Source organism: Malus domestica, chromosome 03 (genome assembly GCF_042453785.1).
Source record: "Malus domestica chromosome 03, GDT2T_hap1".
NCBI classification, from domain to species: Eukaryota; Viridiplantae; Streptophyta; class Magnoliopsida; order Rosales; family Rosaceae; genus Malus; species Malus domestica.
In genome coordinates, this window is record NC_091663.1 from 19840251 (window position 1) to 19984429 (window position 144179).

A 144179-nucleotide genomic window follows, 5' to 3' on the forward strand; every position below is an offset into this window, starting at 1 on the left:
ATTTATTTGTGTATGTTGATTGAGAGTGCACGCTTAGTTTTCATGCATGAATATGATGCTAGATTATGAGGGAGTTTCACCTAATAGTTACAATCTTATAATCACAAGTAGTGAAGATCGCTTGAAACGATCGCGTTGAATGAATTCTTAGCATAAGTTTCATGCAATTCATAGTAACAAATGCTTCGTCAATGCTTATGTTTTTCATAGAACGTAATGATTCTTGCTTGTATCTCTATTATGCAATTCATGTAGGGAACTTGTAGGGAATGTTTTGGGTTGTCGTATGCAATCATCCAACTTGATAACTTATGGAAAAACTGAGGGTTAATTAGTGCAATTCACGGTTAATCTGGGGCGTTGAGTATTTATAATTTATTGGAAGAACAACTGAAAATCGTTTTGTTTGCAAGTGTGACATGTGTGGAGAAGAACCTCCTAACTAGCCTTTTATCCATCTATTTCACCAAAATCGTTTTTACAATCTGTTTAGTTTCAAGTTTCTGTTTTGTGTTAAATTTTCGTCCAAAACAAATCCCCCTTTCATTTGAAGTCTTAGATTAGTTAGAAAGTGTTTTGATTTGTGTTTCTAAGTATTTTGATTCAAGTTTTCATCAAATTTCGTCCAAATTAGTGTAGGTGCTCAAAACTGCCCAGAAAGTGGTTTTTAGGCAGTTTTGAGCCTTCTAGTTGCTGTTTTGAGTTTTAGGTTTGTTTAAGTGTTTTAACCTTTAGTTTTGCATTCTTTGAGTCTAGTTTAGTGTTTTAAACTTTGTTTTTGAGTTTTTAAGTCAGTTTCCAAGTGTTTAGCAATCCCTCCTAATCCCCGGTCTAGAACGATCCCTACTTACATCTTTGCTACAATTTGACAAAAAGAGGGTTTAATTTGTGTGCTTATCTATTTCGCATCAAATTTTTGGCGCCGTTGCCGGGGATTAGCAAAGTTGCTAATCCCTTGGATTGTTTTTGTTTCTTTTATTTCACTTTGTTTCTGACTTTGTTTAAGTTTCTGACCTAAATTTTGTTTCTTGTTTCTTAGGTACTAATGTATGACTAGAAGCTCTCAACCGATTCGTACAAACATCTTGGATTTTGACGACGATTTTGAGAGGAAGTTAAGAAGAGCTAGAAACCAGCAAGAACACCATCCACCCAATTCCGAATCTGACCTTGAAGAAAACGTACAAGAAGAGGAGGAGGAAGCCACGGCAGGGATATTTGAAGAAGTCCAAGGCATGGCCATGGACAATCGTACACTCAAGGAGCTCTCCGCCTCGGGTTTGGATAATGCCGCACCCTTGTGCATCCAATACCCTAGGGCTGCCCAAGGTAAGACGGATGAGTTTGAATTAAAGTCAAGTTTGCTTCATCATATTCCTAAATACCATGGCTTGTCCATGGAAGATCCTAACAAACATTTGAAAGAATTTGAAGTAGTTTGCTCTAGTATGACTCCCGTCAATGTTGACGGAAATATATTGAAGATGAAGGCTTTTCCATTCTCTTTGATGGATAAAGCCAAGGATTGGTTATATGAGTTAGCTCCCGGCACTGTCACTTCTTGGGAGAGTATGAAGAGAGCGTTTTTGGAGAAGTTCTTTCCAACTTCTCGCATCATCCTCCTACGCAAAAAGATAAGCGGAATTCAGCAAGAAGAAGGTGAGTCTTTTCCTACATATTATGAACGGTTTAAATCACTTGTTGCTTCTTGTCCACAGCATCAGATGAAGGAGGAATTGCTCTTGCAATATTTCTACGAGGGCCTCCTACCTCTAGAACGTCAAATGCTTGATGCTTCGGCGGGCGGAGCATTGGTGGATAAAACACCCATGGCTGCCAAGGTCTTGATTGCTAATAGAGCGTTGAACGCTCAACAGTACGAGGGTGTAGGCCAAAGAGGACCCTCACGGCACCATGTACATGAGGTAAGTGCGACTTCCGATCTTCATTCACAATTGGCTAATCTTACTTCTATTGTTTCACAGATGGCCGAGGGAATGAAGATGCAAGGACCTGTGATATGTGGCGTATGTTCTATCCAAGGACATGTCTCCGAAAAATGTCCTCAACTCATCGAGAATGGCGGATGGGAGAGTGCGAATGCCATTGGGTTTCAAAGCCAAAATCAGTCAAGACACGATCCATACTCCAACACATATAATCCGGGGTGGCGAGACCATCCAAACTTCAAGTGGAGGGATCCCCAGCAACCTCAGAACCAAGGAGGCTTTAGGCAACAACCCCCGGGGTTCTTTCCCAAAACCTACGGCCCACCCCAAAATCAAGCCCAATCCGGCCCAAGTGCCTCAGGTACGTCTCTTGACAATGATGCACTTCTTAAGATACTAACTAAGTTGTCTAATGGGCAGGAAGATCAAGCTAAGGCTATGCAAAACCAAGATAAAAGGGTGGATCAACTTGAGAAACAAATTGGGCAGATTGCCGAGTTTGTAGGTAAGTTTCGAGATCCCGGACAACTCCCTAGTTCCACCATTCCAAATCCGAAGGGAGGTTTCGAAAGTGCCAAAGCTATCACCCTAAGAAGTGGTAAGGAAGTTGGGGCAGGTTCTACACCAAAAACAGGTCATAATGAGGATGAACTTTTGGAATTGGAAGAGGAGGCATCAAAGCAGCCCACGGCAAAGGTGGTTCCACCTTTGCCGCAAATCCCTAATGTCCCAAATCTGCCCAATTCGTCCCACAAAGGTAAGAACGTGTCCAATCCAGTTCATAATAATGTTTTCCCTTCAAATGTGCCTTTTCCTAGTAGGTTCATGCAAACGAAGAAAGAAGAGGCCGAAAAGGATATCCTTGAAACCTTTAGGAAAGTTCAAGTTAACATACCTTTGTTAGATGCAATCAAGCAAGTTCCGAGGTATGCTAAGTTCTTGAAGGAGTTGTGTACCACAAGGAAGAGGATGGCGACCAAGGAAGTGGTCAAGGTAGGTGAGAATGTGTCCGCCATCTTGCAACGCAAATTACCTCCCAAATGTAAAGATCCAGGTAGCTTTACCATTCCTTGTGTTATTGGGAATACTAGATTTGAGTCTGCCATGCTTGACTTAGGTGCTTCTATAAATGTTATGCCATATTCCATTTATGCATCTATGAACTTAGGAGCATTGAAAAATGATGGGGTAATAATACAATTGGCCGATAGATCTAACGCCTATCCAAAGGGAGTTTTGGAAGATGTTCTTGTGCAGGTTAATCATTTAGTCTTCCCAGCGGATTTCTATGTCCTCGAAATGGATGAATCGGACCATGCTCCTTCGCTGCCCATTTTACTTGGAAGGCCATTCATGAAGACGGCCCGGACGAAGATTGACGTGTATAGTGGAACTTTGTCTATGGAATTCGATGGGGAAGTTGTTAATTTTAATATTTCTGATTCCATTAAATACCCTAGTGAGGACCATTCATGCTTTTCTATTGATATAATTGACTCTTTGGCGCAGGGATATCTCGACGATTTAAATGACGATGCGCTTGAAAAAGTCATTACACGAGGCATGGAACTCAAAACAAAGGGGGCTGATTGCATGCATGCTCACGGCATACATGGTTCATCCCATGCCGTGCCCCCTAGTGAGGAATTACTTGAAGTTGTGGCTGCCCTTGAGTCCTTACCTAAGCTTGATGGTAAGTATACTAACCGTGAGTCCATTCCCATTTCGACTAACAAATTGCTTCCATCTATAATTCAGGCACCTATCCTTGAACTCAAGCCTTTGCCAAGCCATCTGAAGTACATTTTCTTGGGAGAAAAGGAAACATTACCTGCCATCATTTCCTCTTCCCTCACGACACAAGAGGAGGAGAAGTTGCTTCGCGTTTTGAAGGAGTTCAAATCTGCTCTAGGTTGGACATTGGCCGACATCAAAGGTATAAGCCCTACGACTTGTATGCATCACATATTTCTTGAGGAGGGGGCCAAACCAACTAGAGAGGCTCAACGCCGTCTCAACCCTCCGATGATGGAAGTAGTGAAAAAGGAGATCATAAAGCTTCTAGATTGTGGGGTTATCTATCCAATCTCGGATAGTAGGTGGGTTTCGCCGGTTCAATGCGTACCAAAGAAATCAGGAGTGACGGTGGTAGCTAATGCTGAGAATGAGCTTGTCCCTCAACGGATTCAAACCGGTTGGAGGGTGTGCATTGACTATAGGAAGCTAAACACCACAACGAGGAAGGACCACTTCCCATTGCCGTTCATTGACCAAATGCTTGAGAGGTTAGCGGGTTATGCTTTTTATTGTTTTCTTGATGGTTATTCTGGTTATAATCAAATTGTCATTTCACCCGAGGACCAAGAAAAAACCACTTTTACATGCCCGTTTGGTACCTTTGCATATCGTCGCATGCCTTTTGGTTTATGTAATGCACCTGCTACATTTCAAAGATGTATGATGAGCATATTTTCTGATCATGTAGAAAAGATAATTGAAGTGTTTATGGATGATTTTAGCGTATTTGGTGATTCGTTTGATAGTTGCTTGCATAATCTAAGTGTGATCCTAAAACGTTGTGTTGAAACTAACCTTGTACTTAATTGGGAAAAGTGTCATTTTATGGTTAAACAAGGTATCGTTTTAGGTCATATAATCTCTGAAAAGGGTATTGAGGTTGATAAGGCGAAAATAGATCTTGTACGTCACTTACCCTCTCCGACTTCGGTTAGAGAGGTTCGTTCGTTTCTTGGTCATGCAGGATTCTATCGTAGATTTATCAAAGATTTCTCGAAGATAGCACAACCTCTTTGCCGACTCCTACAAAAGAAGTGGCTTTTGAATTCACCAAGGAGTGCACGGCATCATTCAACCAACTCAAGGAGTTGTTGACCACGGCACCCATCATTGTTCCACCGGATTGGAGTCTACCTTTCGAGCTCATGTGTGATGCGTCCGACTATGCTTTAGGAGCTGTTTTAGGACAAAGAAAAGACAAGAGGCCGCATGTCATTTACTACGCCTCACGGACGTTGAACGATGCACAATTGAACTACTCCACTACGGAAAAAGAACTTCTTGCCGTTGTCTTTGCTTTAGATAAATTTCGATCATATTTAATTAGAACTAAAGTAATTGTTTTCACTGATCATGCAGCTCTGAAGTACTTGCTCACCAAAAAGGAGGCCAAGCCACGGCTAATTCGATGGATATTGTTACTTCAAGAGTTCGACATAGAGATTCGGGACAAGAAGGGAAGTGAGAACGTGGTGGCGGACCACTTAAGCCGAATGGTGCATAATGAGGAGTTGGTGCCGATTTTGGAGACATTCCCCGATGAACAATTGCTGTCCATTAAGGTTAGTGCACCTTGGTATGCCGATATTGTTAATTTTTTGGTGTCAAAACGTATTCCAAGTGAGTTCACTAGGCACCAACGTGATAAACTTAGGCATGATGCACGGTTTTATGTGTGGGATGATCCGTACTTATGGAAATTTTGCCCCGATCAGATTATACGTCGTTGTGTGCACGATTCTGAATGTCATTCAATTTTGAGTTTTTGTCACACATATGCATGTGGAGGGCACTTTGGTACACAACGCACAGCCCTTAAGGTGTTACAATGTGGATTTTATTGGCCTAGTATTTTTAAAGATGCTAAAACTTTTTGCTTAACATGTGATAAATGCCAACGAATGGGTGGTATTAGTGCTAGGGACCAAATGCCGCAGGTTTCTATCCTAAATGTTGAAATTTTTGATGTTTGGGGTATTGATTTTATGGGTCCTTTTCCTTCTTCGTATGGTTTTACATATATTTTGCTTGCGGTTGATTATGTGTCGAAGTGGGTGGAAGCAAAGGCCACCCGAACTAATGATTCTAAAGTGGTTGCAGATTTTATTAGAACTAACATTTTTGCAAGGTTCGGAATGCCACGAGTGATCATTAGTGACGGAGGGTCACACTTTTGCAATCGGACCATTGAAGCGTTATTGAGGAAATACAGTGTCACCCATAAGGTTTCTACACCTTACCATCCTCAAACTAATGGGCAAGCCGAGGTTTCCAACCGTGAGATCAAGCAAATCCTAGAGAAGACCGTTGGGCCAACGAGGAAGGATTGGAGTCTACGACTTGATGACGCACTTTGGGCATATCGTACGGCGTACAAAACCCCCATTGGGATGTCCCCCTTCCGACTTGTCTATGGCAAGGCGTGCCATCTTCCTGTTGAATTGGAGCACAAAGCACTTTGGGCCATTAAGAGATTTAACATGAACCTCGAGGAAGCAGGAAGTCAAAGGAGATTGCAATTGAATGAGCTTGATGAGATACGGCTTGAGGCGTACGATAATGCAAGCATTTACAAGCAAAAGACCAAAGCTTTCCATGACAACATGATCCGTGGGAAATCATTCTCAATTGGGCAGAAAGTGCTATTGTTCAATTCCCGGTTACGGTTGTTTCCCGGTAAGTTACGTTCTAAGTGGATTGGACCGTTTGTTATTACTAACATATCTTCTTATGGTGCCATCCAGATTCAAAGTCTCAAAACAGGTCATGAATTCCGAGTGAACGGACACCGTTTGAAGCCATATTATGAGAACTTTGTTGAACAAACCGTGGAGGATATTTCTTTGGGTGCCGTGAGCACAAATGGAGAATAAAAGGGCTTTTCGTCCGGCTGTACGACGTTAAAGAAAGCGCTACTTGGGAGGCAACCCATGCAATTCAACAAAGGAAGCCCAAGGAATCACTCCAATTCCAGATTTGCGTTCCTAAACCCTTCTCTTTGTTGTTTATTTTGAATCTGCCTATTTAGTTGTTTTACTTGCTGTTTTATGTTTCTTTTTGGTTAGTTTGATTTTATGCTTGAAACATTGAGGACAATGTTTGATTTAAGTGTGGGGGGGGTAACTAAGTGTTTTAGATGCAAATTCGTGGGATTTTATCACCCTAAACTTGAAGACTTGTTCCTTGCTGTTTTTAAGTGTTTTTGAGCAGTTTTGATGTGTTTTAGTGTGTTTTGAAGTAAAAATCCGAAAATTACATAAAAAATTTAAAAATTTGTTTTAAAAACCCAAAAAGAGTTGTTTTTGTGTGTTTGTTTGTGTCTTAGGGTACCTTCCAACACAATGATGAGGATTCGGTTTGTAATTACATGGCTGTTAAAGAGAGTGATTAACATGGATGAAAGTTTGATTTACTCTTTGTTATGCTTAGTTGTGGTTATAACTTATGAATTCACATGCAATCATAAAAGAAAAAAATTAGTTTTTGTAACATGCTTGAAGGAAGAAACTCAAACTAACGCTACAACCTTGTAAGACTTGAGCCTAAACGTTTATTTGGAGAGTTAAACTCTGTGCATTCTTTGTTTTCTAAGTCGTTGCATGATCTCATTATTCTTTGCTTGGGTGCTACTTAGAAGGCGTTTCATCATTTAGTTCCAAATGCTAGAACTCATGCCCATTTCATTCAAAGCATGTTATTGATGTGCATAACACATATTCAAGATGAAGTTGTGTAGTGACCACCACCTTAGCCAAAAAGCCGGGTGCCCTATGTCATTGTGATTTGTAGGTTTTAACCCCATTGAGCCTTGTTAGCCTTCGTTATTTGTTAACCCATGTTTTCCTCACCTAGCCTAGTTTAGGACCATCCAAACCCTTGTTCTTAAAGCGTAGTAAAGCATGATTCAAATTGAATTCCTTTTGATTTATGTTGGCAGAAAACTAGTGTGGGGGAAGTATTTCTTTTGTGATTTTGTGTGCCATAGGCACGTGTGGAAAGAAAAGAAAAAAAAAAAAAGAAAAGGAAAAATTCGTGGAAAAAGAAAAAAATGAAGAGAAAAAATATGAAAAGTGTGAAAAAGAGTTGAAAAGTTGAGAAAAAGAGTTCCAAAGTATTGTTTGTTGAAGTAAGGGTCCAAAACAATGAATTCGGCCCTAAGGAGTTGTTTAAATCTTTCCCTTGTGTTTTAAAGTTAATTTCTGCACTCTAAGTGAATTCTAAGTCTCAATTTCATTGCTTTGCTTACTATTGCTTGAAGAACGTTTGTTTTCCTTATCCTTTCCTTGTTAACCAACACCCCAAGCCCCGTTACAACCCTTAACTTCTATCTTGAGTGTTATGTGTTTCAATTTGTGGAGTTTGAATTTGGTATGAGCATATGGTGTCACTGGTTCTCGCATCTAAGTAGTAGCATTCCATTCATGAGATCATATCTAAACATGCTTCTTAACTCTAGAAATTGCGTTCTTTGTGATACATATATGTGAGCATTCGTTTCATTTCTACATCAATCTTCTCACATATGACTAGTGTAGGGTGTGGAGTTAGAAAATCTGAGTGAAAATAGAGTGTATATCTTGTAAGGAATTGAGGGAATTCTCTAAGGCATGTTACTACATTCAAAGCGTTGTTTTGATTGATTACTTGTGAATTAGTAAGTGGTGGCTTTAATTAAGTATGTGCTTGTGTAAAGATGACTCAAATCTGTGGGGATAACAATCTTTAACATGTCATGTGCATTGGAAATCCCTGAGGCAAACGTTGGAAGGTTTAGGTTTTGTTTTGGGTAGTTGGTTTCGTTCTGTTTCCTTTCTTTTGTTTGTTTTGCTCGAGGACTAGCAAAAGCTAAGTGTGGGGGAATTTGATAGGAGCATATTTATGCGCCTTAGTTAGCTAGTTCTTATGCATCTTTGTTATGTTTTCTTCGTTAAAGTAGTCTTTTAAGCTACTTTCATGTGTTTTCAGGTTTAAAGGACATATTACATGAAATGATGCAATTTGGAGCTTTTGGAGCAAAATGTGAGATTGGATTAAAAAGGACATGCTTGGAACACAAGGTTGGGATGGAATTGAAGAATTGAAGATTTGAGGTTTCCTACTTGAAGTAGGAAAGCTAAGCCTAAAAGTTTCCATTTTGGGTCGATCTTTCCTAAATCGGAATTGGCAACCAAAGTTTCTAAAAGTTGGAAGTTTCTATTCTTGGAGGTTTCCATTTTCGAGAGTTTCTATTCTTGGCGTTGGGCTTTTAGATGACCTAAACCCAAATTTCCTTGTGGACCTTCAACCCATGCCGAACCCTAGGGCCTAATCATCTAAAATCTGCCATGTTAAACCCTAGCCCATTCCTCCTAAACCCAAGCCGCACCTTTCCACCTAGAAGCCCTATTTTACAAACCCTAAACCCTAGTCCACTTAAGTAGCCGCACCTAACCTTAGCCCAATCTGATTTATTTAGGGTTTTAGGTGTCTATATATATGTATTTTTACACCTAGCCGCACACTATCACCCTCTCCATAATCCAGAAATTAATCCTTCACGCCAGAAACCATTCCCCATCTTCAACAGCACCTATCCTTCATCATTCACCATATTTTCTGACCCAAAACCACTCTAGCCGTCCCATACACCTATCCTACACACTTTTCCACCATTCTACACCATCCATAACCCCCAAAAACCATCACAAACCCCTGTGCCGCAACCAAGGAAGAGGAGGAAGGTTCTTAGATGTTCCTGCTGTGCAATTTAGATTGCTGGAATTTTTAGGTGTGATCTTTCTTATGTCTTCGATGTTTCAATTCAATAAACTTTATGTTGTGAGTATGAGGAACTAAACCCCCTTGGTTGGGGGGTAATTCGAAACCATGTACATGCTTGCAATTTGATCCGATTACATTCAGTTGTTATTTCATAAGTTGTGGATTCAATTCGTTCATCTATTTTATTGATAATTTATTTGTGTATGTTGATTGAGAGTGCACGCTTAGTTTTCATGCATGAATATGATGCTAGATTATGAGGGAGTTTCACCTAATAGTTACAATCTTATAATCACAAGTAGTGAAGATCGCTTGAAACGATCGCGTTGAATGAATTCTTAGCATAAGTTTCATGCAATTCATAGTAACAAATGCTTCGTCAATGCTTATGTTTTTCATAGAACGTAATGATTCTTGCTTGTATCTCTATTATGCAATTCATGTAGGGAACTTGTAGGGAATGTTTTGGGTTGTCGTATGCAATCATCCAACTTGATAACTTATGGAAAAACTGAGGGTTAATTAGTGCAATTCACGGTTAATCTGGGGCGTTGAGTATTTATAATTTATTGGAAGAACAACTGAAAATCGTTTTGTTTGCAAGTGTGACATGTGTGGAGAAGAACCTCCTAACTAGCCTTTTATCCATCTATTTCACCAAAATCGTTTTTACAATCTGTTTAGTTTCAAGTTTCTGTTTTGTGTTAAATTTTCGTCCAAAACAAATCCCCCTTTCATTTGAAGTCTTAGATTAGTTAGAAAGTGTTTTGATTTGTGTTTCTAAGTATTTTGATTCAAGTTTTCATCAAATTTCGTCCAAATTAGTGTAGGTGCTCAAAACTGCCCAGAAAGTGGTTTTTAGGCAGTTTTGAGCCTTCTAGTTGCTGTTTTGAGTTTTAGGTTTGTTTAAGTGTTTTAACCTTTAGTTTTGCATTCTTTGAGTCTAGTTTAGTGTTTTAAACTTTGTTTTTGAGTTTTTAAGTCAGTTTCCAAGTGTTTAGCAATCCCTCCTAATCCCCGGTCTAGAACGATCCCTACTTACATCTTTGCTACAATTTGACAAAAAGAGGGTTTAATTTGTGTGCTTATCTATTTCGCATCACCTTCCTTGCTCACGAAATTGCCCCATGAACTCGGCAATTTGTCCCACTTGCTTCTCCAAGTTGTCCACCCTCTTGTCTTGGCTTTGCCTCTATTTGTTTTGAGTTTGGACTTCCTGCGTCAAAGTAGTAAGTAATTGAAAAATCTTATCATTATCACTTGAATTACCTGCATTGCTTTGGGCAGGTTGTGCTTGGGCTTGTGGTGGTGCCAACGGCTTTTGATAGAAACCCGGGGGTTGTTGCCTAAATCCATCTTGTTGTTGGCCTTGTTGGGGGTCTCGCCATTTGAAATTCGGATGATCACGCCAACCGGGATTGTAAGTATTGGAAAACGGATCACCACGTGATTGGTATTCGTTGCCATATCCCACGGCATTTAGGGTCTCCCACCCTCCGTTCTCAATCAGTTGTGGGCACTTGTCCGTAGGGTGTCCTTGCATGGAACATACGCCACACGCACTTACATTTTGAACTTTTGGCCCTTCCACAACCTGAGAAAGCAAAGTAGTAAGGTTAGCCATTTGATTTTGAAGTTCGGTTATGGCACTTACCTCATTCACTTGGTGTTGCCGTGTGGTGCCTCTTTGTCCAACACCTTCGTATTGTTGAGCGTTCAACGCTCGATTGGCAATCAAAGTCTTTGCTGCCGTAGGGGTCTTGTCCACCAACGCTCCTCCCGCCGAGGCATCTAGCATTTGTCGTTCGATTGGTAGAAGTCCCTCGTAGAAGTATTGCAGAAGAAGCTCCTCTTTCATTTGATGCTGTGGACAAGAAGCAACAAGAGATTTAAAACGTTCATAGTATGTAGGAAAAGACTCACCTTCTTCTTGTTGAATTCCACTTATCCTTTTTCGTAGGAGAATAACTCGAGAAGTTGGAAAAAAACTTCTCCAAGAAAGCTCGTTTCATGCTCTCCCATGATGTGACAGTTCCGGGAGCCAATTCGTACAACCAATCTTTCGCCTTCTCTAGGAGAGAAAAGGGAAAGGCCTTCATCTTCAAGATGCTCTCATCCACGTTCACCGGAGTCATGCTTGAGCAAACGACTTCAAACTCCTTCAAGTGCTTGTTCGGATCTTCCATGGACAGCCCATGGTACTTCGGAATGTGATGTAACAAGCTTGACTTCAATTCGAACTCGGCAGTTTTGTCCGGAGCCGCCCTAGGGTATTGGATACACAGAGGTGCGGCATTATCCAATCCCGAAGCGGAAAGCTCCTTGATCGTTCGGTTGTCCACTGCCATGTCTTCCACTTCCTCTTCAAATTCAGAAACGGACTCGGAACTTGCACTTGATTCACTAGGTTCCGGGTTCTTCCTCTTTCGTCTCAACTCACGCTCAAAATCGTCGTCAAAGTCTAAAATATGTTCGTGAACCGGATTAGAACTCCGAGTCATAAACAAGTACCTAAAACAAGAAACAAAATAACATAAGAATCTGATCTAATAAGAAAAACGAAAATAACAATCCAAGGGATTAGCAAAGTTGCTAATACCCGGCAACGGCGCCAAAATTTGATATGATATTAACTAGCACTCAAATTAACCTTCTTTTTATCAATTGTAGTAAGTATGTAAGTAGAGATCGTTCTAGGCCGGGGATTAGGAGGGATTGCTAAATCACTTGAAAACTGACTCAAAAACGTAAAAACAAAGTTTAAAACACTAAACTAGACTCAAAGAATGTAAAACTATAACTTAAAACACCAAAACAAACCAAAAGACTCAAAATAACACAAAAACACTCAAAACTACCTTAAAACCACTTTCTGGGCAGTTTTGAACTCTAAACAAGATTTTGACGAAAATAGGTTTTAACTTGACTCAAAACACTTAAAAACACAAACTAACACACTCTCTAACTAATTTGACACTTGAAAACAAAGGGGGATTTGGTTTTTACGAAATTGAAAACAAAACATAAACTTGTAAATCAAAACAGATTTTAAAACGAATTTGATTGAATTGAATGGATAGAAAGCTAGCTAAGGGGTTCATCTCCACACATGTTATACTTGCATTCAAAACGATTTCCAATTGCTTTTCAATAACCCATGAATTCTCAACGCCCCAAGTTAATTAGGTCCGCTTAAATTAACCTTCAGATTTTCCTAACGTTATTGAATTGGATGATTGCATACGACAACCCAAAGCATTCCCCACAAGTCCCCTACATGATTGCATAATAGAGATACAAGCAAGAATCATTAAGTTCTATGAAAACCATAAGCATTGACGAAGCACTTGTTACTATGATTGCATGAAACTTATGCCAAGAATTTGCTTAACGCGATTGAGATCATCAACCTTTACTACTTATGAATATAAGTCCATAACGATTAGGTGAAATTTCCTTATATCCTAGCATCAAATTCATGCATGCAAATTAAGTGTCGACCCTCAACCAGCATACACAAATCAGTTTTAATTCTTGTAGATAAGTAAATTGAATTCACAACTTATGAAACGCAATTAGAAGTAATCAAATCATATAGCAAGCATAAACATGGTTTCGAATCCCCCCCCTAGCCAAGGGGGGGTTTAGTTCCTCATACTCGCAAAGCAAAGATACATAAATTTAGAAATTAAAATCCAAAGAAAGAAAACACGTAGAACGCTCCAACTTGGCAGCAAGCGCATCCAAGAATTCTCCTTCCTCCTTGCTACGGCAGAGAACTTTAGAACAGGTTTTGGGTGGTATTTATGGTGTAGAATGGATGGGGAATGGTATGGAAAGGTGTAGGGTTGATGGGTGGTGCGGCTAGGGATGATTTTGGGCAGAAAATATGGAATATGGTGGTGGAAAGGTGCGGCAAAGAGAACCTCTTTGTTTCTGACGTGAATGATGTATATGGGAGGTGATATATCCGGCCAAAAGGGTTTAATGAGTATATATAGGCACTTCAAAACCCTAGCAATCAGATTAGGGTTTCTAGAAGCCCAAATCCACTAGAAATTAGGTTAAAACAATCAGATTTTTAGTGGGAATAAGGCCTAAGGTGCGGCTAGGGTTAGGGTTTAGAGATGGGCCTTCTAGAATGCCTTGCAAGGCATGGAAATCAGATATTCTAGAGGCCTAGGTGCGGCTAGGGTTAGGGTCCACAAGGAATTGGGGTTTAGGTCATCTAAAGCCCAAAGCCAAGAATAGAAACTCTCGAAAATGGAAACCTCCAAGAATAGAAACTTCCAACTTTAGAAACTTTGGTTTCCAAATCTGAATTCTTTGTTCTTCACTTTCATTTCTTCATTTCTTAAGCTCCTTTGACCTTCAAACTCATCCATTCCTTGTGCTCCATTAGCATACACTCCATTCCAGCTCAATTTTGCTCTAAAATGCTCCATTTTGCACTTCTTTGCATACTTCGTCTCTAAACCTGAAATTGCACGAAAATGACTTTAAACACTAAAATAACTAAAGAAAAACAACATAAATGCTTAAGAACAAGCCAACTAAGTCGCATAAATATGCTCCTATCAACGTCTTCCAAAACTCCCTTTGGATAAGTGTTAGATCTATCGGCCAATTGTATGATTACACCATCATGTTTAAGTGCTCCTAGATTCATAGATGCATAAACAGAATATGGCATGACATTAATAGATGCTCCTAAATCTAGCATGGCAGATGTGAAACGGGTATTACCAATGACACACGGAATTGTAAAACTCCCCGGATCTTTGCATTTGGGGGGTAGTTTGCGTTGCAAGATGGCGGAGACATTCTCGCTTACATGTACCACTTCTTTCTCCTGGACACGTTTCTTTGTTGTACAAAGCTTATTAAACACTTGGCATACTTCGGGATTTGCTTTATGGCATCAAGGAGGGGAATGTTGACATGTGATATGAAAAATAAGTTAACACACAAAATTAAACCCTCTTTTTATCAATTGTAGCAAAGTATGTAAATAGGGATCGTTCTAGACCGGGGATTAGGAGGGATTGCTAAACACTTGAAAACTGACTTAGAAATGTAAAAACAAAGTTTAAAGCACTAGATTAGACTCAAAGAATGCAAAACTCACGTTTAAAATACTAAAACAAACCAAAAACTCAAAACAGCAATCAAAAGATTCAAAACTGCCTTAAAAACACTTTCTGGGCAGTTTTGAACACAAAGCATCAAATTGGACGAATTTGGGTTTTAACTAGTACCAAAACACTTAAAAACATAAACCAACACACTTTCCAATTAATCTAGGAATTCAAAATAATTGGGGATTTGATTTGGACGAAAATAAACTTAAATGGCAGATTGTAAGAGAAACATATTGTAATACAAAGTTATGAAGAATCAATGGATGATGGAATGGCTAAGGGGTTCTTCTCCACACATGAAATATATGCAACCTAAATCGATTTCCAGTTATCAATTGAATAAGTTATGAACCTCGACACTCCAAGTTAATTAGATCCGCTTAAATTAACCTTTAGATTTCCCTAGAATCATTGAATTGGATGAATATGCATCGCAAACAAATTATTCCCAACAAGTTCTTTATATGAACAGCATGATAAAGACACAAGTTAGAATCATTACGTTCTTTGGAAATCATAAGCATCGACAAGGCATTCGTAACTATGAAAAGCATGATACTCTTGCCAGGAATCTACTTAACACGATCGTGACTAGCGACCTTTACTACTTACGAATATAAATTCATAACGATTAGGTGAAACAAACTTATATCCTAGCATCAAATTCAAGTATGCAAATTAAGCGTGCACTCTCAACCAACATACAAGAATAAGTTCTAAATCAAACGGTTAAGCAAATTGTATTCACGACTCATGCAACGATAACCGAGAGTAATCAATTTATTTCACATATATAATCATGGTTTTGAATCCACCCTTAGCCAAAACGAATTTAGCTAATCATACTCAAAGCAAAAAAAAGATTACATGAATTAGACATTGAAATATAAGATAGAAAACACCTAAAATCGTTCAACAACTCAGAATGAATAGCCAAACAATCGTAGTGAATCTGTCCCCTTCTTTGCTTGCGGCAGATTGGGTTGTGAAGATGTTTTGGGTAGTTTTATGGTGTAGAATGGATGGGGAATGGTATGGAGAGGTTTAGGGTGAGTATGGAAGAGTGTTTGATGGTTGAAGGATGGTAGAGAACTCAGCAAAGAGGGTGGAATAAGGTGGAGTGGCTGTTATGTTTTCTGGGCACTATTTTTGGGGTGTTTTGCTGCCTAGGGTGAGTATGGACGAATTTTCTGCATGAATGATGAATATGGGAGGTTGAACCCTTTGCCAAGGGTTGTAAACAAGTATATATAGGCCCCAAAAACCCTAGAGAATCAGATTAGGCTGTGGGGGAAATGCACAGCAAGGAGGGTGAATTTGTGGTGTGCAATGGTCCAAGGATGAAAATGGAGCAATGATGCAAAGTATGGAGGGTAAAATGGAGTGGTATTTCAGCTAGGGAGCATGAATGATTGTGTTCATTGCATGGAAATGAAAAGGGGAGGTGAAATGTTTCAGAAATTAGTCAAAGGTGCAGCAACATGTGTTGCACACGGCATTGGATCCCAAATGTGGATGATGGAGCATCAATTGGTGCATGGAATGGTTGTGAAAGTTGTGTGAAATCTGATGGGTGAAGGGAACAAGAGGTATGCAGCAATTGAGTGTATTAAGGCATGAAATCAGAAATATTTTAGGGGACAAGGATGATTAAGCATGCATGGGAATCCAAAGGGAATGCTATGTGGATTGCACGGCAAGGATGTGTGTCCTTTTGTGGCTGAGTTCTTGATCCTTTGTACACTAATTCTTCACATTCTTAGCCTCTTTAAGTCTTCAATTTCGTCCAAACCTTGGTTCCAAATATGTGACATGCATTCCAAGCTCCATTTTGCTCCAAAATGCTCCAAAATGCATCTTCTTGCCTACTTTGTCCTTAAAATCTGAAACACATGAAAATGACTTTAAACATTAAAATAACTAAGGAAACACGACATAAATGCACAAGAACAAGCCAACTAAGTCGCATAAATATGCTCCTATCAACATGCACCTTTCTAAATGTCTCTAGAACATCTTTTTCCTCCTCTTCGTTCTTTGATTGCAAAAATCTGCTAGGAAATGGGACATTCAAAGGAAAAACATTAGTAGGAATTGAATTTAACACATTCTTACCCTTATTGGACAGATTTGAAGGTTTAGGGGCCATGGACACTTGCGGCAAAGGTACTTCCACCTTTGCCGTGGGGTGACTTGATTCCTCCTCTTCCATTTGCAACATTTCATCCTCTTTGTGACCTGTTTTTGATGAAGAACCTGCCCCAACCTCCTTACCACTTCATAGGGTGATCGCTTTGGCTGATTCAAACCCTCCCTTCGGATTTGGAATGGTAGAACTAGGAAGTTGGCCTTGGTCTCGAAACTTCCCTACAAAATCTGCAATCTGCCCAATTTGCTTTTCCAATTGATCCACCCTAATGTTCGTGTTGTGCATTGCTTGGGTGTGATCGTCTTGCCCCTAAGATAACTTGGTTAGTATCTTAAGAAGTGCATCATTATCTAGAGACGTACCTGAAGCATTTGGGGCAGATTGTGGTTGGACTTGAGGGGTTGCGTATGGTTTGGTGTAGAAACCCGGGGGTTGTTGCTTAAAGCCTCCTTGCGGTTGGGATTGTTGTGGCTCCCTCCACTTGAAATTTGGGTGGTCTCTCCAACCGGGATTGTAGGTATTGGAATATGGATCGTTCCTCGGTTGATTTTGGCTTTGAAATCCAATGGCATTCGCGCTCTCCCATCCACCATTCTCAATGAGTTGAGGACACTTTTTGGAGGCATGTCCTTGGATAAAACATACACCACACACCATTGGTCCTTGAATCTTCATTCCCTCGGACATCTGTGAAACAATGGAAGTAAGATTAGCTAATTGTGAACGAATGTCGGGTGTGGAACTTACCTCATGAACATGTTGCCGTGGGGGTCCTCTTTGGCCTACTCCTTCGTATTGTTGAGCGTTCTGATAGGAGCATATTTATGCACCTTAGTTAGCTAGTTCTTATGCATTTATGTTGTGTTTTCTTAGTTAAGTTAGTCTTTTAAGCTATTTTCATGTGTTTTCAGGTTTTAAGGACAAAGTAAGCAAAAAGATGCAATTTGGAGCATTTTGGAGCAAAATTGAGCTAGAATGGAGCTCATGCATGTGGAGCACAAAGAATGGACGAATTTGAAGGATTGAAGAGCTAGGATTGTGTTTCAAAGTTGAAGACTTGAAGAAGAAAAGTTTCCTAATTGAAGTGGGAAAGTGCTTAATTGAAGATGAAATCCTAGTCAAACATGGATTCCTAGTTGAAGATGGATTCCTAGTTGAAGTTGGATTCCTAGTTGAAGTTAGATTCCTAGAAGATTGAAGTTTCCTACTCAAACAAGGTTTCCTACTTGAAGAAGGGAAGTTGAAGCCAAAGAATCAGCTCAAGTGAAGAAACCTTATCCAAAACATTATCCAAACCCTATCCTATCCAATCCTATCCTATCTTATCCTAATCCTAATCCACCTATATTTCAGCTACTTGGGAGGATTCCTAGCTATATTAGGATGCTTAAAACCTGATTTCTATAAGCCTTATCCCTTCCTACAAAGGTGCCACACCTTATCCCTTGTTTTTCTAGAAATCAGCCACAAAACAACCTTTCTAGAAGGCCTTATCCCTTGTCCTACAAAAGTGACGCCCCAAACCTTTCTAGAACTTCTAGAAACCTGATTATTCCTTTCCCCCTTGGTTTCTAAAAGCCTTAACCTTTTCCTTCAAGGATTGTGTGTTATTATCCTATACAAATTAGGCCTTTAAATCCTTTTCCTTTGCTACATAGGGGCTGCGAATTTCAGCCTATAAATACCATCCTTTGCTGCACCATTTAGTGACCACCCTCTACCATATTTTCACTACACCATTCACCCAAACATCCCTCTTGTGCCGTGAGTTTGCAAAGGAGAAGGAAGGAGACTCTTGATAAGAATAATTTGGTTGTAATGCGTATTCCATTCAATTCAATGAATCTAGGGAAATCTGAGAATTAATTGGTGCAATCTAGTTAATTTGGGGCATTGTCATTCATGTTTTGTTGAAAGAGGAACTGGAAATCGAGTCGTATGCATATGTTTCATGTGTGGAGAAGGAACCCTCTAACTAGTCTTTCACCATTCTATTTCATCAAAATCGTTTTTGTTAAAGTTTGTTTTCAAAGTTTATGTTTTAAATTTCAATTTTCGTCAAAACCAAACCCCTTACTTTTAAGTCTTGTTTTTAGAGTCAAAACTTGTTTCTTTTAAGTCTTTTGAGTCTTTGAAGTCCTATTTTCGTCCAAGTCACTTGTTAGGTCTAGAATTGAGTCTTTTTGGTTGTTATTTGCTGTTTTGAGTCTATAGAGTCTAGTTTAGTGTTTTTGAGTCTTATTTGTGTTGATTAGCATCCCTAGTTAATCCCCGGTCTAGAAAGATCCCTACTTGCATCATTACTACAATTGTCATAAATAGGGTTTAATTTGTGTGTCAACTTAATTTTCACATCACGTTCAACGCTCGATTAGCAATCAAGATCTTGGCAGCCATAGGTGTTTTGTCTACCAATGCTCCACCCGCCGAGGCATCGAGCATTTGACGTTCTAGTGGTAGGAGCCCCTCGTAAAAATATTGGAGAAGTAGTTCCTCCTTCATCTGATGCTGTGGAGAAGAAGCAACAAGTGATTTAAAACGTTCATAATAGGTGGGAAAAGACTCACCTTCCTCTTGCTGAATACCGCTTATCTTTTTACGAAGAAGGATGATTCGAGAAGTTGGGAAGAACTTCTCCAAAAATGCCCTCTTCATACTCTACCAAGACGTAACTGTTCCGGGAGCCAATTCGTATAACCAATCCTTGGTTTTGTCCATCAAAGAGAATGGAAAAGCCTTCATCTTCAAAATAATTTCGTCAACGTTAACCGGAGGCATGCTTGAGCAAACCACCTCAAACTCTTTCAAATGTTTGTTCGGATCCTCCATGGACAGCCCATGGAACTTTGGAATGTGGTGGAGCAAACTTGACTTTAACTCGAACTCTTCGGTTTTACCTTGAGCAGCCATGGGATATTGGATACACAAGGGTGCGACATTATCCAATCCCGAGGTGGAAAGCTCCTTCAGTGTACGATTGTCCATGGCCATACCTTGCTCTTCTTCACCCACTTGTGCCGTGGGATCCTCCTCCTCTTCTAGAACTTGTTCTTCAAGGTCAGGTTCCGGGCTAGGTGGGTTAGACTCTTGTTGGTTCCTCCTCCTCCTCAAAGTTCTCTCGAAATCGTCGTCGAAGTCCAAAATATGCTCACGAACAGGTTGGGAACTTTGAGTCATGCACTAGTACCTAAAAACAAAGAAACAAAACAAGTCAGAAACTTCAACAAACTAAAATAGATGAAAAGAAAACAATCCAAGGGATTAGCAAAGTTGCTAATCCCCGGCAACGGCGCCAAAAATTTGATGCGTAAAATAATTAAACACACAAATTAAACCCTCTTTTTATCAATTGTAGTAAAGTATGTAAGTAGGGATCGTTCTAAACCGGGGATTAGGAGGGATTGCTAAACACTTGAAAACTGACTTAAAAACGTAAAAACAAAGTTTAAAACACTAAACTAGACTCAAAGAATGCAAAACTAAAGTTTAAAACACTAAAACAAACCAAAAACTCAAAACAGCAACCAAAAGACTCAAAACTGCCTTAAAAACACTTTCTGGGCAGTTTTGAACACAAAGCACCAAATTGGACGAATTTGGGTTTTAACTTGTACCAAAACACTTAAAACATAAACCAAAATACTTTCTAACTAATTTAGGACTTCAAAATAAATGGGGGTTTGATTTGGACGAAAATAAACTGACAAAACAGATTGCAAAGTAAAAACAGATTTGAAAACGATTTTGGGGTTTTAAATGGATGATGGATTAGTTAGAGGCTCTTTCTCCACACATGACAAGTATGCAAACGACTCGATTTCCAGTTATTCCTTCATTGAATTATGAATGACAATGCCCCAAATTAACCATGACATCACTAGTTAATTCTCAAGTTTTCCTTGTGTTATTGGATTGGATGACATCATTCGACAACCCAAAGCATTCCTCAAAAGTTCCCTACATGACATCATAATAAAGATACAATCAAAGATCATTACGTTCAATGAAAACTATAAGCATTGACAAAGCATTTGCAACTATGACATCATGTCACTCATGCTAGGAATTGGACTTAACGCGATCGTGACTAACGACCTTCACTGCATATGAATATAAGTGTGTGACGATTATGTGAAACAACCTTATATTCTAGCATCATATTCATGCAAGCCAATTAAGTGTCGACCCCTAATTAACAAACACAAATAAGTTATTACTCGCACAGTTAAGCCAATTGCATTCATGATTCAAGAACTCATAACTGGAATTTATCAAATCAAATTGCACACATAGTCATGGCTTCGAAATCACCCCTAACCAATAGGGGTTTAGCCACTCATGTTCATAGCAAAACGAAAGGAAAAGAAATTAAACATTGAAATCATAAAACGAATTACACCTAGAATGCACCAACGATGAAGCTTGAGCATCCAAGAGTCCTTCCTTCTTTCTCCTTGCTACGACACACGAATGGGTGAGTTTTGGGGGTTATGGATGGTGTAGAACGATGGGTTTATGGCTGGGATAGGTGTATGGGACGGCTAGGGTGGTTTTGGGTCAGAAAATATGGTGAATGGTGAAGGAAAGGTGCGGCAGAGAGTGGGATGGTGTTTCTGGCGTGAATGGGAGTGAATGGGGATCTTTGTGGTTGCACAAGGATGTTTATTTAAAGGAATTAGGAAATTAAAAACCCTAGGCTATGTAGGTAATCAGAAATTAAGTCAAAAGCTTCTAGAAATAGGAAATCAAATCAAAAAATTAAAGGAAAGGCAAGGGGATATGCGGCAAGGTCCTAAAACACATTAGGAATGTGTTTTAATGCTTAAAATAAGGAAAGGACCCTTTCCCTTGCACGTCAAGGAAGAGGAAAGGTTAAGGGGGTGCGGCAAGGTATGTTTTTATGCAAGGAATGTGTATTTGATGTCCTAGAATGCTTAGGATGCCTTCAAAGTTGATAAAACTTAGGAACATTTAGGAAAGGTCAAACCAAAGTAGGAAATCTTGGCTTAACTTTCCTATTTCAAGTAGGAATCCTTCTTGGAGTAGGAATCCTTGTTCTTCTAGGATTTCTCAAGTGATTAGGAATCCATCTTCAATTAGGAATCCTTCGTTGATTAGGAATCATTCTTCAATTAGGAATCCTTCGTTGATTAGGAATCCTACTTTCTTCAAGTTTCCAATTCATCCATTCATTTTGCTCCAAGCATGTGATAATCATTCCAAGCTCCATTTTGCTCCAAAATGCATACTTTGCCTTTAGAATCTGAAAACACACAAAAGTAACTTTAAACACTAAAATAGCTAACAAAACATAACATAAATGCACGAGAACAAGCCAATTAAGTCGCATAAATATGCTCATATCAGGCACAAGGGATGGTTGAAGGTTTTTGTGGTGATTTGTTGTGGTGGATGGATATAGGTTGGTTATAGTGAAGGGTGGAGTGTGGAATGGCTGATTAGAAGAGAAGAGAGTTGCGGCATAAAGGGGTTTTATATAGGGCTAGGGCACGGTTTTTATAAGTTTTGGGGAAAGAAATAACTTAGCTATTTTGTCCTATAATTAAAAGTCAGAAATCAATGGAAAATAGGCAAGTAAGGTGCAAGAATTAAAGAGAAAAGGAAGGGGAAATTCGGCAGAAATTGTAGGACAGATTTAGGAATGTGTTTTGAGGCACAAAATAGGTAAGAATCCTATCCCCTTGTATGGCAAGGCTTTAGAACAAAGGGGAATGTAATTTTGGGTCAGAAAATAGGTAAGAAAGAGGGGAAAGGTGCAGCTGGTTGCTTGAATAAAAGGGAATGTGGTTTTAAGATCAGAAAATAGGAAAGAAAGGATGCTTTTGTGCGGCAAGGACTTTAGGGAAGGTTTAGGGTTTCTAGAACAACCAATTAAGTGCCCTAATATGTTTTGGAATCCCTTTGTTGCTGGAACATAGGTGAGGAAAGATTAGGAAACTTCCAAGCCACGAATAGAAACTATCAAGAATGGAAACCTCTAAGAATAGAAACTCCCAACTTTAGAAACTTTGGCTTCCAATTTTGAACACTTTGTTCTTTATTTGTCTTGAATCCAATTCTTCACATCATCATTCAATCCTATGCTCATTTGATCTTCAATTTCGTCCATCTTCTTACCTCCAAGCATATGCAATCCATTTGATGCCCAAAACTGCTCCAAAAGGCTCCAAAATGCACATGTTTGCATACTTTGTCCTTCAAACCTAAAATTGCACGAAAATAGCTTAAAATACTAAAATTACTAAGTACTAGCAACGTAAATGCAAGGAAACAAGCTAATTAAGTCACATAAATATGCTCCTATCAAATTCCCCCACACTTAGCTTTTGCTAGTCCTCGAGCAAAACAAAACAAAACAAAACACAACCTAGACCTTCCAACAATTGTCTTAGGGATTTCCAATGCACATGACATGCTAAAAATCATTACTTACACAGATTTTAGTCATCTCTACTACAATTTGACAAAAGAGGGTTTAATTTGTGTGCTTATATATTTCGCATCAAATTTTTGGCGCCGTTGCCGGGGATTAGCAAATTTGCTAATCCCTTGGATTGTTTTTGTTTCTTTTATTTCACTTTGTTTCTGATTTTGTTTAAGTTTCTGATCTAATTTTGTTTCTTGTTTCTTAGGTACTAGTGTATGACTAGAAGCTCTCAAACGATTCGTGCGAACATCTTGGATTTTGACAACGACTTTGAGAGGAAATTGAGAAGAGCTAGAAACCAGCAAGAACACCATCCACCCAATTCCGAATCTGACCTTGAAGAAAACGTACAAGAAGAGGAGGAGGCCACGGCAGGGATATTTGAAGAGGTCCAAGGCATGGCGGTGGACAACCGTACACTCAAAGAGCTTTCCGCCTCAGGTTTGGATAATGCCGCACCCTTGTGCATCCAATACCCCACGGCTGCCCAAGGCAAGACGGACGAGTTTGAATTAAAGTCAAGTTTGCTTCATCATATTCCTAAATACCATGGCTTGTCCATGGAAGATCCTAACAAACATTTGAAAGAATTTGAAGTGGTTTGCTCTAGTATGACGGATGTATCTTGAAGATGAAGGCTTTTCCATTCTCTTTGATGGATAAAGCCAAGAATTGGTTATACGAGTTAGCTCCCGGCACTGTCACTTCTTGGGAGAGTATGAAGAGAGCGTTCTTGGAGAAGTTCTTTCCAACTTCTCGCATCATCCTCCTACGCAAAAAGATAAGCGGAATTCAGCAAGAAGAAGGTGAGTCTTTTCCTACATATTATGAATGATTTAAATCACTTGTTGCTTCTTGTCCACAACATCAGATGAAGGAGGAGTTGCTTTTGCAATATTTCTACGAGGGTCTCCTACCTCTAGAACGTCAAATGCTTGATGCTTCGGCGGGGGGAGCATTGGTGGACAAAACACCCATGGCTGCCAAGATCTTGATCTCTAATCGAGCGTTGAACGCTCAACAATATGAGGGAGTAGGCCAAAGGGGACCCCCACGGCACCAAGTACATGAGGTAAGTACAACTTCCGATCTTCATTCACAATTGGCTAATCTTACTTCTCTTGTGTCTCAGATGGCCGAGGGCATGAAGATGCAAGGACCAATTGTATGTGGCGTATGTTCCATCCAAGGACATGTCTCTGAAAAGTGTCCACAGTTGATTGAAAATGGTGGATGGGAAAGCGCCCATGCAATTGGGTTTCAAGGTCACAACCAACCAAGGAACGATCCATATTCAAACACATATAATCCCGGTTGGAGAGACCACCCAAATTTCAAGTGGAGGGAGCCCCAACAACCTCAAAACCAAGGAGGCTTTAGGCAACAACCCCCGGGGTTCTTCACCAAGCCGTACACACCCAATCAAAACCAACCACAATCTGGCCCAAGTGCCTCAGGTACGTCTCTTGACAATGATGCACTTCTTAAGATACTAACCAAGTTGACTCATGGGCAGGAAAAGCAAACCCAAGTAATGCAAAGCACGAACATTAGGGTAGATCAATTGGAGAAGCAAATTGGGCAGATTGCGGAGTTTGTTGGGCAGTTTAGAGAACAAGGAAAGCTTCCTAGTTCAACCATTGCGAATCGAAAAGGAGGTTTTGAAACCGCCAATGCAATCATGCTAAGGAGTGGAAAAGAAGTTGGGGCAGGTCCTACACCACCAAAATCAGGTCCCAAAGAGGATGAAACGTTGAAATATGAAGAGGAGACACCAAGTCCACTCACGGCAAAGGTAGCACCACCTTTGCCGCAAGCACCCATGGCCCCTAAGCCATCCAATCTGTCCACCCTAGGTAAGATGAGTCCAAGTTTGGTTAATTCTAACATTATTCCACCCAATGTGCCCTTTCCTAGCAGATTTTTGCAATTCAAGAATGAAGAGGAGGAAAAAGATGTTCTAGAGACATTTAGGAAGGTTCAAGTTAACATACCTCTCTTGGATGCAATCAAGCAAATCCCGAAGTACGCCAAGTGTTTGAAGAAGCTTTGTACAACAAAGAAACGTTTTCGGGAGAAAGAAGTGGTACAGGTAAGTGAGAATGTGTCTGCCATGATACAACGTAAACTACCTCCTAAATTCAAAGATCCGGGTAGTTTCACCATTCCTTGTGTCATTGGTAATACTAGGTTCAAATCTGCCATGTTAGACTTAGGTGCATCCATAAATGTTATGCCATATTCAATTTATGCATCTATGAACCTAGGCAAGTTAAAAAATGATGGTGTAATCATGCAATTGGCCGATAGATCTAATGCATATCCAAAGGGAGTTGTGGAAGATGTTTTGGTGCAGGTTAATCATTTGATCTTTCCGGCGGATTTCTATGTTCTTGAGATGGATGAATCAGATCATGCTCCTTCATTGCCCATTCTCCTTGGACGGCCTTTCATGAAAACGGCTCAAACCAAGATTGATGTAGCCAAAGGAGAAGTAACTATGGCATTTGGTGGTGATATGATTTGTTTTAAAATTTCTGAATCCATTGAGACTCCTAACGTTGTTCGTTCTTGTTGTATTATGGATACAATAGAAAAGATAGGGACAGACCATTCAGCCCCTAACACAAAGGTTGCATCAAGAGCCATGCAAGACGAGGGAATTGGAGTAGAGCATAAGGACCCCACGGCCACTGCCCTTAAGATACCCAATGTGGCCGAGAACACCATGAGAAAAAAAGTTCATGTTGCTGCCACTTCATCACAACACCAAGGTAAGGCACCTAGTCCAAATCCAATTCCCATTAAAGTTGAGAGGTGGTTTCCTTCTTTGGTGCAGGCACCCAAGCAAATCTCCGATGGTGGGCGCATGAACATGAACCTTAGGCAACACAACGCACCCATCAACAAACATCACTATCCATTTCCGTTCAAGGATGCAATGTACAAGAACTTTGTGGGGCAGGTTGTGGAGGAGATCCCACTCCATGCCGTGGGCTCCAATGGGGCATGATTGTGTTTTTCGTCCGGCTGTACCACGTTAAGGAAAGCGCTACTTGGGAGGCAACCCATGCAATTCAACAAAGGAAGACCAAGGAATTACTTCAATTCCAGATTTGCGTTCCTAAACTCTTCACTTTGTTATTTATTTCGAATCTGCCTATTTAGTTGTTTTAGTTGCTGTTTGTGTGTTTCTTTTTGTTTAGTGTGATTTTATGCTTGAAACATTGAGGACAATGTTTGATTTAAGTATGGGGGGGTAACTAAGTGTTTTAAATGCAAATTCGTGGGATTTTATCACCCTTAACTTGGAGACTTGTTCCTTGCTGTTTTTAAGTGTTTTTGAGCAGTTTTGGTGTGTTTTAGTGTGTTTTGAAGTAAAAATCCGAAAATCACATAAAAATTTGAAAAATTTGTTTTAAAAACCCAAAAAGAGTTGTTTTTGTGTGTTTGTTTGTGTCTTAGGGTACCTTCCAACACAATGATGAGGATTTGGTTTTTAAGTGCATGACTGTTAAAGAGAGTGATTAACATGGATGAAAGTTTGATTTACTCTTTGTTTATGCTTGGTTGTGGTTATAACTTATGAATTCACATGCAATCATAAAAGAAAAAAAATCAGTTTTTGTAACATGCTTGAAGGAAGGAACTCAAACTAACGCTACAACCTTGTGAGACTTGAGCCTAAACGTTTATTTGGAGAGTTAAAATCTGTGCATTCTTTGTTTTCTAAGTCGTTGCATGATCTCATTATTCCTTGCTTGGTTACTATTTAGAAGGCGTTTCATCATTTAGTTCCAAATGCTAGAACTCATGCCCATTTCATTCAAAGCATGTTATTGATTTGCATAACACATATTCAAGATAAAGTTGTGTAGTTACCACCACCTTAGCCAAACTGCCGTGTATCCCATATCATTTTATGTTTAAGTTTAACCCCGTTGAGCCTTGTTTAGCCTATGTTGTTGTTAACCCACATTATCCTCACCTAGCCTAGATTAGGACCATCCATAACTTGTTCTTAAAGCATAGTAAAGCATGATTCAAATTGAATTCCTTTTGATTTATGTTGGCAGAAAACAAGTGTGGGGGAAGTATTTCTTTTGTGATTTTGTGTGCCATAGGCACGTGTGGAAAGAAAAGAAAAAAAAAAGAAAAAAAAAATTCGTGGAAAAAGAAAAAAAATGAAGAAAGAGTATGAGAAGTATGAAAAAAAGAGTTGAAAAGTTGAGACAAAGACTTCCAAAGTATTGTTGGTTGAAGTAAGGGTCCAAAACAATGAATTTGACCCTAAGGAGTTGTTTAAGTATCCCCCTTGTGTGTTAAAGTTAATTTCTGCAATCTAAGTGAATTCTAAGTCTCAATTTCATTGCTTTGCTTACTATCGCTTGAAGAACGTTTGTTTTCCTTATCCTTTCCTTGTTAACCAATACCCCGAGCCCCATTACAACCCTTAACTTCTATCTTGAGTGTTATGTGTTTCAATCTGTGGAGTTTGAATTTGGTATGAGCATATGGTGTCACTGGTTCTCGCATCTAAGTAGTAGCATTCCATTCATGAGATCATATCTAAACATGCTTCTTAACTCTAGAAATTGCGTTCTTTGTGATACATATATGTGAGCATTCGTTGTCATATCTACATCAATCTTCTCACATATGACTAGTGTAGGGTGTGGAGTTAGAAAATCTGAGTGAAAATAGAGTGTATATCTTGTAAGGAATTGAGGGAATTCTCTAAGGCATGTTACTACATTCAAAGCATTGTTTTAATTGATTACTTGTGAACTAGTGAGTAGTGGCTTTAATTAAGTATGTGCTTGTGTAAAGATGACTCAAATCTGTGGGGATAACAATCTTTAACATGTCATGTGCATTGGAAATCCCTGAGGCAAACGTTGGAAGGTTTAGGCTTTGTTTTGGTTAGTTTGTTTCGTTTTGTTTTCTTTCTTTTGTTTGTTTTGCTCGAGGACTAGCAAAAGCTAAGTGTGGGGGAATTTGATAGGAGCATATTTATGCGCCTTAGTTAGCTAGTTCTTATGCATTTTCGTTATGTTTTCTTCGTTAAAGTAGTCTTTTAAGCTACTTTCATGTGTTTTCAGGTTTAAAGGACATATTACATGAAATGATGCAATTTGGAGCTTTTGGAGCAAAAAGTGAGCTTGGATTGAAAAGGACATGCTTGGAACACAAGGTTGGGATGAAATGGACGAGTTGAAGGTCAAAGGGAGCTTAAGAAATGAAGAAAAGAAAGTGAAGAACAAAGAATTCAGAATTAGAACCCGAAGTTTCTAAAGTTGGAAGTTTCTATTCTTGGAGGTTTCCATTTGTGAGAGTTTCTATTCTTGGCTTTGGGCTTCTAGATGACCCATCCTTACATTCTTGGACATTGCCGCACCATAGGCCCATCTCTAAACCCTAACCCTAGCCGCACCTTAGGCCTTATTCCCACTAAAAATCTGATTGTTTTAACCTAATTTCTGGTGGATTTGGGCTTCTAGAAACCCTAATCTGATTACCCTAGGGTTTTGGATGCCTATATATACTCATTATAACCCCTAGATCAGATCACCACCTCTCATACACAATCATTCACGCCAGAAATCTGCCCTTGCATTCTGCCGCACTTTCCCATCACCAAAGTCCCAAAATTCTGCCCAAAAATCATCCCTAGCCGTACCCCCATCAACCCTAAACCTTTCCCTACCATTCCCCATCCATTCTACACCCTAAATACCACCCAAAACCTGTTCTAAACTTCTCTGCCGCAGCAAGGAGGAAAGGGAAATCATTGATGATCTTGCTGCCAAGTTGGAGCCTTCTAGGTGTTTTCTTTCTTTGGGTTTTAATTTCTAAATTTATGTATATTTGCTTTGCGAGTATGAGGAACTAAACCCCTCTTAGTTAGGGGGTGATTCGAAACCATGTACATGCTTACAATATGATTTGATTACATTCAGTTGTTATTTCATAAGTTGTGGATTCAATTCGTTCATCTATTTGATTGATAACTTATTTGTGTATGTTGATTGAGAGTGCACGCTTAGTTTTCATGCATGAATATGATGCTAGATTATGAGGGAGTTTCACCTAATAGTTACAATCTTATAATCACAAGTAGTGAAGGTCACTTGAAAACGATCGCGTTGAATGAATTCTTGGCATAAGTTTCATGCAATTCATAGTAACGAATGCTTTGTCAATGCTTATGTTTTTCATAGAACTTAATGATTCTTGCTTGTATCTCTATTATGCAATTCATGTAGGGAACTTGTAGGGAATGTTTTGGGTTGTCGTATGCAATCATCCAACTTAATAACTTGTGGAGAAACTGAGGGTTAATTAGTGCAATTCACGGTTAATTTGGGGCGTTGAGTATTTATAATTTATTGGAAGAACAACTGAAAATCGTTTCGTTTGCAAGTGTGACATGTGTGGAGAAGAACCTCCTAACTAGCCTTTTATCCATCCTTTTCATCCAAAAACGTTTTACAATCTGTTTAGTTTTAAGTTTCTGTTTTGTTTTCAATTTTCGTCCAAAACAAATCCCCCTTTATTTTGAAGTCTTAGATTAGTTAGAAAGTGTTTTGATTTGTGTTTCTAAGTGTTTTGATTCAAGTTTTCACTCAAATTCGTCCAAGTTCTTGTTAGGTTCTCAAAACTGCCCAGAAAGTGGTTTTTAGGCAGTTTTGAGTCATTAGGTTGCTGTTTTGAGTTTTAGGTTTGTTTAAGTGTTTTAACCTTTAGTTTTGCATTCTTTGAGTCTAGTTTAGTGGTTTAAACTTTGTTTTTGAGTTTTTAAGTCAGTTTCCAAGTGTTTAGCAATCCCTCCTAATCCCCGGTCTAGAACGATCCCTACTTACATCTCTACTACAATTTGACAAAAGAGGGTTTAATTTGTGTGCTTATATATTTCGCATCAACCTCCAAGAATAGAAACTTCCAACTTTAGAAACTTTGGCTTCCAATTTTGAACACTTCGTTCTTTATTTGTCTTGAATCCAATTCTTCACATCATCATTCAATCCTATGCTCATTTGATCTTCAATTTCGTCCATCTTCTTACCTCCAAGCATATGCAATCCATTTGATGCCCAAAACTGCTCCAAAAGGCTCCAAAATGCACATGTTTGCATACTTTGTCCTTAAAACCTGAAATTGCACGAAAATAGCTTAAAATACTAAAATTACTAAGTACTAGCAACGTAAATGCAAGGAAACAAGCTAATTAAGTCGCATAAATATGCTCCTATCATGATCAACAACCTTTACTACTTGTGAATATAAGTTCATAACGATTAGGTGAAACTCCCTTATATCCTAGCATCAAACTTATGCATGAAAATTAAGCGTGCACTCTCAACCAACATACACAAATCAGTTTTAATTCATGTAGATAAGCAAATTGAATTCACAACTTATGAAACGCAATTAGAAGTAATCAAATCATATAGCAAGCATAAACATGGTTTCAAATCCCCCCCTAGCCAAGGGGGTAATAGGAGCATATTTATGCGACTTAATTAGCTTGTTTCCTTGCATTTACGTTGCTAGTACTTAGTAATTTTAGTATTTTAAGCTATTTTCGTGCAATTTCAGGTTTTAAGGACAAAGTATGCATACATGTGCATTTTAGAGCCTTTTGGAGCAGTTTTGGGCATCAAATGGATTGCATATGCTTGGAGGTAAGAAGATGGACGAAATTGAAGATCAAATGAGCATAGGATTTGATGTGAAAATTATGTTGACACACAAATTAAACCCTATTTGTGACAATTGTAGTAATGATGTATGTAGGGATCATTCTAACCGGGGATTAACTAGGGGTGCTAATCTAATATAAATTGATTTAAAAACACAAAAACTAAACTTAAAGACTCTAACAAGACTACTATGACTCAAAACAGATTTGAAACACTCAAAACTGCCTAAAACAATCAAACTGACTCAAAAAGAAACTTGAATTTGATTTGGACGAATTTGAAAGTGTTTATGACTCCAAATGCTTAAAAACACAAAATAACCAGATTTGAATGACTACGACTCAACAAAATATGGGGGGATTGTGTTTGGACAAAATTAAATTAAATGGGTAGATTGTAAAGAAAATAGATTGTAAGACAAAATTGTGATGAATCAATGGATGATGGAATAGCTAAGGGGTTCTTCTCCACACATGAAATATATGCAACGTAAATCAATTTCCAGTTATCAATTTAATAAGTTATGAACCTCGACACTCCAAGTTAATTAGGTCCGCTTAAATTAACCTTCAGATTTCCCTAGAATCATTGAATTGGATGAATATGCATCGCAAACAAATTATTCCTAACAAGTTCTCTATATGAACAGCATGATAAAGACACAAGTTAGAATCATTACGTTCTTTGGAAATCATAAGCATCGACAAGGCATTTGTAACTATGAAAAGCATGATACTCTTGCCAGGAATCTACTTAACCTGATCGTGACTAGCGACCTTCACTACTTGCGAATATAAATTCATAACGATTAGGTGAAACAAACTTATATCCTAGCACCAAATTCAAGCATGCAAATTAAGCGTGCACTCTCAATCAACATACAAGAATAAGTTCTAAATCAAACGGTTAAGCAAATTGTATTCACGACTTATGCAACGATAACTGGAAGTAATCAACTTATTTCACATATATAATCATGGTTTTGAATACACCCTTAGCCAAAACAAATTTAGCCAATCATACTTAAAGCAAAACAAAGATTACATGAATTAGACATTGAAATATAAGATAGAATACACCTAAAATTGTTCAACAACTCAAAATGAAGAGCCAAACAATTGAGTGAATCTGTCCCTTTTCCTTACTTGCGGCAGATTGGGTGTTGATGGTTTCTGGGCTGTTTTGATGATGTAGACTTGATTTTTTTGGGGGGGGGGGGGGGGGGGGGGGGGGTTGTAGAGGCACGGCAAGGGGTGTAGGGTGAGTGTGGAAGAGTGTTTGATGGTTGGAAGGTGGTGGAGAACTTGGCAAAGAGGGTGGAAGAAGGTGGAGCGCTGCTTGTATTTTCTGGGCGCTAGAATGGTGTTTTTGGGGTGTTTTGCTCCCTAGGGTGTGTATGGACGAATTTATGTGATGAATGATGAATGGCTGCTTAGGTTCTGTGTCGGGGGGTGCGGCAACTTAAGGTCCATATATATATAGCATGGTAAAAACCCTAGGAATTAGAATTACGGTTAAACCTAGCAGATACAAGTGATTAGGGCCCTTAGGGCTTGCGGCAAAGGTTGGGAACTTAAGTCCTAGCCCAATTGGTTTCAGATATGGACTTAAACAATCCAAATCCAAGAGAAAAAGGGCCAAATAAAATCAGAATCCAATTAGAAATAGGTTTAAGAATTTTCGTCCAAAATTGGGCCTTCTAGAAACTAAGTGTCTTATGGCTGATTTTGGGTATTCTAGAAGGCATAAAAGGGGGGGAAGGTGTGGCACCCTTTTAGGGTCAGATAGGGCCTCTAGAAATTAGGTTTTTAGGTCCACTTGTAGCTAGGATTAAGGTGGAACAAGATTAGGTTAGGATAAGATAGGATAAGGTTTGGATAAGATAAGGTTGGATAAGGTTTTGGATAATGTTTCCTCTTTTCTTGCACTTTCCTTATCTTCTTTGTCATGAACTTTCCTTTTCTGATTGGTAGCATGTTTCTAACCTCTTGTATAACTTATTAAGAGTGCACACTTAGTTTTCATGCAAGGATTTGAAGCTAAAATATAAGGGAGTTTCACCTAATAGTTACAAGCTTATATTTGCAAGTAGTGGAGGTCGCTTATAAACGATCGTGTTAAGTGAATTCTTGGCAAAAGTTTCATGCTTTTCATAGTTACAATTGCCTTGTCAATGCTTATAGTTTTCATGAAACTTAATGATCTTTGATTGTGCCTTTATTGTGCTTTTCACGTAGGGGACTTTTAGAGAATGTTTTGAATTGTTGTATGTGCTTTCCCATCCAATTCATTAACTTAAGGAGAACTTGAAGGTTAAAATGAAGGAAAAATTTTGTCCTAACTAAGAACAAGTATGAACATTTGAATACATATGCAAGCTATTAACACTTTAAAGTAGACATGCATTCAAAAACAATTCATAAAACCCATGACTTTCAAAGCCTAGTATATGGTGAACCAATAAACTCTTTAACAACATTAAAGAGAAGTAAAGATTTAGAGTTTCTTTACCCTTGAAGCTCATCCTTGTTTACACAAGGGATTCACCCAAGTGGAGGGCCTTCAAGTCACCTCCAAGCTCCTTGAATATTCCTTGTGATTTTCCTCCTTTTAGTGCTCCTTTGATTCTTTGAGGATTTGAGGATTTGTTCTCCAAAACACCAAAAGTTTGATGTCTCTAAGTCTCCACACCAAGGATGTATTTTGTGAAGATAATATGGATGACTTAGGGAAGAAGAGATTGCTAGATATCCCTCCCCTAAGTGGCCGGCCTCTTTAGAGAAAAATGAGAGAAAGTGTTTCACCCAATTTCTTTAAGAAAACCCTAAGTAGAAATAAAGCTATAAAGTTGATTTTATACTTCATTTCAAGTGAATGGCAAACTTGTAATTAATCCAAGTTTGCTACCCTCACCCTTATGGCCGGCCTTACCTTTGTTATTGGGCTAATTGCCCATTTTGTTTTAGTTGTCATACAACTTAAACATAATGGGCCTTGTGGACCAAAACGCTTTTGAGCCCCGAAGCCCAAAACCAACTTAAAAGCCCAATACGAACCTTTCGTAAAATTAATTAACTAATTAATTAATCTTGACCATTCTTCAATTAAACCATTTAATTGCTTATCCATTTCATTTAATTTCCTCACATACATCCTTACTCGGTGTACGATCCATTAGGTTCCAATTAGCGAGGTAGTGGGCGATTGTTACTCTTAATGATCGATTGTGAAATTGAAACCACATTTCAATTCTCCCTTAATGATTAGTGTTTGCTAATCATTTAGGGCTTCCACAAACCATGAGTGACACCTAGCAGTATGTCATGGTTACCCAAGCTAAGTAGAATTGGTTGGAGAACCTATCCAGTTGCAACTACAATGCAATACGGTCCTTCTCTAATACAATACTCTTAATCACATTGTTTGAGTGATAGTTTGTTTCATGTCTACTATCCAATGTGATACATCTCTATATGATTCCCTTGAATATGATTTGGAACAAACTTCCTAAGTCATATTCATATGCTTTGGCCAAAGACTTTAGAATCATATCTTAGAGTATTCTCCTTCCACCATGGAAGGTTAGAGATCCCTTGTTGTGCATTCATATGCCTACATGACTAGATAGCTTGACCCCAACAATGCCGTGGACACTCCGATGGAATGCCGTTTGACATGATCAAAGATCAAGGACCTAACCATTAGACATCTATGATGCCTCAGGTCAAAGGACTACTTTGCATATTGCAACTTTAGAGTTCATACATGACATGTATGTTCGAACTCTCTTTTGATCGTAGTTCAGTGTATTCGATTACTCTTTCGAGCACCTATGTGTTTGTCTTAGTGTCCAATGATAGGAGCATATTTATGCGCCTTAGTTAGCTATTTCTTATGCATCTTTGTTATGTTTTCTTCGTTAAAGTAGTCTTTTAAGCTACTTTCATGTGTTTTCAGGTTTAAATGACATATTACATGAAATGATGCAATTTGGAGCTTTTGGAGCAAAAAGTGAGCTTGGAATGAAAAGGACATGCTTGGAACACAAGGTTGGGTTGAAATTGAAGAGATCGAGATTTGAGGTTTCCTACTTGAAGTAGGAAAGCTAAGCCTAAAAGTTTCCATTTTGGGTTGATCTTTCCTAAATCGGAATTGGCAACCAAAGTTTCTAAAGTTGGAAGTTTCTATTTTTGGAGGTTTCCAATTTCGAGAGTTTCTATTCTCGGCTTTGGGCTTTTGGATGACCCATCTTTGCCTCTTGGACCTATGCCGCACCTAACCCTAACCCTAGCCCACTTAATCAGCCGCACCTAGGCCTTGTTCACATGAAAAAAATCTGATTACTTACCCTAAGCCCATGCCGCACCTAATGTTCTAGAAACCCTAGTTTTTGGTGGATTTCCTAACCCTAGCCGCACCTAAACCCTAGCCCATTTGTCTAATCTGATTTCTTTAGGGTTTGGCTGCCTATATATATATGTTTTACCTCCCTTGGCCGAATCACAACCCTCTCCATAATCCAGAAATTAATCCTTCATGCCAGAAACCATTCCCCATCTTCAACAGCACCTATCCTTCATCATTCACCATATTTTCTGACCCAAAACCACCCTAGCCGTCCCATACACCTATCCTACACACTTTTCCACCATTCTACACCATCCATAACCCCCAAAAACCATCACAAACCCCTGTGCCGCAACCAAGGAAGAGGAGGAAGGTTCTTAGATGTTCCTGCTGTGCAATTTAGATTGCTGGAATTTTTAGGTGTGATCTTTCTTATGTTTCAATGTTTCAATTCAATAAACTTTGTGTTGTGAGTATGAGGAACTAAACCCCCTTAGTTGGGGGGTAATTCGAAACCATGTACATGCTTGCAATTTGATTCGATTACATTCAGTTGTTATTTCATAAGTTGTGGATTCAATTCGTTCATCTATTTGATTGATACTTATTTATGTATGTTGATTGAGAGTGCACGCTTAGTTTTCATGCATGAATATGATGCTAGATTATGAGGGAGTTTCACCTAATAGTTACAACCTTATAATCACTGATAGGAGCATATTTATGCGCCTTAGTTAGCTAGTTCTTATGCATCTTTGTTATGTTTTCTTCGTTAAAGTAGTCTTTTAAGCTACTTTCATGTGTTTTCAGGTTTAAAGGACATATTACATGAAATGATGCAATTTGGAGCTTTTGGAGCAAAAAGTGAGCTTGGAATGAAAAGGACATGCTTGGAACACAAGGTTGGGTTGAAATTGAAGAGTTCGAGATTTGAGGTTTCCTACTTGAAGTAGGAAAGCTAAACCTAAAAGTTTCCATTTTGGGTTGATCTTTCCTAAATCGGAATTGGCAACCAAAGTTTCTAAAGTTGGAAGTTTCTATTCTTGGAGGTTTCCAATTTCGAGAGTTTCTATTCTCGGCTTTGGGCTTTTGGATGACCCATCTTTGCCTCTTGGACCTATGCCGCACCTAACCCTAACCCTAGCCCACTTAATCAGCCGCACCTAGGCCTTGTTCACATGAAAAAAATCTGATTACTTACCCTAAGCCCATGCCGCACCTAATGTTCTAGAAACCCTAGTTTTTGGTGGATTTCCTAACCCTAGCCGCACCTAAACCCTAGCCCATTTGTCTAATCTGATTTCTTTAGGGTTTGGCTGCCTATATATATATGTTTTACCTCCCTTGGCCGAATCACAACCCTCTCCATAATCCAGAAATTAATCCTTCACGCCAGAAACCATTCCCCATCTTCAACAGCACCTATCCTTCATCATTCACCATATTTTCAGACCCAAAACCACCCTAGCCGTCCCATACACCTATCCTACACACTTTTCCACCATTCTACACCATCCATAACCCCCAAAAACCATCACAAACCCCTGTGCCGCAACCAAGGAAGAGGAGGAAGGTTCTTAGATGTTCCTGCTGTGCAATTTAGATTGCTGGAATTTTTAGGTGTGATCTTTCTTATGTTTCAATTCAATAAACTTTGTGTTGTGAGTATGAGGAACTAAACCCCCTTAGTTGGGGGGTAATTCGAAACCATGTACATGCTTGTAATTTGATTCGATTACATTCAGTTGTTATTTCATAAGTTGTGGATTCAATTCGTTCATCTATTTGATTGATACTTATTTATGTATGTTGATTGAGAGTGCACGCTTAGTTTTCATGCATGAATATGATGCTAGATTATGAGGGAGTTTCACCTAATAGTTACAACCTTATAATCACAAGTAGTGAAGATCGCTTGAAAACGATCGCGTTGAATGAATTCTTAGCATAAGTTTCATGCAATTCATAGTAACAAATGCTTCGTCAATGCTTATGTTTTTCATAGAACGTAATGATTCTTGCTTGTATCTCTATTATGCAATTCATGTAGGGAACTTGTAGGGAATGTTTTGGGTTGTCGTATGCAATCATCCAACTTGATAAATTCTGGAAAAACTGAGGGTTAATTAGTGCAATTCACGGTTAATTCGGGGCATTGAGTCTTTATAATTTATTGGAAGAACAACTGAAAATCGTTTGTTTGCAAGTGTGACATGTGTGGAGAAGAACCTCCTAACTAGCCTTTTATCCATCTATTTCACCAAAATCGTTTTTACAATCTGTTTAGTTTCAAGTTTCTGTTTTGTGTTAAATTTTCGTCCAAAACAAATCTCCCTTTAATTTGAAGTCTTAGATTAGTTAGAAAGTGTTTTGATTTGTGTTTCTAAGTATTTTGATTCAAGTTTTCATCAAATTTCGTCCAAATTAGTGTAGGTGCTCAAAACTGCCCAGAAAGTGGTTTTTAGGCAGTTTTGAGCCTTCTAGTTGCTGTTTTGAGTTTTAGGTTTAAGTGTTTTAACCTTTACTTTTGCATTCTTTGAGTCTAGTTTAGTGTTTTAAACTTTGTTTTTGAGTTTTTAAGTCAGTTTCCAAGTGTTTAGCAATCCCTCCTAATCCCCGGTCTAGAACGATCCCTACTTACATACTTTACTACATTTGTCAAAAGAGGGTTTAATTTGTGTGCTTAATATATTTCGCATCAAATTTTTGGCGCCGTTGCCGGGGATTAGCAAATTTGCTAATCCCTTGGATTGTTTTTGTTTCTTTTATTTCACTTTGTTTTTGACTTTGTTTAAGTTTCTGACCTAATTTTGTTTCTTGTTTCTTAGGTACTAATGTATGACTAGAAGCTCTCAACCGATTCGTGCAAACATCTTGGATTTTGACGACGATTTTGAGAGGAAGTTAAGAAGAGCTAGAAACCAGCAAGAACACCATCCACCCAACTCCGAATCTGACCTTGAAGAAAACGTACAAGAAGAGGAGGAGGAGGCCACGGCAGGGATATTTGAAGAAGTCCAAGGCATGGCGGTGGACAACCGTACACTCAAGGAGCTTTCCGCCTCAGGTTTGGATAATGCCACACCCTTGTGCATTCAATATCCCAGGGCTGCCCAAGGTAAGACGGATGAGTTTGAATTAAAGTCAAGTTTGCTTCATCATATTCCTAAATACCATGGCTTGTCCATGGAAGATCCTAACAAACATTTGAAAGAATTTGAAGTAGTTTGCTCTAGTATGACTCCCGTCAATGTTGACGGAAATATTTTGAAGATGAAGGCTTTTCCATTCTCTTTGATGGATAAAGCCAAGGATTGGTTATATGAGTTAGCTCCCGGAACTGTCACATCGTGGGAAAGTATGAAGAGAGCGTTCTTGGAGAAGTTCTTTCCAACTTCTCGCATCATCCTCCTCCGCAAAAAGATAAGCGGAATTCAGCAAGAAGAAGGTGAGTCTTTTCCTACATATTATGAACGATTTAAATCACTTGTTGCTTCTTGTCCACAGCATCAGATGAAGGAGGAGTTACTGTTGCAATACTTCTACGAGGGTCTCCTACCTCTAGAACGTCAAATGCTTGATGCTTCGGCGGGGGGAGCATTGGTGGACAAGACACCCATGGCTGCCAAGGTCTTGATTGCTAATAGAGCGTTGAACGCTCAACAGTACGAAGGTGTAGGCCAAAGAGGACCCCCACGGCACCAAGTACATGAGGTAAGTTCGACTTCCGATCTTCATTCACAATTGGCTAATCTTACTTCTCTTGTGTCTCAGATGGCCGAGGGCATGAAGATGCAAGGAACAACTGTATGTGGCGTATGTTCCATCCAAGGACATGTCTCTGAAAAATGTCCACAGTTGATTGAAAATGGTGGATGGGAAAGCGCCCATGCAATTGGGTTTCAAGGGCAAAACCAACCGAGGAACGATCCATATTCAAACACATATAATCCCGGTTGGAGAGATCACCCAAATTTCAAGTGGAGGGAGCCCCAACAACCTCAAAACCAAGGAGGCTTTAGGCAACAACCCCCGGGGTTCTTTCCCAAAACTTACGGCCCACCACAAAATCAAGCCCAATCCGGCCCAAGTGCCTCAGGTACGTCTCTTGACAATGATGCACTTCTTAAGATACTAACTAAGTTGTCTAATGGGCAGGAAGATCAAGCTAGAGCTATGCAAAACCAAGACAAAAGGGTGGATCAACTTGAGAAACAAATTGGGCAGATTGCCGAGTTTGTAGGTAAGTTTCGAGATCCCGGACAACTCCCTAGTTCCACCATTCCAAATCCGAAGGGAGGTTTCGAAAGCGCAAATGCAATCATGCTAAGGAGTGGAAAAGAGATTGGGGCAGGTTCTACACCATCACAAACAGGTCCCCAAAGTGATGTAAATGTGCAAATTGAAGAGGAGGAATCAAGCATGCCCACGGCAAGGGAGGTTCCATCTTTGCCGCAAGCTTCTAATGTCCCCAATCTGTCCAAATCAGCCAATAAAGGTAAGAATGTGTCAAATTCGGTTCCTACTAATGTTTTTCCTTTGAATGTCCCCTTTCCTAGCAGATTTTTGCAATCAAAGAACGAAGAGGAGGAAAAAGATGTTCTAGAGACATTTAGAAAGGTGCATGTCAACATTCCCCTCCTTGATGCCATAAAGCAAATCCCGAAGTATGCCAAGTTCTTGAAGAAGCTTTGTACAACGAGGAAGCGGATTCGGGAGAAGGAGGTGGTACATGTAAGCGAGAATGTCTCTGCAATGTTGCAAAGGAAGCTACCACCTAAATGTAAAGATCCAGGTAGTTTCACAATCCCTTGTGTAATTGGTAATACAAGATTTGAACATGCTATGCTAGATCTAGGTGCATCAATTAATGTCATGCCATATTCTGTTTATGCATCTATGAATCTAGGAAAACTTAAAAATGATGGCGTTATAATTCAATTAGCCGATCGATCTAATGCATATCCCAAGGGAGTGTTGGAAGATGTTTTGGTGCAGGTAGACCATTTGATTTTTCCTGCAGATTTCTATGTGCTTGATATGGAGGACTCAACCCACTCTCCACCATCACCACTCTTGCTTGGACGACCATTCATGAAAACGGCTCAAACCAAGATTGATGTGGCCAAAGGATTAGTAACTATGGCATTTGGTGGTGACATGATTAGTTTTAAAATTTCTGAATCCATTGAGACTCCTAATGTTGTTCATTCTTGTTGTGCCATTGATAAACTTGAAAAGATAGGCCCGGACCGTTCAGCACCAAGCACAAAGGATGCGTCAAGAACCATGCAAGACGAGGGAATTGGAGTGGTGTACAAGGCCCATACGGCCACTGCCCTCAAAGTGCTCACAGTGGCCGAAGGCACCATGGGGAAGAACGTGTACCTTGCTGCCACTTCATCACATCACATAGGTAAGCCACCTAATCCAAATCCAATTCCCATTAAAGTTGATAGGTGGTTCCCTTCTATGGTGCAGGTACCCAAGCAAATCCCCGATGGTGGGCGCATGTACATGAACCTTAGGCAACACAACACACCCATCAACAAACATCACTATCCATTACCGTTCAAAGATGCAATGTATGAGAGTGCCGTGGGCTCCAATGGGGCATGATCATGTTTTTCGTCCGGCTGTACGACGTAAAAGAAAGCGCTACTTGGGAGGCAACCCATGCAATTCAACAAAGGAAGACCAAGGAATTACTTCAATTCCAGATTTGCGTTCCTAAACTCTTCACTTTGTTATTTATTTCGAATCTGCCTATTTGGTTGTTTTAGTTGCTGTTTGTGTGTTTCTTTTTGTTTAGTGTGATTTTATGCTTGAAACATTGAGGACAATGTTTGATTTAAGTGTGGGGGTTTAAGTGTTTTAAATGCAAATTCGTGGGATTTTATCACCCTAAACTTGAAGACTTGTTCCTTGCTGTTTTTAAGTGTTTTTGAGCAGTTTTGATGTGTTTTAGTGTGTTTTGAAGTAAAAATCCGAAAATTACATAAAAATTTGAAAAATTTGTTTTAAAAACCCAAAAAGAGTTGTTTTTGTGTGTTTGTTTGTGTCTTAGGGTACCTTCCAACACAATGATGAGGATTCGGTTTGTAATTACATGGCTGTTAAAGAGAGTGATTAACATGGATGAAAGTTTGATTTACTCTTTGTTATGCTTAGTTGTGGTTATAACTTATGAATTCACATGCAATCATAAAAGAAAAAATCAGTTTTTGTAACATGCTTGAAGGAAGGAACTCAAACTAACGCTACAACCTTGTGAGACTTGAGCCTAAATGTTTATGTGGAGAGTTAAAATCTGTGCATTCTTTGTTTTCTAAGTCGTTGCATGATCTCATTATTCCTTGCTTGGTTGCTACTTAGATGGCGTTTCATCATTTAGTTCCAAATGCTAGAACTCATGCCCATTTCATTCAAAGCATGTTATTGATTTGCATAACACATATTCAAGATGAAGTTGTGTAGTGACCACCACCTTAGCCAAAAAGCCGTGTGCCCTATGTCATTGTGATTTGTAGGTTTTAACCCCATTGAGCCTTGTTAGCCTTCGTTATTTGTTAACCCATGTTTTCCTCACCTAGCCTAGTTTAGGACCATCCAAACCCTTGTTCTTAAAGCATAGTAAAGCATGGTTCAAATTGAATTCCTTTTGATTTATGTTGGCAGAAAACTAGTGTGGGGGAAGTATTTCTTTTGTGATTTTGTGTGCCATAGGCACGTGTGGAAAGAAAAGGCAAAAAAAAAAGAAAAGAAAAAAATTCGTGGAAAAAGAAAAAATGAAGAAAAAAATATGAAAAGTGTGAAAAAGAGTTGAAAAGTTGAGAAAAAGAGTTCCAAAGTATTGTTTGTTGAAGTAAGGGTCCAAAACAATGAATTCGGCCCTAAGGAGTTGTTTAAATCTTTCCCTTTTGTTTTAAAGTTAATTTCTGCACTCTAAGTGAATTCTAAGTCTCAATTTCATTGCTTTGCTTACTATTGCTTGAAGAACATTTGTTTTCCTTATCCTTTCCTTGTTAACCAACACCCCAAGCCCCATTACAACCCTTAACTTCTATCTTGAGTGTTATGTGTTTCAATTTGTGGAGTTTGAATTTGGTATGAGCATATGGTGTCACTGGTTCTCGCATCTAAGTAGTAGCATTCCATTCATGAGATCATATCTAAACATGCTTCTTAACTCTAGAAATTGCGTTCTTTGTGAAACATATATGTGAGCATTCGTTTTCATATCTACATCAATCTTCTCACATATGACTAGTGTAGGGTGTGGAGTTAGAAAATCTGAGTGAAAATAGAGTGTATATCTTGTAAGGAATTGAGGGAATTCTCTAAGGCATGTTACTACATTCAAAGCATTGTTTTAATTGATTACTTGTGAACTAGTAAGTGGTGGCTTTAATTAAGTATGTGCTTGTGTAAGAATGACTCAAATCTGTGGGGATAGCAATCTTTAACATGTCATGTGCATTGGAAATCCCTGAGGCAAACGTTGGAAGGTTTAGGTTTGTTTTGGTTAGTTTGTTTCGTTTCGTTTTCTTTCTTTTGTTTGTTTTGCTCGAGGACTAGCAAAAGCTAAGTGTGGGGGAATTTGATAGGAGCATATTTATGCGCCTTAGTTAGCTAGTTCTTATGCATCTTTGTTATGTTTTCTTCGTTAAAGTAGTCTTTTAAGCTACTTTCATGTGTTTTCAGGTTTAAAGGACATATTACATGAAATGATGCAATTTGGAGCTTTTGGAGCAAAAAGTGAGCTTGGAATGAAAAGGACATGCTTGGAACACAAGGTTGGGTTGAAATTGAAGAGTTCGAGATTTGAGGTTTCCTACTTGAAGTAGGAAAGCTAAACCTAAAAGTTTCCATTTTGGGTTGATCTTTCCTAAATCGGAATTGGCAACCAAAGTTTCTAAAGTTGGAAGTTTCTATTCTTGGAGGTTTCCAATTTCGAGAGTTTCTATTCTCGGCTTTGGGCTTTTGGATGACCCATCTTTGCCTCTTGGACCTATGCCGCACCTAACCCTAACCCTAGCCCACTTAATCAGCCGCACCTAGGCCTTGTTCACATGAAAAAAATCTGATTACTTACCCTAAGCCCATGCCGCACCTAATGTTCTAGAAACCCTAGTTTTTGGTGGATTTCCTAACCCTAGCCGCACCTAAACCCTAGCCCATTTGTCTAATCTGATTTCTTTAGGGTTTGGCTGCCTATATATATATGTTTTACCTCCCTTGGCCGAATCACAACCCTCTCCATAATCCAGAAATTAATCCTTCACGCCAGAAACCATTCCCCATCTTCAACAGCACCTATCCTTCATCATTCACCATATTTTCAGACCCAAAACCACCCTAGCCGTCCCATACACCTATCCTACACACTTTTCCACCATTCTCCACCATCCATAACCCCCAAAAACCATCACAAACCCCTGTGCCGCAACCAAGGAAGAGGAGGAAGGTTCTTAGATGTTCCTGCTGTGCAATTTAGATTGCTGGAATTTTTAGGTGTGATCTTTCTTATGTTTCAATTCAATAAACTTTGTGTTGTGAGTATGAGGAACTAAACCCCCTTAGTTGGGGGGTAATTCGAAACCATGTACATGCTTGTAATTTGATTCGATTACATTCAGTTGTTATTTCATAAGTTGTGGATTCAATTCGTTCATCTATTTGATTGATACTTATTTATGTATGTTGATTGAGAGTGCACGCTTAGTTTTCATGCATGAATATGATGCTAGATTATGAGGGAGTTTCACCTAATAGTTACAACCTTATAATCACAAGTAGTGAAGATCGCTTGAAAACGATCGCGTTGAATGAATTCTTAGCATAAGTTTCATGCAATTCATAGTAACAAATGCTTCGTCAATGCTTATGTTTTTCATAGAACGTAATGATTCTTGCTTGTATCTCTATTATGCAATTCATGTAGGGAACTTGTAGGGAATGTTTTGGGTTGTCGTATGCAATCATCCAACTTGATAAATTCTGGAAAAACTGAGGGTTAATTAGTGCAATTCACGGTTAATTCGGGGCATTGAGTCTTTATAATTTATTGGAAGAACAACTGAAAATCGTTTGTTTGCAAGTGTGACATGTGTGGAGAAGAACCTCCTAACTAGCCTTTTATCCATCTATTTCACCAAAATCGTTTTTACAATCTGTTTAGTTTCAAGTTTCTGTTTTGTGTTAAATTTTCGTCCAAAACAAATCTCCCTTTAATTTGAAGTCTTAGATTAGTTAGAAAGTGTTTTGATTTGTGTTTCTAAGTATTTTGATTCAAGTTTTCATCAAATTTCGTCCAAATTAGTGTAGGTGCTCAAAACTGCCCAGAAAGTGGTTTTTAGGCAGTTTTGAGCCTTCTAGTTGCTGTTTTGAGTTTTAGGTTTGTTTAAGTGTTTTAACCTTTACTTTTGCATTCTTTGAGTCTAGTTTAGTGTTTTAAACTTTGTTTTTGAGTTTTTAAGTCAGTTTCCAAGTGTTTAGCAATCCCTCCTAATCCCCGGTCTAGAACGATCCCTACTTACATACTTTACTACATTTGTCAAAAGAGGGTTTAATTTGTGTGCTTAATATATTTCGCATCAATCACAAGTAGTGAAGATCGCTTGAAAACGATCGCGTTGAATGAATTCTTAGCATAAGTTTCATGCAATTCATAGTAACAAATGCTTCGTCAATGCTTATGTTTTTCATAGAACGTAATGATTCTTGCTTGTATCTCTATTATGCAATTCATGTAGGGAACTTGTAGGGAATGTTTTGGGTTGTCGTATGCAATCATCCAACTTGATAAATTCTGGAAAAACTGAGGGTTAATTAGTGCAATTCACGGTTAATTCGGGGCATTGAGTCTTTATAATTTATTGGAAGAACAACTGAAAATCGTTTGTTTGCAAGTGTGACATGTGTGGAGAAGAACCTCCTAACTAGCCTTTTATCCATCTATTTCACCAAAATCGTTTTTACAATCTGTTTAGTTTCAAGTTTCTGTTTTGTGTTAAATTTTCGTCCAAAACAAATCTCCCTTTAATTTGAAGTCTTAGATTAGTTAGAAAGTGTTTTGATTTGTGTTTCTAAGTATTTTGATTCAAGTTTTCATCAAATTTCGTCCAAATTAGTGTAGGTGCTCAAAACTGCCCAGAAAGTGGTTTTTAGGCAGTTTTGAGCCTTCTAGTTGCTGTTTTGAGTTTTAGGTTTGTTTAAGTGTTTTAACCTTTACTTTTGCATTCTTTGAGTCTAGTTTAGTGTTTTAAACTTTGTTTTTGAGTTTTTAAGTCAGTTTCCAAGTGTTTAGCAATCCCTCCTAATCCCCGGTCTAGAACGATCCCTACTTACATACTTTACTACATTTGTCAAAAGAGGGTTTAATTTGTGTGCTTAATATATTTCGCATCAATCACAAGTAGTGAAGATCGCTTGAAAACGATCGCGTTGAATGAATTCTTAGCATAAGTTTCATGCAATTCATAGTAACAAATGCTTCGTCAATGCTTATGTTTTTCATAGAACGTAATGATTCTTGCTTGTATCTCTATTATGCAATTCATGTAGGGAACTTGTAGGGAATGTTTTGGGTTGTCGTATGCAATCATCCAACTTGATAAATTCTGGAAAAACTGAGGGTTAATTAGTGCAATTCACGGTTAATTCGGGGCATTGAGTCTTTATAATTTATTGGAAGAACAACTGAAAATCGTTTGTTTGCAAGTGTGACATGTGTGGAGAAGAACCTCCTAACTAGCCTTTTATCCATCTATTTCACCAAAATCGTTTTTACAATCTGTTTAGTTTCAAGTTTCTGTTTTGTGTTAAATTTTCGTCCAAAACAAATCTCCCTTTAATTTGAAGTCTTAGATTAGTTAGAAAGTGTTTTGATTTGTGTTTCTAAGTATTTTGATTCAAGTTTTCATCAAATTTCGTCCAAATTAGTGTAGGTGCTCAAAACTGCCCAGAAAGTGGTTTTTAGGCAGTTTTGAGCCTTCTAGTTGCTGTTTTGAGTTTTAGGTTTGTTTAAGTGTTTTAACCTTTACTTTTGCATTCTTTGAGTCTAGTTTAGTGTTTTAAACTTTGTTTTTGAGTTTTTAAGTCAGTTTCCAAGTGTTTAGCAATCCCTCCTAATCCCCGGTTTAGAACGATCCCTACTTACATCTTTGCTACAATTTGACAAAAAGAGGGTTTAATTTGTGTGCTTATCTATTTCGCATCAAATTTTTGGCGCCGTTGCCGGGGATTAGCAATTTTGCTAATCCCTTGGATTGTTTTTGTTTCTTTTATTTCACTTTGTTTCTGACTTTGTTTAAGTTTCTGACCTAATTTTGTTTCTTGTTTCTTAGGTACTAATGTATGACTAGAAGCTCTCAACCGATTCGTACAAACATCTTGGATTTTGACGACGATTTTGAGAGGAAGTTAAGAAGAGCTAGAAACCAGCAAGAACACCATCCACCCAATTCCGAATCTGACCTTGAAGAAAACATACAAGAAGAGGAGGAGGAAGCCACGGCAGGGATATTTGAAGAAGTCCAAGGCATGGCCATGGACAATCGTACACTCAAGGAGCTTTCCGCCTCGGGTTTGGATAATGCCGCACCCTTGTGCATTCAATACCCCATGGCTGCCCAAGGTAAGACGGATGAGTTTGAATTAAAGTCAAGTTTGCTTCATCATATTCCTAAATACCATGGCTTGTCCATGGAAGATCCTAACAAACATTTGAAAGAATTTGAAGTAGTTTGCTCTAGTATGACTCCCGTCAATGTTGACGGAAATATCTTGAAGATGAAGGCTTTTCCATTCTCTTTGATGGATAAAGCCAAGGATTGGTTATACGAGTTAGCTCCCGGCACTGTCACTTCTTGGGAGAGTATGAAGAGAGCGTTCTTGGAGAAGTTCTTTCCAACTTCTCGCATCATCCTCCTACGCAAAAAGATAAGCGGAATTCAGCAAGAAGAAGGTGAGTCTTTTCCTACATATTATGAACGGTTTAAATCACTTGTTGCTTCTTGTCCACAGCATCAGATGAAGGAGGAATTGCTCTTGCAATATTTCTACGAGGGCCTCCTACCTCTAGAACGTCAAATGCTTGATGCTTCGGCGGGGGGAGCATTGGTGGATAAAACACCCATGGCTGCCAAGGTCTTGATTGCTAATAGAGCGTTGAACGCTCAACAGTACGAGGGTGTAGGCCAAAGAGGTCCCTCACGGCACCAAGTACATGAGGTAAGTGCAACTTCCGATCTTCATTCACAATTGGCTAATCTTACTTCTATTGTTTCACAGATGGCCGAGGGAATGAAGATGCAAGGACCTGTGGTATGTGGCGTATGTTCTATCCAAGGACATGTCTCCGAAAAATGTCCTAACTCATCGAGAATGGCGGTTGGGAGAGTGCGAATGCCATTGGGTTTCAAAGCCAAAATCAGTCAAGACATGATCCATACTCCAACACGTATAATCCGGGGTGGCGAGACCACCCAAATTTCAAGTGGAGGGATCCCCAACAACCTCAAAACCAAGGAGGCTTTAGGCAACAACCCCCGGGGTTCTTTCCCAAAACCTACGGCCCACCCCAAAATCAAGCCCAATCCGGCCCAAGTGCCTCAGGTACGTCTCTTGACAATGATGCACTTCTTAAGATACTAACTAAGTTGTCTAATGGGCAGGAAGATCAAGCGAAGGCTATGCAAAACCAAGATAAGAGGGTGGATCAACTTGAGAAACAAATTGGGCAGATTGCCGAGTTTGTAGGTAAGTTTCGCGATCCCGGACAACTCCCTAGTTCCACCATTCCAAATCCGAAAGGAGGCTTTGAAACCGCAAATGCAATCATGCTAAGGAGTGGAAAAGAAGTTGGGGCAGGCCCTACACCACCAAAATCAGGTCCCCAAAGTGATGTAAATGTGCAAATTGAAGAGGAGGAATCAAGCATGCCCATGGCAAGGGAGGTTCCATCTTTGCCGCAAGCTTCTAATGTCCCCAATCTGTCCAAATCGGCCAATAAAGGTAAGAATGTGTCAAATTCGGTTCCTACTAATGTTTTTCCTTTGAATGTCCCCTTTCCTAGCAGATTTTTGCAATCAAAGAACGAAGAGGAGGAAAAAGATGTTCTAGAGACATTTAGAAAGGTGCATGTCAACATTCCCCTCCTTGATGCCATAAAGCAAATCCCGAAGTATGCCAAGTTCTTGAAGAAGCTTTGTACAACGAGGAAGCGGATTCGGGAGAAGGAGGTGGTACATGTAAGCGAGAATGTCTCTGCAATGTTGCAAAGGAAGCTACCACCTAAATGTAAAGATCCAGGTAGTTTCACAATCCCTTGTGTAATTGGTAATACAAGATTTGAACATGCTATGCTAGATCTAGGTGCATCAATTAATGTCATGCCATATTCTGTTTATGCATCTATGAATCTAGGAAAACTTAAAAATGATGGCGTTATAATTCAATTAGCCGATCGATCTAATGCATATCCCAAGGGAGTGTTGGAAGATGTTTTGGTGCAGGTAGACCATTTGATTTTTCCTGCAGATTTCTATGTGCTTGATATGGAGGACTCAACCCACTATCCACCATCACCACTCTTGCTTGGACGACCATTCATGAAAACGGCTCAAACCAAGATTGATGTGGCCAAGGGAGCCGTAACTATGGCCTTTGGTGGTGATATGATTAACTTTAAGATTCCTGAATCAATTGAGAATACTAATGATGTTCGTTCTTGTTGTGCCATTAATGTAATTGAAAATATAGGGCAGGAATGTTCAACACTAGTCAAGAAAAATGCACCTCGAACTACCATCGAGGAGGGAATTGGAGTGAGCAACAAAGAATGCACGGCCTCAACCTTGAAATCACCAAATTTGGCCGAGTGCAACCTTTGTGCATCTGTCCATTGTACTCCCACTCCTATGCCGCACCTAGGTAAGCCACCTGATCCAATTTCAATTCCCATTTCAACTAATCGGTTGTTACCTTGTATGGTGCAGGTACCTAATCAAAGTCAATATGGTGGGAGAGTTCGTGTTAATTTAGAGAAGCACAACACGACACTACGAAAGGATCATTATCCCATTCCATTCAAGGACCCAATGCATGAAGTGGTTCGAAGGACAAGGTGTAGAGGAAACACCCCTCCATGCCGTGGGGTTCAATAACCTTCAAAGGAGCATTGTCCGGCTGCAAGACGTTAAAGAAAGCGCTACTTGGGAGGCAACCCATGCAATTCAACAAAGGAAGACCAAGGAATTACTCCAATTCCAGATTTGCGTTCCTAAACTCTTCCCTTTGTTATTTATTTCGAATCTGCCTATTTAGTTGTTTTAGTTGCTGTTTGTGTGTTTCTTTTTGTTTAGTGTGATTTCATGCTTGAAACATTGAGGACAATGTTTGATTTAAGTGTGGGGGGGTAACTAAGTGTTTTAGATGCAAACTAAGTGTTTTAGATGCAAATTCGTGGGATTTTATCACCCTAAACTTGAAGACTTGTTCCTTGCTGTTTTTAAGTGTTTTTGAGCAGTTTTGATGTGTTTTAGTGTGTTTTGAAGTAAAAATCCGAAAATTACATAAAAATTTGAAAAATTTGTTTTAAAAACCCAAAAAGAGTTGTTTTTGTGTGTTTGTTTGTGTCTTAGGGTACCTTCCAACACAATGATGAGGATTTGGTTTTTAAGTGCATGACTGTTAAAGAAAGTGACTAACATGGATGAAAGTTTGATTTACTCTTTGTTATGCTTAGTTGTGGTTATAACTTATGAATTCACATGCAATCATAAAAGAAAAAAATCAGTTTTTGTAACATGCTTGAAGGAAGGAACTCAAACTAACGCTACAACCTTGTGAGACTTGAGCCTAAACGCTTATTTGGAGAGTTAAAATCTGTGCATTCTTTGTTTTCTAAGTCGTTGCATGATCTCATTATTCTTTGCTTGGTTGCTACTTAGAAGGCGTTTCATCATTTAGTTCCAAATGCTAGAACTCATGCCCATTTCATTCAAAGCATGTTATTGATTTGCATAACACACATTCAAGATGAAGTTGTGTAGTGACCACCACCTTAGCCAAAAAGCCGTGTGCCCTATGTCATTATGTTTTGTAGGTTTTTAACCCCATTGAGCCTTGTTAGCCTTCGTTATTTGTTAACCCATATTCTCCTCACCTAGCCTAGATTAGGACCATCCATACCTTGTTCTTAAAGCATAGTAAAGCATGATTCGAATTGAATTCCTTTTGATCTATGTTGGCAGAAACCAAGTGTGGGGGAAGTATTTTTCATGAGGAATTGTGTGCCATAGGCACGGCAAAGAAAAGAAACAAAAAATTCGTGGAAAAAGAAAAAATGAAGAAAAAAAGTGTGAAAAGTATGAAAAAACAGTTTGAAAAAAAAAAAGAGAAAAAGAGTTCCAAAGTATTGTTTGTTGAAGTAAGGGTCCAAAACAATGAATTCGGCCCTAAGGAGTTGTTTAAGTCTTCCCCTTGTGTTTTAAAGTTAATTTCTGCAATCTAAGTGAATTCTAAGTCTCAATTTCATTGCTTTGCTTACTATTGCTTGAAGAACGTTTGTTTTCCCTATCCTTTCCTTGTTAACCAACAACCTAAGCCCCATTACAACCCTTAACTTCTATCTTGAGTGTTATGTGTTTCAATTTGTGGAGTTTGAATTTGGTATGAGCATATGGTGTCACTGGTTCTCGCATCTAAGTAGTAGCATTCCATTCATGAGATCATATCTAAACATGCTTCTTAACTCTAGAAATTGCGTTCTTTGTGAAACATATATGTGAGCATTCGTTTTCATATCTACATCAATCTTCTCACATATGACTAGTGTAGGGTGTGGAGTTAGAAAATCTGAGTGAAAATAGAGTGTATATCTTGTAAGGAATTGAGGGAATTCTCTAAGGCATGTTACTACATTCAAAGCATTGTTTTAATTGATTACTTGTGAACTAGTAAGTGGTGGCTTTAATTAAGTATGTGCTTGTGTAAAGATGACTCAAATCTGTGGGGATAGCAATCTTTAACATGTCATGTGCATTGGAAATCCCTGAGGCAAACGTTGGAAGGTTTAGGTTTGTTTTGGTTAGTTTGTTTCGTTTCGTTTTCTTTCTTTTGTTTGTTTTGCTCGAGGACTAGCAAAAGCTAAGTGTGGGGGAATTTGATAGGAGCATATTTATGCGCCTTAGTTAGCTAGTTCTTATGCATCTTTGTTATGTTTTCTTCGTTAAAGTAGTCTTTTAAGCTACTTTCATGTGTTTTCAGGTTTAAATGACATATTACATGAAATGATGCAATTTGGAGCTTTTGGAGCAAAAAGTGAGCTTGGAATGAAAAGGACATGCTTGGAACACAAGGTTGGGTTGAAATTGAAGAGATCGAGATTTGAGGTTTCCTACTTGAAGTAGGAAAGCTAAGCCTAAAAGTTTCCATTTTGGGTTGATCTTTCCTAAATCGGAATTGGCAACCAAAGTTTCTAAAGTTGGAAGTTTCTATTTTTGGAGGTTTCCAATTTCGAGAGTTTCTATTCTCGGCTTTGGGCTTTTGGATGACCCATCTTTGCCTCTTGGACCTATGCCGCACCTAACCCTAACCCTAGCCCACTTAATCAGCCGCACCTAGGCCTTGTTCACATTAAAAAAATCTGATTACTTACCCTAAGCCCATGCCGCACCTAATGTTCTAGAAACCCTAGTTTTTGGTGGATTTCCTAACCCTAGCCGCACCTAAACCCTAGCCCATTTGTCTAATCTGATTTCTTTAGGGTTTGGCTGCCTATATATATATGTTTTACCTCCCTTGGCCGAATCACAACCCTCTCCATAATCCAGAAATTAATCCTTCACGCCAGAAACCATTCCCCATCTTCAACAGCACCTATCCTTCATCATTCACCATATTTTCTGACCCAAAACCACCCTAGCCGTCCCATACACCTATCCTACACACTTTTCCACCATTCTACACCATCCATAACCCCCAAAAACCATCACAAACCCCTGTGCCGCAACCAAGGAAGAGGAGGAAGGTTCTTAGATGTTCCTGCTGTGCAATTTAGATTGCTGGAATTTTTAGGTGTGATCTTTCTTATGTTTCAATGTTTCAATTCAATAAACTTTGTGTTGTGAGTATGAGGAACTAAACCCCCTTAGTTGGGGGGTAATTCGAAACCATGTACATGCTTGCAATTTGATTCGATTACATTCAGTTGTTATTTCATAAGTTGTGGATTCAATTCGTTCATCTATTTGATTGATACTTATTTATGTATGTTGATTGAGAGTGCACGCTTAGTTTTCATGCATGAATATGATGCTAGATTATGAGGGAGTTTCACCTAATAGTTACAACCTTATAATCACAAGTAGTGAAGATCGCTTGAAAACGATCGCGTTGAATGAATTCTTAGCATAAGTTTCATGCAATTCATAGTAACAAATGCTTCGTCAATGCTTATGTTTTTCATAGAACGTAATGATTCTTGCTTGTATCTCTATTATGCAATTCATGTAGGGAACTTGTAGGGAATGTTTTGGGTTGTCGTATGCAATCATCCAACTTGATAAATTCTGGAAAAACTGAGGGTTAATTAGTGCAATTCACGGTTAATTCGGGGCATTGAGTCTTTATAATTTATTGGAAGAACAACTGAAAATCATTTGTTTGCAAGTGTGACATGTGTGGAGAAGAACCTCCTAACTAGCCTTTTATCCATCTATTTCACCAAAATCGTTTTTACAATCTGTTTAGTTTCAAGTTTCTGTTTTGTGTTAAATTTTCGTCCAAAACAAATCTCCCTTTAATTTGAAGTCTTAGATTAGTTAGAAAGTGTTTTGATTTGTGTTTCTAAGTATTTTGATTCAAGTTTTCATCAAATTTCGTCCAAATTAGTGTAGGTGCTCAAAACTGCCCAGAAAGTGGTTTTTAGGCAGTTTTGAGCCTTCTAGTTGCTGTTTTGAGTTTTAGGTTTGTTTAAGTGTTTTAACCTTTACTTTTGCATTCTTTGAGTCTAGTTTAGTGTTTTAAACTTTGTTTTTGAGTTTTTAAGTCAGTTTCCAAGTGTTTAGCAATCCCTCCTAATCCCCGGTTTAGAACGATCCCTACTTACATCTTTGCTACAATTTGACAAAAAGAGGGTTTAATTTGTGTGCTTATCTATTTCGCATCATCCAACACCAAATGACTTGAGACTAGTCATACTCACGCTTGAGTCAACATAACACATACTAACCTTAGCGGATTGTCAATGCCCAATTGGCAATCCTATGGCTAGGAACGTTTTAGGAATGAACATAAGAGAATGGTCTCGATAATCTAACTCACTTAGTTCACTTGTCACAGTTAACCTGGAGTAGAGTTTCATGACTTATTGAGAGAAGCAATTGGAAATCAATTTGAATGCAAGTGTGTCATGTGTGGAGAAGAACCCTCTAGTTACCCTGTATCTCATTGATGTGAAAAATAAGTTAACACACAAAATCAAACCCTCTTTTTATCAATTGTAGCAAAGTATGTAAATAGGGATCGTTCTAGACCGGGGATTAGGAGGGATTGCTAAACACTTGAAAACTGACTTAGAAATGTAAAAACAAAGTTTAAAGCACTAGATTAGACTCAAAGAATGCAAAACTCACGTTAAAATACTAAAACGAACCAAAAGAATCAAAACAGCAACCAAACACTCAAAACTGCCTAAAAACCACTTTCTGGGCAGTTTTGAACACAAAACACCAATTTGGACGAATTTGGGTTTTAACTTGTACCAAAACACTTAAAAACATAAACCAACACACTTTCTAACTAATCTAGGACTTCAAAATAAATGGGGAATTGATTTGGATGAAAATGAACTAAATGGACAGATTGCAAGGAAAACAGATTGTAACACAAAGTTATGAATAATCAATGGATGATGGAATGGCTAAGGGGTTCTTCTCCACACATGAAATATATGCAACCTAAATCAATTTTCAGTTATCAATTTAATAAGTTATGAATCTCGACACTCCAAGTTAATTAGGTCCGCTTAAATTATGACACACCCCGTCCCGAAGGAGGGCATGCTGGCCGTCACGTGAGAGTGACGTAACCATTTGCACAGTACGGAAGCTTTAAGATACAATTTAAGTTGATACACCCGAAGGTGAGTCCTAATTTTGTCCAATCTGTCAGAACACCGTCGAATTCCTCGTAGTCACCACACCTTTGTGATTCCTGAACCTAGAGGGGCGCAAAACCAAAATTGAGTGGGTCAGTAAAACAAATCTTTTCAAATCCAACTTTTCTCAAAACATTGTAACCCCTCTCCGTAAAACTTGTATACTTTCCCAGAAATGTAAAATATAAATATACATATATATTCTCAAAACTTCATTTTTACTATCTCAACATTTATCTTTATCAATCATGCCATGCCATGTCTAAATTCAACAGTTAAGTATGAATGCATCAGCAATAATCATATCAGGTGCAAGAAAGAAATCAACCGGAGACCCTACAATGGTCCTGTACGGCTGAATGTAGAGCTCAAAATCTCATCTAACCGGAGTCACCAACTGTGACCTGTTCGGCCATGCCGGAGTCACCTAGTATGACCTGTACGGCACTACACTGCACATAAGTCGGAATTACTTAATGTAATCTGTACGACTTAATGGTAGAATAATATGCTCTAGTGCTTCTCTCATCAATCATCTGTGCACATAATCTAAGGTCACCTACCAGTCGGAACCCCTCTAATGGTCTGTACGACTGGCATGTCGGAACCACCCCCTGTGGTCTGTACGACTAGCATCTACTTGGATCCAAGGTGAGCATGCGATGCGGTGAATAATAATAAGCACTAATACCAAGGTGCAGGTTATGAGCTCAATATATCTCAACATCATCATAACAATAATAAATACTCACCTGATACTCACCTGTGCGTCCACCGCACCAATTCATACATATGCATCATATATCAATTCATACTTTCATATACTTATATACATGGCATCTCAAATCATATCTTTCATATAATCTACTCATGGCATTTGAAAACATACTTTTATACTTTGCATTTAAAGCATACTTTCGTAACATTTTCAATTTCTGGGAAACGTCAATTATATATGTATACGGAAAACAAAACTGCCCACTCACCTGGAGTTCATCCAACAACTCCCTAGCATCACACATCAAGGCGTCATGACGATCGCCGCCTAGAACAGTAATCAAATCCAACCTCAGAATTCATATCGATAGAATATATAACTTATATAAAATACGTCACTACGTAGATCGATCCGGAAGATCTGCCACTCAGATTTTAAATCCATAACTTCCAGAGGTCCACATTATACCTCTAGGACAATATCCTAAAATTTCATTACCATCCAACGGTCGGATCTCCGTCAATTTCCAAAACTAAGTGACGGTTAACATTTTATATTATGGACTTACAATTCCAATTCCGGAAGATCCGTAACTCGGATTCCTAATCCATAAGTTCCAATAGTCCTTAAATATTACGTATTACAACGTATCAAAGTTTGGTGACGATCCAACGGTCGGATCATCAATTCACATTTTCACCAAAACTATAAAACGTTATTCGAACACCTAACCAACAATCCTTAATAACTTTCTCATACGGTGCTCAAATTGGGTATATGAATATACCACGGTGATCTACTCGACGTCACGGACGTCGACATATTTTTAAAATAATTTTATTTTTATTTTTATTTTTTACTGTAGCACCTTCTTCTTCCTTGGGTCGCCGGACTGTTTTTTTCCGGCGGCCGTTTTCTGGGCAGTTTTTCAAATTGCCATAACTTTGTCATTTCTCAACGAAATCAAGTGATTCAAAAACGAAAGTTGTAGCCCTTGAAGAGACCAAGAGAATGGTACCTTGCACAACACCTAGTTCGCCGTGGTTTGGCCGGAAACTGCCTCGAAAGCCTCGGAGGTCGCCGGAAACTGGGTATTTTTCAAATGAGTATAACTTCTTCAATACTCAACGAAAATGAGTGAAACAAAAAGGAAAGTTGTATTACTTGACGAGACGAAGAGATTGATACCTACCTCGACTCCTAACTCGCCGGGGATTCGCCGGAAAATGACTCGAAAGCTCCGGCCAAACTTTGAACTCGTCGATCTCCGTGTTCTTTCGTCCAAAAACTTCCAACGAAGCACTCCGAGCTTCGTGGGAACCTCCTAAAGCTCCCTGTGAGCTTAGATTTCCCTAAAACACAACATATTCAAAGATCATGAACAGTGCTCTTCACGGGAACTTTTAAAACTACGTTTTTCCGAAGTAGAACTTACCTGAAATTGATGTCTACGTGATCGTGGAAGTTCCAGGAGTCCAAATGTGGTCTTATCTTGGACGTTTGTTTATGTTTTAGGTGGTTTTGGGTGAGGTTGAGTGTCGGAGAGGAAGAGAGAGAGAACTGAGAGTGAGAGAGAGTCGTGAGGGAAGAGAGAGAGACAGGGTACGGGAAAGAGGGAGAGAATTAAGGGGTGTGGGATCCTACCCAATCTCCAACTACAAAATTCTAACATAAAATTTAAGTCTAAGTCTCCACTCTACTTACCAAATTTTAGGAGCTTAGATATAACGAACGTAAAAATTATACCTTAGTCACGTATTAGGGCATTTTCGTAATTTCATGTCCTTGGAATTAAAAATTCCGGGACGGGCTGTGACAATCTCCCCTCCTTATAGAATTTCGTCCCCGAAATTCCAGCAACCAACTAAATCATCTATACTCATACAATTTCCTCGGGTAAATCTCTCTCATCCGATTCTCTTTCTCCAACATAATTTTCTACTGAATGATTTCATTCACAAAGCTTTTACCACTTACTCTGTCTTAATTCTCAAGACTTTCTTTTTCCAATCCAAAGTCGTCCTTGGTTCCTTATCAAGTCGAATCCAATTTAATTCTCAATAGTTGCACCAAAATCCCATGTGACGAATCTGCCACCTAGTGACAACGTATCGAACCCAAAATACATTATGTGTCTTAGCCATCCTATGTACAAGGAAACTTGTACACATAATCCAAAGTAATATCTTTCCATTTCCACTGCGAAACAGAAAATAGTTATCTCAATCCAAAGGTTTATTTCTTTCGGCCTCAATCTGCTGACCAAATAAAACTGTCGAATGGTATGATAAATCTTATTACTTTCGGAATATTGCAGAAGCTGAACAGTGTACTTCGTCCAAAATTGCTTGCTTTAAACCCACAGTATTAGGCACATACTTTTCGTTTTCTTGTATCCACATACCATGCGATTCACGAATCCTGTAATCTTTCTTTTTCCCTTCTTTCTCTGCCTTGGTTAATTCTTAAATTTCCTCGTCAAACATTTAAGTTTCGAGTACGACCTTACCAAACAGGCCTAACTTGAAATTTAACAAGTATAACTTCTTCTCGATCTTCCATTCTCAACTTTACTTTAGTTGGTTTCCAATCCACAAGAATATAATCTTGGCAAACGTACCAATCATTAATTCTTACTAGAGTCTTCTCATCAAGTGCTTCAGCTACAACAATTCACGATCACCCTGATCGTACAATCATAATCACTAAGTAATTCAATCCACCTTTGTTGCCTCATATCCCAATCCTTCCAAGTAAACAAATATTGGAGACTCTATTGATTCATAAAATCTTGCATTCTCACTAAAATATAATGTCTCCATAACTTCACAGCAAGGATGGTAATCATGACTTCCAAATCACTAGTAGGGTAATTCATCTCATGAGATTCCATTTGTCGTGAAACGTATGCAATCACCCTAACATTTGCATCAACATGCCTCCAATACCATTCAAGAAACATCACTAAAAATTTATGATTACCACTATTCTCTGGGAATACCAAAATACGTGCATGAGTGAGGAAATATTTCAGTTGTTGAATCCTTTGCTCACAATTTCCTTCCCACTCATACATAACCTCTTTTCTCAACAGTCTCGTCAATGACAAAGCAATGACTAAAAACTCTTTCACAACCATCCAAGATAGCCTGGTAAGTTAAGAAATTTCAAATCTCAATTACGGCTCGTGGTTGTTCCAAATTCTCAATTTCTGCTATCTTTTAAGAATTCACTTGAATACCTTAAGAATATATAACAAATCTCAGAATGCCACCTGATTCATCTAACTTTAGCATTTGCTACTTAGCATACAACCGACATTCTTCCAATCTTTGTTCCACCGACTTAATACGTTTACATATTCTGCTCTGGCTCAGAATATGCCAGAATATCTTCAATGAAAATGATATCTATTTATCAAGGCATTATTGGAATACTTCATCCAATAACTCATAAAACAGCATGAGTATCCATATAGCATCACCAAACTTCATAAAGACTATAACGAGTCCAGAAAAACAATCCTAGGAACAACGTTACTCATAATCTTCAATTGATAATAAACAGACCTCAAGTCAATCTTTGAAAATATACAAGCACCTTTGAACTGATCAAATGAGCGTCAATACACCACAAGGGATAACGGTTCTCATTCGTTACCCGATTCCATTATCTATAATCAATGAACAATCTCTAAGTCCATTTTCTTTCTCACCAACAAAATGGTGCTCCTCAACAGTGTTGTACTAGGTTGAATAAAACTTTTATCAACCAATTCTCTCAACTGAATTTCCAATTCCCCTAACTCATCCTGAACCAATCTTTAACATAAATTTATACCTGGCAACAATTCAATAGTGAACCTCATATCTCTGCCTGAAGGCAATCCAGGTATACTTTCAAGGAAGACATCAAGAAAAGTCTAACCCTTTCAACATTATTCACACTACTCCAAACAACATCATTTAGCACCACATGAGCTAAGTATTTTTGACAGCCTTTCGAAAACAATCTCTTTGCTCTCACAGCATAAATAACGGTCTGACTCAATCCACTTTGCATACTAACAAAAGTAATCTCTAGTCATCCAGATCAATGGAAAGTACTGGTTTCCCGTAACATTCTGTCTTGTCACAATTATAACCAACCAATCTAATGGAACAGAATTAACTGATACAATATATATTCTATTATTATTAAGCATTCTAAATAAGTACAATACTAACATAAAATAATCTACCGGGTTGCTTGCTTAATGAATCCACGAATGAGTTATTAATATTACGGTCTGCAGCCCGCAATACTGATAAATCATCGTTGTCTCGATAAGTAAGCAACAATTCCCAAAGGTGTAATACTATCATTTTTTTTTCTTCATTAGAATACACATATACGCCTCTATCACGTTCCAACATTACTTTCTTTGGCATCATCGTCCATACTCAGAAATATATCAGCCGGAGTCAACTAGAATGACCTGTACGGCTGATTCTCTAGCTCAACCATCTATGCTAGCACATTAGTCGGAGTCACTTATAGTGACCTGTACGACTTACACATCAATTCCCCAGTAAATACGTCGGCCGGATCCACATCTTGTGGTCCGTACAGCCGAGCCTATAACTCACCAATTTCTCATGTGTCAGCCGGATCCACCTCTTGTGGCCTGTACGGCTGAACATATAACTCATCAAATCTCTCGGTACTCATGGTCAATCCAACCAAACTACTAAGTCCATAACTCTGCTGAATTGACACTATGATATCATGGAAAATTGTTGAGTACAACTGATTATAGGGACGATTCACAATTATGTGTCCCCTCTGTTTACATAAACACATTCATTAATTTCACATTTCCCAAAGTGTTAATTTTTGTACCTGCGGAATTTTTAATTCCAAGGACATGAAATTACGAAAATGCCCTAATACGTGACTAAGGTATAATTTTTACGTTCGTTATATCTAAGCTCCTAAAATTTGGTAAGTAGAGTGGAGACTTAGACTTAAATTTTATGTTAGAATTTTGTAGTTGGAGATTGGGTAGGATCCCACACCCCTTAATTCTCTCCCTCTTTCCCGTACCCTGTCTCTCTCTCTTCCCTCACGACTCTCTCTCACTCTCAGTTCTCTCTCTCTTCCTCTCCGACACTCAACCTCACCCAAAACCACCTAAAACATAAACAAACGTCCAAGATAAGACCACATTTGGACTCCTGGAACTTCCACGATCACGTAGACATCAATTTCAGGTAAGTTCTACTTCGGAAAAACGTAGTTTTAAAAGTTCCCGTGAAGAGCACTGTTCATGATCTTTGAATATGTTGTGTTTTAGGGAAATCTAAGCTCACAGGGAGCTTTAGGAGGTTCCCACGAAGCTCGGAGTGCTTCGTTGGAAGTTTTTGGACGAAAGAACACGGAGATCGACGAGTTCAAAGTTTGGCCGGAGCTTTCGAGGCATTTGCCGGCGAATCCCCGGCGAGTTAGGAGTCGAGGTAGGTATCAATCTCTTCGTCTCGTCAAGTAATACAACTTTCCTTTTTGTTTCACTCATTTTCGTTGAGTATTGAAGAAGTTATACTCATTTGAAAAATACCCAGTTTCCGGCGACCTCCGAGGCTTTCGAGGCAGTTTCCGGCCAAACCACGGCGAACTAGGTGTTGTGCAAGGTACCATTCTCTTGGTCTCTTCAAGGGCTACAACTTTCGTTTTTGAATCACTTGATTTCGTTGAGAAATGACAAAGTTATGGCAATTTGAAAAACTGCCCAGAAAACGGCCGCCGGAAAAAAACAGTCCGGCGACCCAAGGAAGAAGAAGGTGCTACAGTAAAAAATAAAAATAAAAATAAAATTATTTTAAAAATATGTCGACGTCCGTGACGTCGAGTAGATCACCGTGGTATATTCATATACCCAATTTGAGCACCGTATGAGAAAGTTATTAAGGATTGTTGGTTAGGTGTTCGAATAACGTTTTATAGTTTTGGTGAAAATGTGAATTGATGATCCGACCGTTGGATCGTCACCAAACTTTGATACGTTGTAATACGTAATATTTAAGGACTATTGGAACTTATGGATTAGGAATCTGAGTTACGGATCTTCCGGAATTGGAATTGTAAGTCCATAATATAAAATGTTAACCGTCACTTAGTTTTGGAAATTGATGGAGATCCGACCGTTGGATGGTAATGAAATTTTAGGATATTGTCCTAGAGGTATAATGTGGACCTCTGGAAGTTATGGATTTAAAATCTGAGTGGCAGATCTTCCGGATCGATCTACGTAGTGACGTATTTTATATAAGTTATATATTCTATCGATATGAATTCTGAGGTTGGATTTGATTACTGTTCTAGGCGGCGATCGTCATGACGCCTTGATGTGTGATGCTAGGGAGTTGTTGGATGAACTCCAGGTGAGTGGGCAGTTTTGTTTTCCGTATACATATATAATTGACGTTTCCCAGAAATTGAAAATGTTACGAAAGTATGCTTTAAATGCAAAGTATAAAAGTATGTTTTCAAATGCCATGAGTAGATTATATGAAAGATATGATTTGAGATGCCATGTATATAAGTATATGAAAGTATGAATTGATATATGATGCATATGTATGAATTGGTGCGGTGGACGCACAGGTGAGTATCAGGTGAGTATTTATTATTGTTATGATGATGTTGAGATATATTGAGCTCATAACCTGCACCTTGGTATTAGTGCTTATTATTATTCATCGCATCGCATGCTCACCTTGGATCCAAGTAGATGCTAGTCGTACAGACCACAGGGGGTGGTTCCGACATGCCAGTCGTACAGACCATTAGAGGGGTTCCGACTGGTAGGTGACCTTAGATTATGTGCACAGATGATTGATGAGAGAAGCACTAGAGCATATTATTCTACCATTAAGTCGTACAGATTACATTAAGTAATTCCGACTTATGTGCAGTGTAGTGCCGTACAGGTCATACTAGGTGACTCCGGCATGGCCGAACAGGTCACAGTTGGTGACTCCGGTTAGATGAGATTTTGAGCTCTACATTCAGCCGTACAGGACCATTGTAGGGTCTCCGGTTGATTTCTTTCTTGCACCTGATATGATTATTGCTGATGCATTCATACTTAACTGTTGAATTTAGACATGGCATGGCATGATTGATAAAGATAAATGTTGAGATAGTAAAAATGAAGTTTTGAGAATATATATGTATATTTATATTTTACATTTCTGGGAAAGTATACAAGTTTTACGGAGAGGGGTTACAATGTTTTGAGAAAAGTTGGATTTGAAAAGATTTGTTTTACTGACCCACTCAATTTTGGTTTTGCGCCCCTCCAGGTTCAGGAATCACAAAGGTGTGGTGACTACGAGGAATTCGACGGTGTTCTGACAGATTGGACAAAATTAGGACTCACCTTCGGGTGTATCAACTTAAATTGTATCTTAAAGCTTCCGTACTGTGCAAATGGTTACGTCACTCTCACGTGACGGCCAGCATGCCCTCCTTCGGGACGGGGTGTGTCAAATTAACCTTCAGATTTCCCTAGAATCATTGAATTGGATGAATATGCATCGCAAACAAATTATTCCCAACAAGTTCTTTATATGAACAGCATGATAAAGACACAAGTTAGAATCATTACGTTCTTTGGAAATCATAAGCATCGACAAGGCATTCGTAACTATGAAAAGCATGATACTCTTGCCAGGAATCTACTTAACACGATCGTGACTAGCGACCTTCACTACTTACGAATATAAATTCATAACGATTAGGTGAAACAAACTTATATCCTAGCATCAAATTCAAGCATGCAAATTAAGCGTGCACTCTCAACCAACATACAAGAATAAGTTCTAAATCAAACGGTTAAGCAAATTGTATTCACGACTTATACAACGATAACTGAAAGTAATCAACTTATTTCACATATATAATCATGGTTTTGAATCCACCCTTAGCCAAAACGAAATTAGCCAATCATACTTAAAGCAAAACAAAGATTACATGAATTAGACATTAAAATCCAAAGAAAGAAAACACCTAGAATGCTCCAACTTGGCAGCAAGTGCATCCAAGATTCCTCCTTTCCCTTGCTTGTGGCAGATTGGTTTGTGGACAGGTTTTGGGTAGTTCTATGGTGTAGACTGGATGGGGAATGGTATGGAAAGGTTTATGGTGAGTGTAGAGGAGTGTTTGATAGGAGCATATTTATGCGACTTAGTTGGCTTGTTCTTAAGCATTTATGTTGTTTTTCTTTAGTTATTTTAGTGTTTAAAGTCATTTTCGTGCAATTTCAGGTTTAGAGACGAAGTATGCAAAGAAGTGCAAAATGGAGCATTTTAGAGCAAAATTTAGCTAGAATGGAGTGTATGCTAATGGAGCACAAGGAATGGACGAGTTTGAAGGTCAGAGGGGCTTAAGAAATGAAGAAATGAAAGTGAAGAACAAAGAATTCAGATTTGGAAACCAAAGTTTCTAAAGTTGGAAGTTTCTATTCTTGGAGGTTTCCATTTTCGAGAGTTTCTATTCTTGGCTTTGGGCTTTTAGATGACCTAAACCCTAATTCCTTGTAAACCCTAACCCTAGCCGCACCTAGGCCTCTAGAATATCTGATTTCCTTGCCTTGCAAGGCATTCTAGAAGGCCCATCTCTAAACCCTAACCCTAGCCGCACCTTAGGCCTTATTCCCACTAAAAATCTGATTGTTTTAACCTAATTTCTGGTGGATTTGGGCTTCTAGAAACCCTAATCTGATTGCTAGGGTTTTGAAGTGCCTATATATACTCATTAAACCCTTTTGGCTGGAAAGATGACCTCCCATATACATCATTCACGTCTAGAAACAAAGAGGCTCTCTTTGCCGCACCTTTCCACCACCATATTCCATATTTTCTGCCCAAAATCATCCCTAGCCGCACCACCCATCAACCCTACACCTTTCCATACCATTCCCCATCCATTCTACACCATAAATACCACCCAAAACCTGTTCTAAACTTCTCTGCCGCAGCAAGGAAGAAGGAGAAATCGTTGATGCGCTTGCTGCCAAGTTGGAGCGTTCTAGGTGTTTTCTTTCTTTGGATTTTAATTTCTAAATATATGTATCGTTGCTTTGCGAGTATGAGGAACTAAACCCCCCCTTGGCTAGGGGGGGGATTCGAAACCATGTTTATGCTTGCTATATGATTTGATTACTTCTAATTGCGTTTCATAAGTTGTGAATTCAATTTACTTATCTACAAGAATTAAAACTGATTTGTGTATGTTGGTTGAGGGTCGACACTTAATTTGCATGCATGAATTTGATGCTAGGATATAAGGAAATTTCACCTAATCGTTATGGACTTATATTCATAAGTAGTAAAGGTTGATGATCTCAATCGCGTTAAGTAAATTCTTGGCATAAGTTTCATGCAATCATAGTAACAAGTGCTTCGTCAATGCTTATGGTTTTCATAGAACTTAATGATTCTTGCTTGTATCTCTATTATGCAATCATGTAGGGGACTTGTGGGGAATGCTTTGGGTTGTCGTATGCAATCATCCAATTCAATAACGTTAGGAAAATCTGAAGGTTAATTTAAGTGGACCTAATTAACTTGGGGCGTTGAGAATTCATGGGTTATTGAAAAGCAATTGGAAATCGTTTTGAATGCAAGTATAACATGTGTGGAGATGAACCCCTTAGCTAGCTTTCTATCCATTTAATTCAATCAAATTCGTTTTAAAATCTGTTTTGATTTACAAGTTTATGTTTTGTTTTCAATTTCGTAAAAACCAAATCCCCCTTTGTTTTCAAGTGTCAAATTAGTTAGAGAGTGTGTTAGTTTGTGTTTTTAAGTGTTTTGAGTCAAGTTAAAACCTATTTTCGTCAAAATCTTGTTTAGAGTTCAAAACTGCCCAGAAAGTGGTTTTAAGGCAGTTTTGAGTGTTTTTGTGTTATTTTGAGTCTTTTGGTTTGTTTTGGTGTTTTAAGTTATAGTTTTACATTCTTTGAGTCTAGTTTAGTGTTTTAAACTTTGTTTTTACGTTTTTGAGTCAATTTTCAAGTGATTTAGCAATCCCTCCTAATCCCCGGCCTAGAACGATCCCTACTTACATACTTACTACAATTGATAAAAAGAGGGTTAATTTGAGTGCTAGTTAATATCATATCAGTGTTTGATGGTGGAAGGGTGGTGGAGAACTTCGGCAAAGAGGGTGGAAGAAGGTGGAGTGGCTGTGATATTTTCTGGGCACTAGAATGGTGTTTTTGGGGTGTTTTGCTGCCTAGGGTGAGTATGGACGAATTTCTGTGATGAATGGTGAATATGAGAGTGTGAACCCTTTGCCAAGGGGTGTAAACATGTATATATAGGCCCCAAAAACCTTAGAGAATCAGGTTAGGTCAGGGATGAAGTGCACGGCAATGAAGGCAAGTTGGGGTGACAGAATTTTAGGCTGAGTTCTTCATCTTTTGGACCATAATTCTTCACATTCTTGGCTTCTTTAGTTCTCAAATTCGTCCATCCACTTTGGCCCATGCATTTGCTATCCATACCAAGCCCGAAACTGCTCCAAAGGCCTCCAAAATGCATCATCTTGCATACTTTGTACTTAGAGTCTGAAAACACACAAAAATAACTTTAAACACTAAAATAACTAAGGAAATACAACGTAAATGCACAAGAACAAGCTAACTAAGTCGCATAAATATGCTCCTATCAAATTCCCCCACACTTAGCTTTTGCTAGTCCTTGAGCAAAACAAAGAAATAAAACGAAACAACACAAATAGAATACAACCTAAACCTTCCAACATTTGCCTCAGGGATTCCAATGCACATGACATGTTAAAAATCATTATCCCCACAGATTTGAGTCATCTTCACACTTAAGCACGTACTTAATCATAGTCACTACTTACTTGTTCACGTTAATCAATTAAAACAATGATTTTGATGTAGTAACATGCCTTAGAGAAATCACTCAATTCCTTACAAGATATGCACTCAATTTTCACTCAGATTTTCTAACTACACACCCTATACTAGTTATATGTGAGAAGATTGATGTAGATATGAAAACGAACGCTCACATATATGTATCACAAAGAAAGCAATTTCTGGAGTTAATAAGCATGTTTAGATATGATCTCATGAATGGAATGCTACTACTTAGATGCGAGAACCAGTGACACCATATGCTCATATCAATTTCAAACTCCACATATTGAACCGCATGACACTCAAGATGAAGTTAAGGGTTGTAACGGGGCTTGGGGTGATGGCTAACAAATGAAGGATAAGGATAACAATCGTTCTTAAAGCAATAGCAAGCAAAGTAATGAAATTGAAACTTAGAATTCACTTAGATTGCATAAATCAGCTTTTAGACACGAAGGGAAAATTCAAGCAATATTTAGGGCCGAATTCTATGTTTTGGACCCTTTCTTCAACAAGCAGCACTTTAAAACTCTTTTTTCACATATTTTTCAACTCCCTTTTCTTTTCAACAAGCATAATAACTCACACTTCCCCCACACTTGTTTTCTGCCATACATTAATCAAAAGAAATTCAATTTGAATCATGCTTTACTATGCTTCAAGAACAAGGGTATGAATGGTCCTAAACTAGGCTAGGTAAGGGTAATGTGGTTTAACAAAGAATGTAGGCTATCAAGGCTCAATGGGGTTAACTTAAACATATAACGATATGGGATACATGGCAGTTTGGCTTTGGTGGTGGTAACTACACAACTTCATCTTGAATATGTGTTATGCAAAACAATAGCATGCTTTGAATGAAATAGGCATGAGTTCTAGCATTTGGAACTAAATGATGAAACGCCTTCTAAGTAATAACCAAGCAAAGAATAATGAGATCATGCAACGACTTTAGAAAACAATAATGCACATATTTTAACTCTCCAAATAAACATTTAGGCTCAAGTCTCACAAGGTTGTAGCGTTAGTTTGAGTTCCTTCCTTCAAGCATGTTACAAAAACTAATGTTTTTTTCTTTTATGATTACATGTGATTTCATAAGTTATAACCACAACCAAGCATAAATAAAGAGTAAATCAAACTTTCATCCATGTTTATAACTCTCTTTAACAGTCATGCAATTACAAACCGAATCCTCATCATTGTGTTGGAAGGTACCCTAAGACACAAATAAGCACACAAAAACAACTCTTTTTGGGATTTTCAAAACAATTTTTCAAATTTTTATGAATTTTCGGATTTTTATGTCAAAACACACTGAAACACTCCAAAATAGCTTAAAAATACTTAAAACAGCAAAGAACAACACTAGAAGTAATGGGTGATAATTTTCTACGAATTTTATGCAAAACACTAGTTACCCCCCCACACTTAAATCAAACATTGTCCTCAATGTTTCAAGCATATACTCACACAAAAACAAGCAACGAATAACAGAACAAATATAGCAAAGTAAAGAAAAAAAAAAAAAATTAGACAGAGTAGAGGTTAAGAACGCAAATCTGGTTTTTGAGATAGATGATCTTGGTGACTTTCCACAGCTTTGATCTTGAACTGGTTTGGAATTCTGAGCAGGGAATATCAGAGTGCAGTCTGCATTCTTCTCTGCTTGTTTCTTCTGCACGGCGGGCAGGCACGAGGGAGAGGTGTTGGTCTGTTTCCTTCTTCAATCTTTCCAAGTGCCCACCTCTTGCTTTCTTTCTCCTTGTCCCTAGTTGAGGATGAATCAGCACGTTGTCTCCACATGCTTCTAGGTATCATCTTCACTTCCCTTATACGTGAGAGACGAAGAGGAAACACAAGATGATGAGTACTCGAGAGCAGGTGCTGGCTGGAGAAAGGACAGGGAGAAAACATGATATGAGATACTCGTGCTCTCAACCTTTATGATATGAAATACTTGTGCTCTGGATGGGTTGTTTGCAGGGGTGTCCCAGGGGATGAGAAATACAGAGTGACTCGAGAGGGTTTGTTGGAAAGCCATTTCAGAGAGGATGAAGGGTTAAGTGAGGCTGAAAGTTGGGTGAGACTGCTTCACTTTGAAGTTCAACATTTATAGAATTTTCTTAATAGCTGGGAAGGTGATAGGAGCATATTTATGCGCCTTAGTTAGCTAGTTCTTATGCATCTTTGTTATGTTTTCTTCGTTAAAGTAGTCTTTTAAGCTACTTTCATGTGTTTTCAGGTTTAAAGGACATATTACATGAAATGATGCAATTTGGAGCTTTTGGAGCAAAAAGTGAGCTTGGAATGAAAAGGACATGCTTGGAACACAAGGTTGGGTTGAAATTGAAGAGTTCGAGATTTGAGGTTTCCTACTTGAAGTAGGAAAGCTAAGCCTAAAAGTTTCCATTTTGGGTTGATCTTTCCTAAATCGGAATTGGCAACCAAAGTTTCTAAAGTTGGAAGTTTCTATTCTTGGAGGTTTCCAATTTCGAGAGTTTCTATTCTTGGCTTTGGGCTTTTAGACGACCTAAACCCGAACTCCTTGTGGACCCTAAGCCTATGCCGCACCTTTCCATTCTAGAAGGCCTATTTTACAAACCCTAGCCCTAGCCCACTTAATTGCCGAACCCTAGGCCTTTGCTCATTAAAATTCTGATTGCTTAACCTATTTTTCTGATGGATTTGTGTTTTAAAGGCCCTAATCTGATTTGCTAGGGTTTTTAAGTGCCTATATATATGTTTCTACACCCTAGCCGCAAGGGGGATCCCCTCTACACAAATCAGAAATTCACCATCACCCTAATCCCCTCTTTGCCGCAGCCACCACCCATTCCAGCAACCTTTCCCACCTTTTGCTGCAGCTTCCATCGATTCCAACACCATTCCACACATCCATACATCATTCTCCACCTCCATAAACCATTCCCACACCTTGCCGCACCACCATACTATCCTATCTACCTTTCAAAAACCCAAAAACACATCCAGAAAACTCCATTCACGCCAGAACCTGTCCCTCACCTTTGCCGAGCCCAACCTTCACCCAACTCCATATTTTCTGACCCCAAAACCTTCCTAGCCGTGCCCTACACCCAGCCTAGACATTTTTCCACCATTCTTCCTCGTCCAAAATCATTCAAAACTACCCAAAAATCCCCTAAACCCTCTCTGCCGCAGCAAGGAGAAGAAGAAAGAGGAGCTTACTGTGCAGAATTCAAAGTGGAATTCTTTGGCTTTTTAGGTGTAATCTTTCTTATGTCTTCGATGTTTCAATTTAATAAACTTTGTGTTGTGAGTATGAGGAACTAAACCCCCTTAGTTGGGGGATGATTCGAAACCATGTACATGCTTGCAATTTGATTCGATTACATTCAGTTGTTATTTCATAAGTTATGGATTCAATTCATTCATCTATTTGATTGATAACTTATTTGTGTATGTTGATTGAGAGTGCACGCTTAGTTTTCATGCATGAATATGATGCTAGATTATGAGGGAGTTTCACCTAATAGTTACAATCTTATAATCACAAGTAGTGAAGATCGCTTGAAAACGATCGCGTTGAATGAATTCTTAGCATAAGTTTCATGCAATTCATAGTAACAAATGCTTCGTCAATGCTTATGTTTTTCATAGAACGTAATGATTCTTGCTTGTATCTCTATTATGCAATTCATGTAGGGAATGTTTTGGGTTGTCGTATGCAATCATCCAACTTAATAACTTGTGGAAAAACTGAGGGTTAATTAGTGCAATTCACGGTTAACTTGGGGCGTTGAGTATTCATAGTTTATCGGAAGAACAACTGAAAATCGTTTTGTTTGCAAGTGTGACATGTGTGGAGAAGAACCTCCTAACTAGCCTTTTATCCATCCTTTTCACCAAAATCGTTTTTACAATCTGTGTTAATTAAAGTTTCTGTTTTGTTTTCAATTTCTGTCCAAAACTATTCCCCCTTTAATTTGAAGTCTTAGATTAGTTAGAAAGTGTTTTGATTTGTGTTTCTAAGTATTTTGATTCAAGTTTTCATCAAATTTCGTCCAAATTAGTGTAGGTGCTCAAAACTGCCCAGAAAGTGGTTTTTAGGCAGTTTTGAGCCTTCTAGTTGCTGTTTTGAGTTTTAGGTTTGTTTAAGTGTTTTAACCTCTACTTTTGCATTCTTTGAGTCTAGTTTAGTGTTTTAAACTTTGTTTTTGAGTTTTTAAGTCAGTTTCCAAGTGTTTAGCAATCCCTCCTAATCCCCGGTTTAGAACGATCCCTACTTACATCTTTGCTACAATTTGACAAAAAGAGGGTTTAATTTGTGTGCTTATCTATTTCGCATCAGAAGGCATTGTTCCATTACTCGTGTCGGCAAGCCTGGGATAATTTAACAGTAGTTTTCACGTCCATTCCGCTTCTCCAAAAATTTTCGACAGATTGGGCGTGATTTAAGCAACGCAAATGTGCAAATTGACAGATGCTGACATGTCTCGATAAAGCAGAGGCCTCTTAATATCCGGAATTTACGCTTCGAGTTCTGAGCTTCGTTGAGGGCAGAGATTGCATGTGACAAGTGCTGACGAGGCTGAGAGAGACAGATGGTTGGAATCGGTGCTTCGACAGACTGCCCGTGATTTTCGCATAGCTGAGTTGCGTGTGATGGGTGCTGACGAGGCTGAGACAGTTGACACTCTTCGGTATCTGGAATTGGTGGTTTGTGAGCAAGCCCAACTTTTGAGAAAGCTGGCGCCTCTTCGATCTCCGAATGGCTTCTTCGATTTCTGAGCTCACCTCTTCAATCTCTGAAATCCCATCGCGTGCTAATTTTTATAGAGGTATGCAGGACGTTCAAAGCACTCTTGAATTTCCGCCTGTAAAAACTCCCGTTTTGCACTTCTACGATCTTGACTTGTCCGATCTCCTCTTTCTTTAACACCTCTGAAAAATGTCTGGCCCTTCCGACCGTCGTTTTGACTTGAACCTTGGTGAAGGAGCAACCCCTCCTTTTCCAGACAACATATGGCGCCCGTCCCTCATATCCCCTACTGGTCCTCTTACCGTTGGGGATTCGGTGATGAAAAATGACATGACCGCTGCGGTAGTGGCCCGGAACCTTGTCACCCCCAGAGATAACAGACTGCTTGCTAGACGGTTGATAGGAGCATATTTATGCGCCTTAGTTTAGCCTGTTCTTGTGCATTTATAGTGTTTTTCCTTAGTAAAGTAGTCTTTTAAGCTAGTTTTATGTGTTTTCAGGTTTTAAAGGCATATTACATCAAAAGAAGCATTTTTGAGCCTTTTGGAGCACATTTGAGCTTGGAATGGATGTCATATGCTTGGAGCCAAGAGGATGGACGAAATTGAAGATTTGAAGATGATGTTTCCTACTTTAACAAAGTTTCCTAGTTGAAGTGGGAAAGTCCCTAAGTGAAGATGGAATCCTAGTTGAATTAGGATTCCTAGTCAAAATGGGTTTCCTAGTTGCATTAGGATTCCTTGAAGATGAAGATTCCTACTCAAACAAGGTTTCCTACGTGATGTAGGAAAGTCAAAATCCAAATGGTCTCAAGTGAAGCAACAAAGAAGTTTTCCAAGTCCAAGAAGGAAAAGGAGTCCAAGATGAAGAAGGAATGATAAAGACAAGGTTTCCTAATCCAAATAGGCAAAGTTTCCAAGTGCAATGAGGAACCCTTATCCATTTAGGGCACCTTATCCATTTAGGATACCTTATCCTTGTTCTAGAAACCTTATCCATCCTTGCCGTGAGTTTTCCTTGCATTAGAGGGTTTCTAGAAGCCCTAATCTGCCCTATCCTTTAGTGCCGCACCTATCCCTTCTAGAAAGCTGATTTCCCTTGCCTTGCAAGGCATTCTAGAAGCCTTATCACCTCATCACCTTACCTGCCGCACCTAGGAAGCATTATCCTTTTTTATTTCTGATTTCTAAGCCCTTTCCTGATGGGATTTAATCCTCCAAGTCCTAATCTGATTTGCTAGACTTTTAGGACCCTATAAATACATGATGCCGCACCCATTCATTGAGACCACTCACCACAATTCACAATTCAATCTAGAAATTCACAAGATCCCTTTGCCGCACCAATTCACTCCCATTCACCATACAATCTGACCTTGCCGCACCCCCCACCCTTCCTAAACACTTCTACCTTAGTCCATACCCAACCATCCCTCATTGTGCCGTGAGTTTGCAAGGAGAAGAAGGAAGACAACTTGGAGCCGTGCATGCCATTCAAGGAGCTTGGATTGTGGAGCGTTTCTAGGTGTTTTCTATCTTTATGTCAATGTTTAAATATATTTATCTTTGTTTATTTGCGAACATGAGGAACTAATTTCTTTATAGTTAGAGGGGAATTCAAAGCCATGATCATATGTTTTATATAACTTGATTTCTTCCAATTATGATTTCATGAATCGTGAATGTGGTTTACTTATCTATTTGATTGATAACATGTTTATGTATGTTGATTGAGGGTCGACACTTAGTTTGCATGCATGAATTTGATGCTAGAGTATAAGGCAATTTCACCTAATCGTTATTAACTTATATTCATAAGTAGTAAAAGTCGCTAGTCACGATTGTGTTAAGTGAATCCTAGGCAAGAGTAACATGCGTATCCCATAGTTATGAATGCCTCGTCAATGCTTGTGATTTCCATTGAACTTAATGATCTTTGATATGTGTCTCTATCATGCGTATTCCATAGTTAGGGTCCTTGATAAGAATAATTTGGTTGTAATGCGTATCCCATTCAATTCAATGAATCTAGGGAAATCTGAGAATTAATTGGTCAATCTAGTTAATTTGGGGCATTGTCATTCATGGTTTATTGAAAGAGTAATTGGAAATCGAGTCGTATGCATATGTTTCATGTGTGGAGAAGGAACCTTCTAACTAGCCTTTCACCATCTTAGTTTTCATCAAAACGTTTTTGTCAAAGTTTGTTTTCAAAGTTTCTGTTTTCAAAGTTAAATTCGTCCAAAATCAATCCCCCTTTACTTAGTTGAGTCATAGTAGTTAGAAATCACTTTAGTTTGTGTTTTTAAGTGTCTTAGGTCAAGTTAAAACCAATTTTCGTCCAAGTGTGTGTCTAGTGTTCAAAACTGCCCAGATTGTGGTTTTAAGGCAGTTTTGAGTGTTTTTGGGCTGTTTTGAGTCTTTTGGTTTGTTTTGGTGTTTTAAAGTTTAGTTCTGCATTCTTTGAGTCTAGTTTAGTGTTTTAAACTTGTTTTTACGTATTTGAGTCAGTTTTCAAGTGATTTTGCAATCCCTCCTAATCCCCGGTTTAGAACGATCCCTACTTACATACTTTGCTACAATTGATAAAAAGAGGGTTAATTTGTGTGTCAACATAATTTTCACATCAACGGTCTAATGAATTGGCGGTTAAGGAGTCTCTGGCTCTTAGCGTGCAGTGTGCGGGTTCTGTGTCCAACATGGCCCAACGCCTATTTGCTCGAACCCGTCACGTTGAATCGTTGGCGGCTGAAATACAGAGTCTCAAAGAGGAGATTAGAGGACTCAAGCATGAAAATAAACAATTGCACAAGCTTGCACACAATTATGCCAGAAACATGAAGAGGAAAATTGACCAGCTGCAGGAAACTGATGGTCAGATTTTACTTGATCACCGGAGGTTTGTGGGTTTGTTCCAACAGCATCTGCCTTCGTCTTCTGGGGCCGCACCGCGTAGTGAAGCTCCAACTGATCAACCTCCGATACCTCCTCCTTCCGTGGCCCCACCGACTGCTGAGACTCCGCCGACTACTGCGACCTCTCCCAAGCAGCCTTTGTGAAGGCTCCCTCTTGTATTATGCTATGTTTTTTTATTTCCCCGTTTCCTGTTCATTTCCATGAAGGTTAATGTTAAAATCCTTTGCATATTTGTTAATGTTTCAAAATAGAAAGTCACAACAAAAAATAATTAAACAAGTAATAAAATTGACAATCAAGCAGAATAAATAGGTTGCCTCCCTTAAAGCGCTTGCTTTAACGTCTTCCAGCCGGACGATGAACACCTTCATTTCTCCTTGGAACCCACGGCATGCAGTGGGATCTCCTCCACAACATGCTCCACAAAGTGCTCGTAGTATGGCTTCAAGCGATGTCCATTCACCTTGAATTCTTGCCCGGTTCTCAAGCTCTTAATTTGGATTGCACCATGCACAAAAAGATGAGTAACAACAAACGGGCCAACCCACTTGGAACGTAACTTACCAGGGAATAGACGAAGGCGGGAGTTGAACAACAACACTTTCTGCCCAATTTCGAAAGTCTTGCCTCGAAGCATCTTATCATGGAATGCCGTGGTCTTCTCTTTGTAAATTCTAGCATTCTCATAAGCTTCATGCCTTATCTCATCAAGTTCACTCAATTGAAGCTTTCGATGAATTCCGGCTTGGTCCACATTCAAATTGAAGGTCTTGATGGCCCAATGTGCTCTATGTTCTAATTCCACGGGAAGATGACATGGCTTGCCATACACAAGCCGAAAAGGAGACATACCAATAGGGGTTTTGTAAGCCGTTCGATACGCCCATAATGCATCATCCAACTGTAAGCTCCAATATTTTCTATTTGGCCCAATGGTCTTCTCCAAAATCTGTTTGATCTCACGATTCGACACCTCGGCTCGGCCATTGGTTTAGGGGTGGTAAGGTGTGGAGACCTTATGCGTCACATGGTACTTCTTGAGTAATGCCTCAATGGTACGGTTGCAAAAATGAGACCCGCCATCACTGATTAGCACCCTAGGCATCCCAAACCTAGAAAAGATATTAGTTTTCACAAAATCTGCCACAACTTTAGAATCGTTAGTTTGAGTGGCTTTCGCTTCCACCCACTTGGAAACATAATCAACGGCAAGTAATATGTAAGTGAAACCAAAAGATGAAGGAAAATGACCCATAAAATCGATACCCCAAACATCAAAGATTTCAACAACAAAGATGGGTACCTGCGGCATTTGATCTTTTTGGCCAATATTACCTGTCCTTTGGCATCGATCACATGTTAAACAAAAGGTTCTAGCATCTTTAAACAAAGTAGGCCAATAAAAACCACATTCAAGAACCTTAAAAGCTGTCCTTTGGGTGCCAAATTGACCCCCACATGCATATGTGTGACAAAAACTTAAAATTGAGTGAAAATCTGATTCATGCACACATCTTCTTATAACCTGATCTGAACAATATTTCCACAAGTATGGGTCATCCCAAACATAAAATCTAGCATCCTTTTTAAGTTTATCACGTTGAAATTTGTTTAGGGTGCTAGGAACTTGTTTAGTCACCAAATAATTCACCAAATCTGCGTACCAAGGAGCACTTACCTGAACGGACAAGAGTTGTTCATCCGAAAATGTTTCGGAGATGGGAAGATCCTCTTCTTCACGCACCAACCTGCTTAGGTGGTCGGCAACAACATTATCACTCCCCTTCTTGTCCTTGATTTCGATGTCAAACTCTTGAAGTAGAAGCATCCAACGAATGAGTCTAGGTTTAGCTTCTTTCTTGGTGAACAAGTACTTCAAGGCTGCATGGTCAGTGAAAACAATAATTTTAGTACCAATTAGATATGATTTAAATTTATCTAAAACAAATACAACCGCCAAGAGTTCTTTTTCGGTTGTAGAATAATTCAACTGAGCATCATTCAAAGTGCGTGAAGCATAATAAATAACATGTGGCTGTTTATTCTTTCTTTGACCCAAAACAGCTCCAAGTGCATAATCCGATGCATCACACATCAATTCAAAGGGAATGGACCAATCCGGGGGAGTTATGATGGGTACCGTGGTGAGGAGGTCCTTAAGATGCTTGAATGCTTGCTCACACGCCTCGTTGAACTCGAAAGGCACTTCCTTTTGTAGGAGACGGCATAGGGGTTGTGCAATCTTGGAAAAATCCTTAATAAATCGTCTATAGAATCCTGCATGACCAAGGAAAGAACGAACCTCTCTCACAGAAGTGGGAGAGGGTAAGTAGCGTACAAGATCTATTTTAGACTTATCAACTTCAATTCCATGTTCAGAGATAATATGACCCAAAACAATACCTTGTTTAACCATAAAATGGCATTTCTCCCAATTTAACACAAGGTTTGTTTCAACACAACGTTTCAAGATTAAAGTGAGATTATCCAAGCAATTATCAAAGGAATTACCAAACACACTAAAATCATCCATGAATATCTCAATAATCCTCTCAACATAATCAGAAAAGATGCTAACCATACACCTTTGAAACGTGGCAGGAGCATTGCACAAACCGAATGGCATGCGTCGATATGCAAACGTTCCAAAGGGACAAGTAAAAGTGGTCTTTTCTTGATCATCCGGTGCAATAACAATTTGATTATAACCGGAGTATCCATCAAGAAAGCAATAAAAGGAATGACCGGCTAACCTTTCTAGCATTTGATCTAGGAATGGCAATGGGAAGTGATCTTTCCTTGTGGTTGCATTTAGCTTCCTATAATCAATGCACACTCGCCAACCGGTTTGAATTCGGGTGGGCACAAGCTCATTCTCCGCATTCTCGACAACCGTCTCTCCAGATTTCTTGGGCACACATTGGATAGGTGAAACCCAACGGCTATCGGAGATGGGATAAATCACCCCACAATCTAGAAGTTTGATTATCTCCTTTTTCACAACTTCCATCATCGGAGGGTTAAGACGGCGTTGAGCCTCTCTAGTTGGTTTGGCCCCCTCCTCAAGAAATATGTGATGCATACAAGTCGTAGGGCTTATACCTTTAATATCGGCCAATGTCCAACCTAGGGCAGATTTGAACTCCTTCAAAACTCGAACTAGTTTCTCCTCTTCTTGTGCCGTGAGGGATGAGGAGATGATGGCAGGTAGTGTCTCGTTTTCCCCCAAAAAGATGTACTTCAAATGGCTTGGTAGGGGTTTGAGATCAAGTATGGGTGCCTGAACGATGGATGGAAGCAACTTGTTAGTCGAAATTGGAATGGAATCAAAGTTAGGAGACTTACCACCATGCTTAGGTAGTGACTCAAGGGCAGCAACCAACTCAAAAATTTCATCACTAGGGGGCACGGCATGGCCTAGTCCATGTATGTCGTGGGTTGCCCTAGAATCTGCCCCCTTGGTTGTGAGTTCCATTCCTCGTGTAATGACTTTTTCAAGCGCATCGTCATTCAAATCTTCAAGATATCCCTGCGCCAAAGAGTCAATTATATCAATAGAGAAACATGAATGGTCCTCACTAGGGTACTTAATGGAATCAGAAAGATTAAAATTAACAACTTCCCCATCAAATTCCATGGACAACGTTCCACTATACACGTCAATCTTCGTCCGGGCCGTCTTCATGAATGGCCTTCCAAAGAGGATGGGCAATGAAGGAGCATGATCCGATTCATCCATTTCGAGCACATAAAAATCTGCTGGGAAGACTAAATGATCAACCTGCACCAAAACGTCTTCCAACACTCCTTTTGGATAAGCGTTAGATCTATCGGCCAATTGTATGATTACACCATCATGTTTCAACTCACCTAAGTTCATAGATACATAAATGGAGTATGGCATAACATTTATAGAGGCTCCTAAATCTAGCATGGCAGATTTGAAACGAGTGTTACCAATGACGCACGGAATTGTAAAGCTACCCGGATCTTTGCATTTGGGGGGTAGTTTGCGTTGCAAGATGGCGGAGACATTCTCACCTACCTTTACCACTTCCTTAGTCGCCATCCTCTTCCTAGTGGTGCACAATTCCTTCAAAAACTTGGCGTACCTCGGGACTTGCTTGATTGCATCCAACAAAGGTATGTTTACTTGAACTTTCCTAAATGTCTCAAGGATGTCCTTTTCAGCTTCCTCCTTCTTTGTTTGCATAAACCTACTAGGAAAAGGAGCATTCAAAGGAAAAACATTAGTAGGAACCGAATTTGACACATTCTTACCTTTATTGGCCGATTTGGACAGATTGGGGACATTAGAAACTTGCGGCAAAGGTGCTCCCACCTTTGCCGTGAGTGGGCTTGCTTCCTCCTCTTCAAATTGAAGTTTTTCATCCTCTTTGTGACCTGTTTTTGATGAAGAACCTGCCCCAATCTCTTTTCCACTTCTCAAGAGTATGGCCTTTGCACTTTCAAAGCCTCCCTTCGGGTTTGGAATGGTAGAACTAGGAAGCCTTCCTTGGTCTCTAATCTGCCCAACAACGTCGGCAATCTGCCCCATTTGTTTCTCTAGTTGGTCCACTCTTTTGTTTTGATTTTCCTGCCCATTAGTCAAAGTGGTTAGTAACTTAACAAGTGTATCATTATCCAAAGCATTACCTGAATTATTTGGGGTAGATTGTGGTTGGACTTGAGGGGGTGCGTATGGTTTGTTATAGAAGCCCGGGGGTTGTTGCCTAAAGCCTCCTTGTGGTTGGGCTTGTTGTGGCTCTCTCCATTTGAAGTTTGGATGGTCTCTCCACCCCGGATTATACGTGTTGGAATATGGATCATGTCTTGGCTGATTTGGGCTTTGAAACCCAATGGCATTAGCGCTCTCCCATCCACTATTCTTAATGAGTTGAGGACACTTTTCGGATGCATGTCCTTGGATAGAACATACGCCACACACCATGGGTCCTTGAATCTTCATTCCCTCGGCCATCTGTGAAACAAGAGAAGTAAGATTAGCTAACTGAGATTGAATATTGGAAGTGGAACTTACCTCATGCACTTGTTGCCGTGGGGGTCCTCTTTGGCCTACACCCTCGTATTGTTGAGCGTTCAATGCTCGATTAGCAATCAAGATTTTTGCAACCATGGGCGTTTTGTCTACCAATGCTCCACCTGTCGAGGCATCGAGCATTTGACGTTCTAGTGGTAGGAGCCCTTCGTAGAAGTATTGCAAAAGCAATTCCTCCTTCATTTGATGCTGTGGACAAGAAGCAACAAGTGATTTAAATCGTTCATAATATGTAGGAAAAGACTCACCTTCATCTTGTTGAATTCCACTTATTTTTTTACGAAGAAGAATGATGTGAGAAGTTGGGAAAAACTTCTCCAGAAACGCCCTCTTCATACTCTCCCAAGATGTAACTGTACCGGGAGCCAACTCGTATAACCAATCCTTGGCTTTGTCCATTAAAGAGAATGGAAAAGCCTTCATCTTTAAAATACTTCCGTCAACGGTAACCGGAGTCATACTTGAGCACACCACTTCAAATTCTTTCAAATGTTTGTTCGGATCCTCCATGGACAGCCCATGGAACTTTGGAATGTGGTGGAGCAAATTTGACTTTAACTCGAACTCTTCGGTTTTACCTTGAGCAGCCATGGGATATTGGATACACAATGGTGCGGCATTATCCAAACCCGAGGCGGCAAGCTCCTTGAGCGTACGGTTGTCCATGGCTATACCTTGCTCTTCTCCACCCACTTGTGCCGTGGGATCCTCCTTGTGCTGTTGTTTCCTCCTTCTTCTCAAAGTTCTCTCGAAGTCGTCGTCAAAGTCTAAGATATGCTCATGAACAGGTCGGGAACTTCGAGTCATGCACTAGTACCTAAAAACAGAAACTTAAACAAAATACAATAATTCGAAAGAAAACAATCCAAGAGATTAGCAAAGTTGCTAATCCCTGGCAACGGCGCCAAAATTTGATGTGAAAAATAAGTTAACACACAAAATCAAACCCTCTTTTTATCAATTGTAGCAAAGTATGTAAATAGGGATCGTTCTAGACCGGGGATTAGGAGGGATTGCTAAACACTTGAAAACTGACTTAGAAATGTAAAAACAAAGTTTAAAGCACTAGATTAGACTCAAAGAATGCAAAACTCACGTTAAAATACTAAAACGAACCAAAAGAATCAAAACAGCAACCAAACACTCAAAACTGCCTAAAAACCACTTTCTGGGCAGTTTTGAACACAAAACACCAATTTGGACGAATTTGGGTTTTAACTTGTACCAAAACACTTAAAAACATAAACCAACACACTTTCTAACTAATCTAGGACTTCAAAATAAATGGGGAATTGATTTGGATGAAAATGAACTAAATGGACAGATTGCAAGGAAAACAGATTGTAATAGAAACAGATTGTAACACAAAGTTATGAATAATCAATGGATGATGGAACGGCTAAGGGGTTCTTCTCCACACATGAAATATATGCAACCTAAATCAATTTTCAGTTATCAATTTAATAAGTTATGAATCTCGACACTCCAAGTTAATTAGGTCCGCTTAAATTAACCTTCAGATTTCCCTAGAATCATTGAATTGGATGAATATGCATCGCAAACAAATTATTCCCAACAAGTTCTTTATATGAACAGCATGATAAAGACACAAGTTAGAATCATTACATTCTTTGGAAATCATAAGCATCGACAAGGCATTCGTAACTATGAAAAGCATGATACTCTTGCCAGGAATCTACTTAACACGATCGTGACTAGCGACCTTCACTACTTACGAATATAAATTCATAACGATTAGGTGAAACAAACTTATATCCTAGCATCAAATTCAAGCATGCAAATTAAGCGTGCACTCTCAACCAACATACAAGAATAAGTTCTAAATCAAACGGTTAAGCAAATTGTATTCACGACTTATACAACGATAACTGAAAGTAATCAACTTATTTCACATATATAATCATGGTTTTGAATCCACCCTTAGCCAAAACGAAATTAGCCAATCATACTTAAAGCAAAACAAAGATTACATGAATTAGACATTAAAATCCAAAGAAAGAAAACACCTAGAATGCTCCAACTTGGCAGCAAGTGCATCCAAGATTCCTCCTTTCCCTTGCTTGTGGCAGATTGGTTTGTGGACAGGTTTTGGGTAGTTCTATGGTGTAGACTGGATGGGGAATGGTATGGAAAGGTTTATGGTGAGTGTAGAGGAGTGTTTGATGGTGGAAGGGTGGTGGAGAACTTCGGCAAAGAGGTTGGAAGAAGGTGGAGTGGCTGTGATATTTTCTGGGCACTAGAATGGTGTTTTTGGGGTGTTTTGCTGCCTAGGGTGAGTATGGACGAATTTCTGTGATGAATGGTGAATATGAGAGTGTGAAACCTTTGCCAAGGGGTGTAAACATGTATATATAGGCCCCAAAAACCTTAGAGAATTAGGTTAGGTCAGGGATGAAGTGCACGGCAATGAAGGCAAGTTGGGGTGACAGAATTTTGGGCTGAGTTCTTCATCTTTTGGACCATAATTCTTCACATTCTTGGCTTCTTTAGTTCTCAAATTCGTCCATCCACTTTGGCCCATGCATTTGCTATCCATTCCAAGCCCGAAACTGCTCCAAAGGCCTCCAAAATGCATCATCTTGCATACTTTATACTTAGAGTCTGAAAACACACAAAAATAACTTTAAACACTAAAATAACTAAGGAAATACAACGTAAATGCACAAGAACAAGCTAACTAAGTTGCATAAATATGCTCCTATCACTCATCAATTCACCTAAATTTGCTTAAGAATCTGTTTAAATTGTTCTTGTTTTAATTTATTTATTTTCGTCCAAAACCAAACCCCCTTTACTTTGTTAAGTCATATTAGTTAGAACTTGTCTTAGATTGTGTTTTTAAGTGTTTTGAGCCTTTAGAAACCCAAATTTCGTCCAAATTGTGTTTAGAGCTCAAAACTGCCCAGTTTGTGTTTTTAGGCAGTTTTGAGTGTTTTTAGCTTGTTTTGAGTCTTTTGAGTTTTTTTTTAGTCTTGTGAGTTGTTAAGTGTTTTTAAGTTTATTTTTGTGTTTCTAAGTTAGTTTAGAGTAGATTAGCAATCCCTCCTAATCCCCGGTCCAGAACGATCCTTACTTATCCATACTACAATTGTCAACAAGAGGGTTTAATTTGTGTGTTAAGTTATTTTACGCATCAATTTGGATGAAGTTGAAGCAAACAAACAAGTATGAAAAACTCGACAGATTGTAAAACAAATTTGAGAAATAAGATGATGGATGGGATAGCTAGAGGCTTTTTCTCCACACATGACATGTATGCAAACAACTCGATTTCCAGTTACTACTTCATTGAATTATGAACGACAATGCCCCAAATTAACTGTGACATCACTAGTTAACCCTCGGATTTTCCTTGTTTTATTGGATTGGTTGACATCATTCGACAACCCAAAACATTCTTCAAAAGTTCCCTACATGACATCATAATAGAGATACAATCAAAGATAGTTACGTTTAATGAAAATCATAAGCATTGACAAAGCACTTGCAACTATGACATCATGTCACGCATGCTAGAATTAAACTTAACGCGATCGTTTATAAGCGACCTCCACTACTTATGAATATAAGTTTGTAACGATTATGTGAAACTTTCTTATATTCTTGCATTGGATTTATGCATGCTAAGTCAGTGTCGACTCTTAATCAACAAATACAAATAAGTTATCAATCAAATAGTTAAGCCAATTGCATTCACGATTCAAGAGTTCATAACTGGAATTTATCAAATTATATTACACACATAATCATGGCTTTGAAATCACCCCTAGCCAAGAGGGGTTTAGCCACTCATGTTCACAACAAAACGAAAGATAATGAATTTAAACATAGTAAATAAAGAACGAGTTACACCTAAAACGCTCCAATCTTCAAGCTTGAAATGCCAAGGACCTTCTTTTTCACCACCTTGTTGCGGCTTAAGTGTCTATGGATGTGTATGGATACATGGAAGGGAATGGCTGAATGTGTTTAGGTTGGATGGAGGTCTGATGTGAAAATTATGTTGACACTCAAATTAACCCTCTTTTTATCAATTGTAGCAAGTATGTAAGTAGGGATCGTTCTAGGCCGGGGATTAGGAGGGATTGCAAAATCACTTGGACTTGACTCAAAAACGTAAAAACAAGTTTAAAACACTAACTAGACTCAAAGAATGTAAAACTAAACTTTAACACACTAAAACAAACCAAAAGACTCAAAACAGCAAATAAACACTCAAAACTGCCTTAAAACCACTTTCTGGGCAGTTTTGCACACTAGGGAAGAATTTGGACGAAAATTGGTTTAAACTTGACTCAAGACACCTAAAAACACAAACTAAATGGGTTTCTAACTAATATGACACTTAAAACTAAAGGGGGATTGATTTTGGACGAATTTAACTTTGAAAACAGAAACTTTGAAAACAAACTTTGACAAAAACGTTTTGATGAAAATTAAGATGGTGAAAGGCTAGTTAGAAGGTTCCTTCTCCACACATGAAACATATGCATACGACTTGATTTCCAATTACTCTTTCAATAAACCATGAATGACAATAACCCAAATTAAGTAGATTGACCAATTAATTCTCAGATTTCCCTAGATTCATTGAATTGAATGGGATACGCATTACAACCAAATTATTCTTATCAAGGACCCTAACTATGGAATACGCATGATAGAGACACATATCAAAGATCATTAAGTTCAATGGAAATCATAAGCATTGACGAAGCATTCATAACTATGGGATACGCATGTTACTTTTGCCAAGGATTTACTTAACACAATCGTGACTAGCGACTTTTACTACTTATGAATATAAGTTAATAACGATTAGGTGAAATTCCCTTATACTCTAGCATCAAATTCATGCATGCGAACTAAGTATGCATCCTTAATTAACACACAAGAACAAGTTATCAATCAAATAGATAAGTAAACCACATTCACGATTCATGAAATCATAACTGGAGGTAATCAAGTCATATAAAACATATGATCCTGGCTTTGAATTCCCCTATAACTATAAAGAAATTAGTTCCTCATGTTCGCAAATAAACAAAGATAAATAAATTTAAACATTCTAACAAAGATAGAAAACACCTAGAATCGCTCCACAATCCAAGCTCCTTGAATGACATGCACGGCTCCAAGAGTTCTTCCTTCTTTTCCTTGCAAACTCACGGCACAATGAGGGATGTTTGGGTGAATGGTGTAGTGAAAATATGGTAGAGGATGGTGAATGAAAGGGTGCAGCAAAGGATGGTATTTATAGGCTGAAATTCGCAGCCCCTATGTAGCAAAGGAAAATGATTTAAAAGCCTAATTTGTATAGGATAATAACACACAATCCTTGAAGGAAAAGGCTAAGGCTTTTAGAAACCAAGGGGGAAAGGAATAATCAGGTTTCTAGAAGTTCTAGAAAGGTTTGGGGCGTCACTTTTGTAGGACAAGGAATAAGGCCTTCTAGAAAGGTTGTTTTGTGGCTGATTTCTAGAAAAAACAAGGGATAAGGTGTGGCACCTTTGTAGGAGTGGATAAGGGCTTCTAGAAACCAATTTTAATGTGTCCTAATCTGAAAATAAATCCCCCATGCAGCTGGAATTAAATTAGGATAGGATTAGGATAGGATAAGATAAGATAGGATTGGATAGGATAGGGTTTGGATAATGTTTTGGATAAGGTTTCTTCACTTGAGCTGATTCTTTGGCTTCAACTTCCCTTCTTCAAGTAGGAAACCTTGTTTGAGTAGGAAACTTCAATCTTCTAGGAATCCAACTTCAACTAGGAATCCATCTTCAACTAGGATTTCATCTTCAATTAAGCACTTTCCCACTTCAATTAGGAATCTTTGTATCTTCAATTCTTCAACTTCAAAACACATTCCTAGCTTCATCAATCCTTCAAATTCGTCCATCCCTTGTGCTTCATGTGCATGAACTCCATTCTAGCCCAATTTTGCTCCAAAATGCTCCAAATTGCATCCTTTTGCTCACTTTGTCTCTAAAACCTGAAAACACATGAAAATAGCTTAAAAGACTACTTTAACTAAGAAAACACAACATAAATGCATAAGAACTAGCTAACTAAGGCGCATAAATATGCTCCTATCAAGGTCACGGCAAGGAAAGGGAAATGAAAGTGCTTGAGAGAATGAATGGATGTTTATGGATGAAGGTTGTATTGAAATGGGGATGAATGATCAAGCAAAAACTAAACTCTATGGCTGCCACACACACTTCCTTTTATAGAGGAAGTGCACGGCAAGGAGGGGAAATTGGTGGTGTGTGCAATGATTCAAGGGTGAAAATGAAGTAATGATGCAAAGCATGGGGGGTAAAATGGAGTGGTGTTGCAGCAATGAGTGCATGAAGTGGTGTTGAAATGATTCAAAGGTGAAAGTGAAGTGATGATGCAAAGCATGGGGGGTAAAATAGAGTGGTGTTGCAGCTATGAATGCAAGTAGGGAACATGAATGATTGTGCACATGGTAGAAAAAAGAAAGGGAGGTGGAATGGTGCAGAAATGAGTCAAATGTGCAGCAAGAGTCATGATGCACGGCATGGGATTCCAAATGTGGTGGATGGTGCATCAATGAGTGCATGTAGTAGAGGTAAAAGTTGTATGAAATCTGATGGGTGAAGGGGACAAGGAATATGCAGCAATTAAGTGTAATGATTCAATGTCTTGGTGCATGAAATCAGAAATAATGAAGGAGACAAGGGTGTGTTGGAAAATTTGCCCTGAAAGTCAATCTTTGGAAGAAACCTTTTCAGGACAAATGAATGGATGTATAGATGATTCTTATACATCAAATGGCAAAGATACTAATTAGGACTATCTCAATAAACGATATATGTCCTAAATAGTGAATCCATGGACAATGGATCGATTGAAAAAGTAATCTAATGATGTTAGACTACAGAGACCTTCTTCACATAACCATAATGTCCAAAAAGGTTCCTGGTCATTGGATTGTCGGAGGGATACTGACAATGCTTAGACCGGTACATACTGTGTCTGCTTCAAATGGAAGGATGGAAAGTCTCATCCCATTCGTGTGGTGACACTAAGACAAGTATGTAGGTGCTCATTAAGGGAATGAGTTCACTGAACACAATCGAACGAGAGTACTTGCATGGAGGTCTACTCACATGTCAAGCAAGTAACTCTAATGGTTGGAATAATGTAAGTAGTCATTTGACCTGAGGCATCGTCGTTGTCTTGTGGCTAAGTACTTAATCTTTGATTATGTCAAAGTCACCCCATTCGCAGATGTCCATGGCATAATTAGGGTTAAGCCACTTAGTCATGAAGGCAAGTGAAAGCGCAACAAGGAATCTCTAATCCTCGATAAGAGAGGAAGAATACTCTAAGATATGATTCGGGAATCTTCGGCCGAAGTATCGAGCGTAATAAAGGAAAGCGTTCCTATGCGACTCAATTGAATCATATAAGAAGGAATAATCACATTAGGGGTTTGACATAATATATCCATACCCTAGTAATGTGATTGAGAGTATTGTTTTAGAGAATGATCAAATTACATTGTAATTCCAACTGAATAGGTTCTCCGAACAACTTCTACATTAGCTTGGGTAGCTATGATAAATGGTTAGATGTCACTCATAGCTTGTGAGTTCTTCTAGATGATTAAATGTAGTCATCAAAGAAGAAGGTGAATCAAAAGGAAGTTTTAATTCACTAAGTGATTGAATTAAATATAATCAATTGGATTGATGTCAATCACCTCACTACCTTGCTAATTAGAACCTAAAATGATTGTTCACCGATACACTCTTGTGGTGAGTAATTAATGGATGATGGAAATAATTAATTGGATTAATTAAGTGTTGTGATTAATTTAGAAAGTCTAAAGAAATCATAAAAGCGATAAAAGATCGTTTTGGGCTTAAAGAAACGTTCGGGTTTAATTGGGCCCATTGGGCCTAAACCCATTGGGCTTTTATTCAAGCATTGGATGACTAGAAATAAATAAAAGCCCAAAGCCCAAACCAACACAAAGGGGCCGGCCATTTAAAGTGGAGAGGGAGAGATATTAAGTCAAGTTGTTAACTGGGTTTCTTTTTGTCTATATAAGGAACTTTATAGAGATTTATTCCTTAGGGTTTTTTGTGTGTTTAAAACAACAAAGAGGCAAAAGAAATAGCTCTCTAAAACTACACAAAGGCCGGCCACCTTAAGGGTGATTTAGCTAATCCTTTTTCACTCTTTTGGTTATTCCTCCATCCATCTCACTACACTAGTGGGTGTGGATCTTTAGAGGTCTTCTCCTTTGGAGACTAAAGGAGAACCTAGGAGCACTCTTACCAACAAAGTGGAGGAGGCAAGGAGGGAGGCTAGGCTCAAGGAGTTCAAGGAGCAAAGGGCTTGGAGGTGGTCCATCCTTGGTCTAAAATCTAGATCAAGAGGTATAGATCTATTCCTTCACTTTGTTCTTAACTTAAATGTTTTAGATGCATTACATATAAACCTATGAACCTTGAAGGGGATTTTCATGACTATAGCTTTGATTTTATTTGATAACATGCTTCCGTTGCTTATGTATATTAATTTTTAATTGTATATGCATGCTAGTCATTTCGAAATCCCATATTAATCTCATAGATTTCCCTTCAAGTGGTATCAGAGCCAAAGGTTTATGTATAATGTGGCCTTTTGGATTTTATGCATATGGGTATTAATATTATGTATGACATAATTATTGCTTCTTTCAAAATATGTTTATCTTTTGTTTTTCAATAGTTGAAAAATGTTAGTCAATAGTTGAGAAAGATATGTATGCAAAAGATGTTTTGTATGCATGAATGAAAATTGAGTTTTGAACTAGTTTGACATATTATTTCTTCATTTAAAGTATGTTTATCTTTTGTTTTTCAATGGTTGAAAAATACAAATCAAGAGTTGAAAAAGATATGCATGTAAAAGGTGTTTTGGATGCATGAATGAAGAGTAAGTTTTGAACAAAATTTGGGGTTTTGTTCCTTGTGGTAGGCACGGCATTAAGGGGGTTTTTTGGGCATGTGTTTGTGTTTTATTGTAAGACACTCACACATCATTTTAAAGCTAGAAAGTAGAGCCCTTGTCACTTTAGTTTTTGGGTTTGAAAAATCACCAAGAATACACAAATCTTGAAAAAGTGTTCATGGTTTTGTTCTTGGTGTTCATGGTTTGTTTTTGGGTGAAAATGGTTTTATTTGGTTTTGGTAAATTGTTTTATGGTTTTGGATGATATACTTATCATCCATAGCCTTCCCAAAATTTTTTAAATCCTAGACTTGACTAGGAAATTTCCATCACCCTTTTCACCTAAGTTTTAATGACAAAACCAAGTGACAAGCAAATTTGGATTTTTCTACCTTGCATTGAATTAAAGCAAGATGGGTGAGACTTCCCATCTCCCCTTAATGTGGCCGGGCACCCTAGTGGATTTATCCACTTGTGGGGTTTTTTGTAATTTGGAAAAAGATATTTTATACTTTTGAGTATTTACGGTTTGACCCCTAACTTTTTCATATTTGCATTTAGGCCCCTACTAACTAGAAAGTTAAAATATTTGATTTTAATTTTGTTAGTTGTTTAAACTCATAATACTATTATGCCCATATGCACTAAATCTAATTGTTTATGTTGCATTCCATTTGATTATTTAATGTGATTAAGTAGTTAGAAAAATGGGTGACTATGGACTTTTGCCTTAAACGATAATTGAGCTATGAGATAAGGCGCTAAAATCAAATTGTTTGAACCTTGGGAATGTGTTTTAATTACTGTTTTAATTGGACCTTGTCACGTTTGACATTAATCTATCTCTCCCTCTTAGTATGTGTAATTTGTAGGAATTTGTACAAATCGGTTTGTAATTCTTATTATTTCTTAATCTCTTTTAGTTAGTTGATTCCCTCTAGTGCTAGACTAGAGTTTCTTTAACTATTGGTAAGGAGACATAACTAAAAGAGGGTTTTGACATGAGATTAAAGATTAAATGGGTCCAATGCCCTAATTAGCAATGAATGATTGTCTTTCATTTCTAATGGCTCAATGAAAATGTTTTAATTGGATTGAAAAGCACGTAATTAAATTGACACAACCTCCCCGAGTTTATATTCAACAATGTTGGCTCGTTGTTGCAATAACCTAATAAGTCCATGGTCATCCAAGAGCCTAAGATAACTATAAAGTCCAATTTCAAAGGAATGCAAAAACCTTAGTAGTAGTAGTTACTTCCAATATTTGAAAAAAATTCGTTTTTGATATTGATTTGTTTTTCTTAAACCAAATAGTGGGAGTATCATACGCTACTAAACTATAATGAATACAATTAGTAGTTATATATATCTCCAATATTTTGAAAAATATTTTGATATTGATTTGTTTTATGAAAACGAATAGTGGGGATATCATATGCTACTAATTTCATTAACTTTGGACTAGTAGTTGTAATAGGACATGATGTGAAAATTAAGTTGACACACAAATTAAACCCTATTGATGACAATTGTAGTAATGATGCAAGTAGGGATTGTTCTAGACCGGGGATTAACTAGGGATGCTAATCAACACAAATAAGACTCAAAAACACTAAACTAGACTCTATAGACTCAGAACTAACTCAAAACACTCAAAACAGCAGATAACAACCAAAAAGACTCAATTCTAGACCTAACAAGTGATTTGGACGAAAATAGAACTCCAAAGACTCAAAAGACTTAAAAGAAACAAGTTTTGACTCTAAAAACAAGACTTAAAAGTAAGGGGGTTGGTTTTGACGAAATTGGACTTTAAAACATAAACTTTTGAAAACAAACTTAACAAAAACGATTTTGGATGAAAAAGAATGGTGAAAGGCTAGTTAGAGGGTTCCTTCTCCACACATGAAACATATGCATACGACTCGATTTCCAGTTACTCTTTCAACAAACCATGAATGACAATGTCCCAAATTAACTAGATTGCACCAATTAATTCTCAGATTTCCCTAGATTCATTGAATTGAATGGAATACGCATTACAACCAAATTATTCTTATCAATGACCCTAACTATGGAATACGCATGATAGAGACACATATCAAAGATCATTAAGTTCAATGGAAATCATAAACATTGACGAGGCATTCATAACTATGGAATACGCATGTTACTCTTGCCAAGGATTTACTTAACACAATCGTGACTAGCGACTTTTACTACTTATGAATATAAGTTAATAACGATTAGGTGAAACTCCCTTATACTCTAGTGTCAAATTCATGCATGCAAACTAAGTATGCATCCTTAATTAACACACAAGAACAAGTTATCAATCAAATAGATAAGTAAACCACATTCACGATTTATGAAATCATAACTGGAGGAAATCAAGTCATATAAAACATATGATCATGGCTTTGAATTCCCCTCTAACTATAAAGAAATTAGTTCCTCATGTTCGCAAATAAACAAAGATAAATAAATCTAAACATTAACATAAAGATAGAAAACACCTAGAAACGCTCCAACAATCCAAGCTCCTTGAATGGCATGCACGGCTCCAAGAGTCTCCTTCCTTCTCCTTTACAAACTCACTGCACAAGAAGGATGATTGGGTGAAAATCTGGTAGAGGGTGGTGAGAATGAAAGGGTGCGGCACTACATATATATAGGCTGAAAATCACAGCCCCTAGGTAGCAAAGGAAAAGGATTTAAAGGCCTAAGTTGCATAGGAAAATAAAACACAATCCTTGAAGGAAAACAAATCAGAAATCCAAAGGGAATGGGAGGATAAGGTGCGGCACTTATCTAGGAAGGGATAAGGGCTTCTAGAAACCAAAATCCCAAGGGAATTGGGTAAAAACTCACGGCACAAAGTGGAGGGAAAGTGGCTGATTTGCAATGCAAGGCAAAGGTCTTCTAGAAAGGTTCTAGGCGCCATTTTTGTAGAAAAGGATTAGGTTTTCTAGAAATCTGATTTTAAGTATCCTAATATAGCTAGGAATCCTCCCAAGTAGCTGAAATATAGGTGGATTAGGATTAGGATAAGATAGGATAGGATAGGGTTTGGATAATGTTTTGGATAAGGTTTCTTCACTTGAGCTGATTCTTTGGCTTTAACTTCCCTTCTTCAAGTAGGAAACCTTGTTTTAGTAGGAAACTTCAATCTTCTAGGAATCCAACTTCACTTAGGAATCATTCTTCAACTAGGAATCCATTGTTGACTAGGATTTCATCTTCAATTAAGCACTTTCCCACTTCAATTAGGAAACTTTGCATCTTCAAGTCTTCAACTTTGAAACACATTCCTAGCTCTTCAATCCTTCAAATTGGTCCATTCTTTGTGCTCCACATGCATGAGCTCCATTCTAGCTCAAATTTGCTCCAAAATGCTCCAAATTGCATCTTTTTGCTTACTTTGTCCTTAAAACCTGAAAACACATGAAAATAGCTTAAAAGACTAACTTAACTAAGAAAACACAACATAAATGCATAAGAACTAACTAACTAAGGCGCATAAATATGCTCCTATTAGGACATTATTTATTTGAATGTGATTAAATAAATAAAATTGATGAAACCTTAAAATCCCTCAACCAACATACAATATTAAGTTGAAAGCGTAAGAGTACTTTGAACACTTTTTCGTGGCCTTCCACCGTGGTAGGCTCCAATCGTTTATGACTTGTACACCGCCTTCACCCTATCATGGGGGAGTGCAAAGTGCATGCTTATACTCAGGAGGAGTTTATTTAAAACATTTGATGAGGTTAAGGTAGGCAACGAGTGTGGCCAACATCGTATCATCGTGAGGTCATGCTTGAACCCCTATCTAAACCGACATGGTGGGAAAGAACTTAACTAAGAGAAATGATGCCAATATCGTATCATCGTGAGGCATTGTTCTCTAGAGGCCAAAAAGATGGGTAATCACAAGAGGTTGTTGTGAATGGGTAAGTGTACCCTCTCATTATTATTTTTGCTAACCAACATCGTATCATCGTGAGGTGGGCTTGGTAATAGTGAGCCTCCCATAACCCGCTAGGAGCTTTCTTTGAAAACTCCCGGATTCCATCTTGAGGGATATGGAATTTGCCAAAAATGGTGGGTGGTGTCATTCGGTTTAAAGACCCGAATCGTTTGACTTAATCGACAATCAAACTAATTATTTTATTGTTTATGTATTTAGATATGGTTGGAAGCACACTCGCGAAAATACTCGACAAACGTTGCCTAGAGGGGCACAATTTCCCATCGTGGTATCGTAATGTCAAGATTCTCCTAACATTGGAGAAGATTGTTTACGTACTAGACAAGGCTCACCTCACATACCTCTCGGCCCTGAGGCTACTGAGGATGAACGTGCTAAGTTTGACAAGCACGTTGAGGATGACACACAAGCCAAGTGCTATCTGTTGGCTTCCATGAATGAAGAGCTACAGAGACAGCACAAGGGCATGGACAGTGCATCTTCCATAATACTCCATCTTACGGAGTTATATGGTGAAGGGACGCGCAACCGTCGCTTTAGCACTGTCTGTGAGCTTGTGAAGACCAAGATGGTCAAGGGGGCTCCAGTACACCAACATGTACTGAAGATGATAGGATTCATTGAACAATTGGAGAACCTTGGTACTCCACTTAACGGGGAATTGGCCCAGGACTTCGTATTGGTGATATGATATTAACTAGCACTCAAATTAACCCTCTTTTTATCAATTGTAGTAAGTATGTAAGTAGGGATCGTTCTAGGCCGGGGATTAGGAGGGATTGCTAAATCACTTGAAAACTGACTCAAAAACGTAAAAACAAAGTTTAAAACACTAAACTAGACTCAAAGAATGTAAAACTATAACTTAAAACACCAAAACAAACCAAAAGACTCAAAATAACACAAAAACACTCAAAACTGCCTTAAAACCACTTTCTGGGCAGTTTTGAACTCTAAACAAGATTTTGATGAAAATAGGTTTTAACTTGACTCAAAACACTTAAAAACACAAACTAACACACTCTCTAACTAATTTGACACTTGAAAACAAAGGGGGATTTGGTTTTTACGAAATTGAAAACAAAAATAAACTTGTAAATCAAAACAGATTTTAAAACGAATTTGATTGACTTGAATGGATAGAAAGCTAGCTAAGGGGTTCATCTCCACACATGTTATACTTGCATTCAAAACGATTTCCAATTGCTTTTCAATAACCCATGAATTCTCAACGCCCCAAGTTAATTAGGTCCGCTTAAATTAACCTTCAGATTTTCCTAACGTTATTGAATTGGATGATTGCATACGACAACCCAAAGCATTCCCCACAAGTCCCCTACATGATTGCATAATAGAGATACAAGCAAGAATCATTAAGTTCTATGAAAACCATAAGCATTGACGAAGCACTTGTTACTATGATTGCATAAAACTTATGCCAAGAATTTACTTAACGCGATTGAGATCATCAACCTTTACTACTTATGAATATAAGTCCATAACGATTAGGTGAAATTTCCTTATATCCTAGCATCAAATTCATGCATGCAAATTAAGTGTCGACCCTCAACCAACATACACAAATCAGTTTTAATTCTTGTAGATAAGTAAATTGAATTCACAACTTATGAAACGCAATTAGAAGTAATCAAATCATATAGCAAGCATAAACATGGTTTCGAATCCCCCCCTAGCCAAGGGGGGGTTTAGTTCCTCATACTCGCAAAGCAAAGATACATAAATTTAGAAATTAAAATCCAAAGAAAGAAAACACCTAGAACGCTCCAACTTGGCAGCAAGCGCATCCAAGAATTCTCCTTCCTCCTTGCTACGGCAGAGAACTTTAGAACAGGTTTTGGGTGGTATTTATGGTGTAGAATGGATGGGGAATGGTATGGAAAGGTGTAGGGTTGATGGGTGGTGCGGCTAGGGATGATTTTGGGCAGAAAATATGGAATATGGTGGTGGAAAGGTGCGGCAAAGAGAGCTTCTTTGTTTCTGACGTGAATGATGTATATGGGAGGTGATATCTCCGGCCAAAAGGGTTTAATGAGTATATATAGGCACTTCAAAACCCTAGCAATCAGATTAGGGTTTCTAGAAGCCCAAATCCACCAGAAATTAGGTTAAAACAATCAGAGTTTTAGTGGAAATAAGGCCTAAGGTGCGGCTAGGGTTAGGGTTTAGAGATGGGCCTTCTAGAATGCCTTGCAAGGCAAGGAAATCAGATATTCTAGAGGCCTAGGTGCGGCTAGGGTTAGAGTCCACAAGGAATTAGGGTTTAGGTCATCTAAAAGCCCAAAGCCAAGAATAGAAACTCTCGAAAATGGAAACTTCTAAGAATAGAAACTTCCAACTTTAGAAACTTTGGTTTCCAAATCTGAATTCTTTGTTCTTCACTTTCATTTCTTCATTTCTTAAGCTCCTTTGACCTTCAAACTCGTCCATTCCTTGTGCTCCATTAGCATACACTCCATTCCAGCTCAATTTTGCTCTAAAATGCTCCATTTTGCACTTCTTTGCATACTTCGTCTCTAAACCTGAAATTGCACGAAAATGACTTTAAACACTAAAATAACTAAAGAAAAACAACATAAATGCTTAAGAACAAGCCAACTAAGTCGCATAAATATGCTCCTATCAAATTCCCCCCACACTTAGCTTTTGCTAGTCCTCGAGCAAAACAAAGAAACAAAACAAAACAAAAACACAATCTAAACCTTCCAACATTTGCCTCAGGGATTTCCAATGCACATGACATGTTAAAAATCATCACTCCCATAGATTTTAGTCATCTTCACAATTAAGCACATACTTAATCATAGTCACCACGTACTAGTTCACATTTAACCAATTAAAACATGATTTTGAATGTAGTAACATGCCTTAGAGAATGTGCTCAATTCCTTACTAGATATGCACTCAATTTTCACTCAGATTTTCTGACTACACACCCTATACTAGTTATATGTGAGAAGATTGATGTAAATATGAAAACGAATGCTCACATATATGTATAACAAAGAAAGCACTTTTCGGAGTTAATAAGCATGTTTAGATATAATCTCATGAATGGAATGCTACTACTTAGATGCGAGAACCAGTGACACCATATGCTCATACCAATTTTAAACTCCACAAATTGAAACACATAACACTCAAGATTAAAGTCAAGGGTTGTAACGGGGCTAGGGGAGTTGGCTAACAACGAAAGGATAGGGAAAACAAACGTTCTTTAAGCAATAGTAAGCAAAACAATGAAATCGTACTCAGAATTCCCATTAGCCTGCAGAAATTAACTTTAAAACACAAAGGGAAGATTCAACAACAATTAGGGGCGAATTCACTGTTTTGGACCCTTCCTTCAACAAACAACACTTAAGAACTCTTTTTCACATCTTTTCAATTCCTTTTCATTCTTTTCACAACTTTTTCGTTCTTTTTTTTTTCTTTTTATTTCCCACGAAATTTTTCTTTTTCGTGCCTCATTCAAGACTTTGGCACACCCACAACAAAACTCACTTCCCCCACACTTGTTTTCTGCCAACAATGACCAAAAGGAATTCATTTTGAGTCATTCATTACTATGCTTCAAGAACGAAGGTATGGATGGTCCTAATCTAGGCTAGGTGAGGATAATGTGGGTTAACGAAGAAAACATAGGCTAAACAAGGCTCAACGGGGTTAAAACCTACAAAAACGACTGCATGGAATGAAGGCTTTTTGGCTATGGTGGTAACTACTAACTTCATCTTGAATATGTGTTATGTAATTCAATAACATGTTTTGAATGAAATTGGCATGAGTTCTAGCATTTGGAACTAAATGATGAAACGCCTTCTAAGTAATAACCAAGCAAAGAATAATGAGATCATGCAACGACTTTAGAAAACAACAATGCACAGATTTTAACTCTCCAAACAAACGTTTAGGCTCAAGTCTCACAAGGTTGTAGCGTTTGTTTGAGTTCCTTCCTTCAAGCATGTTACAAAAACTAATTTTTTTTTTCTTTATGATTACATGTGAATTCATAAGTTATAACCACAACCAAGCATAAACCAAAGAGTAAATCAAACTTTTATCCATGTTTATAACTCGCTTTAACAATCATGCAATTACAAACCGAATCCTCATCATTGTGTTGGAAGGTACCCTAAGACACAAACAAACACACAAAAACAACTCTTTTTGGGTTTTTAAAACAATTTTTTCAAATTTGTATGGGATTTTCGGATTTTTGAATAAAAACACACTAGAACAGCTTAAAAACACTTAAAAACAGCAAGGAACAACATTTAGAAGTTATGAGTGATAAACCCTACGAATTTGCATCAAAACACTTTGGTTACCCCCCCCACACTTAAATCAAACATTGTCCTCAATGTTTCAAGCATAGATGCACACAAATAACAAACAAACAAACCAAACAACAACTAACACACTAATCATGGCAGAAACGAAATAGCAACAAAGAGAAGGGTTTAGGAACGCAAATCTGGAATTGGAGTGCTTTCTCGGTCTTCCTTTGTTGAATGCATGGGTTGCCTCCCAAGTAGTGCTTTCTTTAACGTCTTGCAGCCGGACGATGCTCCATTAAAAGTTTATGGAACCCCACGGCATGGAGGGGTTTTTCCACAACCTGTCCTACGAAATACTTCATTCTTTGGGTCCTTGAATGGCATGGGATAATGATCCTTTCTTATTGTCATGTTTTGCTTCTCTAAATCAACACGAACTCTCCCACCACGTTGTCTTCGATTAGGTACCTGCACCATACAAGGTAACAACCTATTAATTGAAATGGGAATTGAATTTGGAATAGGTGGCTTACCTTTGTACGGCAAAGAAGTGGTAGCACTATGGACATATGCACAAGGGTTGCACTCGGGCAGATTTGATGATTTCAAGGTTGGGGCCGTGCACTCTTTGTTGTTCACTCCAATTCCTTCCTCGATGGTGGGTTGTGGTACATTCTTCTTGACTAGTGTTGAACATTCCTGCCCTATATTTTCAATTACATTAATAGCACAACAAGAACGAACATCATTAGTATTCTCTACCGATTCAGAAATCTTAAAGTTAATCATATCACCACCAAAGGCCATAGTTACTGCTCCCTTGGCCACGTCAATCTTGGTTTGAGCCGTTTTCATGAATGGTCGTCCAAGTAAGAGTGGTGATGGTGGAGAGTGGGTTGAGTCCTCCATATCAAGCACATAGAAATCTGCAGGAAAAATCAAATGGTCTACCTGCACCAAAACATCTTCCAACACTCCTTTGGGATATGCATTAGATCGATCGGCTAATTGAATAATAACACCATCATTTTTAAGCTTTCCTAGATTCATAGATGCATAAACAGAATATGGCATGACATTTATAGATGCACCTAAATCTAACATAGCATGATCAAACCTCGTATTGCCAATAACACAAGGGATAGTGAAACTACCTGGATCTTTGCATTTAGGTGGTAACTTTCTTTGCAACAATGCAGATACATTCTCACTTACGTGTACCACCTCCTTCTCCCATATCCATTTCCTTGTTGTACAAAGCTTCTTAAAAAACTTGGCATACTTCGGGATTTGCTTTATAGCATCAAGGAGTGGGATATTGACATGCACTTTCCTAAACGTCTCGAGAACGTCTTTCTCCTCTTCTTCGTTCTTGGCTTGCAAAAATCTGCTAGGAAACGGTACATTCGGAGGAATGACATTAGAATTAACTTGAATTGGACCTTCCTTACCTATGGTGGCCGAATTGGAATGCTTGGGTGGTTGCAGCATTGTTGGTTCCACCTTGGCCGTGAGTGGCCTTTGCTCCTCCTCTTCAATTCTCAACTTTTCCTCCTCGTTGGAACGTGACTTGGATGGTTTGAGGTCAGATCCGACTTGCTTTCCACTTCGCAAATGCATAGCTTTTGCAGATTCGAATCCACCTTTCGGATTGACCACCGTTGAGCTAGGCAACCTTCCTTGCTCACGAAATTGCCCCATGAACTCGGCAATTTGTCCCACTTGCTTCTCCAAGTTGTCCACCCTCTTGTCTTGGATTTGCCTCTCTTTGTTTTGAGTTTGGACTTCCTGCGTCAAAGTAGTAAGTAATTGAAAAATCTTATCATTATCACTTGAATCACCTGCATTGCTTTGGGCAGGTTGTGCTTGGGCTTGTGGTGGTGCCAACGGCTTTTGATAGAAACACGGGGGTTGTTGCCTAAATCCGCTTTGTTGTTGGCCTTGTTGGGGGTCTCGCCATTTGAAATTCGGATGATCACGCCAACCGGGATTGTAAGTATTGGAAAACGGATCACCACGTGATTGGTATTGGTTGCCATATCCCACGGCATTGAGTGTCTCCCACCCTCCATTCTCGATCAATTGTGGGCACTTGTCCGTATTGTGGTTTTGCATGGAGCATACGCCATAAGAAGCTACGGGTTTGACTTTTGGACCTTCCACCACCTGAGAAAGCAACGTAGTAAGGTTAGCCATTTGATTTTGAAGTTCGGTTATGGCACTTACCTCATTGACTTGATGTTGCCGTGGCATGCTCCTTTGTCCAACACCTTCGTATTGTTGAGCGTTCAACGCTCGATTAGCAATCAACATCTTTGCAGCCGTAGGGGTCTTGTCCACCAATGCTCCTCCCGCTGAGGCATCTAGCATTTGACGTTCAATTGGTAGAAGTCCCTCGTAGAAGTATTGTAGAAGTAGTTCCTCCTTCATTTGATGTTGTGGACATGAAGCAACAAGAGATTTAAAACGTTCATAATAAGTAGGAAAGGATTCACCTTCATCTTGTTGAATGCCACTTATCCTTTTACGTAGGAGGATGACTCGAGAAGTTGGGAAAAACTTCTCCAAGAAAGCTCGTTTCATGCTCTCCCATGATGTGACAGTTCCGGGAGCCAATTCGTACAACCAATCTTTCGCCTTCTCTAGGAGAGAAAAGGGGAAGGCCTTCATCTTCAAGATGCTCTCATCCACGTTCACCGGAGTCATGCTTGAGCATACGACTTCAAACTCCTTCAAGTGCTTGTTCGGATCTTCCATGGACAGCCCATGGTACTTCGGAATGTGATGTAACAAACTTGACTTCAATTCGAACTCGGCAGTTTTGTCCGGAGCCGCCCTAGGGTATTGGATACATAGAGGTGCGGCATTATCCAATCCCGAAGCGGAAAGCTCCTTGATCGTTCGGTTGTCCACTGCCATGTCTTCCACTTCCTCTTCAAATTCAGAAACGGACTCGGAACTTGCACTTGATTCACTAGGTTCCGGGTTCTTCCTCTTTCGTCTCAACTCACGCTCAAAATCGTCGTCAAAGTCTAAAATATGTTCGTGAACCGGATTAGAACTCCGAGTCATAAACAAGTACCTAAAACAAGAAACAAAATAACATAAGAATCTGATCTAATAAGAAAAACGAAAATAACAATCCAAGGGATTAGCAAAGTTGCTAATCCCCGGCAACGGCGCCAAAATTTGATATGATATTAACTAGCACTCAAATTAACCCTCTTTTTATCAATTGTAGTAAGTATGTAAGTAGGGATCGTTCTAGGCCGGGGATTAGGAGGGATTGCTAAATCACTTGAAAACTGACTCAAAAACGTAAAAACAAAGTTTAAAACACTAAACTAGACTCAAAGAATGTAAAACTATAACTTAAAACACCAAAACAAACCAAAAGACTCAAAATAACACAAAAACACTCAAAACTGCCTTAAAACCACTTTCTGGGCAGTTTTGAACTCTAAACAAGATTTTGACGAAAATAGGTTTTAACTTGACTCAAAACACTTAAAAACACAAACTAACACACTCTCTAACTAATTTGACACTTGAAAACAAAGGGGGATTTGGTTTTTACGAAATTGAAAACAAAACATAAACTTGTAAATCAAAACAGATTTGAAAACGAATTTGATTGACTTGAATGGATAGAAAGCTAGCTAAGGGGTTCATCTCCACACATGTTATACTTGCATTCAAAACGATTTCCAATTGCTTTTCAATAACCCATGAATTCTCAACGCCCCAAGTTAATTAGGTCCGCTTAAATTAACCTTCAGATTTTCCTAACGTTATTGAATTGGATGATTGCATACAACAACCCAAAGCATTCCCCACAAGTCCCCTACATGATTGCATAATAGAGATACAAGCAAGAATCATTAAGTTCTATGAAAACCATAAGCATTGACGAAGCACTTGTTACTATGATTGCATGAAACTTATGCCAAGAATTTACTTAACGCGATTGAGATCATCAACCTTTACTACTTATGAATATAAGTCCATAACGATTAGGTGAAATTTCCTTATATCCTAGCATCAAATTCATGCATGCAAATTAAGTGTCGACCCTCAACCAACATACACAAATCAGTTTTAATTCTTGTAGATAAGTAAATTGAATTCACAACTTATGAAACGCAATTAGAAGTAATCAAATCATATAGCAAGCATAAACATGGTTTCGAATCCCCCCCCTAGCCAAGGGGGGGTTTAGTTCCTCATACTCGCAAAGCAAAGATACATAAATTTAGAAATTAAAATTCAAAGAAAGAAAACACCTAGAACGCTCCGACTTGGCAGCAAGCGCATCCAAGAATTCTCCTTCCTCCTTGCTACGGCAGAGAACTTTAGAACAGGTTTTGGGTGGTATTTATGGTGTAGAATGGATGGGGAATGGTATGGAAAGGTGTAGGGTTGATGGGTGGTGCGGCTAGGGATGATTTTGGGCAGAAAATATGGAATATGGTGGTGGAAAGGTGCGGAAAAGAGAGCTTCTTTGTTTCTGACGTGAATGATGTATATGGGAGGTGATATCTCCGGCCAAAAGGGTTTAATGAGTATATATAGGCACTTCAAAACCCTAGCAATCAGATTAGGGTTTCTAGAAGCCCAAATCCACCAGAAATTAGGTTAAAACAATCAGATTTTTAGTGGGAATAAGGCCTAAGGTGCGGCTAGGGTTAGGGTTTAGAGATGGGCCTTCTAGAATGCCTTGCAAGGCAAGGAAATCAGATATTCTAGAGGCCTAGGTGCGGCTAGGGTTAGGGTCCACAAGGAATTAGGGTTTAGGTCATCTAAAAGCCCAAAGCCAAGAATAGAAACTCTCGAAAATGGAAACCTCCAAGAATAGAAACTTCCAACTTTAGAAACTTTGGTTTCCAAATCTGAATTCTTTGTTCTTCACTTTCATTTCTTCATTTCTTAAGCTCCTTTGACCTTCAAACTCGTCCATTCCTTGTGCTCCATTAGCATACACTCCATTCCAGCTCAATTTTGCTCTAAAATGCTCCATTTTGCACTTCTTTGCATACTTCGTCTCTAAACCTGAAATTGCACGAAAATGACTTTAAACACTAAAATAACTAAAGAAAAACAACATAAATGCTTAAGAACAAGCCAACTAAGTCGCATAAATATGCTCCTATCAATTGGCTTCTCTTTCTGATTCATTCGCGCAGTTCGTAATGAACTACAATATGAATAAGATGGATACTACTCTCTCTGAGTTACTAAATATGTTAGTAACTGCCGAGAAGACTATGAAGAAAGAGAACGTTGTAGGGACTTCTGCAGTAGCCTACAACAAGCCATCCTCTTCCAAGGCCAAGCCGCAAGGCAAAGGCAAAGGGAAGGAGAAGAAGTCACCCACTCCTAAGCCGAAAGGAGGAGTGAAGAAAAAGAAGGTAATGGAACCCAAGGGGACTTGCCACTACTGTGGAAAGGAGGGGCATTGGAAGAGGAATTGCAGGTTATACCTTGCAACTCTTAAGGACAAGCCACAAGGTATGGTTTATGTTCTTATCTTCAATTCTAAATGTTAGATCTTCTAAATATTTATATTTGATATAAAGGGCTAATCACTTGTATAATTGTATATAGGTGGAGGAGCCAAGTAGAAGAGGAACAAGCAAGGAAAAATGTGGAAAAGGGTTCGGCCACTAAGTTTTTTGCTCACTACTTAGGAAGTTTGTTAGGCATTAAAGATTGTCTTTAAACTTTCTTATTTTGATAAGAACTTATTATGTGGCTTCATATGATGGAATACCACTATTAGTGCCTAAATGTATAAAGGTATTTAAATTAGTCTCTAAATGTATAGAGCTAATACTTTTTGTATTAAACATTATGAATGTTTGAATTATCATATTAATGTAATGTGAAGAATGCCTTTTTAATATACTATTTCCTTAAAGTAGTGTTATGAATTGAAAAATTGTCTTGTTGTATCCTAGATGAGATACAAGAGTTATATCACTTATTGTAATGTCATAACCAAACTTTAGATTTATCAATTATGGATAGATCTCACATGTAGGACATAAAAGGATACAATGAATCTTTAGATTTGGTTCCATTTGTCTACCTATGAGTTCTATATGAATTGACAAAAGTCTAGAGTATCCTTTCTTGAAGAAAAGGAAGATCACATTATAATGATATAAGTAATAAGAAAAACGTTTCTTATATGGTTATCACTTGAAACACAATGATCAAGATCACTCTTGATTCAATTAGTAGTTTTGAACAACTAATTGGGCATTCTTTAAAAGGTTTTAAAATGTCAATTGTGTTAGTGATTAAACCAAGAAAGAAGTTTCTAAATCTATAAAATGTTTAAAGACTTTAGTCACTTAATAACAAGACATTAACTTAGTGAAGATTGAAACAAATAAGCTTGAAATGTTTTAAAGCTACTACACAATGTCTTCTTCCAATATACTCCACTTTTATACATTTTGAATGTATGAAATGATTTCTCATTAAAGTCATGAGAAATAGTGGGAGGTGTGAAAATGTATATAAACTTGAATGTGATTGGTTTATAGTTGTCTAAAGAATAATAGTACTTGACTATTATTAAAAGTTTGTAATTTTAATTGTTAAAAGGACTCAAGTTCTTCAAACGTTAAAATTCTATGTTGTGTGACATTCTAAAGAATAGTCTTTGAATGTTGGTTTCGTCAACCTAGCATAAAATGGTTATATGTTGGGAGTTGTCCATCATTCTCTTTTATGAGAACAAGCTATGGACAAGTTGATGAAACAAAAGGGAAATAGTTTCAAAATGAGTCACAACATATGGTTTAACAACAAGACAATCCAAATTCAACATCTCATGTAACTATAACGCTCTATGTAGTTTTGATAAAGAATTATATCAACCACCTAGAAGGAATGGTTGAGTTTCTATATCCTTAGTAGGAGCCATGCTTCCACTAAAGACTTGGATAATTCTTATATGACTACAGTAAAGGTCTTAGTATGACTAAAACTTGAAGTATGGTGTATGACACCATATAATTTAAATGAATAGACTTAATGAAACAAGTCACACATTTCAAATGGAATCACTTGAGAAGGAATTCTTTTGTGTATGATTCATTTAAGTTAAGTGGGAGCAATATGCATTCAAATCAAGAAAATATAATTATTATTTTTGAATGAATGCTAAGTTACAACAAGGCCAGTGGGAGTGATGTCATAATTTGAGCAACAAGATGTGAATAAAGTCTATTTGATAGACTTGATAAAACATAGATGTTACTCGAGAAATGACAAAACATGACACGGTCAATTTTGAAGTATAGACTTGAAATTGGACTTATTGATATAGCAAGGCAATCTCAAGGATATTAAATAGGGAAATTAAATCTCAAATGTTGTAGATTTAAGAAAGCATTTTCCTATAGGAAATCACTTTCATAACCCTTATAATGAATGTGTCACAAAATCACAAAAGGGACACATGTATGGACATGTGAAGTAGATATCCAAAAGTGAAGAACCACAGGGGTTGTCACTATAAGATATTACTAAATCCCAGGATTAGAAACAAAGCAACTGAAAGAGTATTATTGCCTTTAAAGAAAGAAACATCAGAGTGGGACTCTGGAAGCGTGCATTCACTTAGGTTGTTAACCAAAGTGAAAATAATCCATTTTAACAAATGGAACTTCATAATGGATGAAGTACTAATCATATGAATGAATTGTTAGTATTGTACTACATGATGCGTAAAATAACTTAACACATAAATTAAACCCTCTTGTTGACAATTGTAGTATGGATAAGTAGGGATCGTTCTTAAACCGGGGATTAGGAGGGATTGCTAAAACACTCTAAACTGACTCAAATCTGTAAAACAAAGTTTAAAATACAAAACTAGACTCAAAGAATGCAAAACTAAACTCTAAAACACTAAAACGAACCAAAAGAATCAAAACAGCAACCAAACACTCAAAACTGCCTAAAAACCACTTTCTGGGCAGTTTTGGGACTCTAACACAACTTGGACGAATTTTGGTTTCCTAATGACCTAAAACACCTAAAAACATATTCTAAGACAAGTTCTAAGTAATATGACTCAAAGAAATAAGGTGGGGTTGATTTTGGACGAAATTAATTAAAACAAAGTAAGAACAAAGTAAACAGATTTTAAGACAAAGTTAAGTAAATTGATGGGTGATAGATCAACTAGAGGGTTATTCTCCACACATGATACACTTGCATTCAACTTTGATTTCCAATTGTTTCTTTCAATGAATTATGAATCTCAACGCCCTAGGTTAACTGTGATAGCACTTTTTTAACCTTCAAGTTTTCCTAAAGCTAGTGAATTGGATGGGAATGCACATGCAACAACTCAAAACATTCTCTAAAAGTTCCTTACGTGAAAAGCACAATAAAGATACAATCAAAGATCATTAAGCTTCATGAAAACTATAAGCATTGACGAGGCAATTGTTACTATGAAAAGCATGAAACGTTTGCCAAGAATTCACTTAACGTGATCGTTTATAAGCGACCTCCACTACTTTCAAACATAAAGTTGTAACTATTAGGTGAAACTTCCTTATGTTTTAGCTTCAAATTCCTGCATGAAAACTAAGTTGGCCATCTTAATTAACACACAAAAATAAGTCATCAATCAAACGGTTAAGCAAATTGCATTCACGATTCATGAAATAACAATTAGACGTAATCAATTCATCTTGCAAGCATAATCATGGTATTGAATAACCCCCTAGCCAAAAGGCTTAGTTCCTCATGTTCACAAAACAAAGGAAAACAGATTCATACATTCTAAATATAAGAAAGAGAACACCTAAATATTCCAACGATTCGATGTTGAACGGCTAGAATCTCCAAGTACTTCTTCTTCCTCTCCTTTGCTGCGGCACAGGGACTATGGGCAGGTTCTTGGGTTCTTGGATGATGTAGAATGGATGGAGGATGTATGGAAGTGTTTAGGGTTGATGGGTGGTGCGGCTAGGGTAGTTTTGGGTCAGAAAATATGGTGAATGGTGAAGGAATGGGGCTGTTGAATATGAGGTTCAGTTTCTAGCGTGAATGGGTATTTTCTGGATGAATGGGGGCTGTTTGTGGCTGCACAAGGATGTTTATTTAAAGGGATTAGGAAATTAAAAACCCTAGACTATTTTGGTAAACAGAAATTAAGTCAAAAGCTTCTAGAAATAGGAAATTAAATCAGAAACTTAAGGGAAATTAGCCAAAAGGTGCGGCACTAACCTAAAACAGATTAGGAAGGTGTTTACAAGCAAGGAAACAGGAAATAACTCCCTCCCTTGCACGGCAAGGAAGAGGGAAGGTGGGAAAGGTGCGGCAAGAATGAGGACTATGCAAGGAATATGTAATTTGTGTCCTAGAATGCTTAAAAGGCCTTCAAAGTTGCTGGAACATAGGGATAATTAGGATTAGGAAAGGTCAAACCAAAATAAGAAACCTTGGCTTAACTTTCCTACTTCAAGTAGGAATCCTTGTTGGAGTAGGAATCCTTGTTCTTCTAGGAATCCTCATGTGATTAGGAATCCATCTTCAATTAGGAATCCTTCTTCAATTAGGAATCCTTCGTCAATTAGGAATCCTTCATTAATTAGGAATCCTTCGTTGATTAGGAATCCTAATTTCTTCAAGTCTTCAATTCATCCATTCCTTTTGCTCCAAGCATGTGATAATCATTCCAAGCTCCATTTTGCTCCAAAAGGCTCCAAAATGCATACTTTGCCTTTAGAATCTGAAAACACACAAAAGTAACTTTAAACACTAAAATAGCTAACGAAACATAACATAAATGCACGAGAACAAGCCAATTAAGTCGTATAAATATGCTCCTATCACTACAATGGTCTCAAGGTTGGAGCAAAGTTTGTATAAAGTATACAAACGAAATATATGACGATATATTGTTTTAGAAACTGCTTCAAAAAGATGTTTTGAATGAAGGGGTTCTTATAGAGCCAATGATTGAATCCAAACCATAAGGTCGTTAGTAGGATACTACGACGTAATGGGGCGATAGCTCAAGCCATGGAATCAAGGTCTCATCAAAGTATTCGAACACAAGAAAGAGACATCATCAAATGTTTTGGAAACATTTGATAAGTAAATCCCTTTTAAATAATAAAAGGGATTAATACATAACCGAGTTAACCTACAAGCATAAGCTCTCTCAACTAGCATGTATAAGATACACTAGTGATTGACTTTAGTGCAAGTGGGAGATTGTTGGAAATATGCCCTGAAAGTCAATCTTTGGAAGAAACCTTTCAGGACAAATGAATGGATGTATTGATGATTCTTATACATCAAATGGCAAAGATACTAATTAAGACTATCTCAATAAACGATATATGTCCTAAATAGTGAATCCATGGACAATGGATCGATTGAAGAAGTAATCTAATGATGTTAGACTACAGAGACCTTCTTCACAACCATAATGTCCAAAAAGGTTCCTGGTCATTGGATTGTCGGAGGGATACTGACAATGCTTAGACCGGTACATACTGTGTCTGCTTCAAATGGAAGGATGGAAAGTCTCATCCCATTCGTGTGGTGACACTAAGACAAGTATGTAGGTGCTCATTAAGGGAATGAGTTCACTGAACACAATCCAACGAGAGTACTTGCATGGAGGTCTACTCACATGTCAAGCAAGTAACTCTAATGGTTGGAATAATGTAAGTAGTCCTTTGACCTGAGGCATCGTCGTTGTCTTGTGGCTAAGTACTTAATCTTTGATTATGTCAAAGTCACCCCATTCGCGGTTGTCCACGACATAATTGGGGTTAAGCCACTTAGTCATGAAGGCAAGTGAATGCGCAACAAGGAATCTCTAATCCTCGATAAGAGAGGAAGAATACTCTAAGATATGATTCGGGAATCTTCGGCCGAAGTATCGAGCGTAATAAAGGAAAGCGTTCCTATGCGACTCAATTGAATCATATAAGAAGGAATAATCACATTAGGGGTTTGACATAATATATCCATACCATAGTAATGTGATTGAGAGTATTGTTTTAGAGAAGGATCAAATTACATTGTAATTCCAACTGAATAGGTTCTCCGAACAACTTCTACATTAGCTTGGGTAGCTATGATATATGGTTAGATGTCATTCATAGCTTGTGAGTTCTTCTAGATGATTAAATGTAGTCATCAAAGAAGAAGGTGAATCAAAAGGAAGTTTTAATTCACTAAGTGATTGAATTAAATATAATCAATTGGATTGATGTCAATCACCTCACTACCTTGCTAATTAGAACCTAAAATGATTGTACACCGATACACTCTTGTGGTGAGTAATTAATGGATGATGGAAATAATTAATTGGATTAATTAAGTGTTGTGATTAATTTAGAAAGTCTAAAGAAATCATAAAAGCGATAAAAGATCGTTTTGGGCTTAAAGAAACGTTCGGGTTTAATTGGGCCCATTGGGCCTAAACCCATTGGGCTTTTATTCAAGCATTGGATGACTAGAAATAAATAAAAGCCCAAAGCCCAAACCAACACAAAGGGCCGGCCATTTAAAGTGGAGAGGGAGAGATATTAAGTCAAGTTGTTGACTAGGTTTCTTTTTGTCTATATAAGGAACTTTATAGAGATTTATTCCTTAGGGTTTTTTGTGTGTTTAAAACAACAAAGAGGCAAAAGAAATAGCTCTCTAAAACTACACAAAGGCCGGCCACCTTAAGGGTGATTTAGCTAATCCTTTTTCACTCTTTTGGTTATTCCTCCATCCATCTCACTACACTAATGGGTGTGGATCTTTAGAGGTCTACTCCTTTGGAGACTAAAGGAGAACCTAGGAGCACTCTTACCAACAAAGTGGAGGAGGCAAGGAGGGAGGCTAGGCTCAAGGAGTTCAAGGAGCAAAGGGCTTGGAGGTGGTCCATCCTTGGTCTAAAATCTAAATCAAGAGGTATAGATCTATTCCTTCACTTTGTTCTTAACTTAAATGTTTTAGATGCATTATATATAAACCTATGAACCTTGAAGGGGATTTGCATGACTATAGCTTTGATTTTATTTGATAACATGCTTCCGTTGCTTATGTATATTAATTTTGAATTGTATATGCATGCTAGTCATTTCAAAATCCCATATTAATCTCATATATTTCCCTTCAGGGTGGTGCACGGCATGGAGGGATAATGAGTGTAATGGTGGATGAAATGAGTGCAAGGAGTGGACAAGAATATTGTGCACATGGTAGACAAAGGAAAGGTGAAAGGTTGTTGCAACAATGGATGGAGTGCACGGCAAAGGAGCTGTCCATGTGCCTTCAAACTTGATTTTCTGCACTCTTTGCCTTGTGTTCCAGCTCACTTCCACATGTACTAGTTGTTAAACAACTTTCACACACATGTTTTTCATCATTTCATCTTGTAAACACCAAATTTTGGCCACTTTACACCTCTTCACACATGCACCTACTGCTAGACACTTTCACACACATGCTATGCATCATTTCAGCTTGCAATTATGTTTGTAGTTGCTGGAAATGTGAATATAACTTGTAAAACAATCCAACAAATGGCATCTTTCACTTCCTTTCAAATTGTTCCTTAAGTGTATGTATTTGCACACTTCCACACTTCAACTTCATTATTCTGATTTTTACATATGTTGAAACCCTTTTTAAAACACCAAAAACGTCCATCCAACTTGCTCCATATGCATGCAATCCATTTCAGCCCAAAATTGCTCCAAAATGCACTTTCTTGCCAACTTTGTTATTAGGACCTACAAACACACAAAAATAGCATAAAATACATAATTGACTAAGAAATAACAACATAAATGCACAAGAACAAGCTAACTAAGTCGCATAAATATGCTCCTATCAAATTCCCCCACACTTAGCTTTTGCTAGTCCTCGAGCAAAACAAAACAAACGAAACAAACAAAACACAACCTAGACCTTCCAACATTTGCCTCAAGGATTTTTAATGAAACATGACATGTTAAAAATCATCATTCCCACAAATTTTGGTCATCTTCACACTTGAGCACATACTTAATCACAGTCACCACTACTAGTTCACAATTAACCAATTAAAATGATGTTTTGAATGTAGTAACATGCCTTAGAGAATTTGCTCAATTCCTTACAAGATACTCTATTTTCACACACATTTTCTGACTACACACCCTACACTAGTTATATGTGAGAAGATTGATGTAAACACGAAAGACTAGGACTCACATATGTTATAGCAAAGAAATAAATTTTCTAGAGTTATTAAGCATGTTTAGATGTGATCTCATGAATGGAATGCTACTACTTAGATGCAAGAACCAGTGACACCATATGCTCATACCAATTTCGAACTCCACAAATTGAAACACACAACACTCAAGATTGAAGTCAAGGGTTGTAACAGGGCTTGGGGTTAATGGCTAATAAAGAAAGGATAGGGATAACAAACGTTCTTAAAGCGATAGCAAGCAAAGAAATGAAATAGACACTTGGAATTCACTTTAGAATGCAGAATCAACTTTTAAATACAAAGGGAAGATTCATGCAACACTTAGGGCCGAATTCAATGTTTTGGACCCTTTCTTTAATAAACAACACTTTAGAGCTCTTTTTCATACTCTTTTCAATTCTTTTTTTTTCACTCTTTTTACATCTCTTTTTTTTTTCTCTTGTTTTCTTCTTTTCTACCCGTGCCTTATTAAGGACTTTGGCGCACACACACACACACAAGAATCACTTCCCCCACACTTGCTTTCTGCAATATATTGACAAAAAAGGAGTTCATTTTAAGTCATGCTTTACTATGCTTCAAGAACAAGGGTATGGATGGTCCTAAAACTAGGCTAGGTAAGGATATTGTGGGTTAACAAAGAACATAGGCTTAACGGGGTTAAAGTTAAACACATAATGAAATAAGGGCACGACAATTTGGCTTTGGTGGTCAATACACAACTTCATCTTGAATATGTGTTATGCAAATCAATAACATGCTTTGAATGAAATAGGCATGAGTTCTAGCATTTGGAACTAAATGATGAAACGCCTTCTAAGTAGCAACCAAGCAAAGAATAATGAGATCATGGAACTACTTTAGAAAACAATGATGCACAGATTATTAACTCTCCAAATAAACGTTTAAGCTCAAGTCTCACAAGGTTGTAGCGTTCATTTGAGTTCCTTCCTTCAAGCATGTTACAACAACTGATTTTTCCTTTATGATTGCATGTGAGTTCATAAATTATAACCACAACTAAGCATACACCAAAGAGTAAATCAAATTTTCATCCATGTTTATAACTCTCTTTAACAGTCATGTACTTAAAAACCGAATCATCATCATTGTGTTGGAAAGTACCCTAAGACACAAACAAACCCACAAAAACAACTCTTTTTGGGTTTTTCAAAACAATTTTTCAAATTGTTTATGAGATTTTCGTATTTTTATGTCAAAACACACTAAAACACTCCAAAACAGCTTAAAAACACTTAAAAACAGCAAGGAACAACACTAAAAGTAATGGGTGATAAACTCCTACAAATTTCATGCAAAACAACTTGGTTTAAGAACGCAAATGTTTCAAGCATTGTCCTCAATGCTTCAAGCATAAACTTACACAGAAACAAGCAAACAAACAAACAACGAATAAACATGACAAGTATGGCAAAGTAAAAACAAGACAGAGTAGAGTTTAAGAACGCAAATCTGGTTATGGAGATAGATGATCTTGTTGACCTTCCACATCTTTGATCTCGAACTGGTTTGGAATTCTGAGCGAGGAATATGAGAGTTCCTTGGTTTCAAATCAAACTCCTTCTGCTTGGTTGATTTGATTGTGCAGTCTGCATTCTTCTCTGCTTGTTTCTTCTGCACGGCAGGCAGGCATGAGGTAGAGGTGATGGTCTGTTTCTTTGTTCAATCTTTCCAAGTGCCGACCATTTGCTTTCTTTCTCCTTGTCCCTAGCTGAGGATGAATTAGCACATTGTCTCCCCATGTTTCGATGTATCATTTTCATTTCCCTTATCTGTTCTCCAGGCAGATGTGGTAGCTTTTCAGGAAGCATAAGATGTTGAAAGATGAGTACTCGAGAGCAAGGCTAGGTAAGTAATCAGGAAGGGGTTGCAGGTAGTCGATTCCAGATCAGAAGATTGATACCAAGTGCTAGCTGATTGCTCTCTTTCTCCTTGTCCCCAGGTGAAAACAACGACAAAAAGAAGAACAGGGAGAAAGCATGATATGAGATACTCTTTCTTTCAACCTTCATGATATGAAATGCTTTTGCTTTTGATGAGTTGTTTGCAGGGGTACCCCAAGGAATAAGGAACATTGAGTGACTCGAAAGGCTTCGTTGGGAAGGCTTCTCGGAGATGAAGAAAGGTTATGTATGTCTGCCTTGCTATGGAGGGTGAAGGTCGACATTTATATGAATTAATAACCGGTACTATTCTTTCACTCTTGTCGGCAACCGTTGGATGATTGAACAGTAAACTTCATGTGCTTTCTACTTCACCAGAAATCTTCAACAGGTTGCCCGTAATTTCTGCAAGGCTAAGTGTGCATGTGACAGGTGCTGACACGTCTGGAAAAGCAGGTGCCTCTTCGATATCTGAAATCGGCGCTTCGACAAATTGCCCGTGATTTCTGCAAAGCTGAGTGTGCATGTGACAGATGCTGACACGTCTGGAAAAGCTGATGCCTCTCCGATTTCTGAGCTTGCTTTTCGAGTTCTGAGCTCCGTCGAGTGCATAGGTTGTATGTGACAAGTGTTGACACGTCTGGAAAAGAAGATTGGCCCGTGGTTTCTGAGCAAGCCCAGCTTTTGAGAAAGCTAGCGCCTCTTCGATTTCTGAGCTCGTGATAGAAGCATATTTATGCAACTTAGTCAACTTGTTTTCTTGCATTTTCATAGTTTGTTTGTGTTTATTATAATGTTTTAAGCTATTTTCGTGTGTTTGTAGGTCTATATGACAAAGTTGGCAAGAAAGTGCAATTTGGAGCATTTTGAGGAAGTTTTGCGCATCAAATGGATAGCTTATGAATGGAGCAAGATGGATGGATGAATTTGAAGTTCAAGAGGCTAGGAATGAGCTGAAAAGAGTGAAGAAATAAATCCAAGTCAAGGAAGATAAGAAATCAGCTCAAAAGAAAGAACATTATCCAAAACCTTATCCAATCTTATCTTATCTTATCCTTACCTAACCTAACCTTATCTTATCCTATCTTATCCAAATCAATTTGTGCCTTGATTCCAGCTAATTCTAAGGGATAATTATGCATTTAAAACATGTATTTCAGATTCTAGAACTCTTATCCCTTAAGTGCCGCATATATGACCTTACCTAGGTGAATTAGGACTTGTAATCTTTCTCTACAACCATGCCATGTATCCTTATTCATTTAGGATCAGAAATTGGTGCTGGAACATCCTTTCTAGAAGGCCTTATTCCTTGCCCCTATAAATCTGGCGCCCAAACCTTTCTAGAAGTTTTAGAAACCTGATTCTATTCTCCCTATTTCCTTTGGATTTCTGATTTCTAGAAGACCCTTTTCCTCTAAGGATTGTGTATTAACTTCCTATACAAATTAGGCCTTCAAATCCTTTTCCTTTGCTACATAGAATGCCGTGGGTTTTAACCTATAAATACTACATTCTGCAACACAAATCATTCACCACCCTTTACCATATAATTCTACATTCATACATCCATCATTGTGCCATGAGTATTGCAAGGAAGGAGAAGGAGCTACCTGGTGCCGAGCCTATGCCCAAGTCTTTGGGAGTGTTGGAGCGTTTCTAGGTGTTTTCCATCTTTTACTTTCAATGTTTAATTCAAGTTATCTTTGTTTATTTCGAACATGAGGAACTAATTTCTTTATAGTTAAAGGTGAACTCGAAGCCATGATTATATGTTTTATATGAATTGATTTCATCCAGTTATTGTTTCATGAATCGTAGATGTGGTTTACTTATCTGTTCTATTAAGAACTTGTTCTTGTGTGTTAATTGGGGATGCATACTTAGTTTGCATGCATGAATTTGATGCTAGAGTATAACGAAATTTCACCTAATCGTTATGAACTTATATTCATGAGTAGTAAAAGTCGTTAGTCACGATTGTCTTAAGTAAATTCTAGGCAAGAGTAACATGCTTTTCATAGTTATGAATGCCTCTGATAGGAGCATATTTATGCGACTTAGTTAGCTTGTTTTCTTGCATTTTCATAGTTTGTTTGTGTTTATTATAGTGTTTTAAGCTATTTTCGTGCGTTTGTAGGTCCATATGACAAAGTTGGCAAGAAAGTGCATTTTGGAGCATTTTTAGGCAGTTTTGGGCACCAAATGGATAGCTTATGAATGGAGCAAGATGGATGGACGAATTTGAAGTTCAAGAGGCTAGGAATGTGCTAAAAAGAGTGAAGAAATAAATCCAAGTCAAGGAAGATAAGAAATCAGCTCAAAAGAAGGAACATTATCCAAAACCTTATCCAACCTTATCTTATCCTATCCTAATCCTATCCTAATTTAATTCCAGCTGCATGGGGGATTAATTTTCAGATTAGGACACATTAAAATAGGGTTCTAGAAGCCCTTATCCACTCATACAAAGGTGCCGCACCTTATCCCTTGTTTTTCTAGGAAATCAGCCACAAAACTACCTTTCTAGAAGACCTTATCCCTTGTCCTACAAATCTGGCACCTGGACCCTTTCTAGAAGCCCTAGAATGTGCAATCCTTTTCCCTTCAGATTTTGGTGAACCCTAGTCCTTTTCCTTCATGAATTGTGCCAAATACACATTCCTTTCCTTCAGAAATTCGTGGGTTCCCCTAGCCCTATAAATACAAACCTTTGTGCAACAATTAATCCACCACCCTCTACCATAAATCACCTACATCCATCCACCACACCATCCACCACAATCCTCTTGTGCCGCAGCTAAGGAAGGAGAAGAATGAGTCATTTGGAGTGTTTCTAGGTGTATTCTATCTTTGTTTTCAATGTTTAATTCAAGTTATCTTTGTTTAATTGCAAACATGAGGAACTAATTTCTTTATAGTTAGAGGGGAATTCGAAACCATGATTATACTTGCAATATGAATTGATTACTTTCAATTGAGATTTGATAAATTGTGAATGCAATTCGCTTAATTGTTTTATTCAAAACTTATTCTTGTATGGTTATTAAGGTGGCCAACTTAGTTTGCATGCATGAATTTGATGCTAGAATATAAGGGATTTTCACCTAATCGTTATGAACTTATATTCACAAGTAGTGAAGGTTGCTTGTCACAATCGCGTTAAGTAAATTCTTGGCATAAGTTTCATGCGCTTTCATAGTTACGAATGCCTTGTCAACACTTATGATTTTCATAGCACTTAATGATCTTTGATTGTGTCTCTATTATGCGCTTTCATGTAGGGAACTTTTAAGGAATAATTTGATTGCGATGCGCTATTTCCATTCAATTCATTGACATAAGGGAAATCTGAAAGTTAATTTAAGCGTATCTAATTAACTTGGGGTGTTGAGATTCATGGTTTATTGAAAAGCAATTGGAGATTGATTTGTATGCAAGTGTGTCATGTGTGGAGAAGAACCTTATAGCTAGACCATCACCCATCCAATTTCCCAATTTCGTCCAAAATCTGTTTTAGTCTTTAATTTGTTTGTTTTACTTTATTTTCGTCCAAAACCCAATCCCCCTTTACTTTGAAGTGTTAGATTAGTTAAAATCTGTTTTGGTTTGTGTTTTTAAGTGTCTTGAGTCAAGTTAAAACCAATTTTAATCCAAATAACTACCTAGAGTCAGTTTTGAGTCTATTTGGTTGTTTTGTGCTGTTTTGAGTCTTTTAAGTTTATTTTGAGTCTTGTGAGTCTTGTTAAGTGTTTTTAAGTTTATTTTTGTGTTTCTAAGTCAGTTTCAATTAGATTAGCAATCCCTCCTAATCCCCGGTCCAGAACGATCCCCACTTATACATATACTACAATTATCAAAAGAGGGTTTAATTTGTGTGCTTAACTTTTATCACATCAGCCTCGTCAATGCTTATGGTTTCCATTGAACTTAATGATCTTTGTTAAGTGTTTCTATCATGCGTATTCCATAGTTAGGGAACTTGATAAAGAATGATTTGGTTGTGATGCGTTATCCCTTCAATTCAATGAATCTAGGGAAATCTGAGAATTAATTAGTTCAATACAGTTAATTTGGGGCATTGTCATTCATGGTTTGTCGAAAGAATAATTGAAAATCGATTCGTATGCATATGTCATGTGTGGAGAAGGAACCCTCTAACTAGCCTTTCACCATTCTATTTCATCAAATTCGTGTCTTCTTAAGTTTCGTTTACAAGTTTCTGTTTTTAAGTTTTAATTTCGTCAAAAACAATCCCTCATTCCTTAAGTCTTGTTTTTAGAGTCAAAACCTGTTTTCTTTTAATCTTTTGAGTCAAGTTAAGTCTTATTTTCGTCCAAATCACTTCTTAGGTCTAGAATTGAGTCTTTTTTATTGTTTCTTGCTGTTTTGAGTGTTTTGAATTAGTTTTGAGTCTATAGAGTCTAGTTTAGTGTTTTTGAGTCTTATTTATGTTAATTAGCATCCCTAGTTAATCTCTGGTCTAGAACGATCCCTACTTGCTTAATACTACAATTGTCATCAATAGGGTTTAATTTGTGTGTCAACTTAATTTTCACATCAAATTTTGGCGCCGTTGCCGGGGATTAGCAAACTTGCTAATCCCTTGTGTTTGCCGTGTGTTTTACTAGTTTTCTGATTTTGTTTTGTTTTCTTTGTTTAGGTACTAGTTTATGACTCGGAGTTCTCAACCGGTTCGTGAACATATCTTGGACTTTAATGACGATTTTGAACGAGATTTGAGAAAAAGAAAGATGAGGCATCCATAACCTAGTGAACCTAGTTCAAGTTCAGAGGCCGAATCTGAATTTGAAGAAGAAGAAGAAGAAGTCATGGCAGCGGACAACCGTACAATAAAGGAGCTCTCGGCCTCAGGATTAGCCAATGCCATACCCCGTTGCATTCAATATCCTGCGGCTGCCCAAGGCAAGACTGATGAGTTTGAATTGAAGTCAAGCTTGTTGCATCACATTCCTAAATACCATGGGCTGTCCATGGAAAATCCAAACAAGCATCTTAAGGAGTTCGAGGTGGTTTGTTCGAGCATGACACCCATTAATGTTGATGGGAACATTCTAAAGATGAAAGCCTTTCCATTCTCTCTTTTGGAGAAGGCTAAAGATTGGCTATATGAATTGGCACCCGGAATGGTCACGTCTTGGGAAAGCATGAAGATGGCATTTTTAGATAAGTTCTTCCCCACTTCGAGAGTCATTCTCTTAAGGAAGAAGATTAGTGGCATTCAACAAAGCCAAGGAGAATCCTTTCCCGCATACTATAAGCATTTTAAGGCTATTGTCGCCTCGTGTCCTCAACATCAAATGAAAGAAGAACTTCTACTTCAATATTTCTATGAGGGACTCCTCTCAATTGAGCAACAAATGCTTGATGCTTCAGCGGGAGGTGCATTGGTTGACAAAACACCAATTGTCGCAAAGACCCTAATTGCCAATCGAGCATTGAATGCACAACAATACGAAGGCCTTGGACAAAGAGACCTTCCACGGCAGCAAGTTAATGAGGTAAGTTCTATGTCCGACATTCAATCACAATTAACTAACCTCACTTCCATTGTGTCTCAGATGGTCGAAGGGATGAAGCTACAAGGACCAAGTGTTTGTAGAATGTGTTCTATGCAAGGACATCTCAATGACCAATGCCCTCAATTGATTGAGAATGGAGGGTGGGAATCTGCCAATGCCGTGGGTTTTAGGAGCCAAAATCAGCCACGCAACGATCCATACTCCAACACTTACAATCCGGGTTGGAGAGATCATCCAAATTTCAAATGGAGAGAACCACAACAACATGCCCAACAAGGGGGATTTCGAAAAACACCACCTGGGGTGTTTCAAAAGCCATTCGTACCAAATCAATACTAAACACAACCTGCCTAAACCAGTTCAGGTACACCCTTGGATAATGATACACTTCTTAAGTTACTCACCAATTTGTCTCAGGGGCAAGAGAATCAAACCAAAGCAATGCAAAACCAAGACAAAAGGGTGGATCACTTGGAGAAGCAAATTGGGCAGATTGCGGAGTTTGTAGGACAGTTTCGAGACCAAGGTAGACTCCCTAGTTCAACCATTGAAAATCGGAAGGGAGGATTCAAAACTGCCAAAGCAATCATATTAGGGAGTGGCAAGCAAGTTGGAACCAAACCCCAAGCATCTAAATCAAGTCAAAAAAAGGATGAAAAGTTGCTGTTTGAGGAGGAAGCACAAGCTACACCCACGGCAAGGGTGGAGCAACCCTTGCCGCAGCCATCTTCCATCCCTAAACCATCCAATTCGGCGAAGGTAAGTCCTAATTCGAAATTTTCTAGTTCTATTCCATTAAATGCACCCTTTCCTAGCAGGTTTAAGCAATCAAAGAAGGAAGAGAGCAAGAAAGACATTCTGGAGACGTTTCGGAAAGTGCAAGTCAACATACCTCTTCTTGATGCAATTAAGCAAGTTCCAAGGTATGCTAAGTTTTTGAAAGAACTTTGTACCACAAGGAGAAGAATTTCGAACAAAGAGGTTGTCCAAGTAAGTGAGAATGTCTCCGCTGTTTTGCAAAGGAAATTACCCCCTAAATGCAAAGATCCGGGTAGTTTTACAATTCCTTGTGTTATTGGCAATACTAAATTTGAACATGCTATGTTAGACTTAGGAGCTTCAATTAATGTCATGCCTTATTCAATTTATGCATCTATGAACTTAGGCGAGCTTAAAAACGATGGTGTTATAATTCAATTAGCCAATCGTTCTAATGCATATCCGAAAGGTGTTTTGGAAGATGTCTTGGTGCAGGTGGATAACTTGATATTCCTAGCAGATTTCTATGTGTTAGAGATGGAGGATTCACCCAATGTCACCCCATTGCCGATCCTACTTGGGAGGCCCTTCCTGAAAACAGCACGCACCAAGATCGATGTGTTCAAGGGGACTTTAACAATGGAATTTGATGGGGAGATTATTAATTTTAACATTTTTGAAGTTATTAAATTTCCTAAAGATGATCGTTCTTGTTTTTCTATTGATGCATTGGTGCAGGAATTTCTTGACTCGTTGGAAGACGATCCCCTTAAAACAACAATTGCACAAGGAATTTCTTGACTCGTTGGTTCATAATCACCCTTTTCTTAATCAATCACATTAACTAAGAAAGCAACTTAAACAATTGGTTTTCGGATTCATAGACTTGATTTAAATGGAACTAATTGAAATGAAAATCCAACTCTCATTAAAGAGACAAAACCATTTTGTTCTCATCTTATTTGGGCCAAAAACAATGACCTCAACAATTGGGCCATTATTTAATAAACATAAACTTTTGGGGTCACTTTGTAAAAACACAAAAGTCCACAACTTCATGTAATTACAACTAGAACCCAAAAAATTTAACAATAACAAAACATCAATAAAGGAACAAAACAATTTGTCCTTTAGAGTTTTTGGGCCTTAACATAAAAATGTAAACTTTTGGGCCAAAATACAAAAACACAAAGTATCAAAACTTTATGTAATTGCATAAAAGGCCCAAAATCACCCCCCACTTGGGGTTGGCCGGTTTTAGTAGTGAAAAGGAGTGTGAAAGGGTTTTGGTGATAAATGTGCATGCAAGTGGAATAGGTGGGTGAGGATAAAGGTGAATGGGATAGGTTGTAAGAAAAATGTTTTGTGAAACATTAATAGCATTTATCATCCTCACCAATAATCCATCACCCATCACAAATAAACCAAAACTTTATGAAAAACACCAAACAATTTGAATCAAAATTCCAAACCTTTTTGTTATGGGTAAGAATATCAAGAACATTGAAGAACACACATGAAAACTCATAAGAGCTCCATGAATGTTTTCACTCATTAAAACTCAAATTTTCACAACACAAAAAAGGGTTAATATCCTAGGTGTTGGAAATGTGCCCTAAAACCAATCATATGATGATACTTTACGGACATTTCACATGTTAAACTAATCTAGTTTAATATCAAGGGCAAAGATTATTGTTTGAGCCGTCTCATATAAATGTTATATGCTTAAACGATAAGTCCAAGGAATATGTGATTGGGAGAATGCGATCTAAAGAAGTTAGATTCATGAGACCATTCTTTCGTAGACACATCCTAAACGTTCCTGATCATAGGATTGCCAATTGGGCATTGACAGTCCGTTAAGATCAGTACGTGTTGTGTATTCTCTCAGGGAGAGTGACTAGTCTCGAGTCATTGGTGTGTGTGACATCAAGACAAGTACGTAGGTGCTCAATAGAGAATGAGTTCACTGAACACGATCAACGAAGAGTTCTCATATTCATGTCACATGAGAACTCATGGTTGGGATAATGCAAAGTAGTCCTTTGACCTGAGGCATCATAGTTGTCTTGTGGTTAAGTCCTTGATCTTTGATTATGTCAAAAGTCACTCCAAAAGGAGGGTGTCCACGACATAGTTGGGGTTAAGCCACTTAGTTATGGAGGCAAGTGAATGCGCAATAAGGGATCTCTAACCTTCAAACCATTTGGGGGAGAATACTCTATGATATGATTTAGAATCTCTGGCCAGAGTATGAATGAGATTTAGGAAAGTCGTTCCAAATCACATTCAAGGTAATCATATAAGCACACGAATCACATTGGATAGTAGACATGAATAAACTATCAAACCAAACAATGTGGTCAAGAGTATTGTATTAGAGAAAGACCGTATTGCATTTGTAATCCTAAACTGAATAGGTTCTCTACCTCTTCTGATTAGCTTGGGTAACCATGATATGCTGCTAGGTGTCACTCTTGGTTTGTGGAAGCCCTAAACGTGTATAAACACTAAAGGGAGAATTGAAAGTAAGTTTCAATTCACAATCGATTTGAAAGAGTTTTAATCGCCCACTGCCTCGCTAAAAGGAACCTAATGGATCGTACACCGTGTAAGGTGGAGATTGAATAAACAATGGAGATGAGTAAGAATAATTAAATGGTTTAATTATTTATGGCAAGGATTAATTAATATGTTAATTAATCAAACGAATAAGTTCGTTAAAGACCTCGGGATAGTTTTGGACCTTAAGGCCCAATGGGCTTCGAACGTCAAGCCCATTGACTTAAGTTGTATGACAATTTAATGAATAAAGATTCACAAAGGCCCAAAAGCCCAAATCCCTTATGTGGCCGGCCATGTGTGTTGAATTAGGGTTTTTGGTTCTTAAGTCATTTAAAGAAGTGACTATATAAAGAACTTTATAGCCTAAAATTCATAAAAGGGTTCTTTTGGAGAAAATTGGAGAGAACATGTCTCTCCTTTTCTCTCTAGGAGGCCGGCCCCCTTGGAGGGATTAGCTAGCAATCCCACTCCTCCAAGGTCACTCATTTCTTCTCCAATCCAACCTTGGTGTAGACACTTAGAGGTTCTCAATTGTGGGAACTTGGAGAACCATATTCTTCCATCCAAATCCATGGATCTAAGAAACAAGGAATGAAGGCCCTCTCCTTGGGTGATTAGCCTTTGCTTATGCAAAGAAGAATCTACAAAGGTATAAATTTCTCAACTCACTTTGATTTGAGTTGAGTCTTGGTTCACCAATCTACTAGGCTTTGAATTTCATTGGTAATGTTTTGTTTTTGAATGCATGCAAGCATGATTCCGCCTTTTAATTGTTAAATGCATGCTATAGATGTTATTCAAATGAACATGTTTTCACAAAATCATCCTTCAAGTGGTATCAGAGCCTAGGTCTAGTAGTTGGTGAATCCTTTTGGGTTTTGTGGTTCATAGTTTGTGATTTAAAAGTTGTAATATGTTACAAGCTTTATTCTTGTTTCTTTGAATGTAAATTTTGTTAGAAAATTTGCCATCTCAAATGTTGTTGATGTAGTTCTTATGAGCATGAATATTGGAGCTAAAATTTGGTGCCATGTTTTTGGGAATTTTCGGCCAAATCCAAAGGGTGGATTTTTGGGTTCTTGTTTGACTTGTTAAAAGTGTTTTCAAGTAACTTTTGGAACCCCTATGTACCCTAGTTTGGTTATATGTTATTTCCCTAAAGTTTGAATGGTTTTGGGATGTTTTTGGAGTAAAAATGTTCATGGAATTTTTTGGGTTTTTTCATGAATGTTCTTCATTGTTCTTGACATTTTTGCCAAGAACAAAAGTTTTGTGTTTTGATTCAAAGTTTTGATTTTTTACATAAAGTTTATGTTTTATGTTTTTCAAATGATTTAATATGTTAGATATTTGTTTAAAAGGTGTAAGAAATATTGGTGGGTGTGTAAGGATTAATTTCCTTTCACACACACCACTTGCATGCTTTATGTCAAAACTCACATCACTCTAATCCTTCTCCAAAACCGGCCCTCCCTCAAGTGGGAGTACTTTTGGGGCTTTTATGCAATTACATAAAGTTTTGATACTTTTGTGTATTTGCACTTTGGCCCAAAAGTTTACGTTTTTACGTTTAGGTCCAAAAACGCTAAAGGATAAATTGTTTTGCTCCTTTAATGAAGCTTTTGCATTATTAAAAGTTTGGGTTCTAGTTGTAATTACATGAAGTAGTGGACTTTTGTGTTTTTACAAAGTGACCCCAAAAGTTTATGTTTTTGGAATATAGCCCAATTAGTTGTGGTTATTGCATATTGGCCCAAATTAGGTAGAGAACAAAATTGTTTTGTCTCTTTAAATGAGAATTGAATTTTCATTTCATTTAGCTCCATTTAAATCAATCTTATGGATACAAAAACCAAATGAAAATGTTGCATTCAATTTAATTAGTTAAAGTGTTAATTAATTAAAGGGTGATTATGAACCTAAGCCTACGATAATTGAGCTATGTGAAAGGCCGTTTCAAATTTGTTTGAACCATGGGAATGTGTAGATTAGATTTTGGTTGTAATTTGATTTGATCAAAGGTTGTAAAAGAACATAAGCTCTTCTTTACTTTAAAGTAATTTGATTTATGCAAATGTTGTAATGAGCATAAGCTCACCTTTACTTTGAAGTACTTCTTTCTTGCTTTATTTGATATGCATGAAAATGAAGTAGTTGGGTCCAACGCCCCTAAGACAACACGCCTTAATGTGATTAAACGCATAACTAAAATCAATCACCATCCCTAGACCGAGATTCAACACTAGGCTCGTGTTGAATCTAAACAAAGGTTCATAGTCATCCTAAGGCCCTAAGGCAACTATATAGTCCATCAATGAATGCAAACCTTATGTTAGTAGTATCATATACTCTTGCTTTAAAAACCGTTTTATAAGCATAGTGGGAGTATTATATACAACTAAAACAATCAAATGGACCAATAGTTGTAATAGGACCAAAATTGTTTTAATAAGATTAAAATGTATATTTATATGTGATGAGACCTAAAACCCTCAACCAAACCATTATTAAGTTGATAAGCGTGAGATTGCTTTGAACACTCTTTCGTGGCCTTCCACCGTGGTAGCTCCGATCGTTTGTGACTCGTACACCGGCTTCACCCTATCATGGGGGAGTACAAAGTGCGTGCTTACACTCAGGAGGAGTCTATATACATACTTGATGAGGTGAGTGTAGGCAACGAGGATGGCCAACATCATATCATTGTGAGGCTATTCTTGAACCCCTTCATGAACTAAGCATGGTGGGAATGACTTAACTAAGTGCAATGGAGCCAACATCATATCATTGTGAGGTGACATTCTCTAGAGGCCAAATAAGATGGGTACTTGCAAGAGATGCAAATGAGTAAGCGTACTCTCTCATTATTATTAATGCTAGCCAACATCATATCATTGTGAGGTGGGGTTGGTAATAGTGAGTCTCCCATACCCTCCTAAGAGTTTCATCCAAAACTCTCGAATTCCAATGAGGGATATGGAATTTGCCAAAAATAGTGGGTGGTACTATTTGATTTAAAGACCCGAATCAAATGGCTTAAAATCAATCAATTTATATTCGTTATGTATTTACTTACCATTATATTTGCAAACGCTATCACACACTTGACAAATAAAAACCGAAAGTTTAGTTTCCGGACTTGGTACTACAAAACCATAGATTGTCTTTAAATGGCTTGTAAATGTACCTAAGTAGTCTCATCCTCACAATCTTCCTATTGATAATGTATCATTGGAAGAACATGTTAGATAAAGTCTATCATAAAGAGGACAACACTTTTAATGTCATAATTCTTCAATTACAATTTGTTGTATGAAGAAATAAGAGTTGCTTTGAACAACCCTTAATCAATGCAAACATTAGTGCTTGTTTCTTTGTTACATGAACAAGGAACTTTAGAAGAAAGCACAAAGGCATGGACACTTAATGTGCCATGATTCTTCACTTACAAATTGTTGTATGAAGAAATGAGAGTTGCCTTGTACAACTCTTGAAAGTTTGTAATTATGTTTAGAACATAATGGTTGGTTGACAAAAATAGTCCATTAACATGGACTTATGATGATGTTGAATCATTGAGTGTTGAAGTGATAAACCACTTAACGAGACGGAAACTAGGCTAGGACTTCACCTTTATGTCCCTATCCTAATGGTTCACTAAGTTTATTGTAAACTATGTAGTGAACAATAAACACATGCTCTCCAAAATGTTTGATGTGTATAACACAATTGAAAAAGGTTTCAAGAGAGATAGTGGGAGTTTAGGGACCATGACTATTGTAGTCAAATGAGAAGTCAAATGAAGAAGATAAAATTAACTCCAAGGGAACAAACTTTCTTTATGAAAGGATGGACATTGGAAGGGGTATTTGCAAGAAATGTCTTGCAAGTGTCAAGAACACACCTTTCGAAGGTGTTGTAAATTGTTCTTGAATAGTTCAAAACAGTTGGTTCTTCTACTTGAATGCTTAATTCCGTATTAGTAACTATGTTTTACAATCGTTGTAAAAGTGTGACTAATAAGAAGTAGAAGATATATGATAGAAGAAAAGGTACTTCACATTCGGAACGTGAATAAAATATAGATCTCTGCGAAAGTAGATAGTACTTACTTCCTCATAAGAACTACCAAAGAAATTGGAAAAACCAAAGATTGTCTTTACATTCCAATTTTAAGGAATTTCATTCCGTCACTATAGTAGAGATGGATGAATGTTTTGTTTGACAAAACATTGTTCTTTATTAATCAATGATTGGATTATAGTAATCTAATTGATTGTCTCTATAGTAGAGATGATATGGTAGTGTTAACTGTTTAGAATATAATGATGCTTAAAACCCAAAAGGTTGCAAGGTAGTGACTAATCCCAACTAAATTGTGATACCTCTAAAACATAAGTTACGAGTTGGTGAAAGATGGATGCTATGGATCGTTAGATCCGGATCCAATACCTTCCTTTTAAAATTGTATAAAGGCGAAATGTTCGAATCTTTATTCTTTTGGAAAGAAGAAAGAATCACAAAGTTGTTAAGGTTAATTCACTTAGATGTTGGTGGCACTTGTCCACAACATAATACTGAAGGATGATTTTGTGAAAACATGTTCATTTAAGCAACATCAATAAGCATGCAATTAACAATTAAAGGCGGAATCATGCTAGCATGCACTTAAAAACAAAACATTAACCTTGAAATTCAAAGCCTAGTAGATTGGTGAACCAAAACTCAACTCAAAACAAAGTGAGTTGAAATTTATACCTTTGTAGATTCCTCTTTGCATAAGCAAGGGCTAATCACCCAAAGAGAGGGCCTTCATTCCTTGCATCTTAAATCTATGGATTTGGATGGAAGAATAGGTTTCTCCAAGTTCCCAAAATTGAGAACCTCTAAGTCTCTTCACCAAGGAGAGATTGGAGAAGAAATGAGTGACCTTGGAGTAGTGGGATTGCAAGATGCACCCCCCAAGGGGCCGGCCTCTTTAGAGAGAAATGGAGAGACAAGTTCTCACCAATTTTCTCCAAAACAAACCCTTAATGAATTTTAGCTATAAAGTCATATTTATACCTTTATTCATTTGAGTGGCAAACTTGTAAATAAGTCCAAGTTCACTACCCTAAACATCATGGCCGGCCATTGGGATATTATTGGGCTATTATGCCCTTGTGAATCTTTATTCATTAAGTTGTCATACAACCTAAGTCAATGGGCTTGACGTTCGAAGCCCATTGGGCCTAAACGTCCAAAACTATTCCGAGGTCTTTTAACGAACTTATTCGTTTGATTAATTAACATATTAATTAATCATTGCCATAAATAAATGATTAAACCATTTAATCATTCTTACTCATCTCCGTTTAATCTCCAATCTCCACCTCTTATGGTGTGCGATCCATTAGGTTCCTTTTAGCGAGGCAGTGGGCGATTAAAACCATTTCAAATCGATTGTGAATTGAAACTTACTTTCAATTCTCCCTTTAGTGATTATACACGTTTAGGGCTTCCACAAACCATGAGTGACACCTTGCAGCATATCATGGTTACCCAAGCTAATCAAAAGAGGTAGAGAAAACCTATTCAGTTTGGGATTACAAATGCAGTACGGTCTTTCTCTAATACAATACTTTTGACCACATTGTTTGGTTTGATAGTTTATTTATTCATGTCTACTATCCAATGTGATTTGTGTGCTTATATGATTTCCTTGAATGTGATTCGGAACGCATTCCCAAATCTCATTCATACTCTGGCCAGAGATTCTAAATCATATCATAGAGTATTCTCCCTCAAACAGTTTGAAGGTTAGAGATCCCTTGTTGCGCATTCACTTGCCTCCATGGCTAAGTGGATTAACCCCAAGGATGCCGTGGACACCCCGATGGGGTGACTTTGACATAATCAAAGATCAAGGACTTAACCACAAGACAACTGTGATGCCTCAGGTCAAAGGACTAATTTGCATTATCCCAAACATGAGTTCTCATGTGACATGAGTATGAGAACTCTTCGTTGATCACGTTCAGTGAACTCATTCTCTACTGAGCACCTACGTACTTGTCTTGATGTCACACACACCAATGACTCAAGACTAGTCACTCTCCCTGAGAGAAGACATAGCACGTACCGATCTTGACGGACTGTCAATGCCCAATTGACAATCCTATGATCAGGAACATTTAGGATGTGTCTACGAAAGAATGGTCTCATGAATCTAACTTCATTAGATTGCATTCTCCCAATCACATATTCCTTGGACTTTATCGTTTAAGCATATAACATTTATATGAGATGGCTCAAACAATAATCTTTGCCCTTTATAGTTAAACTAGATTAGTTTAACATGTAAAATGTCCGTAAAGTATCATCATATGATTGGCTTTAGGGCACATTTCCAACAATCTCCCACTTGCACTAGAGCCAATCAGCTTAGTCATCAGTGATGATATCTCTTCTGTAGTCATTTCATAAATGGCTGAGTAGTAGGCCTAGGCAATGGATATCTATATGTTATCCATAGAAGCAACCTTGAGAATAACGACGTCACCATTATACATGATTCTTAATCATGTGGTTCAGTCTCTCATTTGAGTTCGGATCTTGATGAGACCTTGATTCCCAGGCTTGAGCTATCGCCCCATTAGTGTCATAGTGTCAGTACACTAGATACACTTTCTGGTTGGAACCGAATAGAGAGTTCACTAAATGAATTTTCCCATCCAAACAACATTGTTGCAAACTTCTATATGGCAATATATCTTGCATTCATAATGGAACACACTAAAGTCATTACTTTAATGTTTCCATCCAAATATCTCTTTAGTCATAATAAAGAGATATCTGTTTATCTCTTCATTCATAATGAAGAAACATCCAATGATGGATTAGATTCATAATCTAATACATTTACGCTTCCATTACGTTACTCTAATTCTTCCTCGATCTTTGAGGAATTTATCCTTTAGTATTTCTTAAATACTTAAGGACTCACTTGACAGTTGTCATGGTTCTGATCCTGGGCTTGCACTGATATCATCTTGTACCGTTCTAGGTACAACTCATATCAATGTTTTTCATACAATATGAAATACATAAATCACCTTTGTGCGTATGCATAAAGGATTCTATTTACGCATTATTTCTTTGGGAGTTAAAAGGGCACGTTCCCTTTGAGAAGGGCAACTTGCTAGTCACACTAGAGTCATCCTTCTATTTGAAGTTTATCATCATATGAGAAACTTCCTAGCATCTTTTGTCTATTATTAGGAATTGATATAATCCAATTATATCCTAAAAAATCTATCATTATAGATTTCTATCCCATGTATATAGACTATGTCTCCCATATACATTATATCGTTATAGAATGTTTAAAGTCATAACTTTAACGAAGAAATATTCTTTTCAATTCCAAAATTAATATATCATATATACATTCATATATATCACATATATATTTATATATTTATATATTTATATATATATATATATATATATATATATATATATATATATATATATATATATATACAAATTTAGGAATATGATTAACTCCCACTAATCTTTTGTAAACCTAGTAAACAAAAGATTCATTTACATCTTTATGAGAAAGCAAACGATTTGACCTTTTTTCTCATAAGACGCTTATAGCTCCCACTAGCTTGCTAAGATCCATGATGGATGGATCTCTACAACTTACATGTCTTGTGATTCATAGTTTTAGACATATATTATCAAGACTATCTTAATAATGGTTTCGGAAACCTATATTATGTCCAAACATTGAATCACCATTTAGTTGTAGCTAGCAATCTTCGAATTAATTGAAACTAAGACTACGTCAAAAATGGTTCCTTCAAAGTCAACCATTCTCTTTGATTGTAGTCACCTTAAGCTACCAATTAGCTTATGAAGGTTTCATTATTTCGGGTTAAATGGTACTTTACCATTTCCTTGAGTATATATCATATATACACTCAATGTAGTCATAAGGATTTTCATTCTTATTTCTTTCGAATTAAGAGGTGCAACTCTATGACATAGTCATAAAGTTCAAACCATTTAACTGAGACGGTTTATAAATCCTTATCGACTACCTTGGAGCTTTTGATATAGGAACTAGGTTGTTTATATTTGTTGATTACTTTCTTGTCTCTCAAAGAACCCATTCTTTGAGTTCTATCTCTCGTTTATTCGCTTTTAGGCAAATCACATTGTAGGATTACAATGAACTACCCAACAAAACAACATTTGTTAGTTGGTTTATAGAAGTGATATCCAAAAGTTAATTTAAGGATATCCCACAAGATTGTTATCAAACAAATATTGCTTATTAGCACACAACCCCAAATCTTAACATGCTTAAGATTTGTCTTTCTTTCCAACTACATCTTATGGAGTCATGAAAAATTTGGAAGATCTTCTAATTGACAATCATATTGTCTTAGAAGCATATATATCCTATATATGGGTAATTGATAATATCCAACGAACTAAATCTTATTCAAGTTCGTTCTTCTCCTAATGGAGAAATCTATTATCTTATGATGCTTTTTTCCTTGATATCTTTCAAGAAAACTATTCCAAAGTGTTACCATTCCTTGGATCAAATCTAAGGATGTAAATACTTTAGACGTCTTACTCATCAACTTACATTTCTTGAATTCTTTGAAACCTTTTGCAAAGTATTCGGACTTGTGTTTATTTAAAATAAACTATAGTCCAACCGAGGGTGATCTTCGGTGAATGTCATACAACATGAGTAGTATTATGTTGTGGACAAGTGCCACTAACATCTAAGTGAATTAACCTCAACAACTTTGTGATTCTTTATTCTTTCCAAAAGAATGAAGATTCAAACATTTTGCCTCTATACAATTTTAACAAGAAGGCATTGGATCCGGATCTAACGATCCTAAGTATCCATCTATGACTAACTTGTAATTTATGTTTTTAGAGGTATCACAACTTTAGTTGGGATTAGTCACTACCTTGCAACCTTTTGGGTTTTAAGCATCGTTGTATTCTAAACAGTTAACACTACCATATCATCTCTACTATAGAGACAATCAATTAGATTACTAATCCAATCATTGATTAATAAAGAACAATGTTTTGTCAAACAAAACATTCATCCATCTCTACTATAGTGACGGAATTAAATTCCTTAAAATTGGAATGTAAAGACAATCTTTGGTTTTCCAATTTCTTTGGTAGTTCATATGAGGAAGTAAGTACCATCTGCTTTCGTAGAAATCTATATTTTATTCACTTTCCGAATGTGAAGTACTTTCTCTTCTCTCATTAATCTTCTACTTCTTATTAGCCACACTTTTACAACGATTGTAAAACATAGTTACTAATACGGAATCAAACATTCAAATAGAAGAACCAACTGTTTTGAACTATTCAAGAACAATTTACAACACCTTCGAAAGGTGTGTTCTTGACACTTGCAAGACATTTCTTGCAAATACCCCTTCCAATGTCCATCCTTTCATAAAGAAAGTTTGTTCTCTTGGAGTTAATTTAATCTTCTTCATTTGACTTCTCCTTTGACTACATTAGTCATGGTCCTTAAACTCCCACTATCTCTCTTGAAACTTTATTTCAATTGTGTTATACACATCAAACATTTTGGAGAGCATGTGGTTATTGTACACTACATAGTTTACAATAAACTTAGTGAACCATTAGGATAAGGAAACAAAGGTGAAGTCCTTGCCTAGTTTCCGTCTCGTTAAGTGGTTTTAACACTTCAACACTCAATGATTCAAAATCATCATAAGTCCATGTTAATGGACTATTTTTGTCAACCAACCATTATGTTCTAAACATAATTACAAACTTTCAAGAGTTGTTTAAGGCAACTCTCATTTCTTCGTACAACAATTTTGTAAGTGAAGAATCATAGCACATAAAGTGTCCATGCCTTTGTGCTTTCTTCTCAAGTTCTTTGTTCATTTAACAAAGAAACAAGCACTAGTGTTTGCATTGACTAAGGGTTGTTCAAAACAACTATTATTTCTTCATACAAGGATTTGTAAGTGAAGAACTAATAACACTAAAAGTGTCCTTGTCATTATGCTAATCTTCGTAAGTTCCTTTGTTCATTTAACAAAGGATTAAGCATTGGTTGTTTGTGTTGTCCTCTTCATGATAGACTTATCTAACATGTTCTTTCAATGATACATTACCAATAGAACGATTTTGAGGATGAGACTACTTAGGTACATATACAATCCATTTAAGACATTCTTTGGGATTGTGGTACCAAGTCCGGAAACTAAAACATTCGGTTTTATTTGTCAAGTGTTGGATAGCGTTTGCAAATATATTGGTAAACAAATACATAACGAATATAAATTGATTGATTTTAAGCCATTTGATTCGGGTCTTTAAATCAAATAGCACCACCTACTATTTTTGGCAAATTCCATATCCCTCATTGGAATTCGAGAGTTTTGGATGAAACTCTTAGTAGGTTATGGGAGACTCACTATTACCAAGCCCACCTCACAATGATATGATATTGGCTAGCATTAATAATAATGAGAGAGTACGCTTACTCATTTGCAACTAATGCAAGTACCCATCTTATTTGGCCTCTAGAGAATGTTACCTCACAATGATATGATATTGGCTCCATTGCACTTAGTTAAGTCATTCCCACCATGCTTAGTTCATGAAGGGGTTCAAGAATAGCCTCACAATGATATGATATTGGCCATCCTCGTTGCCTACATCAACCTCATCATATGTTTATGGATTCCTCCTGAGTATAAGCATGCACTTTGTACTCCCCCATGATAGGGTGAAGCCGGTGTACAAGTCATAAACGATTGGATCCCACCACGGTGGAAGGCCTACGAAAGAGTGTTCTAAGCACTCTCACGCTTATCAACTTAATAATGGTTTGGTTGAGGGTTTTAGGTCTCATCACATATAAACATACATTTTAATCTCTATTAAAACTATTTTGGTCCTATTACAACTATTGGTCCATATGATTGTTTTTAGTTGTATATAATACTCCCACTATGCTTATAAAACGGTTTTTAAAGCAAGAGTATATGATACTACTAACACAACCTTTGCATTCATTTGATGGACTATATAGTTGCCTTAGGGCCTTAGGATGATTATGAACCTTTATTTAGATTCAACACGAGCCTTGTGTTGAATCTCGGTCTAGGGATGGTGATTGATTTTAGTTACGCGTTTAATCACATTAAGGCGTGTTGTCTTAGGGGCGTTGGACCCAACTACTTCATTTTCATGCATATCAAATAAAGCAAGAAAGAAGTACTTCAAAGTAAAGGTGAGCTTATGCTCATTACAACATTTGCATATAACAAATTACTTTAAAGTAAAGAAGAGCTTAAGCCCTTTTACAACATTTGATCAAATCAAATTACAACCAAAATCTAATCTACACATTCCCATGGTTCAAACAAATTTGAAACGGCCTATCACATAGCTCAATTATATTAGGCTTAGGTTCATAATCACCCTTTAATTAATTAACACTTTAACTAATTAAATTGAATGCAACATTTTCATTTGGTTTTTGTATCCATAAAATTGATTTAAATGGAGCTAAACAAAATGAAAATCCAATTCTCATTTAAAGAGACAAAACAATTTTGTTCTCAATCTAATTTGGGCCATCATGCAATAACCACAACTTATTTGGGTCATAAAGCAATTAACCTCAACTTTTGGGCTATATTGCAAAACTTTTGGGGTCACTTTGTAAAGACACAAAAGTCCACTACTTCATGTAATTACAATAGAACCCAAAATTTAATCAATGCAAAAACTTCATTAAAGGAGCAATACAATTTGTCCTTTAGCGTTTTTGGACCTAAACGTAAAAATGTAAACTTTTGGGCCAAAGTGCAAATACACAAAAGTATCAAAACTTTATGTAATGCATAAAAGCCCCAAAAGTACTCCCACTTGAGGGAGGGCCGGTTTTGGAAGAAGAAATGGAGTGATGTGTGTGTTGATTTGTAGTTTGACATAAAGCATGCAAGTGCACAAGTGGTGTGTGTGAAAGGGTTTTAATCCTTTCACACCCACCATTATTTCTATTGCCATTTAAACAAATATCTAAAACATTTAAACATTTGAAAATGCATAAAACATAAACTTTATGAAATAATTCAAAACTTTGGATCAAAACACAAACCTTTTTGTTCTTGGCAAAAATGTCAAGAACAATGAAGAACATTCATGAAAAACCCAAAATTTTTCCATGAACTTTTTCCACCCAAAAACATCCCAAAACCATTCAAACTTTAGGGAAATAACATCTAACCAAACTAGGGTACATAGGGGTTCCAAAAGTCACTTGAAAACACTTTTAACAAGTCAAACAAGAACCCAAAAATCCACCCTTTGTATTTGGCCGAAAATTCCCAAAGTCATGGCACCAAATTTTAGCTCCAATATTCATGCTCATATGAACTACATCTACAACATTTGAGATGGCAAATTTTCTAGCAAAATTTACATTCAAAAAACAAGAATAAAGCTTGTAACATATTACAACTTTTAAATCACAAACTATGAACTACAAAACCCAAAAGGATTCACCAACTACTAGACCTAGGCTCTGATACCACTTGAAGGATGATTTTGTGAAAACATGTTCATTTAAGCAACATCAATAAGCATGCAATTAACAATTAAAGGCGGAATCATGCTAGCATGCACTTAAAAACAAAACATTAACCATGAAATTCAAAGCCTAGTAGATTGGTGAACCAAAACTCAACTCAAAACAAAGTGAGTTGAAATTTATACCTTTGTAGATTCCTCTTTGCATAAGCAAAGGCTAATCACCCAAAGAGAGGGCCTTCATTCCTTGCATCTTAAATCTATGGATTTGGATGGAAGAATAGGTTTCTCCAAGTTCCCAAAATTGAGAACCTCTAAGTCTCTTCACCAAGGAGAGATTGGAGAAGAAATGAGTGACCTTGGAGTAGTGGGATTACAAGATGCACCCCCCAAGGGGCCGGCCTCTTTAGAGAGAAATGGAGAGACAAGTTCTCACCAATTTTCTCCAAAACAAACCCTTAATGAATTTTAGCTATAAAGTCATATTTATACCTTTATTCATTTGAGTGGCAAACTTGTAAATAAGTCCAAGTTCACTACCCTAAACATCATGGCCGGCCATTGGGATATTATTGGGCTATTATGCCCTTGTGAATCTTTATTCATTAAGTTGTCATACAACCTAAGTCAATGGGCTTGACGTTCGAAGCCCATTGGGCCTAAACGTCCAAAACTATCTCGAGGTCTTTTAACGAACTTATTCGTTTGATTAATTAACATATTAATTAATCCTTGCCATAAATAAATGATTAAACCATTTAATCATTCTTACTCATCTCCGTTTAATCTCCAATCTCCACCTCTTATGGTGTGCGATCCATTAGGTTCCTTTTAGCGAGGCAGTGGGCGATTAAAACCATTTCAAATCGATTGTGAATTGAAACTTACTTTCAATTCTCCCTTTAGTGATTATACACGTTTAGGGCTTCCACAAACCATGAGTGACACCTTGCAGCATATCATGGTTACCCAAGCTAATCAGAAGAGGTAGAGAAAACCTATTCAGTTTGGGATTACAAATGCAGTACGGTCTTTCTCTAATACAATACTCTTGACCACATTGTTTGGTTTGATAGTTTATTTATTCATGTCTACTATCCAATGTGATTTGTGTGCTTATATGATTTCCTTGAATGTGATTCGGAACGCATTCCCAAATCTCATTCATACTCTGGCCAGAGATTCTAAATCATATCATAGAGTATTCTCCCTCAAACAGTTTGAAGGTTAGAGATCCCTTGTTGCGCATTCACTTGCCTCCATGGCTAAGTGGCTTAACCCCAACGATGCCGTGGACACCCCGATGGGGTGACTTTGACATAATCAAAGATCAAGGACTTAACCACAAGACAACTGTGATGCCTCAGGTCAAAGGACTAATTTGCATTATCCCAAACATGAGTTCTCATGTGACATGAGTATGAGAACTCTTCGTTGATCACGTTCAGTGAACTCATTCTCTACTGAGCACCTACGTACTTGTCTTGATGTCACACACACCAATGACTCGAGACTAGTCACTCTCCCTGAGAGAAGACATAGCACGTACCGATCTTGACGGACTGTCAATGCCCAATTGACAATCCTATGATCAGGAACATTTAGGATGTGTCTACGAAAGAATGGTCTCATGAATCTAACTTCATTAGATTGCATTCTCCCAATCACATATTCCTTGGACTTTATCGTTTAAGCATATAACATTTATATGAGATGGCTCAAACAATAATCTTTGCCCTTTATTGTTAAACTAGATTAGTTTAACATGTAAAATGTCCGTAAAGTATCATCATATGATTGGCTTTAGGGCACATTTCCAACAAATACTACTCATGTTATATGACATTCACCGAAGATCACTCTCGGTTGGACTATAGTTTATTTTGAATAAACACAAATCTGAATACTTTGCAAAAGGTTTCAAAGAATTCAAGAAATGTAAGTTGATGAGTAAGACGTCTAAAGTATTTACCTTCTTAGATTTGATCCAAGGAAAAGAAACACTTTAGATGAGTCTCCTTGAAAGATATCAAGGAAAGAAGCATCATAAGATAATAAATTTCTCCATTAAGGAGAAGAACGAACTCGAATAAGATTTAGTTCGTTAGATGTTATCTATTACCCATATATAGGATATATACTTCTAAAAACAATATGGTTGTCAATTAGAAGATCTTCGAAATTTTTCATGACTCCATAAGATGTAGTTGGAAAGAAAGACAAATCTCAAGCATGTTAAGATTTGGGGTTGTGAGCTAATAAGCAATATTTGTTTGATAACAATCTTGTGTGATATCCTTAAATTAACTTTTGGATATCGCTTCGATAAACCAACTAACAAATGTTGTTTTGTTGGGTAGTTCATTGTAATCCTACAATGTGATTTGCCTAAGAGCAAATGAACGAGGGATAGAACTCAAAGAATGGTTCTTTAAGAAACAAGATAGTGATCAACAAATATAACAACCTAGTTCCTATACCACAAGCTCCAAGGTAGTCGAGAAGGATTTATAAACCGTCTCAGTTGAATGGTTTGAACTTTATGACTATGTCATAGAGTTACACCTCTTAATTCGAAAGAAATAAGAATGAAAATCCTTATGACTACATTGAGTGTATATATGATATATACTCAAGGAAATGGTAAAATACCATTTGACCCGAAATAATGAAACCTTCATAAGCTAATTGGTAGCTTAAGGTAACTACAATCAAAAGGATGGTTGACTTTGAAGAAACCATTTTTGACGTAGTCTTGGTTTCAATTAATTCGAAGATAGCTAGCTACAACTAAATGGTGATTCAATGTTTGGACATAATATGGGTTTCCGAAACCATTATTAAGATAGTCTTGATAATATATGTCTAAAACTATAAATCACAAGACATGTAAGTTGTAGAGATCCATCCATCATGAATCTTAGCAAGCTAGTGGGAGCTATATGCATCTTATGAGAGAAAGTTCAAATTGTTTAATTTCTCATAAAGATGTAAATGAATCTTTTGTTTACTAGGTTTACAAAAGATTAGTGGGAGTTAATCATATTCCTGAATTTAAATATATATTTGATATATTAATTTTGGAAATGAAAAGAATACTTCTTCGTTAAAGTTATGACTTTAAAACATTATATGAAGATAGATTGTATATGGGAGATATAGTCTATATACATGGGATGGAAATCTATAATGATATATTTCATGATATAATTGGATTATATCAATCCCTAATAATAGACAATAGATGCTAGGAAGTTTCTCATATGATGATAAACTTCAATTAGAAGGACAACTCTAGTGAGACTAAGAAGTTGCTCTTCTCAAAGAGAACGTACTCTTTGACTCCCAAATAAATAATGCGTAAATAGAATCCTTTATGCATACGCATAAAGGGGATTTATGTATTTCATATTGTATGAAAAACATTGATATGAGTTGTACCTAGAACGGTACAAGACGATATCAGTGCAAGCCCAGGATCAGAACCATGGCAACTGTCAAGTGAGTCCTTAAGTATTTAAGAAATACTAAAGGATAGATTCCTCAAAGAATGAGGAAGAATTAGAGTAATGTAAAGGAAGCGTAAATGTATTAGATTATGAATCTAATCCACCATTGGATGTTTCTTCATTATGAACGAAGAGATAATCAGATATCTCTTTATTATGACTAAAGAGATATTTGGATGGAAACATTAAAAGTAATGACTTTAGTGTGTTCCATTATGAATGCAAAATATATTGCCATATAGAAGCTTACAACAATGTTGTTTGGATGGGAAAGTTCATTTATGAACTCTCTATTCGGTTCCAACCAAAAAGTGTATCTAGTGTACTGACACTATGACACTAATGGGGCGATAGCTCAAGCCAGGGAATCAAGGTCTCATCAAGGTCCGAACTCAAATGAGAGACTGAACCACATGATTGAGAATCATGTATAATGGTGACGTCGTTATTCTCAAGGTTGCTTCTATGGATAACATATAGATATCCATTGTCTAGGCCTACTATTCAGCCATTTATGAAATGACTACATAAGAGGTATCATCACTGATGACCAAGCTGATTGGCTCTAGTGCAAGTGGGAGATTGTTGGAAATGTGCCCTAAAACCAATCATATGATGATACTTTACGGACATTTCACATGTTAAACTAATCTAGTTTAATATCAAGGGCAAAGATTATTGTTTGAGCCATCTCATATAAATGTTATATGCTTAAACGATAAGTCCAAGGAATATGTGATTGGGAGAATGCGATCTAAAGAAGTTAGATTCATGAGACCATTCTTTCGTAGACACATCCTAAACGTTCCTGATCAAAGGATTGCCAATTGGGCATTGACAGTCCGTTAAGATCAATACGTGCTGTGTATTCTCTCAGGGAGAGTGACTAGTCTCGAGTCATTGGTGTGTGTGACATCAAGACAAGTACGTAGGTGCTCAATAGAGAATGAGTTCACTGAACACGATCAACGAAGAGTTCTCATATTCATGTCACATGAGAACTCATGGTTGGGATAATGCAAAGTAGTCCTTTGACCTGAGGCATCATAGTTGTCTTGTGGTTAAGTCCTTGATCTTTGATTATGTCAAAAGTCACTCCAAAAGGAGGGTGTCCACGGCATAGTTGGGGTTAAGCCACTTAGCTATGGAGGCAAGTGAATGCGCAATAAGGGATCTCTAACCTTCAAACCGTTTGGGGGAGAATACTCTATGATATGATTTAGAATCTCTGGCCAGAGTATGAATGAGATTTAGGAAAGTCGTTCCAAATCACATTCAAGGTAATCATATAAGCACACGAATCACATTGGATAGTAGACATGAATAAACTATCAAACCAAACAATGTGGTCAAGAGTATTGTATTAGAGAAAGACCGTATTGCATTTGTAATCCTAAACTGAATAGGTTCTCTACCTATTTTGATTAGCTTGGGTAACCATGATATGCTGCTAGGTGTCACTCTTGGTTTGTGGAAGCCCTAAACGTGTATAAACACTAAAAGGAGAATTGAAAGTAAGTTTCAATTCATAATCGATTTAAAAGAGTTTTAATCGCCCACTGCCTCGCTAAAAGGAACCTAATGGATCGTACATCGTGTAAGGTGGAGATTGAAGAAACAATGGAGATGAGTAAGAATAATTAAATGGTTTAATTATTTATGGCAAGGATTAATTAATATGTTAATTAATCAAACGAATAAGTTCGTTAAAGACCTCGGGATAGTTTTGGACCTTAAGGCCCAATGGGCTTCGAACGTCAAGCCCATTGACTTAAGTTGTATGACAATTTAATGAATAAAGATTCACAAAGGCCCAAAAGCCCAAATCCCTTATGTGGCCGGCCATGTGTGTTGAATTAGGGTTTTTGGTTCTTAAGTCATTTAAAGAAGTGACTATATAAAGAACTTTATAGCCTAAAATTCATAAAAGGGTTCTTTTGGAGAAAAATTGGAGAGAACATGTCTCTCCTTTTCTCTCTAGGAGGCCGGCCCCCTTGGAGGGATTAGCTAGCAATCCCACTCCTCCAAGGTCACTCATTTCTTCTCCAATCCAACCTTGGTGTAGACACTTAGAGGTTCTCAATTTTGGGAACTTGGAGAACCATATTCTTCCATCCAAATCCATGGATCTAAGAAGCAAGGAATGAAGGCCCTATCCTTGGGTGATTAGCCTTTGCTTATGCAAAGAGGAATCTACAAAGGTATAAATTTCTCAACTCACTTTGATTTGAGTTGAGTCTTGGTTCACCAATCTACTAGGCTTTGAATTTCATGGGTAATGTTTTGTTTTTGAATGCATGCAAGCATGATTCCGCCTTTTAATTGTTAAATGCATGCTATAGATGTTATTCAAATGAACATGTTTTCACAAAATCATCCTTCACTAGGGTACTTAGGGGTTCCAAAAGTCACTTTAAAACCATTTTAACAAGACAAACATGAACCCAAAAAAATCCTCCCTTTGGTTTGGCCGAATTTCCCAACATACATGGCACCAAATTTTAGTTCCAATATTAATGCTTTTGCTTTAATGAACTACATCTACAACATTTGAGATGCTAAATTTTCAAGCAAAATTTATATTCAAAAGCAAGAACAAAGCTTGTAACATTTACAACATTTAAATCACAAATCATGAAAATCACAAAACCCAAAAGGATTCACCATAAACTAGACCTAGGCTCTGATACCACTTGAAGGAAAATTTTTGTCCTAGCTAAGAACATGTGAGAATATTTGTACACATATGCAAACTATTAACACATTAAAGTAGGCATGCATTCAAAAACAATTCTAAAACCCATGACTTTCAAAGCCTAGTGAATGGTGAACCATGAGACTCTTTAACAATATTAAAGAGAAGGTAGGATTTAAAGATTCATTACCCTTGAAGCTCATCCTTGTTTACACAAGGGATTCACCCAAGTGGAGGGCCTTCAAGTCACTTCCTAGCTCCTTGGATCTTCCTTTTTGATGCTCATTTGCTCCTTGAGGATGTGAGGAAAGGATCTCCAAAACACCAAAGGTTTGGTGTCTCTAAGTCTCCACACCAAAGATGAGGTGTGAAGATGAAATGAATGACTTAGAGAAGAAAAGATTACTAGCTAAATCCTCTCTAAGTGGCCAGCCTCCTTGTTGAAAAAGAGAGAAAGTGTTTCACCTCTTTTGCCTCAAGAAAACCCTTAATGAGAAAATAGCTATAAAGTTAACTTTATACTAGATCACATTTGAGTGGCAAACTTGTAATTAATTCAAGTTTGCATCCACTCTCCCTTATGGCCGGCCTTGTCTTTGTTATTGGGCTAATTGCCCATTTTGTTTTAGTTGTCATACAACTTAAACATAATGGGCTTTGTGGACCAAAACACTTTTGGGCCCCGAAACCCAAAACCAACTTAAAAGCCCAATACGAACCTTTCGTAAAATTAATTAACTAATTAATTAATCTTGACCATTTTCAATTAAACCATTTAATTGCATATCCATTTCATTTATATTTCTTCACTTTCATCCTTACTCGGTGTACGATCCATTAGGTTCCAATTAGCGAGGCAGTGGGCGATTGTTACTCTTAACGATCGATTATGAATTGAAACTACATTTCAATTCTCCCTTTGATTAAGATTAGTGTTTGCTAATCTTCAGGGCTTCCACAAACCATGAGTGACACCTAGCAGCATGTCATGGTTACCCAAGCTAAGTAGAAGTGGTTGGAGAACCTATCCAGTTACAACTACAACGCAATATGGTTCTTCTCTAATACAATACTCTTAATCACATTGTTTGAGTGATAGTTTGTTTCATGTCTACTATCCAATGTGATACTTCTTTATATGATTCAATTTAATATGATTTGGAACATACTTCCTAAGTCATATTCGTATGCTTTGGCCAAAGACTCCCGAATCATATCTTAGAGTATTCTCCTTCCACCATGGAAGGTTAGAGATCCCTTGTTGTGCATTCATATGCCTACATGACTAGATAGCTTGACCCCAACAATGCCGTGGACACTCTCAATGGAATGCCTTTAACATGATCAAAGATCAAGGACCTAACCATTAGACATCTATGAATCCTCAGGTCAAAGGACTACTTTGCATATTACAACTATCGAGTTCTTACATGACATGTATGTTCGAACTCTCTTTTGATCGTTGTTCAGTGTACTCGATTACTCTTTCGAGCACCTATGTGTTTGTCTTAGTGTCCAACACTAAATGACTTGAGACTAGTCATACTCACGCTTGAGTTGACATAACACATACTAACCTTAGCGGATTGTCAATGCCCAATTGGCAATCCTATGGCTAGGAACGTTTTAGGAATGAACATAAGAGAAAGGTCTCGTTAATCTAACTTACTTAAATCACTTATCTCTTAGATCAAATACATTCCTTGGATTCCCTTATTGCTTAAACACATGATACAATAAATAGTAATTAAGAATAAGCTTTGCCCTTCATTAAACATATAATAGTTTAATACAATAAGTATTCCAAAAGCTATTACATCAAATGAGTGGCTTTGTGGGCATACTTCCAACACTGAGTGGGATTTCTTCCACAATCTGCCCCACATCACTCTCATAGTATAGCTTCAGACGATGCCCGTTCACTTTTAATTCGTTGCTATTCCTTAAGCTTTTAACTTGGACTGCACCATGGGGAAAAACATTAGTGACAACAAATGGCCCAATCCACTTAGATCGTAACTTACCAGGGAACAATCGTAGATGGGAATTGAATAATAGCATGTTCTGTCCAATTGAGAATGGTTTTCCCCGAATCATTTTATCATGAAACGCCTTTGTTTTCTCCTTGTAAATTAGTGCATTCTCATAGGCTTCGTTCCGTATCTCCTCAAGTTCATTCAGTTGGAGCTTCCTATTTATTCCAGCAACATCTAAGTCCAAATTAAATGTTTTCACAGCCCAACGCGCTTTGTGCTCCAGTTCCACAGGTAGGTGACACGACTTGCTGTAGATTAGTCGAAATGGAGACATCCTTAGAGGTGTTTTGTAGGCAGTGCGATATGCCCACAGTGCATCATCTAAACGCAAGCTCAAATCCTTCCGGTTTAGCCCAACAGTCTTCTCCAAGATTTGCTTGATTTATCTATTCGAGACTTCGGCTTGGCCACTTGTTTGAGGGTGGTATGGCGTGAAAACCCGATGCTTCACATTGTACTTTTTAAACAGCGCCTCAATTGTGCGATTGCAAAAGTGGGAGCCTCTATCTCTTATGAACACCCTCGGCATGCCAAATCTGGAAAAGATGTTAGCCTTGAAAAAATCTGCCACCACTCTAGAATCGTTAGTACGGGTGGCTTTGGCTTCCACCCATTTCGACACATAATTAACGGCTAGCAAAATATAAGTAAAACCATATGAGGGCGTAAAGGGTCCCATGAAATCCATACCTCATACATCAAAGATCTCCACATTAAAGATGGGGGTTTGCGGCATTTGGTCCTTGGCACCTATTGTACCTGTTCTTTGGCATCTATCACAAGTTTTGCAAAATGTTCTAGCATCCTTAAACAATGTAGGCTAATAGAAACCACTCCCTAAAACCTTAAGGGCTGTCCTTTGGGTGCCAAAATGACCCCCACATGCATAACTATGGCAGAATGCAAGAATTGAATTAAACTCAAAATTGTGCACACATCTACGAATAATCTGGTCAGGACAATACTTCCACAAATATGGATCATCCCACACATAAAAGTGTGCATCATTTTTTAGTTTGTCACGCTTGTATTTATCTAGAGTTCTAGGAACTTGTTTTGTGACAAAATAATTTACCAAATCAGCATACCAGGGCTCACTTACCTCTAGGGACAGCAATTGCTCGTCAGGGAATGTCTCTAGAATGGGTAAGGAGTCTTCCTCGTGCACCAAACGGCTGAGGTGGTCAGCCACCACGTTTTCACTCCCCTTTTTGTCTCTTATTTCAATGTTGAACTCTTGAAGTAGGAGCATCCAACGAATCAGCCTTGGTTTGGCCTCTTTCTTGGTGAGAAGACATCTCAACGCTGCATGGTCAGAATATACAATCACTTTAGTGCCAAGTAAGTATGAACAAAATTTATCTAAAGCAAAGACAACTGCAAGAAGTTCTTTCTCAGCGATAAAATAATTCAATTGAGCATCATTTAGGGTCCGGGAAGCGTAATGGATGACGTGGGGCTGTTTGTTCCTCCTTTGGCCTAAAACAGCGCCAATGGCATAGTCGGATGCATCACACATTAGCTTAAATGGAAGGCTCCAATCTGGTGGCATGATGATGGGGGCCGAAGTCAACATGTCCTTAAGGGTTTTGAAAGCAGTCTCACACTCCTTATTGAACTGGAAGGTTACTTCCTTTTGGAGTAAACGTCAAAAGGGTTGGGCAATTTTTGAGAAATCATTGATGAATCTCCTATAAAATCCTGCATGGCCAAGAAAAGAACAAACCTCCCTCACCGAAGTGGGAGAGGGTAAGTGACGTACAAAATCTATTTTAGATTTATCAACCTCAATCCCTTTTTCTGATATGATATGCCCCAAAACTATACGTTGTTTTACCATAAAATGGCACTTTTCCCAATTCAAGACAAGATTAGTTTCGATGCATCGTTGTAAGATCAAAGTAAGATTATTCAAGCATGCATCAAATGAGTCACCAAAAACACTAAAGTCATCCATAAACACTTCAATGATATTTTCCACAAATTCTGAGAAAATACTTACCATACACCTTTGGAATGTGGCTAATGCATTGCATAGCCCAAATAACATGCATCGATAAGCAAAGGTACCAAAGGGACATGTGAATGTAGTCTTTTCTTGGTCATCGAGAGCTATCACAATCTGATTATAACCCGAATAGCCATCAAGAAAACAATAAAATGAATGACCGGCTAACCTTTCCAGCATTTGATCAATAAAGGGCAGCGGGAAGTGATATTTTCTTGTCGTAGCGTTGAGCTTCCGATAGTCAATACAAACTCTCCATCCAGTTTGGATTCAGGTGGGCACAAGCTCATTATCTTCGCTTTTTACCATTGTGACTTCGGACTTCTTAGGAACAACTTGGACCAGCGAGACCCAATGGCTATCAGAAATTAGGTAAATCACTCCACAATCTAGTAGCTTGATGATTTCCTTCTTCACAACGTCCATCATGGGTGGATTGAGTCGACGTTGTGCTTCTCTAGATGGTTTGGCTCCTTCTTCCAAGAGTATTCGATGCATGCAAGTGGTAGGGCTAATTCCCTTGATATCGGCCAATGTCCACCCAATGGTAGTTTTGTATTCTCGAAGCACCCTCACTAACTTGTCCTCCTCTTGTGCAGTGAGTAAAGAAGAGATGATGACGGGCAGCGTCTCTTGTTCTCCCAAAAACACATATTTCAAATAGCTAGGCAATGGTTTAAACTCTAGGGAAGGTGGCTGGATTACAGAAGGAAGCAACTTGTTAGTCGAAATGGGATTTGACTCTAGGGTAGCAACCATCACCAATTCTTCTTGAATAGGCACGGCAAGGTGTTCTTTGTTGTTGCTGTGGGCATACCTAAGTGCTAACCTTTCGTTTTTTAGTCCAATGCTTTGCGTGAGAGTCTTTTCAAGTGCATCCTCACTCAAATCATCAAGGAATTCTTACGCCAAATAGTCAATCACATCAATAGAGAAACAAGAGTGACCATCATGAAGATATCTCATAGCATCAGAAATATTGAAATCAATAACTTCCCCGTCAAATTCCATGGTCAATGTTCCTTTTGTTGGAAATGTGCCCTAAAACCAATCATATGATGATACTTTACGGACATTTCAAATGTTAAACTAATCTAGTTTAACATATAAAGGGCAAAGATTATTGTTTGAGCCGTCTCATATAAATGTTATATGCTTAAACGATAAAGTCCAAGGAATATGT

The 144179-nt window shown here is 37.9% G+C and overlaps 2 protein-coding genes across 2 annotated transcripts; one reads left to right on the plus strand and one right to left on the minus strand.

Moving 5' to 3' along the window:
- Positions 1–16307: 16307 nt before the first annotated feature.
- On the minus strand, positions 16308–77523 carry LOC139194231 (uncharacterized). Its single transcript, XM_070818594.1, has 2 exons — positions 77115–77523; positions 16308–16530 (listed from the first exon to the last, which is right to left on the minus strand). Exons 1-2 carry the CDS (start codon positions 77506–77508, stop codon positions 16424–16426), a joined length of 501 nt encoding a protein of 166 aa, XP_070674695.1. The 5' UTR covers positions 77509–77523; the 3' UTR covers positions 16308–16423.
- Positions 77524–116092: 38569 nt separating this feature from the next.
- LOC139194708 (uncharacterized) lies at positions 116093–118363 on the plus strand. Its single transcript, XM_070819612.1, has 3 exons — positions 116093–116782; positions 117296–117793; positions 118301–118363. The coding sequence occupies exons 1-3, from the start codon at positions 116093–116095 to the stop codon at positions 118361–118363; spliced, it is 1251 nt and encodes a 416-aa protein (XP_070675713.1).
- The last annotated feature ends 25816 nt before the right edge of the window (positions 118364–144179 follow it).

Coding starts and splice junctions, on each gene's coding strand:
- LOC139194708 (XM_070819612.1), top strand. CDS start 116,093: ATGGCAGCGGACAACCGTACAATAAAGGAGCTCTCGGCCTCAGGATTA. Junction 116,783..117,295: donor CACGGCAGCAAGTTAATGAG/GTAAGTTCTATG, acceptor CAAATTGGGCAG/ATTGCGGAGTTTGTAGGACA. Junction 117,794..118,300: donor CGAACAAAGAGGTTGTCCAA/GTAAGTGAGAAT, acceptor GCATTGGTGCAG/GAATTTCTTGACTCGTTGGA.
- LOC139194231 (XM_070818594.1), bottom strand. CDS start 77,508: ATGGATGAATCGGATCATGCTCCTTCATTGCCCATCCTCTTTGGAAGG. Junction 16,531..77,114: donor GTCACTACCTAAGCATGGTG/GTAAGTCTCCTA, acceptor CATGTGTTTCAG/ATTTTAAGGACAAAGTAGGC.